Source organism: Cajanus cajan, chromosome 1 (assembly GCF_000230855.2).
Source record: "Cajanus cajan strain Asha chromosome 1, NIPB_CcT2T_4, whole genome shotgun sequence".
Classification (NCBI taxonomy): domain Eukaryota; kingdom Viridiplantae; phylum Streptophyta; class Magnoliopsida; order Fabales; family Fabaceae; genus Cajanus; species Cajanus cajan.
This window is the reverse complement of record NC_138517.1, coordinates 89,407,379-89,551,557: the sequence shown is the minus strand read 5'-3', so window position 1 is coordinate 89,551,557 and position 144,179 is coordinate 89,407,379. Positions and strand designations below refer to the sequence as shown.

Sequence of the window (144,179 nt, the reverse complement as noted above, 5' to 3'; positions counted from 1 at the left end):
ACAGTTCCACTGCTTCAATGAATAGAATTACACGAATGAAAACTGACAATTCCAATGCTTCAAAAACAACGTACCTAAAATAAGGTTTGCAGGCATGAATTTGATTTCGCTAGGGAAACCAACGACGACAAAAACACCATATGTCTTCAATAGTGACATATAAGGATCAAACGGGTGATCACCAGATGCTGTGTCAATTATGAAGTCCAACGACTTAGCCAATGCCTGTACGGAAATCACCATCAGATTTGACAAAAAGAAGCTCGAGTCTGTCAATATCAGTGTTCTGTTCAAGTTCAGGAGAAAATGTTATATAGTAGATGCTTCATGCTATGCTTACCTTCATTTCCTCTTGATTAGATGAAACAACAAATTTGTCCGCACCAAGTAGGCTCAGTGCCTCCTCTTTCTTGGATATGCTAGTGCTAAAAACTGTTACATTCAAACCAAATGCCTTTCCAAATTTCACTGCCATATGACCGAGGCCACCAAGACCAATCACTCCTAGGGATTTACCAGGTTGATTCATCTTGTGGCGCACCATCGGTGAATAAACAGTAATTCCAGCACACAGCAAAGGAGCTGCTGAAGCCAATGGATAGCTTTTTGGGATTATGAAGCAATACCTGCAGATGAAAGATTAAATATGATATGGACTGGAGTTATAACTTATACCCTTTCTCAGGACCTGTTCAGGTAAACTTCTTCAACATCACTTTTGGAAGAGAAAAATAATAAGTAAAATGAAATAAATTTCTCCATAAGCTGGAATTAACTTATGCCCAAAGTAATTTGTAGAAGTTCTCTCTTATTAACTCTTTCAAAATCTTATTTTTAACTTGTGCATAAGCTAGTTTGAGCTTATGGAGAAGATTATTTCAATTTTTTCTTCCTATTTATTTTTGAGTGCTTGTGAAGAAATTTATCCAAACTAAACCTAATAGGAGGAAAAAATAGGAAGAAATAATGAAATAAGATTCCCCATAAGTCAAAATAAATTTATGCATAAATTAATTTGTAAAAGCTATCATCTAACTTTTCTAAAACATCACAAATTTGTTTATGTATAAAGTAGTCGTAAATTATAGAAAAGCTTATTTAATTTTTTCTTCTTATTGTTTCCTCACAATAGTACTTTTAGAGAAATTTATTCAAACAGGCCCTCAATATGAAATCAAATGTACTTTTAGAGCTTATGATAAAACGAAGGAAGAAAAGGGCACATAAAAATCATGGTTTACAATATGTTTACCTCTCATGGACTACTATGTAACTTGAGTATCCTCCTTTTGTAATTGTACCATCAAAATCAACACCATTAAAAGTGTAAATTGATCCTTTGGTACAATGAACTTCTAGCCTGTCATTACAATATTCACAATCCCTACATGAGTTGACATAAGTCCCCACTCCAACATGGTCACCAACATTGAAACGGTGGACATTGGAGCCAACTTTTGTCACAATGCCAGCAATCTCATGACTGAACCAAAGATAGATTATTAGCTCAAGTATATAGGATTCTCAATTTCTCATCCATGCAGAAAAATAAGCCCACATACCCAGGCACAACGGGGTACTTTGAGTCACCGAGTTTATTCCGCGTCCAAGCTACATCAGCATAGCAAACACCGCAATGCGTAATTTTAATATAAACATCTTCGTTCCCAAGAGTCCTGAGCAATCATCATCATCATCATCGAATTGGTCATGAAAATTAGGGGGCAGGAAAAAGGTCGACTTTTATTCCAAGAAAAGACCAAAATGGATAACAAAAATATATAGGAGAAAACTTAGTTCCAGTACCTTATGCACTGTTAATATTATTATTGTCCGGGAATTGGAGATTTATTTTAATAATATACGGAATAAGTGATTCTATTAACTGTGAACCCATATTACCGTGGTAAAATTAGTAGACAACAACATCAACGATACATATGTTACAGTATCTAAGTTATCTCTAAAAATAAATATATGAATAAATCGATATCAATATGTAGAATCAAACTAGGAACTGCAATAACTAGTAAGTTTTGGAAGTTGGATCGCCGTGAAAAAGGAATATGGTCATTTACAGAAAACAGATACTCCATTAGCCCATTATATTAAGTGGAATATGAGAGGTGCATACACACCTGCGACTGAATTTGTAAGGTGAGAGAACTCCGGATGCATCTCTTGCTGCCCATCCTAGGCAGTCTTCAACAATACCTTGGGAACTCATAATTTTTCTACTCCTTCATGATGCAATTAGCTATATATCAGTTTACTGTTCACGAAACTAACATAAGAAAGTTTAGAAACTTTACAGATCATATTAGGCTCATGTAATTTCTAATAAACCAGAGAAGTAGGGATACAGAACGCCACTTTGCCGTTGACATGGAAAAAAAATGTTGGAAACATTTTGCTATTTGTACTCATACATTGGGATGCAAAACCAGATCTAAACCCTAGGCAGAGGGATCTGGTTTGTGCAATGTTTAATTTGAATGTAAGTGAAACATATTGTGGTTAAATTGAAGGGATAGAGAGTAAGAAAAGGGAAGCATGAGAAAAATATGTAACAGTTGAGTAGTGATGAGAGAGTCACCTGTGCGATGCTGTGTAAGGATCCACCAGATGAAGAAGAAAGAGAAAGCGAATGGAAGTGCAAGTGGAGAGTGGAAACAATCTTTTACTTTCATTTTGGATTTTATTTCATTTGTGGTTCCTTTTTTTCCTCTCATTTGCCACCTAAATTGTCAAAATTCCCTGCCTGTGATAACGGATAAGATCAAATTTAATCAAAAACTGAGAAAAATAAATTAATGCATGCACGGGAAAGTATTATACCAAAAATGAATTGAAAATCCAGTTGCCTAATTCCCTGAAATTAAAAAAAAAAATTAGTTAATAATAATAATTTATTTTATTTATATATTTTTAAAATTATTTATACTATTCACTTTTTTTAATTAATCATTTTATATCTTCTAATTAATTAGAGTACATATTTTAGACTATTTTTTTTATTATAATTGATATTTATTTTTTTCTTAATCAATTAAAGTGTATTTCATAAAATATTTATATTTAATATATTTCATTAAATTAAGAGAATATTTTTAATTAATAGTATTTTAATCTAAAAATAATTAATATATGAAACAATATAAGTTGAATTTTATAAATAGTAACAAAAGTAATACTAAATAAATTATGAGTTTAATGTTTAATGATCATATTCTTAGTGTAAATAAACAAAATCATATAAATATATCTTTTAAGATAATTAATATAAAATTTAATAGATTTATTATTATTTTTTGTTTACTAAAAAGATATAACTTTTTTCTATTGAACTGGTTCTTAATAAATTCATTATAAATAATTGTTGTGACTAATTAATAGTGTAATTTAATTTATATTATTTATTACAATTATGATTAATAAACATTAAATTATATTCTTTAAGAGAATTAATTCATTTAATTTATTTAATAATATTAAATTTATCAATAATTTATATAATTTTTCTAAAGTTAATCTTTAATATTTTAAAGATTAATTTTTTAGTTAGTGTTTAGAAAGAAATAATGTCAAAGAAAAAAGAGCTATATAATGTGTTTATTCATCATTTCTGATTTTATTAAAGGTTTGTTCAATAGTCCGGATATGATAAAATATGGTGTGAGAGTATGATAGGATAAAATTAAAATATGATAAAAGTAAAACAAATTTAAAATTTATCTAATATTTGATTCATCTGAATAACAAATCAAGTAAATATTATTATATTATATATTTTATATTTAATATAAATCAGTAAGATGAGATATAAAAAAATTTTAAATAACAAAAACTTTGTTTCACTAAAATTATATATAATTTTTTTAAAAATAAGTTTTAACTTAATTATTTAAAATTTTTAAATTTAAAATATAATTTTAACTATATTACATAAAAGTATTTTTTATTTATGTAGTTACTTTTCACAAAATTATATTTATTATTCAGATTTTTTTTTAAACCTATTCAATATAACTTTTATTCGAATATTTTAGTTAATAATATACTTTTAAATTTACATGTCCAGATTACTGTATGTATAAGATAAAATGTTTAATGTAAATTTTATAATATATATTATATAAATTTACATTCATATTATAATATAGTATTATTTATATGTTACTATATAAATTAATATTATATATATTGTAAATTATTATTTAATATTATATTTTTTATATATATTTTTAAAAAATTTATAATATATTCAAATTTTATTTTTAATTCGTACAAAATGAATAAATTTTAATTTTGATTCTTGTAAAAAACTTATTTTTTATTTTTTTAAAATTTATAAATAATATTTTTTATTTACATAAAATGAGTAAAAATTAATTTTGCTCTATGTAAAGTATCTTTCTTTAATTTTCATCTTCTAAAATTTAAAGTCACTATTTTGACTCTAATGGTCATTTTAAAGTATATAAATAATATTTAAAAAATAATATTATGCTACAATATAAATTATTTATCATAAATCTAAAATATAAATTATATATTATTATCAAAAAATATATAATTTATATGTATAAAAATAATAATTTATACAAATTTTAAATATAATTTATATATTTAAATATATTATTTAACCTATGTATTACATACTAAAATAGAAGTGTGAAAATTTTCTTGTCCAAATGCAGTTCTTTTTTATAGTTTTACTTTTCTATGATGATGGCTAATTTTAGAAACTAATATAATTATGTTGAAATGATTTTGAAATAATTAAAAAAAAACAAATATAATGCGGAAATTAAATAGTCATTATTTTTTATTTAATTATAGGATTTTTGAATTTTTTTAACAAGTGGTGCTGTTTCGTAAGAAAAATTTGAGTACGAAACGCACGGAGTGTTAACGTACGCGTGGACCAATAGTTCTTTTAAAAATTAATTTTAAATTAAAAAATTAAAAGAATAAAACTCTATTTAACAGTAAACAAGGGTTCATGCATCTTTACGAAGACTGTACTAATCAACATTTTTTCCCTCTTTAGGGTTTAAAATTCTGATATATATATATATATATATATATATATATATATATATATATATATATATATTCATTCGGATTTTATTTGTCTGTAAACAAGTTAGATTAGTTTAAGAGAAAGTCTTAAAATATTAATGTTAAAGTACACAAAAAATAAATCTGACATATATTATTATTGAGCAAAATTTTTACGTTGCGGAAAAAAATAGAAATGCAATTTGACTTTCATTAAATTTAAACCTAAATAAATGTAATGAAAAAATAGGACAGCAAATGTTTAATTAGAAACTATTTTGTTAGAATAGTGGATTAAACATAACTCAACCCTACAAAACCGGCTTGTAAGGTGGGGGTTGTTTTCCACTTATATACTATTCAATTGCCTAATCTCTAGTCGATGTAGGACTTGGGTTTTTCCCAATACACCCCCTCACGTCCAGTACTATTGGGCTTGGTACGTGGATAAATGGTGGGTGACCCTTTTTAATGATCTAGGATTGGCGGGACTTGGGTTTTTCCCAATACACCCCCTCATGCCTATGAGGCATGCATCAATGGTGGGTGGCCCATTTTTAAAGTGGATCTAAATGGCTCTGATACCATGTTAGAATAGTGGATTAAGTCTAACTCAACCCTACAAAACTGGCTTGTAAGGTGAGGGTTGCTTTCCACTTATATATTATTCAATTGTCTAATCTCTAGTCGATGTGGGACTTGGATTTTTTCCAATACACCCCCTCACGTCCAGCACTATTGGGCTTGGTACGTAGATAAATGGTGGGTGGCCCTTTTTAATGATCTAGGATTGGCGGGACTTGGATTTTTCCCAATACACCCCCTCACGCCTATGAGGCATGCATCAATGGTGGGTGGCCCATTTTTAAAGTGGATCTAAATGGCTCTATACCATGTTAGAATAGTGGATTAAGCCTAACTCAACCCTACAAAACCGGCTTGTAAGGTGGGGGTTGCTTTCCACTTATATACTATTCAATTGCCTAATCTTTAGTCGATGTGGGACTTGGGTTTTTCCCAATACATCGACTAGAGATTAGGCAATTGAATAGTATATAAGTGGAAAGCAACCCTCACCAGCAACCCTCACCTTACAAGCCGGTTTTGTAGGGTTGAGTTAGGCTTAATCTACTATTCTAAGATGGATTTAAACTGGCCACCCACCATTGAATAGTATATAAGTGGAAAGCAACCCCCACCTTACAAAGCCGGTTTTGTAGGGTTGAGTTAGGCTTAATCTACTATTCTAACATGGTATCAGAGCCATTTAGATCCACTTTAAAAATGGGTCACCCACCATTGATGCATGCCTCATAGGCGTGAGGGGGTGTATTGGGAAAAATCCAAGTCCCGCCAATCCTAGATCATTAAAAAGGGTCACCCACCATTTATCTACGTACCAAGTCCAATAGTGCTGGACGTGAGGGGGTGTATTGGAAAAAATCCAAGTCTCACATCGACTAGAGATTAGGCAATTGAATAATATATAAGTGGAAAGCAACCCTCACCTTACAAGCCGATTTTGTAGGGTTGAGTTAGGCTTAATCCACTATTCTAACATATTTTGTTCAACTTGTTAATGTAATCTTACTGAATTGAAAAAATTGTTATAAAATAACGATAGATTTTTTGGTTAATATTTTTTTAATGTTTTGCTCGAATTTAAATATTATTTTTTAGCTTTAAAATTAACTCGTTTTGTGATAAATTAAACTATGATAAGACATCTTTAAGAGCATTATTTACAATACGATTGAGTAATGAAATATTTATGTTTTCACAATTCGTGAAAATAATTTTATGTATAGTTATAGAAGAATAAGTAAAACTTTTTTTTTACTACTTCTGTAACTATTAGATCTAAAGGATAAATTATTTTTATGATTAGGTGAAATAATTGCGTTGTATCTTAATTTTTAAGGGTAGGACAACATATTTAAGATTTCAAATTCCTATAAATGTCAATGAAGATTCAACTTATAAGACTTATCATTTGGATGAAACTTCAATGACTCTTGGGCCTTATTTTGAAACTATTGATAGAACATTATGGATATTCAATTTTCTAATAAGAACAACTCAAATCTAGAGAAAAAAGTGTTGTATTTGGTGGTGATTTTAAATACTAAAGGAGACCAGAGAAGATATTGTTCTTGCATACCATTAATGTTTCATATATATAATCGTTATGTAAAGTGTTTGCTTTGAGAAAACACAAGGCTGTAATGTGGGTCTTCAAATCAAGAAGTTTGTCAATTAAAGAAATTTTTAGATGGGGTTCTAATTTTAGGAAATGGAACTATTAGGAAAATTAATGATGCAAAGATATCATTGATATACTTAAGGACATGCTTATTAAAAATTCATTTGATCCCCTATATTTAATATATTGCTAACAATACATTTCCATCTCTTAAAAATATGAAAGAGACATTTTTTTTAACATAGTGTACTATCTGTACTGCGAAGCCGAGCTCCCAGCTCGGTATCACAGCGCAAGACGACCTCGGCCACGCGCTATGTGACGTCAGCTCGTCGCCCAAATAGGTCATAACTGATCTCGGGCCCAGGGCCCAGTAAAACTTTAATTCATACTAAGGTACGTGCATTATTTATACGAGACTAATACTCCCACAAATACTAACTTTAGCATTGGAGTCTCTTTTGCAGGTACCACCCCCATCTTGGAGCATCAAGCGTACCAGCGAAGGAGGCTCACCAATCTTACCTGGCGGATCAGCTCTACAGCAGATTTCCGGTAAGAACATTTGGCGCCCACCGTGGGGTCGATCAAGACGGCTCTTATCGGCCACCCGTATGGTTTTCACCAAAAGCCATACCAGACGAGCAACAGACGACGCTGATCACGCGACAAGCATGGGTGACGCAGCATCATTGAGAAGACTGATAGAACAGGTCGAGCAGATGCGACAACAACACGACGCCGATCTGCGAAACATGCGTGCCAAGCACAAAACTGACCTAGCGGCGCTGCGTACCGCTAACAAAGCTGACCTAGCGACGCTGCGCGCCAAGAATGAACGTATTCGCGCCCAGCTTCCTCGGCGCCTTTCTGATCAACCCCCTCCATCGAATAACCAACGCGAGGAAGAGGGGCACTCAGTCTCTCAACCCCCAACCGCGCCTAGGGCACCCACTCCCCGACCTGTCACACATTGGTCTCACACACCGACGAACAGGTCGGCCCACGAGGTCAGCAATGCTCCTGCCCACGTCATGGGAAATCAAGCCACCTTCCGCCGTCATCCTTTTGTGGATGGCATCATGGAAACGCTTCTCCCTTTCGGATGGAAGCCTCTCCACATCGACCGTTACGACAGCACGACAGACCCAGACGAGCACGTCGATCTGTACATTACACAGGTAAACCTACACACTAATAAAGATGCTATTCTGTGTAGGGTTTTCCCGACCTCGCTCAAGGGGGCAGCGCTCAACTGGTACACTCAACTGCCGGTGGAGTCAATAGACAACTTCGACACTCTGGTAAGGCGATTCACGGCGCAGTATGCCACGAGTCGACCTCACCATGTCACATCAGCCGCCTTGGCTAGTCTCAGACAGGGCGACGATGAATCACTAAGGGCGCTCATGGAACGCTTTGCCAGTATCTCGGTCAAGATTCGAAAATTGAACCCCGAGGTTGCCCTACACGCCATGCTCATGGCGCTCAAGCCTGGACCTTCCGTAGACAGCCTGTGTCTACGATCTCCTCTTGATATGGACGAACTCCGTGCTCGAGCTGCAGGGTACATTCAGATGGAAGAGCACTCTACTTTTCGTGACCAAGTTCACAACAAACCATAAGGAAAGCAAGACCAAGGTCAAGCCACAAACATTTAAAGTTGGCGACCTTGTTTGGTGGGGTAAGAGATGCAAGAACAGACCCCTCCAAAGGAAAATTTGGAACCTGGAATTCCACCTACCTCAAATTTTATTTCTCTTAACTTGTAAATTCAGGTGATGTACTATTTTTCCTCCTCAACCCTTTTTCCCACTAAAGAAAAGGGTTTTTGGCCAAGGAAGGTTTTAATGAGGCACACCTCAGAAATAAATCAATAAAGCAACTCCATTCCCATACATTTTTGGTATTGGCACATTAACCATGACGACTTGCCAAGGTCGAGTTCGAACCTTGATATGCCAAGGTCGAGTTCGAACCTTGAGATCACATTTTCTTAACCAAGGTCGAGTTCGAACCTTGATATGTCAAGGTCGAGTCCGAACCTTGAGAACACATTTTCTTAACCAAGGTCGAGTTCGAACCTTGATATGCCAAGGTCGAGTCCGAACCTTGAGATCACATTTTCTTAACCAAGGTCGAGTTCGAACCTTGATATACCAAGGTCGAGTCCGAACCTTAAGACTACATTTCTTAACCAAGGTCGAGTTCGAACCTTGATATGCCAAGGTCGAGTCCGAACCTTGAGATCACATTTTCTTAACCAAGGTCGAGTTTGAACCTTGATATGCCAAGGTCGAGTCTGAACCTTGAGATCACATTTTCTTAACCAAGGTCGAGTTCGAACCTTGATATGTCAAGGTCGAGTCCGAACCTTGAGAACACATTTTCTTAACCAAGGTCGAGTCCGAACCTTGAGATCACATTTTCTTAACCAAGGTCGAGTTCGAACCTTGATATGCCAAGGTCGAGTCTGAACCTTGAGACTACATTTTCTTAACCAAGGTCGAGTTCCAACCTTGATATGCCAAGGTCGAGTCCGAACCTTGAGATCACATTTTCTTAACCAAGGTCGAGTTTGAACCTTGATATGCCAAGGTCGAGTCCGAACCTTGAGATCACATTTTCTTAACCAAGGTCGAGTTTGAACCTTGATATGCCAAGGTCGAGACCGAACCTTGAGAACACATTTTCTTAACCAAGGTCGAGTTCGAACCTTGATATGCCAAGGTCGAGTCCGAACCTTGAGATCACATTTTCTTAACCAAGGTCGAGTTCGAACCTTGATATGCCAAGGTCGAGTCCGAACCTTGAGAACACATTTTCTTAATCAAGGTTGAGTTTGGACCTTGATATGCCAAGGTCGAGTCTGAACCTTGAGATCATATTTTCTTAACCAAGGTCGAGTTCGAACCTTGATATATCAAGGTCGAGTCTGAACCTTGAGATCATATTTTCTTAACCAAGGTCGAGTTCGAACCTTGATATGCCAAGGTCGAGTCCAAACCTTGAGATCACATTTTCTTAACCAAGGTCGAGTTCGAACCTTGATATGCCAAGGTCGAGTCCGAACCTTGAGACTACATTTTCTTAACCAAGGTCGAGTTCGAACCTTGATATGCCAAGGTCGAGTCCGAACCTTGAGATCACATTTTCTTAACCAAGGTCGAGTTCGAACCTTGATATGCCAAGGTCGAGTCCGAACCTTGAGATCGCATTTTCTTAACCAAGGTCGAGTTCGAACCTTGATATGCCAAGGTCGAATCCGAACCTTGAGATCACATTTTCTTAACCAAGATCGAGTTCGAACCTTGCTATTCCAAGGTCGAGTCCGAACCTTGAGATCACATTTTCTTAACCAAGGTCGAGTTCGAACCTTGATATGCCAAGGTCGAGTCCGAACCTTGAGATCACATTTTCTTAACCAAGGTCGAGTTCGAACCTTGATATGCCAAGATCGAGTCCGAACCTTGAGAACACATTTTCTTAACCAAGGTCGAGTTCGAACCTTGATATGCCAAGGTCGAGTCCGAACCTTGAGATCACATTTTCTTAACCAAGGTCGAGTTCGAACCTTGATATGCCAAGGTCGAGTCCGAACCTTGAGAACACATTTTCTTAACCAAGGTCGAGTTCGAACCTTGATATGCCAAGGTCGAGTCCGAACCTTGAGAACACATTTTTTTAACCAAGGTCGAGTTCGAACCTTGATATGCCAAGGTCGAGTCTGAACCTTGAGATCATATTTTCTTAACCAAGGTCGAGTTCGAACCTTGATATGCCAAGGTTGAGTCTGAACCTTGAGATCATATTTTCTTAAGTCGAGTTCGAACCATGATATGCCAAGGTCGAGTCCGAACCTTGAGACTACATTTTCTTAACCGAGGTCAAGTCCGAACCTTGAGATCACATTTTCTTAACCAAGGTCGAGTTCGAACCTTGATATGCCAAGGTCGAGTCCGAACCTTGAGACTACATTTTCTTAACCAAGGTCGAGTTCGAACCTTGATATGCCAAGGTCGAGTCCGAACCTTGAGATCACATTTTCTTAACCAAGGTCGAGTTCGAACCTTGATATGCCAAGGTCGAGTCCGAACCTTGAGACTGCATTTTCTTAACCGAGGTCGAGTTCGAATCTTGATATACCGAGGTCGAGTCCGAACCTTGAGATCACATTTTCTTAACCGATGTCGAGGTCGAACCTTGAAGATCACAAGGTCAAATTTGAACCTTCAAACAACAAATTTGGGAGCTCCTCAAAATCCCCTTTGCTCTTACATCACTCGGTGCTTGGGGGGCAAGTGTACTGGCCAGCCGAGTTGCCGACTTGTCCCTCACCAATCTGCTGACTCGGTCAAAGGTTTACCAGTCTAACCAAGCAGTAAACTCATTGTTGCCGAGCTCTTCAGCTCGGCCATGACACATGGCATCATGATAGGCAGGCATACGTGAAAGGTCACCGTTCCCTCACGAGCTCGGTCTTAACTCCTTGACCTACGGTCTTCGGAGCTCGGGGGGCTAGTGTACTATCCGTACTACGAAGCCGAGCTCCCAGCTCGGTATCACAGCGCAAGACGACCTCGGACACGCGCTATGTGACGTCAGCTCGTTGCCCAAATAGGTCATAACTGATCTCGGGCCCAAGGCCCAGTAAAACCCTAATTCATATTAAGGTACATGCATTATTTATACGGGACTAATACTCCCACAAACACTAACTTTAGCATCAGAGTCTCTTTTGCAGGTACCACCCCCATCTTGGAGCATCAAGCGTACCAGCGAAGGAGGCTCACCGATCTTACCTGGCGAATCAGCTCTACAGCAGATTTCCGGTAAGAACACATAGTAATTTTAGCTCCTACAAAAAGACATTATTAATGAGCTAAATAAGTATATATTATACTAATTATTCTTGAAGAAAGAAATATATACTTAAGTTTTAATAGCTCGTGTTCAATATATAATAATGATAATAGACTCGATGACAATTCTTTCTTATTTATTGTTTATTTTTTTATACTATAATAAATAATTAAGGATATATTAGTATTTCAATATGAAAAATACACTAAACAAAAATCTAATTAAATCATTATTCAAGATTGAAGCATTCAAAAATATGTATTCTCTTTGTTGTCCTAGGATCCTTACTTTATTGTGCCTTTATGTATTTTAAGAATTACAAGATCTTGTCAAAATTTTATCCTACAATTGGATAATATATTTGAATACTTAATTATGATCATTAATAATTATATTTGGCACACAATACAGACCTAAATCAATAAAATATTAAGATATTTTTAAAAATATAATGATTAAGGTGGATACTCAACAATCTATTATATAAGTGGGAGGATTAATAATATACTGAACCACGTCTCAGAATAATACATCTCTATCTCAAGATGGGATAATCCACTTAAAAAAATAATTAATATTTTTTTTTATCAATGCTTTAATATATGTTGTGGAGATAAATACATCAAACAAAACCTTGTAAACCCTATTTCCCTCTTCTTCAGCAATTATACCATCAAAAGTTCAAAAATAAAATTACTAAGGGAAAATTGTTTAGTAAGCTAACTATATGGCTATCGTATAATATCAAATCTTTAATTAAAACAATGTACATTAACAGCTAATACTATACTAGAATGTAAAATGATTAGAACCATAAATATTTTCAACAACTTTTTACTACAAAAACTTCCTACTTATAATACATCGTTTGAAATTAATGAAAAAACTGGTTTTGTTGTTATAGGATAGTAGTTTGTGACAGACATCCATTTTGGCAGAACGGGCAATTCGGCTTCAAATTTTAGCATTTGGATCACTTGCATCACAGAAGGCCTGAATCTATAATTTGGATGAGCACACCAAAGGCCTGTAGCCACTAATCTTTCCATTTGTTCCTCATGAAATTCTCCACATAATTTTGGGTCTGCTACTTTACGTAACTCTCCCAATTCATACATCTCCCATACCCACTCAACAATTGTTACTTGACCATCCTTGGCATTTAGGTCAATGGCTTTTCTTCCACTTGCTACCTCCAATAAAACAACCCCAAAGCTGTATATGTCAGACTCCTTATAAGATTTTCCTGTGATCACATATTCTGGTGCAATGTACCCTCTTGTCCCAGCTATAAGTGTGGTTTGTGACCCTTTCTCATGATCCACCAACCTAGCCAAACCAAAGTCACCAAGCTTAGCATTGAAACTTGAGTCCAACATTATGTTGCTTGATTTGATGTCCCTATGGAGGACACATTGTTCCCACTCTTCTTGCAGGTAGAGCAATGCTGAAGCCAAGCCTAGAGCTATGTTATACCTTATAGGCCATGTCAAGAAGCCTTTCCCACCATATAAATGGGAATCTAAGCTTCCATTTGGCATGAATTCATATATGAGAAGGAGGTCATTTTTCCTATGGCACCAACCAAGGAGTTGCACCAAATTCTTGTGCCTCAATTGGCTAATGATCTTGACTTCAGTAGCATATTCTTTAACCCCTTGCTTAGACTCGCTTGATATCCTCTTGATTGCAACATAGGAGTTTGAATCTTTCAGAAAACCTTTATACACACCACCAAAACCACCTTGTCCAAGCTTCTCTGACTGTGCAAATTTACTTGTTGCACTTTCAAGTTCATTGTAGCCAAACCTCTTGGGTCCAATGCCCTTTTGGAATTCATCATCCATTTTCACATCAAATTCTACCAAAACATCTTCCTTTCTTTTAATCCTTTTCCACAACAGAAAACAAGCCAACCCTAAAAAAGCCACACACAAACCCACTCCAATTCCTAGCCCCTTACCCAGTTTATTATCATCATTAATATCATCACCACTATCACTAATTTGTAAGCTTGAACTAAATGACCATGACTTGAGAATATTCACCTCATACACACTTCCCGTGGCTGCCGAGAACCCAACCATAACCCACTCAGGTAAGTGATATCTCAAATCAACTTTGTATGAAATGTTTTTTTCTACTGGGGTATTGTCACTAGTGTAGCCGGTGAAAGAAACCATTAAATTAAGAGTGGTGGAGTTGTACTCAATGCTACAATTAAAAACTTTACTCTGTGACATATCATGAGTCAACCATGACGCCGTTATGTTAGACTTCATGGAGTTGAAATTGATACCTACATGAGGGCCATAGGGGTCCCATGAATTTTTGAAGGTGTCAAACTCCACTGCCACAAATGAGTGCTGAGTTGAGTTCAACACTTGGTCACCATCAACAAGGCCAAGACCACCTCCTTCTCTAATGTTATTCAAAAGGGGAAGCCCTGGATCTGCCAAGAAGAATGCCAAACCATCTCCATAGGGTGAGTCTTCAGAGAAGATAGTAAAAGAGAATTTGGTAATGAAATCTGCCAGTTTTCTAGAGCTAATATCCCAGAGAAGCATGTGATGAAGTGGTGTGACACGTCCAACACTGTATTCGTTGCTTTGGCCTATTCTGCTCAATGTGACTTGGATTTCTGAACGTGACACTACTGCATCTCCTTCCAGCTTCAGCCCTCCATCACTTCTGGTAAAGGAGGGGTAGCTAAACGATAGTGGATTCGTTGGAGGGAGGAATACAATGGTTACCATTGCATAGCACAACATAAGAGTTGGTGTGCTAATACCATTACTAACATGCATGTTAATCATTTTTTGTATCAATCAAGCTTAATAGGGATATAGTTAATGAATCCGAGGCCTGCCATGTATTATATATAACTTAAATTAAACCTAATTCAATTTTACAATTAACTTTTAAAATAAAAAATATTTTCTACTTATATACGGACAAAACATTTTGAATATAAAATTTATATGACTAAACATATATAATAGTATGATAGCGGTGATATGATAGGTTCAATAATAGTTATTATCATAAATTTTGATATCGTATTAAAATATGAATTCGAGGATCAATTAAAAAACTCAACGATGATTATTAACATAAACTTTGATACTAAATTAAAATATGGATTTAAGATTAATTTAATTTTAGGTGATTTTTTTAAGATAGAAATTGCACTACTTGTATTCTTTAATTTGGCTTTATACTGGTGGATGTAATCTCCAACAGGCAACATGACTTAAATTTTGTATGGTTTGTCTGAAGTCATGCGTGCAAGCTTATTTGCTGCCTAGTGCCTACATAGACGTATAGAATTATTGGGGAGCAAAAAGTGATAACCGATATTCAAATTAGAATATTAATTCTTTCATTACACAATGCGCATGCTAGGATGTGACGATGTCTTACACAAGGTACAACTTTAAAATTCTCGCGTCCCCTTGTCATCTCTTTTTCGTTTTCATTACGTTTCCTAGTTTTCTGGTATGATATACAAAGATTTTGAAATTAGTGATGTATCAGATGTGGAAATGCATATTGTAAATTTGTAAGTATTGCATACTTGCATTCGTATTGAAATTTTGGTCGTATTATCTTCAATTCTCTTCAAACCATGGTTACCCACAAAAAAATCGTCAAACCTCTTAATTTACATTTTTTTTAGATAATGAAAGAATTATTATCCTAATTTGAATATACAATTTTCACTTAAATTTGATAATGGTTATGCTTTTCTAATATTTTTCAAGAAATTAAAGACTAGTAATAATATAAAGATAATAACAAACCAATGTGATATACGCTATATATTAAAGGAAAAAAAATAAAAAAATAAAATATAAATAACTTATAAATATAATCGTATTTTACATCATACATATATAGAAAGAAATACTAATTCAGAAATTTTATGTTGTGAGGATAATATTCCTCATGAATTGATTTGTAATTGTACTACATATATTTTATTTTAAGAAAAAAGTAAGTAGAACCGTCTCGTTATATACAATACATTAATATTAATGTGCCTGCATGTATTTTAAGTAGATCCGTCCCTGTAAATATGAATTTTGTCTTCTTATCAGTGAGGCGTGAAAATATCAAAGTTGAAATCTTTTAGATTCAAGGTGACAGCTATGGCGTATGTTAGAAGTTCCTACGATACTCATCACATATTGTTCTAAACCAACAAAATAAGAAGAAAAAATATATATTCTTCTGAACCAATGGTCTGCATATTCGGCAGCATTGTGGTGAAATCTTCAACGTTGAATCAGTCAATGATTAAACAAATTCAAGGAAAAAGGAAGTTATTTTCTGACGTATTTAAAAACCAGAAGGACAAAAATGTTTAATTTTATGAGTACTTAAATCGAATATAGACTCCAAAAATGGAGCAAACTAAATTTTGAATAAAACTAACGAGAATTTTGTATTCATCGATCAGTCATCATATGCTTAGACTATAATGTACATATAATCTGTTACCAAAAAAAAATGTGCATATATAATATAATCTAAGAAATTTTGTAATGCAAACTACTAGCGAGTGACAACTATTATTCCATTAAGTATCGCATTATGCATGTTAGATATATATAAAATCTTGTTATGATTTTATGTGTAAGATTTACAAAATTATATAAATAAATTATAATTAATAATTTAAAATATTACATGAATGAAATTTTAAATTTAAATCTATAATTAAATAATTAGGATCAAAACAAAATTATCAAATTTGATTTTATGAAAAGCATTGTGACAATAATGCATAGAGAAACTAAAATGTCTTAAAATAAGAAAATTAATCTTCAAATATATTGTAAAGAATAATTAATAAATGTAGTTTATAAAAATTGTAGACCATATAGATGCATTTAATAATTCTTTTACAGTGCGATAAGGTCATTACTATTTAGATTAGTATGTGTTATAAAGTTTTAAGTTTTAATTTTGTTCTCATCATAATAATAAATAAATAAATAATTGTTAACAAAATGGTTAGTATAAATGGAGCACACGATTTATTGGTTTTCAGTCCACCTTTACTTATTAAGATTACAATATTTATCATTTTTAAGTTGTAAAGGCATATACAGTACCCCTGCTATACAAGTTTGGTATAATAATAAGAGTTAATCATCTATACATTATTAGTATAAAGTTTTTTATACTAACAATCAATCATATTTTTTAAATTATTTTATTTTACTTTTATTTAATTAAATGAGCAAATGACATAACATTATTAAGAGATATGATTAGTTGTTAGTGAAAAAATTTTACACTAGTAATGTATAGTGTATAGGTGATTAACTCTAATAATAAATATATAAGAATCGAAATCAATAGTTGAAAGTAAATATTATGATGATCGCATTAATTGCAATGGAAATACCATCCTACAATTTTATTTAAATTGCTTGATTTTATATAGTTTACTGATACTAATTTATTTACCAAAAGTGTAAATAAATAAAGTGGTTTGAATGAGGAAACTAAGTGCATGTTTAGATGATAGTTTAAAATCATGTTAAAAAAATACATATTCTAATGTAGAAAAGACAAAAAGCTTATGAGTATAATTTTTTTTAAAACCCTAATAAAGTTAAACTCAAATCTGGAAAAACAAATAACCATTTTCGAAAACCATTCATCAATGTTACAATTCAGACTAAACCATTAGGAATTGGGATATCCACTTCAGTTGTTGGCACAACAAAGTAAAAGCCCGGTAGGCCTACTTTTTGGTTTTTGAACAATCTATTCAAACAGAAATTGCCTCGTCAATCAAGGAAGCCCAAAAGGTTTTGGATTTAAGACGTGCTGTTAATTTTATTGTGTTTTGTGGGAAACTATATTACATTTCATTTTTCCAGCTCTTTGAAGTTATATAACCTAACGTCTTCGATCTCTCTTTTTTAGAAACTGAATTTACTTCTAATTCAATTCTTTCTCACTTTTAAATTCTTTTTTTTTTTAATCTTATTTTTAAGTTGACGTGAGACTTAAATTTTTACTCATACTACTTCTAATTTGAATGACTTAAGACCTATTTTAATTTATAATTAGTAATTTTTTAATTGTTATTGGTATAAAATATCCTTCAACTTTGGTGATAAGTTAATTTTTGTCAAAAAAAACTTCATTAATCACTTTTGGTTGAGTTTTCACCTTCAATCATGTTTTTTTATTTATAAAATTTGAATCTAAAACCTTAATTAAAATGACTGAGTTTAATCTCTTTGATCAATACTTGTTAGTTTATAATTAGTATTTTTTTAGTTTTTTCATATTTATTTAAATAAAAATAATACTGTCATTTTTATATTCAATTAATATCAAATAAACAAATATTTATGTTCTATAGTACAAATTAAAATTAAGGAAGTTTAACTAAGATAGTTGAATATAATGTGTGAATTCTCATAAACTTTCTTATTACTAAATTTCATTCTAATAAGTAAAAAATAATAAGTTATTAAAATAATATTTTAAATTATATATATATTTATTGCTTTAAAATTAAAGTACAAATAAGTTATTATATTTAGTTGAAACGATAATAAATATAAATCATAAATATAATGATGCTGGCGGGACCCATTTTAAATTCCTAAATGATTGCACTCTCGGAGTTGAAATTTGTTAAAAGAAAATTAAATATGACATGGCATGATACGACTTATAAAATAATGTGAATTAAACGACTCCCCTTTAGTTGCACTATTAGAAATACTCATATTAATACTTTATCTGTATCAAATAATTGTTATTCGATGGAAGAGTTTGTAGTCAATCCCTTTTAAATGGAAAATAAAAATAAAAAATAAAAAAATACAATTAACAAAACTCAATACAAGAACTTTATTTATTCAATCAAGACTTCAATAAATATTTTTATTATTATAATTAATCACAATTCACCATATATATATAACTAAAAGTAAACCTAATAAATTCAAAATTATAGGCAATATAAACATAAACATACATTTGTAGCTTATGCCAAAATCAAAAGCTAAGTAGCTGCTAGAAGTAAAGATTTGTCTTTTTCCGTGGAAGTAAATTTATTCCTCAACCTAATTAATACTAAAGCACACATTTCAATGTAATTTTTCTTTTAAAAAAATGCATTCACAAATCTTAGAATGTAAACCAAATGGGTTCTGAAACTTATCGTAGCTTAAAAAAAAAAAAAAAAAAGTGCTGCACATTTCTTTGAACATGTAGAAAATTCATAAGAGGTAAAAAGAGGAAGGAAGCTTGGATGGTGATTTGGTAATTAAAAACATTAAGCTTACTCCTTGATTATAGATTGTATTAATTTTTGTGGTAGTCAGTTTGTCCTTTTATGAAATCCTCAGTTATGTATCGATTTATTTTCTATATATATGCTAGCAGGAAGGAAAAAGAAACTCAGAAGGAAAAAATATTTTTATTAACAAATTATTCATGAGTAGTTTCTGTTATACAGTGTTGTTCATCCTTTTAATATCATACATCATCATGATCAATTAGGAATCATGATTTGTCTTCTTATATGAAACTTTTACAATTATGAGAGTAATTAATCTAAGATGTGTCTCAAGATATAACAACTTCTTTTTAATAATAATTAACATAACAGAATTAGCAAGAATTTTTAAGTGAGAATATTTCATAGAATTTATAAAGTGATAAAAAAAAATGTGTAAAAAGACTCTCAAAACCTTGAGAAAGTTATATTTATAATAAAATCTTTTATTAAATTATAAGATAAAATATGATTAATTCTTGAAAATCAAGTCAAAATATAAGATAAAATTTAATTTAAAAAATCGAATCAACAAGATTAAATCTAAGAAAAATATTTATTTAATAAAATAAATTAATTTAAAATATCTTACTAAACTATAATTAAATAAATATATTAATTTTTTAAATATTATTTAAAAAAATACAATAGTTTCAAAATAAATTATTAAAATAGAAAAAGGAAAGGAGATATTTTTTTTGGTAAAGATGAGAAAGATTATAAAAATGATCACAATGAGGATTAAGTCTGGGTCCTCATACATTTAACTACACTAATCCTTCCTCACCCAATCACTAGGCTAACCCTAGTGGTTCGGAAAAGAGATCTAATATAAGAGAAGGTAATTTTAGGGAGTTAAATTTTAACAAAATTTGACATATATGATCTAAGATATATAAACTTTCAATCTAACGGTTGGATTTTCAAAATTCACATTTAATATAAAGTTATTAAGCGGTGTAACACTTAGTAAAAGTTACGCCGGTATCGTTTGAACCCTTCTCATATATATATATATATATATATATATATAATATGCATTGTATATCTGAATTCTGAACAATACAAGCGTAGTACGAAATGACTACAAGTACATATAACAGCTGAATAGTTAAAATAAATAAATAATAGAAAGTTAGCCAACACACAAAAACAAACGAAATCCTCCTTAGGATCTGAATTAAAGGGGGGAAGCAAATTTGAAGACCTTTACAGCTTGTTCAGCACATATAAATAGTTTATATATGCATGTAACATAATTAATAAATCTCACTCTGCAGCTATATCCTCGTACTATAATAATAAGCCATAAAACTCAAGCAATTATTGATACTCCTATATATTAACCACGAACAGCTATTCCTTTAATTCTTTTTTAGCATTATCACATCGCATCGAAAATCGTGAAATATGACTGTGTACCCGAGACACTACTTTCTTGTTAGAAATGTATCCATACGATTACACATACATTATTTTAGGCTTATATTAAGATTCAAGTTTTTTTTTATCAATTAAGATTCAATTCTCTTGTCAAACAATTTTAAAATTAAAGGGCTGCATATTAGAAGAAAAATAACTTCTATGTGATTGTCATTTGTCAAAGTCTCAAAGGTTTTTAATTTGATTTATTTTATTAGTAGTTCTGGCTTTTTAGATCGGATCGGGGGTACCTTTAAAATTTACATCCATGATCCATGTCAAACTAACCTCAAGGACAAAGTTGATGCATATAAATTACACTCACATGCATCCTTCACCATCTTTTTTCCAACCATTTTTTTCCGTGATTCAAATATGAAAATTTGTTTGATAAAATGCAAATTCAATTTTAATTGAATTAACAATATATTGATATTTACATTAATATTTATTCATCCTAGAAATAAAGTTTATGTCTTTGATGGTACTGACAATCAAGAGTGTTCATAGATCGATTTTTTAAAAAATCTAAATCGAACTGAACTGAACCATTTTATAAAAGTAGGTCAGTTAACTGATCCATTTTTTTATAATGTGGACTTGGATTCATTCGATGCGGTGCAATTATCTACTTTTTACTCATATATAGATCATTTTTTAAAAAAATTAAATCAAACCGAACTGATCCACTTTATAAAAATGGATTGAATAACTAAACTAATTTTATAAAGTGTTTCGATTCGAATTTTTTTTTAAAATAGATCAGATTTTTTAATACAGATCGAGATTCGGATCAATTTAATTATTTTTGGACGCTCCTACTGACAACGTGTGTTTCTCCAAGTGCGAGTGCGGAAGGGATGGGAAATTGTTAATTAATCAAAAGTTCAAAACTACTAACATAGAGTGGCTATATTTAAAGGGCCATTAATTTTCGTTGTTAGAATTATGAGACGATATGTTAATCAATTCGGTGATGTCCTTGAGTCGTTTGACCAATTATACCCATCATTTGTTGATCATTGACACCTGGCCAGGCCCTTAGTTGGGGAGGTAAAACCCAACCCCATGTCTTTCTTTATTCTCATTCCTTAAATAGATTTAAGCATAGGTGCAGTGTGAACATAGATATAACAATTAAAGAGTCCATCGATTGTTTAAGGAAACAAGATATCTTCATTGGACACAAAATCTCTATCACGTGGGCTCTGCCCAATCACCAGCATAAGTTCCAACTCAATCCAAATATAAAAAGGGATCATTGTTTTGGGTTTAATCCCTTTAGTGGTACTAAGTACTATAAAGATGGTATCGATCGGTAAGTTTATTTTATACAAAGTAATTGTTTATTATTCCCATTTCAAGATATATAATGTAGTAAAGTGTACCTATTCTCTAAGGTGCAACCTTCCGTTTTGGACTTTGCACAAAACATAGTATATATTAAATTATTGTGTCCATTGTACGAATTGTTTCCCCATCAATGAGCTTGATGAAGGGCGTGCGTAGGGCATTATAAACATTACATGGAGATCAAGAATGGTTTGGTGCATTGGGATAATACAGCATGATAGAATTATGTTATGATATTTGTCTGAAGGAGAGATATTTTATGAAGGTTATTTTTATAAAATTATTATACAAGTATATTCTACAATGATGAGATATTGTCTACTTTAAGTCTTAGTCTTCACGATTTTATTTTTGGTTATCACCCAAAAGGCCTCTCAATCATTGAAGTATGTTTATGTTATATAAGTTGTTATTTTTTATCATATTTTATCAATGTGAGACTTATTTGTATCTCAACAATCCTCCTCTCAAACAAGGGACCTAACCTTTCATGCAACGGAATCTGTCTTTATATATCACATTATCATTATCATTTTTTTTGTAAAAGTTATTAGTTATCACCGAATCCAACCTGCAGCTCTGATATCACTGTTGGGGTTATTTTACTATAAGGTTTGCTCCATTCCCCGTTTGGACTTTAAAAATATCAGTTTTGTTGAGTTCTTTGAAGAGTTCTCAGTCATAAGTCATATGATTTGTACAACTACTATCAATAATCCAAATTTTTGAAGGTTTTTTGGTCATAAAGCATGACACTGAAAGTAGTTGTTCTTCTTCATCTTCTTGTTGATCTTTAACAATGTTAGCTTCTTCTTGTTACTCGTGAGATTTGCATATATATTATATCGATGTGGGACTTGTTTGTATCTCAATACAGCCATAGACTCTTAGGACATTATTTGTCATTTTACTACACCAAAAGTCACTTTAGTGGCTTTTCATATGTGTTTTACTCTCCTTAAAAATGATTATTAAACTTATTAATTGGTCACTAAAATTAAAAGTTTTTAGCGGTAGTTTTTGTAACCATTTTAATGATTGCAATAGGTAATTTTTTTAATTATACATTTTCACCCGCTAATAATCTTTACTTATTGATGGCAAAGGATACTTAAACAGGAAATAAAATCAAATGAAATTCGTTTCTTAAAGACAATGATGACCTTAGTATATAGATTGTTGTTAATCAATGTTATTTGCTTTGAATATTAGAGTAGGAATATAAGTCCTATACTTATGACTTATAGCGCAAGACAGGTATATAAAGATATTTAATATTTTGATATTTTTCTTCTTAGTTTTTCATTTTTTTATTAGCTTAATATTAATCATATCCGATCATAGCATGCTAAATGGACAAAACAAAATCTTGGTAAGGCAAAAGGTACAAATTGCTCAATATAGTCATATAATATTATGTTATCCCAAATGGAAACAATGGAAGAAGGGTACAATAAAAATGATGTGAAAATAATATCATTGATCATACTCTCAGACTATCAATACACGATTCATCAAGATCTCCAATTGAAAAACTTGCTGAAATATTCCTTTGATATTAATGGTCGGCAAATAATAATTTTTTTAACTAATATTATTAGCCGTAAAATTGTATAGATTAAAAAATAAATACCGACAATTACATCATTGCTGCTATAAAATTGCCTTAAAAGGTAGTTTTTTCCGCAGTGTTTAGTGGGTGATATTTTTGGAGAAGATATTGAAAAAGAACAATTACGATGTGAAATTCAAAATCAAAAAATGCTAGTTGAAAGTTAAAATAATACGGTTACACAACAGAAGTCGTGTCTCATGTGTTAGATTAGTTTTAAATTTTGAACCACGTACTATATTCATAAATATAAAAAAAAAATAAAATTTGCGACTATTAAAAAAGAATAATTGCAGAGTATTATCTTTTATTTTTATTATAGGACTCAAATAATTAATTTATCAAAACTTCAAAAATTAGTTGGTTTTTTTTTTATATTTATAAAAATATTTTTTTTTATTTTCAAAAATGTTCCTAAAAATTAATGTGACAGTAAATATATGCTTGTTTCCAAAAATTTTGCAATACAACAAAAAATGAGATTATTAATACTCTTTGGTCTATAATTTTTTTTTATGTTTAAGGTTTTTATTTTATAATAATTTTTTTTTTATGTTTTACACATTCCAAGTAATATTAATTAATTTTTTCACATAACTTCTATCTACTAATTGTTATTTATACTCCATAATTACTCTTATTGAAGATATTAAATTTATAGGGGTATTTTGAACTTAACATACCAGTATTAAATTATTTTAAGAGGTGTGAAAAATATTAATCGTAAAAAAATATGATTTGGAGGGAGTATTTTAAAAGATATAAATAAAATAAACGATTCTCACTTGTTTAACTAAAAAAAATGCATTTAATAAAGATATCTTTGCAAAGAAAAAAAATTGTTTGAGACATACTATAATAGATTGGGTCTTATAAAAAAAGGCTAAATTAATTTTAAATTTTATAATAATTATTATAATGATCCATCAAGTCACTATACCATACTTAATATAGTACAATTATTTATAACAAAAAATATAATGCAACTACCTAAGGTTAACATATAAATAGTTTTTGAAAAATAATGTTATATATATATATATATATATATAAAGATGGTTATAATTATACCAGTGTAATTTTTACTAGGTATTACACAGTTCAATAATTTTATATTAATTGTGAATTTTGTAAATTCAACCGTTAGATTGAAAGCTCATATTACTTTATATGTGTATCAAATTTTGTTAAAATTTTATTTATAACAAAAAATATAATGCAACTACCTAAGGTTAACATATAAATAGTTTTTGAAAAATAATGTTATATATATATATATATATATATATATATATATAAAGATGGTTATAATTATACCAGTGTAATTTTTACTAGGTATTACACAGTTCAATAATTTTATATTAATTGTGAATTTTGTAAATTCAACCGTTAGATTGAAAGCTCATATTACTTTATATGTGTATCAAATTTTGTTAAAATTGAACAACAACTTGAAAGTAATCAAAATGTTCATATTTTAATATTTTAAAATAAATATTTTTAATATTTATTTTTTATTTTTTTGTATATATGATGGTGATTATTGATTTTTATTTTTATTTTTAAATATTTTTATTAATTTAAGATTTTTGGAACCACCACTATATATATACATAAATATATTTAAATCGAGTTAAGCTGTATTATTCCAAAGCCTGATCCATGGTCACTGGTAACGTCTAGCATGTTTGTTGGAAGGCAAATTAGTGTGCTATTTTTTTGCTAAGCAAGGAGCTCCTAATTAAACCAGATCCAGTTTCTTCTTCTTCTTCTTTTTTTTTTTTTTTTTTTTTTTTTTGGATTCTTCCCCCTTTACAAACCACTCTATTGAGAAGTTGTTTTCTTTCAATATGACCCGAAAAATATGTCTCCAATATTCTCCACATAACCATATGCATGCTTAACCTTTTCAGCCGCAATATACAAGTGCACACAAAAAAAAATACCGTATTTACTCTCTTTTTTAAGGGAATACCGTATTTACTTAATTATGTCAATCAAGATGGTCACTTCTATTGATATAATTTCATAAATATAATAAAAATATAAAAATATAAAAATTAAATTATACTTTTAATTTATATAATAATTTAATTTGCAATTTTGATCTTCAATTTAATAATACTTAGATATTACATTTATCTTTTATTCATTTTATTTACTTTATTAGAGACACTTCAACTTGCGTGGATGTTCCACCTTATTAAAAATAAAAATAAATGACAAAGGTATCACATAATTAAGAGTGTTCACAATTAAAAAAAATGATAAAATAAAAATAAAATAAAACGCACACTAGTTAATTATTCATATTCATTTAAACAATATATACTTTTGCTTTAGATTGAAATTTTAAAATTCATATTTAATATATATTTGTGTGTGATATATTTTTTTTAATATAAATTTACATAATAAAAATATTTTAACAATAAAATAAAAGCCAATTAATCTAAACGAATTTATATTGAATTGAATTGAATTAAATTTATTTAATATACTAAGATAATAAAATAAAGTTGTAGAATTAAAGTATTGAACTAGTTAATTATTTTTGAAATGGCTTGAATTCAATCTAGAGTCACCCTTTACAATATATTTCTTCTTTTCTCTTGTCACTAGAAAAGAAAATACGTTGATGAAAGGTTACTATTTTTCTCTAAGAAGGAGATGAAAGGTTGTCACCTTTTATAGTGGCTGACCAAATAATGTATCCCGTAATTTGACTGTTCTAACCTTGGAAATAATTAATTAAAAAGTGAGAAGCAAAGCGAAATGATTTTGGAGTTTTTATATGAAAAAGGCAAGTGTATTGGGGGAATAACGAATTTCCAATTTTAGAAACCTTAATGAATATGAAAGAGGTGGAAACATAGTTTAGTACAAGTTGCGAGTGCATCACATGTCATGTACCATATTTAATTCTTTCCTCACTCCTTCCATTTCATGCACTTGCGGACTTACAATACTTCTCAATTCCTCTCGTTATATATTAAAAAATAAAAACTTAACAAGTCCCTTAAAATGTTAATTAATTTTTTAATGATATCAATACTGATATAATTATTTATTTATTTACTTATTTATCATAAAAATCAATAATATTATAATGAATATTAATTTGTGATTATATAACTGGTAAAACTATTTTATATTATCAATATTTAACAATTAAATTTATAAAATATTATAATTATATACATTAACTTTTTAGTTTTAACTATATAGTTGTCTCTTGTAAAATAATTTTATTCTTTAAGTGTGTAATAAAGAGCTTAATACATAAATATATGTGTATAAGAAAAAATCTATCGTATGAATCTTAATATTATAAGAGAATAGTTTTTCACTTTCAACCCAAAAACGTCTAATTCAACTAACAAATTAGGATTTAGGATTTAAGGTTTAATTGATTTTTCAACTTTTTAATAAATTGTCATTTATTTTTGTCTAATAGTAGTATAATGATCAAAGCGTGTGTTATTAATACACATAGAAATATCACACACACGCAACATATTAATATTGGTAGTTAATTTTTTTAATAGCTTTGTTAACATTAGTTATATCCATATACTCTATTTCTTTCTTAATATAAAAAAGTTTATTGTTACAATTAATCCGTTTCTATGTACTTTCTTAAAAGCAAAATATTTTTACGATTTATTTGAGTATATATTTTGTTGTTAACTTAAATTAAATAATTTTCGGTGGCAATATTCAATCAAATTTAGTATTTAATTAAAATATTAAATGAAAAATATAACAAAAAAAATATCATCATAATTACTGTTCTTTCGTTATCATATCACTATGAGCTTTGCTATGGAGTTGCTTTTCTTATAATTACGTTGACGCACCAATAATGGATAGGGGCCAACATCATATTATAATAAGAATTTTCATTTCCAACGATAATACGTGTCCATTTACCAATTTTCTTGATAACTAATTTTTGTTAAAAAATTTAATTTATTATTTTTAATAAATATTTCCTTTCAGTTATATATGTTATTTTATTTATAAGACTTGATTTAAAATTTTCATTATAACAAAATTTATTATTAGCGATAATATATTAAAATATATACTTTTAATTAAAATATATTTATGGATCACTGTTATTTATTCATGTGTGCACTCCCAGTTAAGGCAATTTGAGCTGAGTACATGCATGATGAACTCAAATTGGCAAAGTAGTCCCATCAACTTCACATTAAAACCAAACACAATTGATAGGTGGAACTCATATCATATCCCTTAAAATTTTGGAACACATTAAAGAATAATACGTAGGTTTATTAAATATTATGCACAATTATAAGAGCATATCAATAAATATTATTATGTAAAATTATCTCTTAAAATCAAGTAATACTGCACAATATTTATATATAAGGCATCGGGTATTACAAAAAATTTAATCTTATTCTTAATTTAGACTCTCTTCTAACTTAAGAGTTCTTGCTGTTACAAATTTAGAACAGTGTTACCTTCATTATTGGACTTGCAAATTTTAGTAAAAATAATTAAAATATATCATTTTAAATTTTAAATAATATATTAAAATAATAAATAAAATAATTACATGTTTATACTTATATATACGCGCCAAAAAATATATATATATATATATATATGTATAATATATAATTTATTTAATAATACATTTGTAATACAAATGTATTCACTTTAAAATAGATATGTAAGATTAACCTTTCCGATATAAAAAATTTGGGATAAAATTCGCAAGATTTGCTTTTTAAAATGAATAATTAAGGATAAAGCAAGTAATTTAAGTTGTTGATGATAAGACTCTTCATGACTAACTTTAGTCATATTATATCCTCGTAAAAAAAGAAGTAATATTAGAGATATCTAGTTAAAAAATTTGTAGGCATATTAATTAATTTTTGATTCGAGGAAAAGCTTTCTTATACCATATGCAATCACACTCACAGTCCTACCTTAAACCAGTAATGCCTCCCTCAACTTGCTTTTAAAATATGCAATATAAAATAACGATTTCCATTCCATTTTGGAAAAGCAGACGAAATACTTAAAATAAAATAAAAAATTAAAAGGCATATCGATAAAAAATTATAATTATATATCCACTTTTTAATATTCCATCCTTTTTTATCTTTATATTTTCGATTTCTATCATATCACTTATTATTATTATTATTATTATTATTATTATTATTGTATTATGACACTTTCTATTTTCTCTCCATCTTTTTTCTATTCACCTAATCAACCCCAAATAATTAGATTTTGTAAGAGTAAATTACATTAAAAGTGTGTTTGGTAAAAATGATTTTTTTTTCATGTATTATAAATCTCAAAATTAATCATTTCTAAAAATGATTAAAATGTGTTTGACTGGTCAAAAATATTTATATATATTATTTAGAAATCAAATATTTTTATTGTACTAAATATACAAATTAACGTAATAAAACTTTTCTTTTAATTTAAAAATATTATATTCTCATATCTCTCATAAAAAACTAATATTCTCAATCTTATATTTTTTGTTTAAATAAAAATATATCTTGTAGCAAACCTCCTAACACTTGCCAAGTTCTGTAATATTGCATGTAATTTTTTTTTAATATTTATTATAGCAACACCCTTATACAAAATAGTATACAATATTTTTCAAACAATTAAGAGAAATAAATATAATATCTAAGAGAGGTTAGTGGTGTATTTTTAAAAAAACAATTAAGATGATGTATTATTATATTGTAACCGTAAGATAAAACAGAGGGTTTATCTATAATTTATGAGAATCAGTATAGTTTACACCTTGTGTAATTTTTCTCTCAGATACTTGAATATTTATTTAGTTGTTGTACTCATCAATAATTATATATAAATTCTGCTATGTAAGCCAAAGACAAAATTATTATGACTCTACCAATATTAAAATAGATAATATTTCAAATATAATAATTTTAATGATGTTAACAAATTTAAGATTAAAATATTAGTTTAAAAAAAAGAATTTAAGTTACTTTTACCCAGTTGAAAGACTTATTTTAATGTATTAAAGAAAAGTCACATCACTTAAAAGTTGAAATCGATTATAATTTATAAATCCTATTCTCCCTCAACTTGTGAAAACAAAAGGGACTTGAAATCCGAAGGTTTATTATTTGGCTGAACGATTTACCGTGGCTGTTAATTGCGCGGATAGAATTGTGAATAATGAAAAGCAAAGAGAGTGAAGAGCCATTTTGACGCTTTTGGCCAAACCTAAAAACAGGAAAAGTAAGCGCCCTCGGTTTTGGAAACCCTACGTGTCCTTTCCTCATACGTCACACTTACAGGGTCCCCACGATTCCTGGACTCCTAGGATTCACCTTCTCCACTCTCACGCTTCTCATATTTCCCCTACTCGCTCTCTCCCTCCGACACGTGTCCCTTGCAATCAAGTTTAGCCCACTCCCTCTCCTCGCGGGTTCTCCTACAGTGCATATCATGCCATTTCCCGACACAGCGGGCGAGTACGCTTGGCTTGGTGCACTCGCTCGAGTGAGCCACTCATCTCACAACAAAACCGGTTTTGGAGCAAAAACCAGAAATGGATAGTGGTTGTGACCTTTGTCCAAATAAAACCACTCTGGCTTTCCATATAAAGCATAATATTGCATCACATAACATAACTCTCCTAGGATTAGGATTAGGAACATTCATCTACGGAAAATCTTCTCCTTCTCTCCCCTGCTTCTCTTTCTCCTCACTGCTCACTCCTATAATTTTCAAGTAAGTTACTTTCTTTGACTTTTATTAGGGCTTTTATTTCTCACAATTTTATTTTTGTCCCTCTTCCCTGATTGCTTTTCAACCATTAATTTCTTCACTTTTTTAAAATATTTATTCTAATTAACGCTATTAGTGTTCGATAACTCTAGTTCCCCACGATCTTAGTAGAGTTTGTTCACTGATCTAGCAGGTCAAAAGAGGTATTTGTGAAGAACCCTAATACTTTGACCAAAGATGGGGAGAGGGAAGATTGCGATTCGAAGGATCGACAACTCCACTAGCAGGCAAGTAACTTTCTCAAAGAGAAGAAATGGGTTGCTGAAGAAAGCTAGAGAATTATCGATTCTATGTGATGCTGAAGTTGGATTGATGGTCTTCTCCAGCACTGGCAAGCTTTATGACTATGCAAGCACAAGGTAATTCATTAAGACCACTTCTTTTACGCTTTAAATGATGGAAATCTATAATTTTTGGTGCAATATTATTGTGTTATTTTTTTTTTTTCTGCTAATAAGATGAAACATCTTCTTTGAGGTGAATAAAATAATTATATATATACTTAGATACACGTTGATTGTGTTTCTCGTGGTCGGCGTCGTGCTGTGCTGTACGAAAACATTTTATATATATATATAATAATATATCAACTTGTATTTAGGAATATATCTGTGACTTTAATTATGTTTGTCTAGCTATAACTTTCTGCCTCGTTAAAATGATATTGCTTAGGTTGTTGATATATAATATAAGAAATATGCATGCGCGTTTGCATGGTACGGAGTTAATCTTCTTGACTATTATCCTGATATGCACTTTAGGGAAACAAAACTAGAAAACAATAGCAGAATAACTTCTGAAAAATGATCCTCTCAATCTTTCTTGGCCTTCTTTTTGTCTCCATTGTTTTGAGTTCTTAATTGGCTCCAAGTACAGTGCAGTACAATTAGTATTCCTAAAAAACTTATGAAAAGAACACAAACATAACCCTCCACTTTCATTCTGTTAATTTATATAAGAACGCTTACTATATATGTAGGCATTTTAAACTGGTAAAGCCTCGTATAAGATAAATTTTTTTACAGATTAATTAAGGCCTTGAAGTATATATAAATGGATAAAATTTGGGAATCTATAATTTACATATACTTGATCACCATGGATATGGGAATTCATATAACTTTAGCTTTGAATTTCTCGAAGAGATGATTGTGTTTGTTATGAATGAAATCTATAAAATGCTCTCGTAGAATTACTTTTAACATAAATTACTGAAAGAAGTGTTCTGGATAAGTGAGCTGCATTATATTACAATTCAAGCACGCATGCGATGATTGTTCCGCATGCGATATATATATAAATAAAAGGTTCAAAGCAAAGACACAACATAAGGAATTAAGGAGGGATGAAACAAAGAGATTCAGGTATAATATAATAATTTTGTAGTACTCAATTATAATACGCGAATGACCTCTTGTGATAAAGTGCTTTAAACCCATTAGACTACGGCTTCATGTTATATCTCGTTTTATCAGTTTATGTTACCATCCAAACCAATGTGATTTTCTTAAGTTGGAGTATCATCACCACCGGTTTAATACTTTACATATGAAGTTTTTCTCTCACATTCACTCGTATATAGTTATGGAAAAATAGATTATACACCGATAGTATAAAGGATTTACATTGTCATTTAATTGCAAATTATTATGTATAATAAATTTGATAATTTTTACAATAATTATATTAAAAATTATATCAACAATAATTTGTTTTATATTCACATTACATAACAATTAAACTTGACAGTTGTATTATATATATGAAATACTTTTTATACATAAAGTTTAACTTTTATTATGTACTATTAATTAATTAAATATAACTTTTAATTTAACTATTATGGAATTAAAAATCTTATTAAACATATCGATCTATAATTAGATGATAATGAAAGTAAAAAATGGTTGCATCATCAATATATTTAAATTATACTTTTAGTGCTTATATATGTTATAAATCAATGATGCAAACCTAATATTATATCCAATTGACTAATAATCCTAATTGTTTCAGTACCTGATTTCAAAATGTGTTGGGGAAAGTCGCGCAACGGTCTTTGGTAGGGGTGGTGGGCACGGAATGGATCGAAGTCGATTCAAAATATATTTTGATTTAATTTGATTAATTTTAATTGAATTGGTTCAAAAAAAAATTATCTTCAATTTAAACAAATCTAATCTAATTATATTCAGTTTGGATTAGGTTTATTGAATTTATCCGTAAATTAAAAATTAAAAAATTAAAGAACAATAAAAAATTTATAAAATATATTTTCATGTCCTCAACTGATAAAATATTTACTATTATAAATTTATTTGTCAATATTATAATGCAATATACAAATCTATCATATATTATCCTCAATGTTATAAATTCAACAAAATATCTCAAATATTACAACTAATACCACAAAATCCTAATATAATCGGTACTTAACTTTTACAAATGAGAGACATTCATTATATCACAAACAAAAAACTGGGATTTCATTTTTGTTCTTTGATACTTAATGGACCTACCAATTTCATATAACAACAAAAAAGAGGTTGAATAGGCCACTTATCTCTTATTTGTCTTTTACTAGTACCCCTTATTTGATAACCCAACATAGATCTAATAAATTAATAACAACAACAATACTAATAACAACAACAATAATAATAAATTAATCAAATAGATCATTTTGATTCAGTTCCTAGAAAACAAAATCCAATATTTAAACTAAACTAATTGAATTTTCAAATTTGAATTCGAACCGATTTGATATGATAGTCTAAATCAATTCATTTTTTTTGTTTAGATATTGGATTCATCGGAACATCAGATTGGATCAAGCTTGTGATGAACCCTAGTCTTAGGACCCTCACTCTACAATTATAATCACTAAAGTGATCAAACCCAATTTACCTTAACTGGATCACTATAGCTTGAATTTAAAATATTTTTTTTGGTAACCATGGTATGATACAAAGTATCTACTAGCAGAAGAAATGATTAATTTTTATTTGAGATTGCGAACACATATAAGGTAAATATTCCCTCTCCAAACATAATCTATTTGATACCCAAGGTCAGGATTCAACCCTGGACAACATGGTTAAGAGACATAAGTTGTTATCCCTTATATCAACTAGTATTGGTGCTCATTTAATGGATAGGAGTACCCATGTACTCCACCTCCAAAAAACATTCGATTATCCGTTGTTCTTTAGGAATTTTTTGTACCTACAAACGAGGGTGCACTATGTGAGGTGGTAATGACTCCAACTAGTGGTAAAGGAGGTCATACAACAATAAGAAGAAACAATAGTTTGTGGTGGTAGTCATCTTTGTAGAGGCACCGGTACTCAAGTTAATGTATATAAGAGATGAATAGGTATAAAAATATACTTGGGGCTTGTTTGAAAAAAAATTCTATATAAGTACCCTTAGGAGAGAAAAATAGGAAAGAAAAATAAATTGTTTCTTCATAAACTAATTTGTAGAATCTCCCTCATATAGCTTCTCCAAAAAATTGTAAATATGTTATAAGCTAATTTTAACTTATGAAAAAATTTATTTCATTTTTGCTTCATATTTTTTTACCATAAGTGCTTTAAAAAAAATTATATAGACAAGCACTTGAAGACACCAAACACCTTACATACAGTGGTAGAAATGCGGGAAAAGTTTTTAAGTGGTTACTACGAGTAACATGATAATAAGAATCAAGCAAAGTAGGTACATATCAATAAAATGAGGTCATGTCAATTATGAATGATAAACAATATAAGACTATTTAGGGTGAGGTCGTGTCAAAATATGAATGATAGGCAATATAAGGCTAGTTGGGGTGTTCACAAAACACCTTATATACAGTGGTAGAAATGCGAGAAAAGTTTTTAAGTGGTTACTATGAGCGACATGATAATAAGAATCAATCAAAGTAGGTATATATCAATAAAATGAGGTTGTGACAATTATGAATCCTAAACAATATAAGACTAGTTAGGGTGAGGTTGTGTCAAAATATGAATGATAGACAATATAAGGCTAGCTGGGGTGTTCACAAAATCATGGGTATACATTTCCATGAACTCAAACAAATGCAACCTAGTTCAAATACTATGATTCATTTTTTTTTTTTTGGATTGTTTAGATAGAACCTAACTCAACCAATTTTATATTTTGGGTTAGATGTTGAACTTTAGTATTGAACTTGTTGAAAAATGCAATCAAAGTCCCACATCATGTAAAAAGGAGGAAAACCACGGGTTTATAAAGTATACACATGTTTCATTAGTTTGAGGTGTTTTGAGAGATAACTAAAAGTAAAATCATATGGACTTGGGCTAAAAGTGGATAATATTATACCAATTGGACATGTGTGTGGGACACATACCTTGGTGCACCTAAACAAGTGGCATCATTTGTGGGGATGTATGAATCTATCTGCACAAGAAGTGATGATAGGGGATGGAGAATCGGCTCAGCTTGAATAAGTATGATAGATTTGGTGGGATCACTATTGAATACTTGTGGTTTATCTGTTGAAGGGGAGGTTAATCGTGATCCTAGTACAATCAAAGTCTCACATCATGTGAAAAGGAAGAGAACCATGAGGTCTTTTGAGAGATAAAACAAAACCATGAGGACTTAGATTCAAAGTGGATAATATCATATCAATATGAACATCTGTGTGGGACACCCACCTTGGTGCACCTTAACAAGTGACGTTGTTTGTGAATCTTGGTGCACAAGAAAAAGCAGTGATAAGAGATGGAGAATTGGCTAAACTTGAACAAGTATAATAGGTTTGGTGGCTTCTAACAATGGGTCCATATATGGAAGTCGAGGTCTTCCTAGTAACATGGAAGTTAGGAGCGTGTCATATTGCCATCAATTAACGGTGGAAAAGTGAGGGGTCACTATTGAATACTTATGCTCTATCTATTGAATGGGAGGTGATGAAGATTTTCGCAAACCTATCACTTGGCAAGTGAACCAAGTTTCGAAGTAGTATTTAAAGATCGTCCTCAGGGATTTGCGTGTTTAGTAATTCTCGCTCAAATGATTTAAAAGAGAATGAGTTTAAAAATTTAATTGAGTGAAAACAGATTCAAACAACACAATAAAGCAAACGTAGTAAAGACAATGAGTAAGAAACAAGGATTGGCTCAGATGCACTTGCTAACTCATAGATCTTCTTAACATAAATGCAATTCTAATTTCATTATTTCCACGTTCATTAAATAATCCAACAAGATTCCTCAAGGTTGAATCCTAAAGTCATTAAGCTCAAAACATGATTCCTCAATGTTTTGAGTCTAACACTTCGCATTAAGAATAATAACTTGAACAATGTGACTAACCAAATCAAGTCTATTCCTAGAACAAGAGGTGATTAGGTGCAAGATTCAGTTCGGGTTTTCGAAAGCGTTTTCCAACTGGATTCAAAAGCCAAAAATCATACAACGGTTGATCAAGCCGATATAAGCGTTAAGGGAAGAATCATTACACAAATAATGAGATCAAAATGCATATATTTAAGAAGAAGAGGAGTTAGTAGTTACATCTAACCAATCCTTAAGAAGTTTAGCCACCCATGGCCATTACAGAATCAAAGAGTGAAAAGAAGAAATTACAAAGCAAAGGATGAAGAAATGGAGTTGATCTTCGTTCCCAAAGGATCCAGTTTCCAAGTCTCTGTTCTTCCTTCGTTCTTCCTTCTTCACAAGCTTTTCCCCTGTTTTTCTCTGTTAAATTCGTGCTCTGTATGTTCTGTCCCCAGGTTCTCCTCCTTTTTCCCTTTTATATCAGCTCTAAAACTGGGCAAAAAGTGAAATTTTTAACTCCACCGCTGCAGCTGTAGAACCACAGCTATGGCTGTGGAGAATCCTTCAAGGTGAAGTAACTTCTGGCACTGCAGCTGTAGCTCTGCAGCCATGGCTGTGGAGACTCCTTCATTATTAAGCAACTTCCTGAGCTGTAGCTGTGGAACCACAGCCATGGCTGTGAGTCTCTGTGGCTTCCCTTGATTTCCCAAGCCTCAACGCTCAAGCCTTGAACCCTGCAGCTGTAGCTTCAAGTCTCTGGAACCAAAAATGATCACTCCAGATTTCCACAGCTATAGCTGCAGAACCACAGCTATAGCTGCAAGTCTCTGGACCTCTAAATCCTTCCCAGACTTCCACAGCTCGAGCTCCAGATCCACAACTATGGCTGTGGATCTCTGCCTAGCCAAAAGATCCTGCACAAAATGAGAAAATTCATTAAGATTGCTACTACTCCTCTACTCTTATAGTATGACTTAATTCTATAAATTAAAGGGGTGAAATACATATATATTATCTACAATTATATATAAAGATTGCCAAAAGTTGAGTGCAAAACATACAAAAAAGGACACTCAACAGGAGGTTAGTTGTGATCCTAGTGCAATCAAAGTCTCACATCATGTGAAAAAGAGGAGAACCAGGCCTTTTGAGAAATGACTAAAAGTAAAACCATGAGGACTTGGACTCAAAATAGACAATATTATACCAATGTGGACATGTGTATGGAACACCCACCTTGGTGCTCCTCAAAAAGTGACGTCATCTGTGGGGATGTGTGAATCTTGATGTACAAGAAGAACCGATGACAGGGGATGGAGAATCGACTCAGCTTGAACAAGTCTGATAGATTTGGTGGCTTTTGATGATGGTAACATGAAGGTTAGGAGTGTGTCAAATTGACGTGAATTAACAGTAGAAAAGTGAGGGATCATTATTGAATACTTTTGGTTTATCAATTGAAGGGGAAGTTAATCGTGATCCTAATGCAACCAAAGTCCCACATCATGTGAAAAGAAGAAGAATCATGAGGCCTTTTGAGAGATAACTAAAAGCAAAACCATAAGGGCTTAGGCTTAAAGTGGACAATATCATACCAATGTGAATGTGTGTCGAACACCCACCTTAGTGCACCTTAACAAGTGATGTCGTTTATGGGGATGTGTGAATCTTGGTGCACAAGAAGAAACAATGATAGCGGATGGAGAATTGACTTAGCTTGAACAAGTATGATAGATTTGGTGACTTCTAATGATGGGTCCATATATGGAGGTGGATGTCTTTCTGGTAACATGGAGGTTAGGAGCGTGTCATATTGTTGCAAATTAACGGTAGAAATATGAGGGATTAATATTGAATGCTTGTGGTCTATCTACTAAGGGGGGGGGTTAATCGTGATCCTAGTACAATCAAAGTCTCATATCATGTGAAAAGGATAAAAACTTGAGTTTATAAAGTACACACGTGCTCCCTTTGTTTGAAACCTTTTGAAAGATAACTAAAAGTAAAATCATGATAACTTAAATCTAAAGTGGATAATATCATATCAATGTGGATATATGTGTGAGATACTCCCTTAAATGCACCTTAACAGAATTCATGACTCTAACTCAACTCATTAATGTACATATTTTAAATTTATATTATTATTTATATATTTTATGAAAAAAATGGCTAAAAAACGCACACAAATGAATAAAATCATTTAGACAATGTGAAATACCAATTTCATAGTGTTTAATGATTTAATTAAAAAAATGTTTTATAATTAGATTCACCTGAAATCAAATTCTAGTAATTCTTTGAGTGTATAAAGTTAATTTGTGAAGTGTAAACAAATATCAAAATATATATACAGAAAAAAAAAAGACTTGAAAAAATAGTCATGTATAACATAACTATTGGAAGAAATCAAAAAACTCAAAATACTTGTACAACACAACTGTTCGAAAGTTGTATCAAAATGGTAAGGAAAAAAAATATGGTTTTTAAAAATTTTAAAATATATTTTAATTTTCTGCTAAATCCAAGCTAACGTGTTATCAATAAGGCTGGTTCGATTCGAATTTGATAGAAAAATTACAAAACACTATTTAGACTCAATCCAAACTATTTTGATCAATTTAGATGAGGAATTTGAAAAAATCCAACCCAAACTCATCTAATACCAGATGCATGACACGGTTGATTCACATAAAAGTTCAAAACTACAAACTATCACATTCAAAAATATAAAAATAAAATAAGTGAATTATTATAAACTCCTTTATACTAAATTTGATTCTCACAATTAAACAAAAAAACATTGAGAGGTTTGTTAAACGATATTTACTAATTTATTTAAGAAGAACTATATTAACATCTGTGCGTAATGATATTTGTGCTTACAATTTTAATATGATTATCATCACAAGAAATGTGAGATTTGGATAAATTATATATATAGAGAGATCCGTTTATTTCAAGAATAAGTTTATTTAGATTTAATTTGTTCAATAATTTATGTTCTGCATTAAATCTTAATGATTCAACTGTTAAATTTAAAATTCGTAATGCATAGATTAAATTTACAAATTTAAAAATTAAAATTAAAATCATTTGATACTTCTTTTTATTAATTTAAATCAAACATATAAAATATAATCACTAGATATTATTATATATATAACAATTTTGAATTTAAATAACAATTTAACGAAAGTTACATTTTTTCCAATTATATATATAACAATTTTGAATCCAATGGATGTTTGGCAATGCCATATAAACAACTTTTTGTACTTAAAGAAATTTAAGTATGTTAGGACAAAAGTTATAGGTTTATAGATGTTATTATTCTAACTATAATTGAAATTTATCTTTCATAATTTATATAATTTTTTAATGAATTATCAAAGTAAAACTCTAATTTTAATTGGATAACAAAAATTAGTATGTATAAATCTTATGTAATTTTTGTTTGGTATATTAAAACTTTTTATTCTGCTATAAACAAGAGAAACTAATTATTATTATTAATTATTAGTGGAGTCGATAAATTTTGTATTTTTATTTATTTATCATAAAAAAATAAGAATTTTTGAGACGTATTGACTATATAATAAGAAAAGAGATGGTAGAGAAAAAAATTGTGTAAATAGTAAAAAAATTTCATTTATAACAAAAATGTAACTTACGATTACTTAAAAAGCTTAAAAGACTAAAACATGAAAGAAAAAATTTTAGATATAAATAATTTGATTTAGTTTTTATGAAAGTTGTAAAAGACAAAATGTTCCACTAAAAATAGATACCAAAAATAGATTAAGAGAATCTATATTCTTTATTTGTTATTATAGATTTATACTATAAAAAATAACTTTCTTGGCTAACAGTTTCTTAGATTGATATTAAAAAATTTTATGACTATTTTGTAGCGGTTCACTTTTTTTTTTTAAAAAAAAATAGTTTAAAGCATCAATTTTTTTATACTATAATATTGATAGAAGTGTCTTCCAGCTTTGCGAAGACTAAAACATCAAATACTATATAAAACTATAATTAATATACTAAACATAATATATAATATCTTTTGGTAAGGAAAGAAATTTATCAGAGATTAGATATTAGAATACATGTAATTACTTATGTCATGATTATATTTTGAAGAAAAAAAAAACTTATTTGCACTCTTGTTTCTTTAGTTTGAATTATGTGCAAGTCTCTAAGTATTTTTAATAAGCTAAGTCCTTATAATATTAAAATTAAGCAAATTTGATATATTTATGAATTTCTTCTACCAAAACTCCTTAAATTCTTATTTTTCTAACAAAAATATTCACAAATTGAATCAATTAAATTGTTTTAAATATTATTATACTCCAACTCGTCAATTAAAACAACAAATTTCATCTGAAAGAAAAAACAATTCTCAAAGTTTAATTTCTGTTTACAAACCCTAATTTCACATACTTCAAAATCCTTCATATTTTTAACAAATTTACTATAATTTGAATAGAATTTGAGAATAATTTACTTGATGAAAACATCAAATTTACTTGATTTTAAGAATATAAAGAATTAATTAGTTTATATATATATATATATATATATATATATATATATATATATATATATATATATATATATATATATACCCTAACTCATTGATACATATAATTGGTACATTCTAGAAGTAGTACATTCAATTTTACTTAATTGAACAATTTAAATCGATCTGGAAGTAAGAAATAGCATAGATGGATGCAAGCTTAAGTTTAATAATCATTATTATCGTTGTAGTCTTTATAACTAACTTAAAAAAAAAAACAGTTGAAAAAAATAGAACAAAACAAAAGCTAGGTAAAATTACAAAGCTCTCGAATCTTTGATTGATACTCATTTAACTTTAGAAACTTCTATTAGTCTCCATACATTAAATTATATTAAACAAGCTTTTGACAACACTCTCTTACCGATTCTAAATATAAATAATTAAAAAAATCTCATTTTAATTGATCTTAAATATAAATAAATTTCAACTAATCTCATTTTATTTAATATTGTCATCTCTAAAATATACCTTCATTTAATTAAAATTATATTTTCAATGTTTCTTTGTATTTTTTATATCAAGAAAGGATAATTTGAGAAAATAAGTTGTTTTTCAAATGAAATTAATAAAATTAAACGATGTATAAAACTTTTATTAATTAGCGTGAATGTTTTTTTTCTTCTTATACTCAAAACCAGATGGAGTATTAATTTGTTTCAAGCATTAATCTACATGTTTTACTCATCAAAAATTGCTAATATGCTCTTGTACTGACTTCCTACATTACGACAGCATGAAATCTGTTACTGATCGCTACAACAAGGTAAAAGAGGAACATCATCACCTTATGAATCCTGCTTCAGAAGAGAAGGTATCTGTTTGTACACCATCCAACAATTTAATTATAAGCTTATAGGCATTATGTTATTACTCATTCATAATTTCAATTTAACTATAAACTAGTAAGCTTATATAGGATTCTTCAATTTCTCTCGAAAGATGCCTATACTACAACCTGAGTTTAGTGAACAAAGCCGCGAGTCAAACCATTAATGTTTGATATGGAAAACTGCATCGCCCAGTCCAATGATGCGGTACTCAGTGGTAATGCACATACCTGTAAAACTCAAAATGCTCAATTTATCAACAAAAACTAAAATCAAATCAATGCTCATTACGAGTCTCCTAATCTAAGATATAAAAGTTCTACAATCTGCAATTACCGTCCCATAGACATCTACTTCTACCCCCGAGAAATTAAATCTAATACATTAACTTAACTGACCAATCCAAAAAATTAAAACTTGATGCAGACGTACATGCTCTTTATCAGAGTTTACTGCAACTATAAATTAAAAGAAAATTCTGTTAATATGATAAAAGCTGATATCATAAACGAGTGAAAGTTTAATATAAATATTAATTTAATTTAAAACTTGTGAAAGTTTCATATGATGGAGGATAACTCGGTGTTTCATTTCGGAAACCGAAGCATTACTCATCATAAACATTTAGACTGCATTTTTGGGGGAGATTTAGGAAACCTCAATCAATTCTGACAAAAAATACTTGTTCATTGCAAAATAAAAAGGCTTACCAGGAAACAGACTAGATTATGATATCAACACAATCATGCATTATGCATTAGCATATTTGTAACCGAAAATCCTTCCTACAAATTTGTGCTTTAACAGTATTGTACCAAAGTGTCCTGTCAAAATCGTAGCCTTCTGCCTGTAGTATCCAAAGTTTTACCCATAGTGCGGTTTGTGACACCATTCTCCAAGTCATCTTTTGACCGACAAGAAATGCTCTCTCAACTAATGAGATTTTTCTGTTAGACATCCAACCCGATCGTCACCAGTTCATATACAAGTGTGTATCTCATTACCATAAAAATTTACACATGTTCATTTCCAATAAAGCTCATCGTCTCTATGAATTATTACATCAATGGAGATATAGGTTAGGTCTGAGAATCCATATAACTAATTAGGATAATGGAACTTGAATATTTTGTAAATAGGCCCCAATAATTTGGTATATTTGCAATCATATGGATCATGTCAGTTTCACAGTATTATTAAACTCTTGGTGTACAGACTTAAAACCATAGTAGATCACAAGCCACAAAGTATCTTGTGTCTACTGCACAAAAAGTAGAAATAGAGAAACGTAATGCATAAGTTTCAATAGGAGTAAATGAAATAGAGGGGTTATTGGTATTCTTTGAGGCAACAAAAATAGGTATCACTAAGCTTAAGTGAAAACTTTCGAAAATAAACTTCATGCAACAAAGATGAGAAGTTGCGTTTGATTAGTGAACATACCACACAAGATAGGATTGCAAATGAACGTATCATAGAAAGTTAAGGTAGCCATGAGGAAAAAGGCATCACCCAAAATTCATAGGGCCGTTAATGACATCTAGAATGTCTTCTCTCACCCCATCCTTATTTGATGATAGCTCGATTTTAAATCTAGTCTAGCTTAAAAGATATAGTAAAGCCAACCTCTATGATGGGCATGGGAATTTTGTTGGCTATGGTGGTTTTGTTTAAATCCCTACAATTGACACGAAATCATCCCATATTCTTCTTGACCAAAATGATAGGACTAGTGTAACTGTTGAGTTGCTTTTGCCCACCAATCTGAAAAGAATAGTCATGTATCTCCATTTCCAGTAGTTGCAGCATCACCTCTCGACAAACTCCTTGACTGTGCCCATCCTTGACATGTACATGATAGGGAAGGGTACTTGTGACATGAAACTCCAATTATTCCACTACTCTGATGGCTAAAAAATGTGACGAGCCACAAATCACAATCCACCAGCTCTACTACCTTCCAACTTCACAAGCATTCCCCACACTTTCAACGACCTTCTTATAGTTAGTCCTGATGCTATGCTATGCAGTGAAAGTTGAACCCCCTGGACCTCCTCTGCTTGATAAGATGAATCTTGACAGTCCTCACCTTCTACCTCTAACATAATCTGTTATTGTTAGTTCTTACACACATGATTAGATCCATACTTCTCTTCACATTTGAAATATTACCCTTTCTAATATTTTCATGCATCTCTCCCCCTAACAACCTCCTGAATTTTCCAATCTCCCGTAAGTTATCCTCCATTCCTGGAAGGCCTATTAACGATCGTACCTGTTCTCATACTTCCACACTTTAGTCTCCGTCAATTCACCATTTGTGTTAGTCTTTATAAAGACTGTTATTAGGACAACATAACTTCTATAAGAATTTTCAGAATGGCCCCACCAGACCCCTTCCCACTACTTGAATCGTCTCCTCTACCATTAACGCCCTTTATCAATTCTATGAGAAAACATGGCTCATAAAGTGTCACCTCAACTACCATTTCCTCCTTTTAAAGTTCAAGAAAATGCACATCAAATGTTCTTGCTCAATTCCCCTAAAAGCCCCTGAATATCTTTCAAAATTTTTAACAAAATGTACTACTGACTCTGTTTCAGACCAAGAAGGACTTCAAATGATTTTTGACCATTAGGGGTTGGAATCTCTTTACTACTGCTACTTAGAATTTCTCCCAAGGATATTTTTCCCACCATTGCAGCCAAGCCAAAGCTTGATCCTCTAGTGCCACCATTAATTCTTCCATTGTCTCCGCTTCTGTTGCTCCTTTGATGTGAAAATACTGTTCCAACTCCCAACCTTTTGGTCCACCCACAAGTGTCTTCTCTCAAAAGAATAAGGAATGGAAATCTCAAGCTTCTTGCGTTGCTCTCTAATAATTGTGGTGGCTCCTCATCTGAGATTCGACTTTCTGCCTTATTCAATGCCCAGTCTCTACTATTCAGAACTTTGGATTGCCCCATCCAGCACATCTATTGTTCGATCATTTACTCTACTTCCTTGAATCGGACCTCTTACCTAGCAGCTGATCTGTCGCTCCTTCCTTTCTTGCCTCATGCATTCTTCCTCTCCTCTTTCTTTGCACCACACCTCCAAACTTCTTTCCACCAATTCCGATCTTGCAATGCCCACAGGATCTTAATGGAGCTTTGGTACCAATTGATAGAACTGGCTCAGAATTGTTAACAAAAATATTGATGAACCCTAGTTCACAAACCTGCTCCAATGTGAGCTCCGAAACAAGAACTAGAAACTATACAAAGAATAGGGCTCTCCCCCCCTGTTTTCGGAATTACAACTTCTGTCCTTTCCTTCTCTGAATTTCCCTATTTATTTTCTCAGCCTAACTCTGACCATAGGCAGTGAAACTCTTCTCTAACTACAACAACTCCTTACACAACTCAAAATTAATTCTCATTTGTTTTCCTTTTATGTTTCCTCAGGTTAACCCTCTTAATCAATTGCTTATCACAATTGGATCAAATGGAGGGTAGCTCAACTGTTAGAAGCATAGGGTGAATGAGAAAAATTGTAGGCAAAACTAATAAGGAGGATTTAGAAGTCAATAATCTGTTGATAGACATGATTTAACCTTATGGAATCAGTTAATAAATATAATTGTCAACATAATTAATAGAATCTCTGGTTTATTTCTTTCCTTTAGTTTCTCTAGAATATTTTTTATTTATTTACTTCATTTATTTCATTAATTGACAGCTGTAAATTAGTCGTGTGTTAGACAATGTTTTCTTAGAGCATCTCTAATGGGAGTTGTTTGTACCACATCACTGCCAAATCAACTCTGGTACACTTTGTAAGTTGCTTAAATTTTAGCAGAGTTACTTCTACAAGCAACTCTGCTAAAATTTAAACAACCACAAAGTGGGTCAAAACTGATTTGACAGTGATGTGGCATAGAAATTGCTTATAAGCAACTCCTATTGCAGATGCTCTTAGATAGTTATAGATACAGTTTCCTTGTATAACTATGGAGATTAATATTTAATGGGATCTCTCCTTTATAGGAGGCATTCAATTAAATTCTTTTATGGTACCAAAGCTTCAACTCTAAAACCTAAAAGTGTGTCTCCATTGTTTTCAAGGAGTCTTCTTATCTTCTTCGTGCTTTCTACCCCAATTTTTTTTTTTTTTTGGGTTCTTGATACGTGTTCCCAGATTCTTGAATTCTTGTTTTGTGGAAATTCGTTCCTCTTGGTTAATCATGTATGGAGAAAATTCTATAGCTCAATTCAACAGGAAGAATTATTTTAGTTGGGAGCTCCGGTTCAAAATATCTGTTCAAGGGAAGGAATTGTGAGGGCATCTTGATGGATCCAGTCTAGCTCCTGAAGCCAACACAAAACTTCAAACACGGTGTTAAAAAGTCTCATATTGTTTGTCTCGATTCTTCGGATGCAGTTTATATATCTATTAGAAAACTTTATTTAATAGCAATTGATTTTAAGATGAAATCCATTGGTGATCTCACCTACTGAAATAAAGACTTGGTTATTATTGTTGTTGTTGTATACTGGCAATACAGGCTTGAAACTAGTTTCCCTAATAGTGACAAAGACATACATAGTGTACGGATCCAGGAGATAGATGTCATTGTGAAATAACAAAAAATATTAATTGAAATGAAATGAAAGAATGCTTACTACTTAATAAAGCAATAAGAAAGAAAAGAATTTTTTTAAAAAAATTATATATATATATATATATATATATATATATATATATATATATATATATATTAGAAGAAAATGGGAAAGATGTGTATTGGTGTCCCAGAGCGAAACATGCTAGATAGGGCATCTCAAAAATTTGAGGAAACAATATTTAAATTTTCTATAATGCCATGAAAGTAAATACTAGTTGACCTATTTCAAGATTTCATGCATGTTTGGTAAGAGGTTAATTCATCAAAAGATCTCTCAAAAAGTCAACAAAAATAAACAATTATTTCTTCGTAATAAGCTGAACTAAACACACACTTAAGCATGTTGATTTATATAATGATAAACATATTAATCTCTTTTAAAGACCTTATTATAAAGAGCTTAAATAGGCTTTTATGTCGAGCCTTCGAAAGACACGAATAAGGTAAATTAGTCAGGCTAGTTTAAGGCAAATCCTAGTAAGACTTTGGATTAGAAAAAACCAAAACAAGGGAGAAGGCCACTAATAACTGTGTTTAGCTTCAAAAAACTATCCTCCTAAATCATTTTGACATCTCAAGGGAGTTAGGATAGGTGGTGCAGAATTGGAAAAAAGATTGTAGATGCTCAAGCCCTGGTAATTACATCTTCTTGTGCCAAAAAATAACAAATAATGGACCTAGGAAAACCCATCTTCTTGTCTAGTTTGATTACTTCTCTTCATTAGCTTGCATCATGTAGAATAAAAATCATAGCAAAATATAGTAATATACCAAGAATACTAGGGTAATCAAGCAGAAGTTTCAAGATTCCCATCCTGCTATTAGCAATGATTACTTGAAATTATCACAATTCAATTCAATTACAAAAATACTATATCCATGTTATAATTCACATTCTCTCATACATCATGAGTTTTCATAATTCTTTGCAAGCATATGATAGCTAGGATTTCAAGCATCTCATAACCTCATTTCAAGTGTTTAGTGGCACGAATTTTATCTTACATCAAACAAAGAGCATTTCATGGAACAAAACCAACTTCAAATTTATTTCTTCATGACTAAGCTTAAAAGACAGCTATTTTGCTAAATATATGTTCAAAATAAATCTTGAGGCCACATACAAAAGCATGATCTGGGAAAGGAACCCTAAAGGAGGCATATAATTGATCCATTCCTACTGCACAATGCCAGTGTGTGGGTGAAATAAACAAAAGGGACAAACAGCAAAAAAAACAGATGAAAACAGGATATTAACGAATGATTAGAATATAAGATGAGAAGTGACAAACTTCTTCCAATTACAAAAAAAATGATGTATCCATCCCAAGTTTTACTAGTGCACTTATTTAGTAGATCAGCAATTCACTAGTATGTGAGGCATTCTAATATCAAATACAAGGGACTCAACTCGAGATACATTCTGCAGTATTGTTAGAGATACAAAACCACTCCTAGACTTCAACCTACTAGCTTAAGCTATGGGAAGAGTTGTTAAATCTATTGTAATAGGATTTTGAATTTTCTTATATCATAAAACCATTCAGTGGGAGATAGCAACAAGGATCTTTAATGCAGGGAGCAAACATGATGGATTATTAGGTGCAGTAGTTATAATAAAAACTTGTCTTTATCCATCTAAGAGAACCCTCCCCTATTATTTTAAAACATAAGAAAATCCAAATCCTATTAAAAAATGTAAAAAATCATATGGTCATCAGTTTGATTTTTGTTGCCCCCATTCGTCGTATTAAATTTCAGCAAAATGGAACATGAGCAAATGCCTTGCCCATGCTTCAAGCCAAAACAACTCTTGCATAAAGGCAAGTTGGAGATAATAAAACCATTAATGAGCCTTCTTCAGCTAGTAATTTAAGCTTTTAGGAGAGTGATTCTTAATAAGTATGGCAATTGAAAGATTCAAAATTCACATAGCATACGTAGAATGCAATGATTTCAGATTTCAAACATAGTAAATTCCCTAGGTGCCACGATTCCAAACATCGCATCAATATCAGACACCCACGCTCCACCACCCCCCCCCCCCCCCCCCCACAAAAAAAAAACAGAAGAGAGAGAGAGAGTAGCATATTCCCCTCTTCACTATTTACCAGTTTTCTGCTAGACTCTTTGGCCCCAATAAAGGAAAGGGAAGAACTGGGCATCAATCAACCACTTAAAGAGGAACAAAACATAACTTCATTGGGGAGATTATCAAAAAACAAGGTTAAGACACTGGACACAAAAAACTGCCCGCAGCAAAAACAATAATGCAAATAAAATATTGACAATAATTTTAGTCTTAAGAGCACCCTCTGTGGGTTCTCAACTCTAACTACTCTAAAATTCTTCCATTTAAAATGATTTCCTTAAATAATAACTTTCTAATATATTTGATATCTGCATTTCTACTTGCTAGTTTTGGCAGACAGAAGCAGCAAGCTTGAGGCAACAGCTTCAGTACTTACAAGAATGCCACAGGTAAAACATAAATAAATTAACACTATTAGTTGCATAAATGTACCAGACCCGAGCCAGAGATATAGAATCTAGCTTGTTATATCATCAGATTTGATTCCAGTAAAGAGATGTGTACTGTAAACTGACCAAGTAACGGGATATCAACCATTGATTCAAAGCAGGTTAAGATTACAAGGTACTTTATTTCAAATCAATAGTTGATATGTCTTTACTTTCTCTCTTTACACATTTCCTCACTTTCCAAGATCCAAATCATACATCATTACCTTTGGGGAGAAAAAGATTAATGAGGCCAAAAAATAGGAAAAAGATAAGGCAAATTTTATCCATCCACCTCTCCCAGCCTCCATTAAAACATCCAAAAAGGGAAAATGATATCCTTCTTTGCTTCTTTTTCTTTCCAAGTATTTCCAGAGAATGAAATTAAAATATATTAAAAAGTAGTTATATATTTGTTATTTATTATTTAGTCAATGTCAAGACCCCATGGTTGTATGAAATGGAGAATATGTTACAAGACCCAAAAGTTTGATTCTATGGCAAATTACTGGTTATAATTCTAGAAAATATTTACCGATAATTCTAGAAAGTTGTAAATTGCGCAGCTAGCTTCTTATACATAAATATAGCAATGCTAAAAAAATTATGCTTTTTGTGTTAAGAAATAAACCCACTTAAAATGGGAAAGCATTTCATATTTTTCTTTCGTCAAAAGCAGGCAATTAATGGGTGAAGAACTTTCGGGTTTGGGTATTAAAGAACTACAAAATCTGGAAAACCAACTGGAGATGAGTTTAAAAGGTGTTCGCATGAAAAAGGTATGATGGGTCAGTTCTAATTAAATCCCTTCCCTTTAAGATTCCATCCTTTTGATGCCAATTCATAACTTACATTAACATCTATTTCCCCTGCAGGATCAAATTTTAACTAACGAGATTAAAGAACTCCGCCAAAAGGTTACAGGAGTCTGGTTTTGTTCTTGCCAAGATTAACTAAGGTTTTCCCACAAAATTCTGACCAATTTTCATGAATGCCATTGTAGGGAAATCTCATTCATCAAGAAAATGTAGAACTCTATCGAAAGATGGACCAGATCCAAAAAGAAAATGCAGAGTTACAGAAGAAGGTAAATGATCCAGAAAACACATTCTATGTTGAATCTATTATTCATCTTTTCATAAATACATATGCATGCCTAACAAAGGCTTGTACAATGATCAAGTCTGCACATACACGGGCACTTTATAGGGATAATACCATATCAAACAGATTTCACTCATTTTTTAGGTCTAAATCTATTCATCTAGAGGCTAAAGGCTTAAAGTGTCCTTTAGCTAAACCTAAACAAAATTTGGATCTCAGGTTTATGAAGCAAGGAGTACAAATGAGGAAAATGTGGCATCGAATCCTTCTTACATGGTCAGAAATGGATATGATTTACATGCACCTATCAGTCTCCAGCTAAGTCAGCCACAGCCTCAATACAGTGAGCCATCAGCCAAAGCAATGAAACTTGGGTATTCCCTCAAACTGATAATATATCAAGTCTATAATTGTACTTTTAACTTCATATGAAACTAAACATTAAATCTCTGTACCAGATTGCAGCTGCATTAGCAAAAACTGTTCAGTATCGGGGAGGGTTATCATTTTGTGACAAGCAGCCAAAAACTTCTACAAATGATCAAGCTTCTATGAGTTGGATCTTGTAGTTCACCAACCACATTTGTTCCATTCAACAGTACAAAGCACTTATGGTATGAGATTATCCATTTAGAAGCATACAATTACTGTTAAGGATCAAACATAATGACTGCCTTTGTAAATTTTATGGAATAAAAATAACAACTATTGAGCCTGGTGTTGTTTTATATAAATTCTAAATACATATGTTGTGATCAGTTAAATCAAATTCAGAACACAACCACTTGTGCCTATAACTTTAATAAGTAATCCACAACATATTCAAAATTATGTAGATCATACTGTCACAGAAATTATAGTTTTCCTCTCAAGTAAATGAGTGATAAGCATGACTTATGACCCTTCAAAATGAATTATGAAGTATTATTATCAATAAAGAGGGAATTGATATCCCTGAATCATACAAACCAATATATTCTGTGACGTTATGGGCATGCTCCACACATATCTTACACAAGCAACAGAAACAGAAACTTATCTGCCAGATAATAGGAAAACCTCCAACTTCAGAAGCACACCCAAATTTACACATAGTTAAAGCATCTGAATATTTTGGCCAAGTTGACAGTCAGTTATAAACATGCATAATGCAGCTGACTCAACAAACAGACAAGGAAAAGCTGCAACCTGAAACACATATATTGTCTTCTGAAATTCATGTTATACAATGAATATAAACATATTCATTCAACCCTGGATTACTATTAGTGAAGGCAAATTCAAGAGGGTGCAAACAAGTTAAGGCCCAATAAAAGATTTCACAAAAGGATGCTTTTAACATGAGTAAAACCCATATTTTATGAACCAATCTGTGTCACCAAACAAGATTGTCACACTCAAGGAAACATATTAAACACAACTACAATTAGATAATAGGATTTGATTAAGGATAAGGAGCACCAAGAGCATTAAAATTCATTCATGAGAGAACAAAGTACATTGAGTCACTAAATTTAGATAAGGTTCAGCAGAACCTCATATCTATCTCTTATGTTAAGACAGACAACCAATTAGCAGATGTGTATACAAAAGATTTGATTGGGCTGCATAATGATTTTATTTGTAACAAGATAAGCATGATTAACATCCATGCTCTAGCTTGAGGGGAAGTATTAGGAGTTTTTGTTGAGAATAAAGGGCTTTAGCATTTATACCGGCTTGGCCCATACACTTGTATAAACTTAACCTAGTGGCTAGTAATTTAAATATCAGGGTCGCCACACATTGTACATTATCCAATTATAGTTAACTCATGCATCTCTCTTTCTCTACTAGTGTCTTTACAATAATAGTGTCTTGTCACGTCATATAACAATCCTTTACTAAGTTAATGAGTAAGTATGCATAAATATTTTGTTAAATAAAATTATTACTTGAACAATTAGATTAAGTATGTGTGAATAGTATTTTTCATCCCTCGTAGAATTTTAATGGACAAGACCCAATCTTAACAAAATCTTTGAATCATTATATGTTTTGGCACTATACTAATACCAAAACAAAAATAAATATGAGAAAAGTACCCGACTAGAGGTGTAAAACCTTTAGTTTTATGTAGTAATAAAGAATATTGCTATATTAAAAAGTATATTGGTATAGAAAATAGCTTAATACTCGATTGATACCGATGCAGAAACTAAATACCATAAGATGTGATGATTTTAAAATTTTGATCTTACATCAAAACTATCTATCCTTTCTTCTAACTCAACTCGATACATATTTAACATGCAAAAGAATAAAAAAAAAAAATACAGCTACAATTTAAACTACACAGTTTATTAATGAATAAAAATAACAATGATTACTGAACTTAATTATATAACGAGAAAATAGAATAAGCAAATTGCAAAACAGTTTTATATTGTCATTTAATAACAAACTACCATGTATGGTAAGCTTGTTCACTTTTATAATAACTACCTTAAAAGTCATACTACCAACGGTAATTTTTGACTGGTTGACAGCGTAAATGATTTTACTGATTATGTATGATCATTAAATTCCTGAATAAAAGAATGTTATGAAATACTTATTTTCCATGTATTTGTTTTTTCATCTTTGAACATGTTTCTCAAAGACACACCAACAAAACTCTTCGCAGTCTACCTTTCTAAATGTCTCATTCATGCATGTTTAACATTTTACTTCCGTTTTTCTTCAACAACAGTTTCCAGTGCCACAGCCTTGGGTGTAAGACAAATCCTAACTTCAAGTATTGCTGTGATAGCACCCGACCTCTCGAGTGTTTTTCAGAAAGCTCGAACCCCTAATATTGTAAAAGTCGCTTGAATAAGTTACCAAATTGAGCAAAGGGTTTTCAGCACTTTACCGTAAAAGTTCCATCAGTAGTGTAAAACAAAGGATGAGAAATTAGTCCAATTAGTAATAATAAAACCCCATCAACTCACTAGATTGTTTATGAACTAAGACGTGTTAAAATGTAGCCAGTCCAAAAACAATCTATCAGAACAATTAATTCACCATGAAAGAAGAAATAACGTATGACTTATTCAGTTCTTGAAATAAAAACAGCTATAATAAGGATTAGCTCTATTCACCAAAAAAAAAACTTAACTCGTTAAAATGTTAAAATAAAGGTCTCTCGACCAAAGTTATTATTAGAATCTTACAACAATTCGTATCATTAGACAAAACTCAAGTCACTTTGAATCTTCCAATACATGAATGAATTTGAGCAATTTGGATAGCAATCACAAGAATCGAAAATTCGTTATTCTTTTTTTAACCTTTCATTCACCAATTCTCGTGAAAATTTTGAAAAGCCATATAAGCTTAAATGGATAAACGGAAAAAAAAAAATTGAAAGAGCACTTCTGAACTTATCCAATTTGATTATCCACTACTTTATTTGTCACTCACCCATTCAATTCATGCACTACATTTGGAAATTCATTGTTTTGTTTCCATTCTTCTAAAGCAAAGGTTTCACAAACTCAAATATCACTAGCGAATAGCGATTTTGTTTTATAAGACTAATGGTTTAAGTTGTTTTATCTATTCCTAGTTTAAATTTACTACATTAAACATTATATATTATCTAATATGATATAATTGATGTAACTTTTCATGTCTCTCAATCTTACAATTTGAAACAATATTATTCACCATTCAAAAGTTAGGTTGACAATTCACATTTTGAATCTTGATTTGATAAGCTTGCTTTATACATTTGATATATTGGTATATAATAAAAAAGCTATTTTAAAATTAACCTTAAGTGTAACCTATTTATACTCTCTTATTTTACAACTATTACAAATTTAAACTACTCTTATACAGTTATATAAAAGCATGTGCAGAAAACAAAGTAACATAACACTATATTTGATTATTTATTAAAAAGAAATTCAAAAACAGCATTTTTAGCAAAATCAACAAAACAGGTAGTTAACATATTTTCTCCTGAGCACAGTACAAGCGTTCTAGCATAAGCATTGCTACTCAGATTTAGATGTAAATCTAATTTACAGTACCGTGTGTGTGTGTGTGATGGCTTTTCAAGTTAGTAGTCAAATCCTAGGACTCAACCCTAGACAGGTGATGAAAACAAGTATAGTATGGGGAGAAGGAATTTTCGGTGAGGCACTGAAATGCATATAGATCAAAAAGAACACCACTGGTAAAAACACTCCATTGGGCTGACACTGACACTAAGAAATGCTAAGCGAGCAATTGAAAGTCTTTCTGTAAACGATGAATAGTTAAATACTAGCCGCTTATGTTTAAATTAGATTATTTTTCTAATGATCTAATCATATAAAAAACTTTTGTATTTTTATTGGATTGCTTTTACGGACTATTTCAATAATCAATTATAGCTATAATAATTGATTATTGTTAAAATCAATTATATATAATAAATTTTATGTTAGAATATTCTCTGTTAAAAGTGGTTTTACGATATTTCATTTGAATTACCTAAAATAACCGATTTGTTATTGTAAAAATTATGAAGAAAAAATACATGAAATTATTTGTAGTAATTAATTCTATATAAAGATGTCAAATTCAACCAATTCATGATGAATTACCAAATATTGGGATTGAGCCAAGTCAACCAAATTTAATTGAGGTAAAAAAAATTTAACCTAACTCATCCCTCTGCAGACTACGGGTCAAACAAGCTGGTCTATGGGCAAAAATGTATTTCAAAAAATTCACTTTGTTAAAACATTAGCGATATATTACTAATTTTTAATTATACATATTTAATAATTATATAAAATAAGCACTTTCCTAGCACATTAAACTGTTATAATGATTAATGATAACACTGTCATAATTTCCATTTAATAGATTAAGTAATTATTTAATTTTATTTTATTTAATAGGTAAAAGTCACAACTAGGTGAAGTCCATCATCAATTTTATTTTCTTAAAAGAGAAACATCCATGGAAGGTAGAGTGTGTGTAATATTTTTATTTTTTCTAATTTTGGGTAGTGGGTTAGGATTTGGGAAACATGATTTTGGGCCCAAATTTTAATAAACCCATGTTTTACAGTGGGCTAATAAGGCCAACCCATCAAATTCAGCTCATTTTTACTCCTCTAAGTTGATAATCTACTAAATTTTAAGTTGATCGATTGTTGAGGATAAAATGAAAACAAGAATTAACTAAAAGTTAATCTACTAATTTCTCATCACAATCTCCAAAAACCTTGCTTATTCAACTCACTTTGAACAATGAGACTGTCGCTCTTCATACTGGCTCAATTAACTCTTTTTTTATATTCGCTATCTTCTTTTGTGAACCAAGGTATCCCTTAGTCAAAAATTAAGGACGAATCCTCTAGGGAACTTGAATTCACTTAAAGGATTGATCTCAACAAATGTTTTTCCAAACACACTAACCAGAGATCAAATTCATGACCACATGCTTAACGGGCAAGACTATCTACCAACCATGTCACCCCTTGTTGGCTATTCTCTATCTTACCTTGTTACATAGTAATTTTCACTCTCAACTTATGAGAGGGTGATTAGTTTTTTAAAATTTTACAAATTTTTCAATAATTTAACGAGTATGTTATTATTTTTAAATTCAAATTTAAAAGGTTACTCCCCCTAGTCTTTTATACAATAAAAGAATAACTAATTCTTCAAGACTGTTAAAGTAATTAATAATGTCATAAATTTAAATTTTATATAAAAAAAACACTCATGAAACTAGATGGATTAAGGAGTAGTTATATTAGGGATTATTTTTTCCACCAATGAGCATAGGTAATATTGTTAAGAGGCTAACAAATATGTCCACTTGCATGAAAAATGAGTGTACGTTTAATCAATAGATTTCACAATAGGTTATGATGCTAACATTTCTTTAATTATCTTTAAAATTTAAAAATTTATTTGTTACAATTATACTATTGTCTTCATATTTAAATTAAATTAAATGATATTTTATTTTAATTTGATTCATTAAAGAATATAATAAAGTAATTTTTATTTATAAAATTATATAATCATATATAAAAATTGATTATTCGTCACATTTACATGGATTAAAATTTTAATTATAAACTATTTTGACCAACACTATCATGAGAACAAGATTATAAACAGTTTTTTTATTTATAAAATATAGTCGAACGAATCCAATGAGTCACCACAGATTTAATCCAATCCTCAATACCTATAAATTACTATGAAGCCCGGATACTTAATACGAAATGGGTATGATGCGATCCGGATTCAGAGACACCACAACTTTTTGAAATTTAGGATACGATTCGTCCAGATAATTTACTAAAAAATTATAGAAAATCTTATGTAGATGTAGAATATTGGTAAAGAAATAGACATTTATTATTTCTCATTAATTCATAACTATGATGAGCACAATTCACCAAAAGGATATTTGTGATCATGAAAAAAAAACATATAGAATGCAGTGTCTCTCATACCATAACCAATTTTAGTTCACTATATCAATAAAAGCATATCAGATAGAACTTAAAACAAATGAGCTCTATATAGCCTAGGACTCAAAAGCTTCATTACTAAAATATTGTCTAATGCTATTTGTATCGTTTTCCTCTCCCCCTTACCATCATTTAGAAGCATTTAGAGAAAAAAGAACCAATGGCTCTTGCAGGATTCCCAAGAAATTCTTGGATTTCTTCCAAAAGCAACTGCTTCTCACGTTCCATCAATAGTTGACACATTGAAGAATATCCAGAAAAGATTTTAGGGAATCGTTATAATTCTATCTTTGTTAGTTTCATTTGAAGAAAGGAAAAATCCTGACAAAGGATTGATATTTCTTTTAGTTGTTAAATTTCTCTTTGATTGATCAATGTGTGATATTTTGGATCCTTATTCCTAATGGAATCAAAATGATCCTTGGATTGATTTAAAGATCCTTTCAATTTGTTAGAATATGTTACTTGAATGAAACTAGATCTCATGGAATCATATAGAATATTGGATGATACATTCCATACCTTGATAAAAATAAATAAATCAATCCTTACTTACCAACCACACATTGTCTAACCAAATATGATTCTCCATTGACATTTCCTCAAAAAAATCCCAGAAACAATTGTGTCAATTCAAGAAGTCTAGCATCATTAGCAATTGGATGATGAATATCTCCACTAATGTGCCACAACCTTGCCTCTCCTTTTTATACCCTTCATCATAGAAAAAAGTCTAAGGTTCAAATACACACAGACCAAATATTCTACCCATTTTGGATCTATTTTGGTTTTCTTCAAAGAATGAATAGAGGATTATGTACTCTAATTTCTCTCAAGCATGAGAAAGAATATGGTTGCACAAGAAACTTTTGGCAAGCTTTTCAGTAGAAAGAGTTAAAAAAAAAAAAAAATAATAATAATAATAATAAATTTGGATACTTTTTGGATACAGTATCTGAGGAGTACCGGTATTTGACAATGATACGACATCGATACTTTTCTGTTTTTGAAGTATCCGGACTTCATAGATAAATTATAATAGTTTTCTTGTTTATAAGAGCTTTTATAAGAGCTTCACTCTCAGACATTCAATTTCATTTAGATTGTCCCCCCGTGCAAGCGTTCTTCATTCTTCTTTCAAATCTTCCTTGATTCTTTCATCTCTGATTTAAACTAATTCATCTCTTTTGTTCCCGATTTCATAGGAATTTTCTCTAGTTTTTTAGAGATAAATAATTATCTATTTTAAATAAAATAGTATATTGATTTAAATTCTTTTACCTCTTAGGTGACTTAAATTCTTTTATTTTTATACCTAATTAAGTGTCAATATATTTCATTTTAAAATATTAACCACATTGATCATGTCTTGAAACATATTAAAACATATAATTATTATTAATTTTTAATCATTTCAATTTATTATGTTGACAATTATTATATTTAGATATATTTAATGTTCTTCTCTGAACATTTATTAAATTTTATCAAATTCGTTATATATACATATATTTTAATTAAATGATATGAATATTTTTTTCATTTTCTATGATAAATAATTATAATCATAAAATTTACATATTTAACTTCACATGTTAAATGCAATCTAAAATACTAATGTTGAAATAAGGCTTTAACATAATAGTGATGAGAATTTATGGATGTGTTTATTTTCAAGATTATGAAATTAAATCCTCTCATGTTATCCAGTAACATGATCTGATAGTGTTCAAGAGAGAAAGATGCGAAATTTATCAAACAAGGACCGAACATGATTTATTGTAGAAACCACTGATTATATTTGATAAATGTCTTCCTCTCTTTAACATGACCGTTTCATACTATAAAGCAAATGAACGGATCCAAATTCCAAAATTATAATCAAATGATAAAATAAAAACAATAAATAATTTTGAAGATTATGATTAAGTTACCAAAATATTTTTCGGTTACCTTTTGTTTTCTTATTTTATTTCCAATAATTGAAAATTTTAATATAGAAATAATTATTACACATAATTTCACACTTTTTTATAACTTTATAATAATTCTTTTCTTATTTCAGACAATCAAGACAAAAATTCTTCATAACCATTTTTTAAATAACTTTATAAACATAAAACTTAACATAATTAATTAATACAAAAATAATTGATTATCTGTATAATTGAATGTTGAAAAAATCTCTAAAACTATATCTACTTTCACATTAGAGTGAATTGAGTTCTTCGAGAAATTTTAGGAACAACTTCCTTATAAAAGGAATAAGGCCTTATTTTTGTAAATATTTTCATAAATACTTATAGAAGGAAGATCTAAGAAGATAAAATGCATTGAACTTCTCTCATAAACTAAAAACAATTTACATATTTTTAACTTTTGGAGAAGTTTCCGTAAAAGGTATGTACATAAAGCTCATTTTAGCATATTGCTTGTAGACCAATTTCAAATATGGCCAAATAACCCCTTATTTTTAAAAAGTTCTCTCACTTCTCTAAATATGTTAAACTAGACACACACTTGATTAGAATGAACAATGTGTACGCCCTCACACGTATAATTCAAAAGGTTTTCTCACAATAAAAGAGATATCTCCAAAATTGTGAACGGATTCATTATAATATTTATATGATACACGATACGGAACCATTACCAACATAGATCAAGTGTTAATTATTTATTGATCCAAACATCGCCATTAACTTAGCTAAACGGATCAACTAAGGCTTGATACAGCAAAATAAATTGAAAATCAATTAATGCTAAAAAGGTAAAGCAACTTGCATGAAAAACAATATTGCACCAGATGCAACTTGCAATCAGCATAAATTGGGGAAAGAAAAAAACGAATCAGCAAATGCTCATTTCCACAGATTCCATTTCGATTTCTCGCAAGTCATAATAAGAAGAGTGAAAGCCAAAAACATGTACAATACCTCCAAACTCAAAATAGGGGGCAAAAACATATATTCAGATAATGAATCACGCGCGTATACGTGAAAAGTAGGCCAATCAATGTGTATATATACGAAGATAAATTTGAATCGTACCTAATGAAAAGAAAAGGCCGTATCCGCATCCGTTTCTATTCTTTGGCTTCCTCGCCTCCATGTTAGGTCACAAACTAACCATCACACTGTTCACAATATGCAAAACTACAAGTTCAGTTCAAAACGCCGGCGAAAAAATAGGGAAATAGAGAACCAAGTTCTTACCGGCAAGAAGCGGAGGAGGACGGCGATCCGACGGAGAAGAGAAGGAGAAAAGGACGCAACGTTTGTTCATTTTGAATGATTCATAGATTAGAGAGGAATCACTAATCAGCGTTTTCTCGAGAGTTTTGGTTAGCGGAAGGGCATGGGGTACTATAAAAACGGCAACGTGGTAGAGAGAGAAGAAAATATCTTAGTTAAGAGGCAATAATTTATTAATTAATAGCTGGGGAGATGAAGTTCTCTGCGGAAGAGGTATCATGCACCTGCACAGCTGTTACTCATTCAGTGGAAGTGAGCTATTATTCTCTACCAAAAATAACGTAAAACTATATTAAAAAATTAATTTATATAAAATATATGTTTTGGATACATTGTGAATATATGTGATATAATTTATAATTATAATTGAATTATTTTATCTTACTTTTTAACAGTATCGCATCATACTACTTTCTTTTACTATTGTTTTTAAGGAAACGTTAATCATTCTTAAATTATATTATAATAATATAATTATATGCATTAAATATAATAAAACAATATGTTACAATCTAACAATACATACTACTATGCTGTAAAAAAAATATTACTACTGTTGTTGTTTAATAAAAAATAAAAAATAACTATTAGTAAAATATTTATTATTTATATAAAAAGTTTATTCATTTGCATGATAGCTTTTACCATTGTTTTTGTCTATTTTTAATTTTTTTAAAAGTATTTACATAACTTCTTTATTAATTTCAAAATTCTTTTAGCTTATTTTGCCACCTATTTGCATATTTATTTTATTTGTTTTTTTCCCTCATTTGCATAACTTTTTTCTGTTCATTTAAAAGCTTTTTCCATTTGTTTAATATTCTTCACTATTTTTTGTCTGTGTAAATATTTTTCACTCACTTTTTATTCGTTTTTGTACTTTCCCATTTGTTATTCTCTCGTTTGAATTTTTTATTTCTCATTTAAACTATAATGTTTTTTGGTTTTTTTCTCACCTGTTTATATGTATTAATATGATTTTTTTCATTTTTTTTTTATGTTTTCCCTTGTCAACTCGAGAAATTTATAGTGACGAATCCATAAATTTTAAATAGTGGGATAATAATTATTTATATATTTATAACATTAAAAATTTTATATATAAATTTTAAAAATATAAATATATTTCATAATTATTTTTTACAAATTTTTATATCTATGATTATGATTAAGGATGAAAACAAGTTAGATCATACTATGTTATATTATAATTTAGTAGTTTGAACCCAACTTTTTTTAAAATACATGTCATAAATATGACTTATTTATCTATCATAAAAAAATTTAAATGTTTGATTATAATTATAATCCTAAAAATATATTTTTAATAATTTAATGCTAATAAGAACATAAAAATAAATATGTTAAATTGTATAAACATCAAGTTTAAATTATTTATAATAGAAACATGTTTTTAATATCTTATATAATATTTTAGATGATAATTTATTTCAAAACATATTTTATAATAAAAATTCTAAATAGAATATAAATCTTCCAATCTTTCCCGTTTTGATTTTTTTAAACAATGTATACAATCTTTACTATTTTAATTTTTTTAATCAATGTATACATAAATAGAAAGCACAAAAGGTAAACATATATGCTGCAAATTTTATTTTATTAAAAATTAATTTTTTAAAAAAATTAATTCATTATTAAGGAGTTATTTTTATCACACATGAGAACTAATTTCTTTCAAAAGTTCGATAAATATCAAATAAATGAATAACTCTTTAAAATTTATATTTTATACATATCATAATTTAAATATATATATATATATATATATATTAGAATATAAATTTTTTAAAATACTTTTTAATAAAAAAATATGTGTAAAATAGTAGTGGGGACATGTGCCCCCACTCTCCTCTATATGGATTCGTCCATGTAGTATATATATATATATATATATATAACAATTTAACAATTATTAGAAAAATTCTAGAAGTTTTAACCACTAAAAATTGACAGTGTTACAACGGTAAATGGTTGAAGTTAATAAAGGCAAAAAAATAATTAATGACAAAGATTAAAGTACATTAAAATTGTTCTTTTAAAAACTAAAAACTTATAAATTTTACATATAGACTAAAATAAATTATTAAACTTATATCAAGTTGAGATAATGAAGTGTGGATAAAAATAAAAATTAAAGATAGAAAAGAGATCAAATGCATGTTTATTTTGTAATATTATGAGTTATAAAGTGTGATTGTTGTTTTAATTAATTATATGATTTGTAGATTGTTGATTGGTGATGAGGAACTTTTTGAGGATTTTTTATGAGTTTATAAAGTTTTGAAGTTTTTTTAGACAAAGGTATAATTTGATTTTGGAGGGGTAAGTATTTAAGGTTTATGTTTATAATGGAGAATCATAAGTTTTGTTCTTTAGAAGTTTAGAGAGAGAAGTGTTATAATCTGTAAGTCTCATTCTTCTCTAACCCTTCTCTGGTGAGGTGATTTTCTACCCATAATTTCACCAAAGTTTTATTTGTGATAAAGTTAGTAAGAAACTAGAATCGAGTTGTTGATTCGTGCGAAGTGTTTCGGGGTCGCTTTGAGTTTCTTTCTTTATCTTCTTCTTCCTCATTTTCTATTTGATCATGAGGTAAGGAAAGCTAGACTGAATTTTGATGATGGTTAATGTTGCATGTTATTGAATCTACTTTTCAAATTCATGGTTGAGTTGTATTTTGGGATGAAATTCTCGTGTGGAAAGACTTAAATGTGTAATACATGTTAAGAGATGGGTTTTGGGTGAATCTGATGTATAGATGATTGCATGTTGAAAAATGTGTTGGAGATGAATTGCTAGTGTTGTGTAGGTTTGGCTTATGGCTTTGCATATGGATTTTTTTGATTTTCGTGTGCTTGGAGGCAAATTCATGATTTGTAATAATGGAGATTACTCACCATGTCGATTTAAGACATCATATGTCACTTCAATATGAGGTTCTTTATCTCACTCACGTTGAACATATGATTGGTGATGTTAGGCATGAGAAGATATAATCATCTTAGGTTGAACTGACGTCGAATGTGAACTAAATGGCACTAGATGTAAGGAGAAAAAATCGTCTTAGAATGGAATGATATCAACCATGAACTAAATGGCACTAAGCATGAGAAGAGATAATCATCTCGGGACCTATACTTAATCCACGTTGAGTGTAAGTTGTGTGACACCAAACATGAATATGACAAAGAATCAAATATTATATTGTTAATTGTAGAAATCATGACACATCATTACATGTTTACCATTACTTCGATAGAAACGTATTAACTTTTTACCAATTTCACATAATCTAATATAAATTTATATTGTCGACTAAACTATAACATATTATCGTTCCAATGCAGAAATTTATCAGATATAGACTCTCCGAAGTTTGTCAAATACAATCAACAAAAAAGAAACTAAGGTTAAGTGAAAAAGATGTAAGCAACATATTTATGAAGTTTTTGCTTTAGGGAAGAAAAAAATAACTATAGTGACGAAGTAGATAGGAAGAATATAATATAGTAAATTGTTTGGTATGTAGAACAGCTGTCAGAAGTAGGAAATTTTGGAGAGAAATCCAATGTATGTGGACGGGCAGCGAACAAGTTGGCAAGTTGAGAATTATTCGTCGCAGCTTTGGCTTTGGCAACCTCCGAGGCTTACATTCATTAATATTTCTTTATGCGCTTAACATGACAAATGTTCCTTTTCATGGTCCACACTCCTCTTATCATCTCACTACTTAACAATCAACATGTTGATAAGAACCATCAATTATATATACGTGCTAATCTTTTGATCCACCACCTGATTGTATTAAGTATATTTTATAAATTTATTATTAATTACTGTATGGGGAATGTTTTATATAAATGATTTAGTTTTTTTAATTTATTTTTATAATGATTTGATTATACTTTTTTATTTTTTGAAATGAGACATAATCTTGTAAGTATTTATGCAGTAATACATTCAAACAGTTTAAAATTATTTATTAACATGTATATCTTAAAACACTTACAGTAAAAGAAAATTATAAGCTAAAATCAGTTTATAAATAAGTTAAAAAAATATTTTTTAAAATTAATATAAAAAATTATACGGACTAGATCATACATAATATAATTTTAGTTTTATTTATTTTTGTATTTTATTTCTTTAAAATATTTTTTTAGATTAATTTATCCTAATAAAGTCTTAATTAAGTTCCGTACTTTTTGTGTTTGTCAGAGTAGTACCAAACTAATTGTCGCCTCTTTCGAAACCTCAAGATTTTTTGTCCTTAACATATTTATTTCTGAAATTAAAGGAATTTAAAATAAATTCTTAACATTTTTAGATGTTTTGTTTAAATTCCTAAGGTTAACCATTCATTATATTTTGATCCTAAATCTATGTTAATATGTTCGCATTATTCATATGTATGATATTGTAATTAGACTAATGAGATTAAAATATTACGCTTTCGGATTACTTTTTTAACGATTTCTTTTCATACTGAGCCTAAATCTCAAATATTGTGGTACATCACGATGTCCAGGAACGGACCTAAACAATTTGAAGGGGGCAAAAATTTAAAAGATATTAAAAAAAATCAAAAATGACTAATTTTTACCGAAATTATTATTTAAAATCAAAAAATTAAACCTACACTTTTGGTAAACGTAATCAATGTTTTTATACTTTTATTTTGACGAATTTAGTTCTCAAACTTTAAAAATAATGTGAATTTAATCTTTTCTAATCTTAAAATAATATGACATATAATGATTATTTTGGTTAATATACTTATTATGATTTAACAATAACTAAATGGAAATACAAGTATCAAGTATATATCTGCTTATAATATCATGCAACAAAAGAAATAAATCTTATACGAGCAATCATATGTATAATAAGTAAAATAACTATTTGTGAGCATATATATTGTGTACCGGGAGGTCTCCATCGGTCACGTTGACCAACACGTGTCATTTCATCAGACACCCACGCTACCAAAACCATACGAAAGTCTCAGCGGAAGCATCGGCTCGGCCCACAGCCGAAGCCATATCTATGACGGATCGGTTGAAGGCCGCACCGTCACAGCACGTACCGACGGGCAAATGCTGCTCCGTCAGGTCACTCGACCAACTGCTGGTCGGCCCAGTTAACGATCGTATAGACAACTCCCATTCCTTTACCCGACGGATCGGCAAAATGTCGTACCGATATGTGAAGGACGGCCATTAACTTCAGTTAGCCAAGGTAAGCACGTGATTAAGGCATAAGTAGCTGATTAACATCGTATTACCTAATTTGGTAAACACCTGAGAAGGCCCACAATGCTCAGGCCCACGTCAGAGGCTATAAATAGGTCACACATAATGAGGTAGAACACTGTTCATTTATTATCCTAGAAAATCGTGTCTGTACTAACTTGAGCGTCGGAGTGCCTTTTGCAGGTACCTCCCCCCTCTGAAGAGACTGTTTGAAGTATCCGTTCGGCCCTTTTCCCCATTGCAGAGTACGAGTGTGCCCCTAGACAGGTACATTTTGGCGCCCACCGTGGGGCCGAATCGATAGCTTGAAGAAGACGTACTGAGAATTATCTTGAAGACATCATGGTAAAGACAAGGAATACTGATTTTGAAGGACATCAGTCCGAAGATGAGCACCAGTCCAGGGCCGAGACAGTTGAGGAGACAAACTTGACCGACATGGTACGCCAGATGAAGGAAGAGGTGATAGCCATGAAACAGCAGCGAGAAAAGGATGCCGCCGAGATGGTCGCATTAAGAGAAGAGAATGCTGCACTAAAAAATCAGCACCAGGATCCCACTTGGAAGCCATCAGAAACAACCCACACTCAGGAATCCTTCCATTCGTACGGCCATCACACTTCCACTCCTCATACTTCTGTTGCTACCCCGGTTGTCCACGCGTCGGCGAGCCAACCAGTACAGCTCATGCCAGCTGGGGCACACCGACATCCCTTTACACCCAACATCATGCAGTCCGCCCTCCTCGACCATTGAAAGTCCTTGTCCCTCGACAAGTACGACGGCACCACAGATCCGGATGAGCATGTGGATGTATTCTTAACCCAAGTTACTCTGAGCACTACCGATGATGCCGCCTTGTGCCGTATCTTCCCAACGTCGTTGAAAGGAAGAGCATTAAGTTGGTTCACCCGGCTTCCCGCCAATTCAATCAACTCGTTCGGTACACTAGCTTCACAATTCACAATACAGTTTGCTACCAGTTGGCCTCACCAGCTAACCTCGCTGGCACTAGTAGGCATCCGTCAAGAGAAAAAGGAGTCCCTCCGGATATTCATGAGTCGATTCAACAAAGCGGCCCTTGAAATCCGAGACTTGAACCCCGCTGTAGCCCTACACCACCTTACCACTGCCTTGAAGCTAGGACCTTTTGCCAATAGCATTTGTAAGAAACCCCCTACAGACATGGACGATTTACGTCGACGAGCTGACAAATATATGCAGATGGAGGAATTAGCAGAATTCCGAAACCAAGCCCGAGCAGAGGTCTCGACAAAATCTGACAAACCAACCGATGTTAGTTTTCGGGGTCGACCGAAGGATTTCGGGCCCCGCGAGAAACCACCCCGGGGTCCGAGGTACTCCCAATATACGCCCCTCAATACAAGCAGATCAGCAATCCTGGAACGGGCACTTGCTTCAGAGGTGCTAGCAGTCCCGAAACGAGCCTCGACCCCTCCCAGGGCCGATACAAGTAAGTTCTGCAGATATCATCGCAATAGGGGACACTCAACAGAGGAATGTGCGACATTGAAGGACAAAATTGAAGACCTAATCAAACAGGGACAGTTACAAAGTTTCATAGATCGCCTAAACTCGTCCCGACACACCGATCGGCCTCGGCGGCAAGATCAACCCGAGCAAAGAACAAGAACAGACTCATACAGAGAACGAAGTCGGTCAAGAAGCAGAAGAGAAGAGGAACCCCCAACACAGACTCGGCGAGTCATCAATACCATAGCCGGCAGATTCGCTGGTGGCGGGTCATCCTCCTCGGCTCAAAGGAGGCATCTTCGAGCCGTTCGGCATGTACATGCAGTAGAAACAGTTCGTCGTCGTCTCCCCACTATCACATTCACCGAGAATGATTTCAGAGGCATTGACCCGGATCAGGACGACCCAATGGTAATCAGTGTCGAAATCCACAACTGTGTTATGCGAAAAACGTTGGTTGATCAGGGAAGCTCCGCCGACATTCTGTATTGGAACACGTTTAAGCAGTTGGGCATTCCGGAATCCGAGCTGGTCCCTTATGACGAACCTTTGGTTGGGTTTTCAGGTGAACGGGTTAAAACAAAAGGTTATATTAAGCTGTCAACTCGGTTCGGGTTTGAAGGAACCGAATACCGAGACATTTCGGTTAAATACGTGGTGGTTCACACCAGTACATCTTATAACATTCTACTTGGTCGGCCATCCTTGAATCGGCTTGGGGCAATAGTTTCTACACCCCATTTAGCCATGAAATTCCCGGCTGAATCAAGGCATGTCATCACGATCCACGCCGATCAAAAAACTGCACGAGAATGCTACTTTGCCAGCCTTCGATTACCAAAAGTTAATGAAGCGCGTGAGGAGCCGAAGGGTCTTCACTCGGTGTCACAGCAATCGGTTATTGACCTTGATCCCCGGATTGACAAAGACGAAAGAGTATAACCCATAGAGGATAAGCAGCCTCTCCAAGTAGGAGTCTCGGTCTCCCAGCTCACTTATCTCGGAACGGCCCTCTCTGAGCAAGAAAAATTGGCTATTGAACAAGTGATCCTTGACAACAGCGATTTATTTGCGTGGCACCCCTCCGACATGCCCGGCATCGACCCGGATTTCCTTTGCCATAAGCTCTCAGTCAGTCGGGAGGCAAGGCCGATTGCTCAACGGCGTCGGAAGACCGGAGAAGAAAAGAAAGTGGCAATTGAGGCCGAAGTAGCCAAATTACTGGAAGCACAATTTATACGAGAAGTGCATTATACAACATGGTTGGCTAATATAGTCATGGTCCAAAAATCAAGCGGGAAATGGCATATGTGTACCGATTATACCAACCTGAACAAGGCGTGTCCGAAAGACGCCTACCCCTTGCCCAATATCGATCGGCTCGTCGATGGGGCGTCCGGCCACCGATTCCTATCTTTCTTAGACGCCTATTCGGGGTATAACCAAATCCGCATGCACCCTCAAGATGAAGAAAAGACAGCGTTCATCACCGAGACGGCCAACTATTGCTACCGAGTTATGCCATTCGGCCTGAAGAACGCCGGGGCCACATACCAGCGTCTGATGAACAAAATTTTCCAGGATCAAATCGGTCGGTGCTTGGAAGTTTATGTTGATGATATGGTAGTAAAGTTCGGTGAAGTTTCCGCCCACGTGCGCCACCTGGCTGAAATATTCCGAGCGCTCAGGCAGCACCGGATGAGGCTGAACCCCGAAAAATGCGTGTTTGGCGTCTCAGGTGGAAAGTTTTTGGGGTTCATGTTGTCCAGTCGAGGCATCGAGGCGAACCCGGATAAATGTCAGGCCATATTGGAGATGAAGAGTCCCGATACTCTTAAAGAAGTACAGAAGTTAGCGGGTCGGCTTACGTCGCTTTCCCGGTTTCCTCCCTCGACTGGCCGAGATATCTCAGCCAATCCTCGCCCTGCTAAAGAAAGCAAAACAGTTTAGCTGGACCCCTGAGTGTGAAGAATCGTTCCAACAATTCAAGCAACGCCTCGGCTCTTCCCCCGTACTCTCCAAACCGAATGCTAGCGCCGATATAATAGTCTACCTTGTCGTATCAAGTCATTCGGTAAGCGCTGTTTTAGTACAGGAAAATCAGGGGGATCAGCGACCGATGTACTTCACCAGTCGGACGCTACAAGATGCCAAGAAGCGCTACCAGTTGTTAGAGAAAGTAGCTTTAGCGCTCGTCTATACGGCTCGAAGGCTCAGGCAATATTTCCAAAGTCATAAGGTGGTCGTCCGAACCGATTGCCCAATTGCGAAAGTCCTTCGTAAGCCAGAAATTGCTGGTAGAATGATGGTCTGGTCGGTTGAACTCTCCGAATTCGACATATCCTTTGAACCGAGGGGACCTATCAAGTTGCAACATTTAGCTGACTTCGTCAATGAGCTCACTCCAGCAGGTAATTTCCACGACGAGCCATGGACCATGCATGTTGGCGGATCTTCCAATGCTCAAGGAAGCGGGGCGGGAATAATTCTAGCTAGCCCCTCAGGCATCACAGTAGAACAATCGCTTCGCTTCGGTTTCCGAGCGTCTAATAACCAGGCCGAGTACGAAGCATTACTAGCCGGAATGAGGTTAGCAGCTAAAATGGGTGTCAAGAAGGTTGTATGCTGGACTGACTCAAAGATTGTGGCCGAGCAGGTCAACGATAACTTCCAGGTCAAAGATGCTAATTTGTTACAGTATTATCACCTCTTCCAGAAACTAAAAGATGACTTCGCCAAAGTTCAAATCTGGCACGTCTTGAGAAGTAACAACAAACGAGCCGATCAGTTGGCTCGGCTCGCTAGCAGTAGAAAGTCGGGACAACTAAGAACAACGATTCACTTGGAAATTCCTTCTCCAAGTGTGGCGGTAGAGTGCATGACCACCGGTCCTGAAGCACCGAACTGGATGACTCCCATTCGGAACTTCATCCTCCAAAGGGGAGTTGCCCACCGATCCAATAGAAGCGAGAAAATTGCGTACCCAGGCAGCTAGGTATTCCATAGTAGCTGGCGAACTCTACAAGCGGGGATTCTCCACCCCGTTGCTCAAATGTATTGACAATCAGCAGGCTGATTACGTATGCGAGAAATCCATGAAGGAATCTGCGGTTCCCATTCCGGAGGACGAACCTTGGCAGCAATGGTGTTACGGGCCGGCTATTATTGGCAGACACTAAAAGGAGATTATGGTGAATTTGTCAAAAGGTGCATACAGTGTCAGCGACACGACAATGTCATTCATGCATCGGCTACCGAGTTACACAGCATCAACTCCCCATGGCCGTTTGCGTTATGGGGTATTGATGTGCTCGGACCGTTTCCTGTCGCAAAGGGACAAGTAAAATTTCTTTTGGTTGCGGTGGACTACTTCACCAAATGGATAGAAGCCGAGCCGCTCGCCTGCATCTCGGCAACTAATGTTCAGAAATTTGTATGGAAGAATTTGGTCATCCGCTTCGGCATTCCATATGCCATCGTTTCGGACAATGGCCTCCAGTTTACAGACAAGAAGTTCAACACTTTCCTGGAAAACCTTGGAATTCGACATCGGTTTACGTCGGTGGAGCATCCTCAGTCGAATGGCCAGGCCGAGGCGGCAAACAAGGTTATTCTCACCCAACTCAAAAAACGTCTCGGTACGGCTAAAGGAGCATGGACCGAAGAACTACCGGAAGTCCTCTGGGCTTATCGATGTACGCCACAGTCGACTACCAGGGAAACACCCTTCTGTTTGACGTACGGCGTAGATGCCATGATTCCGGTGGAGATAGGCGAGCCCTCGTTCAGACGACAGCATTTTCAGGAAGAAGTTAATGACGACTCACACCGAGCGGAGCTTGATGTCCTTGAGGAAGTGCGAGAAGAAGCACGAATAGTGGCAGAAGCGTGCAAACAACGAATGAGCCGACGATTTAACTCTAACCTAAAGTCGAGGACTTTTCGGGAAGGCGACCTAGTCTGGAGGGCAACTGGTTCGGCCAGGCAGAACGCTTCCGAGGGCAAACTCTCAGCTAATTGGGACGGACCGTTTCGCATAAGGCATGCACTCAACAATGGGGCATATAAGTTTGAAGAGCTATCCGACAAGGTCATACCAAGGACCTGGAATTCTACTCACCTGAAGACATACTACAGTTAAATTTGGTTTTGTAATGCCTGGACAATGTAATTATACCACGGTGCACTCTTTTCCTTGACCGATCTTTTTTCCCCTTATAAAAATGTGAAAAGGGGTTTTTGGTCGGCAAGGTTTTTAACGAGGCATCAATCCATCAATGAGTATACATTTCACATTTTGTGTTGACAAATATCTACAAAATTTTTACAAGTCTTCCCTCCCGAGATCTCTCTCGGCCAAGGATGCGGCTTACGTTAATTTTTACAAGTCTTCCCTCCCGAGATCTCTCTCGGCCAAGGATGCGGCTTACGTTAATTTTTACAAGTCTTCCCTCCCGAGATCTCTCTCGGCCAAGGATGTGGCTTACGTTAATTACAAGTCTTCCCTCCCGAGATCCCTCTCGGCCAAGGATGTGGCTTACGTTAATTTTTACAAGTCTTCCCTTCCGAGATCTCTCTCGGCCAAGGAAGTGGCTTACGTTAATTACAAGTCTTCCCTCCCGAGATCCCTCTCGACCAAGGATGCGGCTTACGTTAATTTTTACAAGTCTTCCCTCCCGAGATCCCTCTCGGCCAAGGATGTGGCTTACGTTAATTACAAGTCTTCCCTCCCGAGATCTCTCTCGGCCAAGGATGCGGCTTACGATAATTTTTACAAGTCTTCCCTTCCGAGATCTCTCTCGGCCAAGGATGTGGCTTATGTTAATTACAAGTCTTCCCTCCCGAGATCCCTCTCGACCAAGGATGCGGCTTACGTTAATTTTTACAAGTCTTCCCTCCCGAGATCCCTCTCGGCCAAGGATGTGGCTTACGTTAATTACAAGTCTTCCCTCCCGAGATCTCTCTCGGCCAAGGATGCGGCTTACGATAATTTTTACAAGTCTTCCCTCCCGAGATCTCTCTCGGCCAAGGATGTGGCTTACGCTAATTACAAGTCTTCCTTCCCGAGATCCCTCTCGGCCAACGATGCGGCTTACGTTAATTTTTACTTTCTTCCCTCCCGAGATCCCTCTCGGCCAAGGAGGCGGTTTACGTTAATTTACTAAAATAAAAAAGTTTTAAATCAGCACATGACAGCCAAAAAATTCATTCATTGATAAGGCACTAAGGGCCTACAAAGTACATTCATTGATATTAGCACTCTCGGCTCGGTATTACAAAATGTCAAACTAAAAGCTTAAGACACCACCTCAGGCTCCCCCTGGACTGGACCGTCTTCAGGAGCGTTTTCGTCGCACGCCGTCTCCTCGTCATTCGGCCTGGGAGGCCGAGACGGGGCCTCCTCGTCAACCTGTTGATCCCGAGGGATGGCGGACAGATCCACCAACTTACCCTGGAAAAAGTCCTTTGTCATGTCCAGTTGAAAGTCCGGGGGAAAGTCGCCAAAGAAGCTCGCTTGCCGAGCAGCCTGAGCAAACCCAGCTTGATGCTGAGACAGAACCTTGCTGCGAGCTTTTTCCCTGAAGGACCCGAAAGCCCGTTTTTCGGTTTCCAGCTCCTTACTCAGGATGGCAAACTTCTCCTTCTCACCATTCAAGGCCACCTCCAGATGTTGGACCTTCAGAGCCAGGTCGTCGGCTGTGCGCCCCCGGCAATCCAGCTCGGCCTGAAATTTATTGTTGGCCGTCTGGGCGACAGTGAGCGCCGCCAGCGTCTCTTGAACAAATTTCTCTTGATCGGCCAGTTGCCGACGAAGCCCATCGGCTTCCCCGTTTGGCTCCATCACAATGCTTTGAGCTAGAGCCACGGCTCGAACTTGAAACTCACAAAAGAAGCTCCATTTCTGAGCCGAAGTCATGCGCCCCAACAGCCCTTGACCAGCTTCAGAAGTTAGGTCTTGACTCAAGAAATCTTGAGCATTAACATTACTGGCCAAGAAATTCTGTGCAGTCAGTTGATCCGCGACAGATGGGTCAGCCACGCGAGACTGTTTGGCTCGACAACTTTCTCCTCAGCCTGAGAGTCGGGCCTTCTTTTTTCAGGAGGAGGCCAAGTTGGACCCTTGTTTACCCTCTTGGTTTTGGCCGAGGGTCCGGTCGCACCACTCTGGGGAGTGGGTTGCTTTCCGTGCAGGTTGGTTGTCTTATTAGCAGCGGCCGCTGCCGCTTGATTCATGATCAAAGAGCGAACATCCAGATCTTCATCTCCGTAGTTTGCCATGATACCTGCACATCATTAGTCAAAATCAATGACAACACAGGAATTTACTTGAGAAAGAAATTTACTATACCAATCAAATCTTCTAATGCGTTGGCCGAGTCGCATAATCGAACCAATGGTCGGCACGACAATGGCCGAGGCAGTTTCAACAAAAAATTTAAGCTGGAGCGCTCCTCCGGGGACATGCGAGATGTCGATACAGTATCATACTTGCGGGGTTTCTAAGTCCAATAGAAAGGGAATAATGGTCTTTCCTCGTTATCCCAAAAGTATTTCTTCCCCGTCGACAGCCGAATCATCACTTTGATGAATCCTACTTTGAAATTTTTGTAGGAAGTAGTATACGGCTGTAACAAGCAGTCAGCGTGCCGAACCAGAGAGTGCCATTTAACCTTTCTGGTGGGCCGAGACGAATAAAAGTATAGAAAGAGATGAGGCGTAGGCTTAATGCCGAGGGCTAGGCAAAGCTGCCTAAACCCTTGCATCGCAGCCCATGTATTGGGATGGAGTTGGGACGGAGCCACGTTCAATAACCGTAGTATACCCGAAAAGTACTCGTCAAACGGTAATGTTACCTTCAAATCGCGGAACATGTAGTCATACACATAAAAAAAGTGATACTTGCAGTTCCCCTGATCTAAGAACACAAAATCTGGGTTTGGCCCGCCGTCACCTCGACACGGCTGAAAGAATATTGGAGAGGGCTCCTCTTCGGGCGGAAAGGTTAAAAATTTTGTAGCCGAGACAAAACGAACAATTGAATCTTTGTTGCCATACCGAGAATAAACGCTACCCACCTCCCCGTGCACCCACGAATAACCAGGAGTCTCTATGGGTGGGAATTGTCTGGAGTTGGTGGTTGGTTGGCTATCGGAGACTATAGCAGACGATGAATCGCTCGCGTTTGATGCAGATCCTGTTTGACTCGACCCATTCGACGTTGATGCCGAAGCGGCATCTCGGTCCGGAGCCCGTGCCGACCCGATACTGTTAGAACCTCCCGTATCCCCAGAGGAGTCGATCTGTACTACATCCTCATTGGCCATGAAAACATACCTAGAAAACTTGAAGCTCGTTTGGTCTTGGTGAAAGCACTAGAATGAAGCAAATACACAATAACGTCGGCTCGGAGCAAGCAAGAAACAAGTATTCTCTGGGTCCCCACCACACATCTATTTATAAGCGTCTCCTACAAGTACTCCAATCGTCACACCCCTATAACCACCGTTGGATCATTTGAATCCAACGGTTCATAATCCAAGACTCCTCGCATGCGTCATTAATGCGCATCAGTTACCAAGCGTGCATGCGTCATAAATGCCCAACGGCTACAACTCTTCACATCCCATCACCAGCTGTGACCTCTGGCCTTTTCTCGAAGTGTGCAACCTCTTCAATTTTAAAAAAGAAAAAAAAAAGCCCGGACACACCCTATCGGCCACAACTCCTCATATTACATTCCCAACTATACCACTTTTATCCTTTATGACGTTTCACGTATAAAGGCTGGGGGGCTTGTGTACCAGGAGGTCTCCATGTCGGCCCAGTTAACGATCATATAAACAACTCCCATTCCTTTACCCGACGGATCGGCAAAATGCCGTACCGATAGGTGAAGGACGGCCATTAACTTCAGTTAGCCAAGGTAAGCACATGATTAAGGCATAAGTAGCTGATTAACATCGTATTACCTAATTTGGTAAACACTTGAGAAGGCCCACAATGCTCAGGCCCACGTTAGAGGCTATAAATAGGTCACACATAATGAGGTAGAACACTATTCATTTATTATCCTAGAAAATCGTGCCTGTACTAACTTGAGCGTCGGAGTGCCTTTTGCAGGTACCTCCCCCATCTGAAGAGACCGTTTGAAGTATCCGTTCGGCCCTTTTCCCCACTGCAGAGTACGAGTGTGCCCCTAGACAGGTACATATTGTAACACTCATGTTTAAGATGTTTGTTGAAAGTAGTGTGGTTTAGTAAAAAGTTATTATTAGATAAGTTAGTTTAGTTTTAAAAAGGATTTATATGGATTTTTTAGAAAAAGGATTCATAACTTCATTTTTTAGAAATTTTTTAAGAGAGGCTAGATAGAGTTTTTTTTTTTTTTTTGTATTCTTCCTTCTCTTTCTTCACTAAGACCCTTCTCTCCTTACTTCTTGCCGTTTATCCAATTTATCCAACTTAGTTGGTGTAGGTGATTCAAAGTCTCAAAGCCAAGAGTCCCTATGTTGAAGTCATAAGAAGTTTGTCATCTTCTCTGCTCCTTTTGTCGATTCTAGGTTATCAACGAGGTAAAGGAAACTTGTTTTATTTTTGTTGTTGCATGTTGAAGTTGTGAAGTTGAGATTTTTGGGAAAAGTGAACTAAAAACTCAAAGTTGTTTATCTCTCGTTGTTGAGGGCATGCATGTTACATTAGAAGTGGTTTGCATGTTGAATACGTTGCTTAGAATCGTTTTGATGGTTTATATTTGGGTTTAGAGTTTGTAGATGAGCTTGTGATTGATTAGAAAGGATTGGAAACTCCAAAATCATGAAAAATAAAGATGGTAAGTGTCATGAAATGATTGAGCGAAATTGAAAATGAGAATTAGGAGTGTCTCTTGAAGGAAATGACTATGTAGAATTGAAAATAAAAATTAAAGGTGTCTTTGGAAGGAATCCACTAAGCAATTTTGAAACAATTAAACAGTTTAGTACTTTTCAAATTAGACTTTGTTGTCTTCATAAAAGTTGTAGCCCTGGATGTTAGCTTCCCAATAACTTTTGAATCATCTAAAAAGGAGATCTAAAACTTCAATTATGATTTTTTTAATAAGCAAAGATCAACTTGGCAACATTTAGGCAAACTATTGCGATTTTTGTGATTTTCAGTATAATAGATGATGGAGTTAAAACTTGAAGTCTTCATAAGAGTTGTAGATTATATATTTTTTTCATCTTTCACTTTTTCCTTTTCTTGACGCGTGTTATAAAAAAAAATACCACTTAAAAGTTAAAATTTCAAGCGTTTTCTTGTGTTATATAAAAGAAAAAAAAATTAAACTAAAATAGAGCAAGTCAATTAAAGAGAACGAATAGAAAAATAGAACAAGTCAATGACACTGTCTCGAGTTTCAAAAAATAGGAGAATGGAATGAGAACAATACTATAGTATTATATATCAGCAATGAACAATAGTACAATATTATTAGAAGATAAAAAATGGAGAAGACAGAAACATAAAAAAAAAAAAAAATTCACTTGAAAATTCTTGAAGCACTTGAAAAGTTACTTCAAACAATCCTCCAAAATTTGATGGGTTTGGATGAGATTGTTTTTATGAATTCATTATTTATAGATAACATTAGAATGTTTTTCAAAATCCCTCTAACATAACAATTCTTTAAAATCCTTATATTTTTGAATACTAATAGATTGTTTTTAAGTTGTAAAAAATCTCAAATGAATATCAATAGATTTTAAAGGACTCTTTAAAAAATCTTGAAATCCAGATTGAACACCATTATGTTATTTTTAAGTGACATAAAATCCTGATTGAATACCAACGGACTTTTTTACTCAAAAAAATCTTTTAAAATCCTATGAAATTCTAAACCAATATATCCCCAAAGTAGGGAAAAAATTGAATTTAAAAATTAAATTACAAAATTTATGAAATCTTAAAATAGAAGTGTAAAAATGTACTATTAAGCTTAATACCAATCACTAGTTTGCTGGCAACCATCAACGATAATGTCTTTTGCTGTTGGGCAAGTTGCTAGTGGACAATGTTCACCCTCAGTTCCCCACCAAGTTAGACTCTTCTTTTCCAAACTCAGCCAGAAGAGCAAGACAGTCATAAAAGCAACCCCATTATCAAGTGCTGCTGATAGAACATAGTTGTACCTCTGCCACCATTTCTTTTTGTAACGGAAGATAAAGAAGTTGAAAATTGTTCCAACGAAAATCCATGCATTGTAGTTCAATGGTGTTGCTGGTGGCATCATTGCAGTTGCTCCCAGGAGAACTGGGAGGTTGATCAATCGAATCCATGACTGTCTGGGAAATGCTTTGTGCAATAACCAAACTATTATGGGTCCTAATGCACCTCCAAGGAAAAACCAATTCATAGTACTGTAGTTTCCCTGGGAACCAAAGATACGCCTTGGTCCTACCAAACCCCAAATAACTGATGCATCAAAGAATACACGGTCACCCGGGCATGTCCAAGGACTGTTTGCGGGTAGGAGATCATCATGACATATGTTCTTGATAGAGTTCAGCAACCACCATGTTACCCCAATGTTGATGGTTCCAGCTAGTATTGTACCTATTAACTATACATACATGATCAAATTGAGTGCATAAGAAATTATAGAAGAAATGTAAGACTTTAAATTTTATACAACAGTTAAAGATTTTTATATCATATATCAACTAACTAGAAATCATCAATTTTTACAAGTTATCATACATGACAATTAATAGTTGAATATATATATATATATATATATATATATATATATATATATATATATATATATATATATATATATATATATATATATATTTCTTAATGCATAAATCAAGTTTATAAAATTTTAAAAAAATTTAAAAATTATTTGATACTTTATTTCATTGATTCAAATTAACGAATAATCATAAAAATTATAATATATTTTGATTGAATTTATCAGGACTTAATTTTCAAATACTTTTTCTTATTTTAAACATAATTGTAATTCTAAGATATAAGACTATAAAAGGTATTTTTTTTATTAAGTTCGATAATTTTATCAATTTAAATGAGTTAATTTGTTTAACCCACTAACTTGTGATGGACTAGGTTGAGTTTATTTTTTATAGACTTATCCAAAAGTGAGTTGGGCTAGATTGATCCACCTTTTATCTAACTTGTTATGAGTCAGACCCAATATAACTTATTTGACAACTCTAATTGAGTAGGGATGACAAACATACCCGTACCCATCCCGACTTTGACGAGAAATACCCGGTTTGACCGGGTACGGGTACGGGTAAAACCCGGTATATTAAATCGGGTACGGGTATGTACTTACTCGTCCCGTACCCGAACCCGTACCCGTCTCCGTCTCCGTTCTCATTTTTAATTTAATATTCACTTTCAATTTAATTATATTAAAAAAAATTAATATTTTTTTATGTGTGATTATTTGTTATAATATAAGATAAAGAAATAACTTAATTATAATTATAATATAATAAATAAAAAAAATTAAAAATATCATTTTTTTAAAAAAAATAAAAAATAAAAAAAAATGACGGGTACGGGTATACCCGATACCCGACGGGGACGGGGATGAGAATGAAAATCTATACCCAACAAATATGAGGACGGGGACGGGGATGAGTTTAACTTGCGGGAACAGAGACGGGTATCATGAAACCTGTACCCAACCCACCCTGTTGTCATCCCTATAATTGAGACAAAGGATTAGTTTTATAAGACTATATATTTTATTATGAACTCATTTTATTGGCATTTTATTCTTGTTTAAGTCTTAGCATTTAGAACTTTTGTAAAGGCTTCCATGTCTAATTATGCCAGATTTTATACCTTTTTTATTTAGTTTTTCATTCATTCCAAATAGCATATGTGAAACTTTTTACCCAAATTTCAATTTATGTGTTTTACCTATTATGGTTAAATATTTTAATATAGCATGAGACTTGCGATGTAGAACATAAGAGTGTCACATTTAGTAGTGTGATTTTAGATGCTATGGAGGACAAATAATTAAGTTGTATGTTTCTAAGAATTTTATTTTGCTGGCTACACATAAAGGGGATTCTTTGAGCAAGTGTTGATGTTGCCATGAGCAGCATGTTTGCCTTTTGTTTTCCTTTATTTGATCAAAATAAGGAGATAATTAAAAGGTGGCATATGAACTCGACAAACTTTGAAAATAAAGCGTCAATTGTTTTGATCACTACATCACATGTATTTAAGATATTCAGTTAATAAAAAAATTTAATAACACTTGATTACCATCATAAGTCATATAGACCACTTAATAATTTCTGACAAGGAAGAGGGGCAAAGTATACCTGAACTAAGAACATTGATTTTGGAGGGATTTTCATGTAGTGACCAAGTTTGAAATCACTAAGGAAAGAGATAGCCTGGGCCATGCTAAGGTAACCATAGGTTTTGAAGCATACATTTGCTATTGGTCTTCCAGGGTAAATAAGACCAAAGACGTACTCGGTAACGACATTCAATCCTGGTGCCTGAACACAAAGCATAAGAAAGCAATAGTCAAAAGTAGACATTTTGTGGTCCCGTGAACAGAGTACTCATGAGGAATCTCGAGCTAAAATTACAAACGTAAGTCTCCAATCCATCTTATCTTAATCTGTTCTTAGATATGGAAGTAATCATCATCTAGTTTTGTCACAAGACACCTGAAAAGATGAAGTTTCTAACTAGTCCACGGCAATTCAGATAGGAAAAAGAACCATCATATTAAAGTATATATTCGTATAATTTTGTGGATAAATGTTAGATATAAAATCAATCATATCTGGTTATCTAACAACTTAGTATTTGAAAATTTTCCACAAAAAAGAGTTGCTCTATGAATGTGTTATCACATAACAAACGGGGAGCAAAAGTTGCAGAACTTAACCTGGTTTGTGGTGGCAGTGATGATGCTAATAGGGAGGGTAAATCCAAAAGCTAGGGCTACAGCAAAGAAAAGTCCCCACCAGGGCATCTGAACCTGGTCATTTAGAAAGATGCATAGTGCGAAAGAAACCGCAAGTGTCACAACTAGCAATGAATGAAACCACCATGAAGGTATTTCTTTGTATCTTTTCATCAATTTTGTGTGGATATCTTCTTTGGCTTTGGAAGAAGCAAGATAGTGCGCCATAATCTCCCTGCATATTTAGTTACCCATCAAATAATAACAATTGTTTCACTGATGTAGCTGATAAACTACTAAGTGAATCGACGGAAGTTCCTTTTGTTGTCGTCAAATGTTTTAATTATTTGCAGCTTTAGCTGTGTCACTCATTGTGTTGCACCTTTAGATATTGCACAAAAACTTAAAGTAAATAGTTGAAAAATTATCATTATGTTAATTAGAAAAATGATTCAAATTTTCATTTTCAAATCTTTTACATTGTTTAAATTTAAAAGATAATATTTTTTAAGATATTATTTATAACTGAATTATATTTTAAGCTAAATCGCATTTTTATCTCCCTATAATATCAAATTACACTTTTTATCTCTTTATTTTTAATTCTATAATTTTAATTACCTAATTTTATAAATATGCATTTTTTTCCTTTATTGAATGTTCATCTATTGATCATTAAAATCATAATATTAGTCAAGTTAAATTTTACTTTTATTTCTCAATTTTATCTTATAAAAATAGTAAAATCAAATAAAAATAGGATAAAAATGAGAACTAAAAGTACAATTTAACTTAAATATTATCAAATATTAATTATCATGTTATCTATCTAATGTTAGATGACGATAAATATTACAATTTTAATAATTAAATGAAGAACATGTAATATATTTTTTAGATAATGAAAATGTTTTGCAAATAGATATAAGGGGACAAATCACGTAAAATAAATTATGTGATCTTTTCTTATTTCTTTTATGATATTTTTGTGTTTTCTCTTATCATTGTGTGTAAAGAAACAAAGAGAATTTTTTTATTTTCTTTTCAATAGTGGTATCAAAACTCATGATTTCGTGCAACCTAATGATCTATCACTTGAGTAAGCTTGCATACAATGCTTCCAATTCTCATGGATTGGAAACAAAAAATACCAGAATATAAGTATGATTGAAGATGGGTATGATGAGCATCCATGACAATAAGAAGATGAAGCTTAAAAATTTTTATTGAGAGGAGAGTTGTTAGAAAAAAAAATAATTCAATTTTTCAATTTCAAATCTCTAAGATATTGTTTATATTAAAAAATATATATTTTTTATTTAAAATATTATTTAAAATCGAAATATATTGCATTTATTTTAGAGATTTATTTCCTTTTTAAGATTAGGATGAGACGTTAATAAATAAAGACTCTTGAGTTGATAAGAAACATTGATCAGTCGAAGAAGTCACCATCCTAAATGAGAAAATGAATCATATGATGTAAGATTTATACTAAGTTTACTTTGCTATAAAATTTGTGTCGAGTGCTTCCAAGTTTCTTCTGTCATAAAACATATGTTAAGGGTTTTTAAGTTTTGTCAATCATAAAATTTGTGAGGAGAATTTTTAAATAGAAATAATAATGGATAGGGTCTTATGATACTCGTCCTCGTATCTAAATTTAAAAATAATATTCGTATTTAGACTCCTATCCACACAGGTGACAATTTGATCCCTATTATTGTGTCTCTTGGATACCTAGATGTCCATACTTACACTCAACCTACACTTTATTTATATATAGGATTAATAATAATACATTAATGAAAAATTAATTAAACCGATTACTTCATTTATATTAAAACACCCGTAAACAATTAAAATACTTGAATTTAACAAACAAAATTTTAGTTAATAATTGAAGAAACAAATAAAAAATTAAAATTAATATTAATATTAAGTAAATTTATCTAATGATGTCGTGTAGTCACGTAAGCCAAAAAAATATTATGTAATATTTTCTTATTTTTTATTGTATTTTTGAGTGTCCTCTTCTCTTATCGTTATATATAAAGAGAAGAATAGAAAGTTTTTCTTTTTTCAACTCTTTTAACATAACATTTCAATCAAGTTATTTTGTAAAGCAAAACATTTTTAATGTTATAGCTTGTGTAAGTTAAGTGTTTAGAATTCTGAAAATTATTGTTTAAATGTTAGATATTTATGTATTTGCCCAACAGTACCGTACCTTTAACATCTTATAAAAACTAAAATTTCTTGGCAACCAAAACAATATAGAACTTAGAACATACTATTATTCCAGAATTTGAAACTCAAATCACATCCCTGATTTCAAGAGTCTTAACTATCATCTTATTAAATTAATATATGTAAAGACATTAAACATGTTAGGTACAGCTGCGTAGAGCTGCCACCACCTTTCGGTGGTTTTCTAATTTTATATTAGAAGCGGGTCCCACATAATAATAAAATAATATTAAAAGTTTAGGAGAAATTACGAAAATACCATTGGGACTTTCCTATAAATAGGGAAGCTGAAAATCATAATTTTCATCCCAAATCTTCTCCTCTTCTCTCTTCCTCTCTTATACACCTTGAGATCTGTTCTCGGTAGTAGTAGTCTCCTAATTAAAAGGAGTAAGTTATAGAGAGAGAAGTGTTGTAATTTCCTCCCTTTCAGTAAATAATATTTTTACTGTGGTTATTTTCTCCCTTGTCTCTTTTTTTACTCATCTCTTATTTTAGCTGTGAGTAACTATTAAGCCTACTCTGGACCTAACAGTGGTATCAGAGCCACTAGGTTGTTTATTATTCCGCTGTGGTGTACATTGGTATAGTGTCGGAGAAAATTTCTTAGTATGCTCTGTGGCTGCAGTATTGTCTGATCAGTCACATCAGAAAAGAATTATTCTTGTTACTGGATTTTATCATTGTTCCAGTAGGCGGTACTATTCTAGTGGAAGTTACTTAAGTCGGTTTAATAGAAGAAATTATGGCAGCAAAGTTTGAGATAGAGAAGTTCAACGGGAACAATTTTTCCCTGTGGAAATTGAAGATAAGAGCAATTTTGAGAAAAGACAACTGTCTTAAAGCAATTGAAGGCAGGCCATCAGATATTACTGATGAAAAGTGGAGAGAAATGGATGACAATGCTGTTGCCAATTTGCACTTAGCAATGGCTGATTCAGTTTTGTCGAGCATAGCAGAGAAGACAACTGCAAAGGAGATTTGGGACACGCTCGTAAAATTATACGAGGTCAAGTCACTTCACACCAGAATATTCTTAAAGAGGAAACTCTACACTCTTCGAATGAGTGAGTCCACAGCAGTGACGGACCACATCAACAATCTGAATACGCTATTTGCTCAGCTTTCAACAGCTGATTTCAACATAGTGGAAAATGAACGTGCGGAGCTTCTACTTCAGAGTTTACCAGATTCATATGATCAACTCATCATCAACATAACAAACAATAATGTTGTTGGTCGTCTATCCTTTGAGGATGTTGCCGGAGCTATTCTTGAAGAAGAGTCCAGGCGAAAGAATAAGGAAGACAGACTGGAAAGTTCAAAGCAAGCAGAAGCTTTGACGATGATGAGAGGAAGATCAATGGAACGTGGCTCCAGTGGGAGTCAAAATCATGGTAGATCAAAATCTCGAGGAAGGAATAACCTCAAATGCTATAATTGTGGCATGAGAGGGCACATGAAGAAAGATTGTTGGCACAAGAAGAGTGGAAGAGGGAAGAATTCTGAAGCGTCAACCTCTCAAGGTTGTGTTGCTAGTACCCAAGAAGATGGAGAAATCTTGTACAGTGAAGCAATAAGTTCCAGAGGCGAAAAACAACTCCATGAATGTTGGATATTGGATTCAGGTGCAACCTGGCACATGACTCCAAATAGAGATTGGTTTTGCACTTATGAATCAATCTCAGGAGGATCCGTATTTATGGGAAATGATCATGCTTTGGAAATTGCTGGAGTTGGTACTATCAAATTAAAAATGTATGATGGTACTATTCGTACAATTCAAGGGATACGACATGTGAAGGGCTTGAAAAAGAATCTATTGTCCATTGGGCAACTAGATGATCTCAAGTGCAAGATCCACGTTGAAGGTGGAATCTTGAAGGTAGTTAAAGGCAATATGGTGGTGATGAAAGCTGAGAAGATCACATCAAATCTATACTTGCTTTTGGGAGAAACGTTGCAAGAAGCAGATGCATCAGTTGCAGCAATAAGTCAAGAAGAGGCAACGATGATGTGGCATCGTAGACTAGGACATATGTCAGAGCGAGGCCTGAAAATTCTTGCGGAACGTAATCTCTTGTCAGGGCTTAAAATGGTAACCTTACCATTTTGTGAGCACTGTGTGACAAGCAAGCAACATAGATTACAATTTGCCAAAGTAACTACAAGGAGCAAACACATACTTGACTTGATCCATTCTGATGTTTGGGAATCACCAGAAATTTCCATGGGAGGAGCAAAATATTTTGTATCATTTATTGATGATTATTCCCGGAGATTGTGGGTGTACCCAATCAAGAAGAAGTCAGATGTGTTCCCAGTATTCAAGGAATTTAAAGCACAAGTAGAACTTGATACTGGAAAAAGGATTAAGTGCTTAAGGATAGACAATGGAGGAGAATATATAGATGGTGATTTTCTGGCATTCTGCAAGCAAGAGGGTATCAAGAGGCAATTTACAGTTGCTCATACACCTCAGCAGAATGGGGTAGCAGAGCGGATGAATCGAACTCTTCTAGAAAGGACAAGAGCTATGTTGAGAACTGCAGGATTAGCCAAGTCTTTCTGGGCAGAAGCAGTCAAAACTGCTTGTTATTTGATCAATCGCTCACCATCAACAGCAATTGGTTTGAAGACACCAATGGAGATGTGGAATGGAAAACCATCAAATTATTCTTCATTACATGTGTTTGGATGTCCGGTGTACGTGATGTACAACTCCCAAGAAAGAACAAAGCTGGACCCAAAATCCAGGAAATGTATATTCTTGGGTTATGCTGACAATGTTAAGGGGTATCGCTTGTGGGATCCCACTGCCCGCAAGGTTGTTGTCAGCAGGGATGTAGTCTTTGCAGAAACTGAACTGCAAAAGGAGCAGGAGAATGACAGCACTATCAAAGACACCAGTATAGTGGAGATAGGAGGAAAGTCTAAAAAGGATGACACCTCTAAAGCAGAACAAGAGCATGAGGAACAAGAACCAGATGAAGCCAATGATGAAGAAGTTCAACAAATAAGACGTGAGAGAAGGAGACCATCTTGGCATTCAGACTATGTTATGGCAAGTCATGATGCGTACTGTCTCTTAACTGAAGAAGGAGAACCATCAACCTTTCAAGAGGCGTTGAGGAGTTCTGATGTTTCTCAGTGGATGGCAGCAATGCATGAAGAAATAGAGGCCTTACATAGAAATAAAACATGGGAACTTGTTGATCTTCCAAAAGGTCGAAAAGCCATTGGTTGCAAATGGGTCTATAAGATCAAACGTGATGGCAATGATCAAGTGGAGAGATATCGTGCAAGATTGGTGGTTAAGGGATATGCTGAGAAAGAGGGCATTGATTTTAACGAGATATTCTCGCCAGTTGTTCGATTAACCACAATCAGAATTGTTCTGGCTATGTGTGCTGCATTTAATTTACATCTTGAGCAACTTGATGTAAAGACTGCTTTTCTTCATGGGGAACTCCAAGAAGAAATATATATGCTCCAACCAGAAGGCTTTAAAGAACAAGGAAAAGAAAACTTGGTTTGTAGGTTGACCAAATCTCTGTACGGTTTAAAGCAGGCGCCAAGGTGTTGGTATAAGAGATTTGATTCCTTCATTATTAGCCTTGGTTACAACAGACTGAGTTCAGACCATTGTACGTACTACAATAGGTTTGATGACAATGATTTCATCATCTTGCTGTTGTATGTGGATGACATGTTGGTGGTAGGCCCCAACAAAGATCAGATCCAAGAATTGAAGGTACAATTGGCTAGGGAGTTTGATATGAAGGACTTGGGACCGGCAAACAAGATTTTAGGGATGCAAATTCACCGAGATAAAAAGGATAGGAAGATTTGGCTTTCTCAGAGGAATTATTTACTGAAAGTCTTGCGGCGCTTCAACATGCAAGACTGTAAGCCAATTTCGACCCCACTTCCTGTCAATTACAAATTATCCTCAAGTATGAGTCCTAGCAACGAAGCAGAGAGGATGGAAATGTCTCGAGTGCCGTATGCATCAGCGGTGGGAAGCCTTATGTATGCCATGATTTGTACGAGACCAGACATTGCACAAGCAGTGGGAGCGGTCAGTAGGTTTATGGCAGATCCTGGTAGAGAGCACTGGAGTATTGTAAAGAGGATCCTTAGATATATCAAAGGAACCTCAGATGTTGCATTATGTTTTGAAGGATCGGAGTTTGTTGTCAGAGGCTATGTTGATTCAGATTTTGCAGGAGATCTGGATAAACGAAAATCTACTACTGGTTATGTGTTTACACTTGCTGGAGGAGCAGTGAGCTGGTTGTCTAAGTTACAGACTGTTGTAGCTCTATCTACTACAGAAGCTGAATACATGGCAGCTACGCAAGCATGCAAGGAAGCAATTTGGATTCAAAGGTTACTGGAAGAACTCGGGCACAAGCAGGAGAAAATTACTGTGTATTGTGACAGTCAGAGTGCCTTGCACATTGCAAGGAATCCAGCCTTTCATTCCAGGACAAAGCACATAGGAATTCAATATCACTTTGTTCGTGAAGTAGTAGAAGAAGGAAAAGTGGATATGCAGAAGATCCATACAAAAGACAACATAGCAGACGTAATGACAAAGCCTGTCAACACTGACAAGTTTACATGGTGTCGATCCTTATTTGGCCTATTGGAAACATAAGCAACATGAAGTATCAATAAAGAAGAAATGGTGTGAAGATATGATTAACTTAATCATAATCTTCAAGTGGGAGAAATGTTAGGTACAGCTGCGTACAGCTGCCACCACCTTTCGGTGGTTTTCTAATTTTATATTAGAAGCGGGTCCCACATAATAATAAAATAATATTAAAAGTTTAGGAGAAATTACGAAAATGCCATTGGGACTTTCCTATAAATAGGGAAGCTGAAAATCATAATTTTCATCCCAAATCTTCTCCTCTTCTCTCTTCCTCTCTTATACACCTTGAGATTTGTTCTCGGTAGTAGTAGTCTCCTAATTAAAAGGAGTAAGTTATAGAGAGAGAAGTGTTGTAATTTCTTCCCTTTCAGTAAATAATATTTTTACTGTGGTTATTTTCTCCCTTGTCTCTTTTTTTACTCATCTCTTATTTTAGCTGTGAGTAACTATTAAGCCTACTCTGGACCTAACAAAACATAACTGCTAAACATTACCTTCCATGGAAGCAGACAACATGCGTGAGGGTGGATGCTACAGCGGCAAATCCAAAGCTAGTAGTGAGTGCGAAAAACGCACTTAGATGAATTCTACCTTGCTTTTCATACTCTGCAACATTAAGCTCAAACTTGTTGTCTACAATAGCAGAAATGTTGTACTTTTGACCTTGAGCTGTGAACAAGTGTGAGGAGAAAATGGGGAACCTAGTGGCATTGTACACGTTGAGGCCCCAGTATGCTATAGGAGTCACAATATAGACTATTAATGCATATCCCACAAAAACATTGACAATGGCAAAGAAGGGTGAGATAAGAGGGCTGAACAAGAATGATGCCACAGCAGACCAATCAAGTGTGAGTGCCCCAAGTCCCAAGCCCCTCATGCCTGACCCTATCTGCTGAGCTGTAACTGACTTGGGGAATATCCAACACACCCATGAAATGTTTGTGAGCGTTGTGAACAAGTATCCAGGGATCACGTACCATAATAAACTGCACAATTGTGCAAAAAAGAAAAACTTTGTCCGTGAAACTCGGTTCTCATCTTTCTCATGCAGGGCTCTGCATAACAACAATTTTTATGTAACTACAATGTGCATCGTTCCAAAGATGCGTGAGTAACACTCACACTCCCCCTGTTTTCCATTGGTTTAGACGAGAAATTTAAATGGTAATTTATTTATTTGAAAAATTTTAAATTTTTTAGGATAATTATTTTATTTGGAAGAATAATTTATTAAAAAATTTGAAATTCAAGCATTTGTAAAAAATTTTAAAATAGTAGAATTTTAAATTTTTTTAAAAAAATTCTTCATATTTTTTTTTTTATATTTCACTTATGTATTTTATTTTATCTATCATTTTTTCATATTTTTAATTATTAAATATTTAAAAATATTTTTAAAATTATTAAATATTTAAAAATTAGTTAATATTTATTTTTATAAAATTTAATTTAAAAATTTTAATATATAAATATATTTTTAAAATCAATTTTATCATAGTAAAATCAAATTATCATATCTAACCTAACAATTTAAAATTTAAAAATTTAAATTAATTTATCTAAATAAAATATTTTAATAATAATAAAAATTAAAATTAAAATAATTCAAATACCAAAAATTTAAAAATTTTTACCCAAACACATCATAAATTTCTCGCAAAACAGCTGATAGAGATACAAATGTCAAACACATTCCCCCCTCCCCATGTATTTTATGTCTTTATCCAAATCGTTAAACTGCACTTAACCTTAGAATTTAAGCGAAGACAAATTCAATTTATAAATAGTTCATTAACTATAAAAAATTAAGAATTATTTATAATGGTTAATAAATTTTAAAATTTCCATTGATTGATAAAAAAAATATATTTAAAAAATTTTATAATACACAATTAAAAGTATGTATTGTGGGACAGATCTATATGAAATATAATAGGAGTTCTTGTCTCTACTACCATTTTATGCATATATACTTTCTTTATTAAAAAAAATAGTATATTTTAAAAAATAAAATGTTACATTCTAATAAAACAAACACATATGTTTAAATTATAGTATGTATAAAATTTAAGTTTGAAGAAAATACATTTATTTAATGTCTATCAAACTTTCAAAGGAAATTAGTTTTCACATGCGATGAAGAATATTCCTTAATAACAAATAATTTTTTTAATTTTAATTATAATACATACATATATATATATATATATATATATATATATATATATTGTTATTCACATACATAATGTAATATATTAAAAAATTAATTTTTGATAAAATAAAATTTGCAGCATGCATGTTTACCCTTTGTTCATTTTATTTATTGTATATGCTTATTAAAAAAAATTAAAATAATAAAGATTATAAGATTTATGTTCTATTTATAATTTTTATTATAAAATATGTTTTAAAATAAATTATCATCTAAAAATTTATATTAGATATTAAAAACATGTTTATATCATAAATAAATTAAACTTAATTTTTATAAAATTTAATATATTTATTTTTATATTTTTATTAATGTTAAATTATTATAAAGTAAGTCTTTAGAGTTATAGTTCTAACTAAATATTTAAAAAATATCTATAATAAATAAATAAGTCATACTTAGAATATTTATTTTTATTATAATATAATCGTCTCACCTAACTTATTTTTACCCCTAATCGTAATAATAGATATAAAAGCTTGTAAAAAATAATTATAATATATGTTTATACTTTTAAAAATTATATGTAAAATTTTTAATATTACAAATATATAAATAAATATTATTTATATTATCTAAAGTTTTTGGATGTGTTATTAATATAGAGTGATTAAATATGATTGGTAGTTAATATTGTCACTAAGTATATAATTCAAGATTTGATTCTTTGTTTGAGTATGAAAAATATTTGTCAAAAAAAATCAACTTCTTAAATATATCATTTATACGTTGATACATGATTAAAAGAGATTTTCATTTTTATTGACATACCGGAAAACTGAGACCAGGACGAGATTGCTGGGCCACCACATATGGGCTGGTTTCACCACGAATTTCATCAGTAAGCCGGCCCATCCGTATCCTAGCACCTGTGGACCCACCATAAATTAGAGGTCCATTGAGTGCACGTTCAGTTTTTTGGTGAAGTCAAACATTGTTAGAGTTAAAATTATGATGTATGATTATAAAAATAAGGCTTAAATATATTTTTAGTCTATTAAATTTAGAATAAATTTATTTTTTTTTTCTTTAAATTTAAAATTGATGTTTTTAGTCTTTATAATTTCAAAAAAAAAATTATTTTAATTTTTATATTTAAATTTTGTTAAGAAATTTATCTAATATTATTGCATAAAATATATTTATTGGTGTCTTTGTTCGTGAAAATATTACATTAAGTTTAATTGATATTGCATAATCGTCTGAATTTTTTACTTTCAGATATTAGTGATTTGAAGGACTAAAATAAGATTTTTGAAAATTAAGGGACTAAAAACAACGATTTTAAATTTGAGGGACTAAAAAAATTTATGTTAAATTTGAGGGACTAAAAACATATTTAAACCTAAAAATAAAATCAATTTCAATTAAGAAAAAGTTATGGTGAGATTTAAGCACTGTGAAATTGTTTTTTCTTCATCTAAAATTGAAAAAAAAAATCATCTAAAAAGTGTGTTAAAAATAAAATATTAGAAAAAGTGTTCTTAAAAAAAAGTGATTAAAAATAATTGTGACGATACTCTAAAAGATCGAAATACATTCTCTTATATAAACATATAATTTTTTTTTTAAAAGTAGTAATTTATGTATAAAATAAATAATTCAAATTATATTTATAAAATTAAAAGTAAGACAAAATTATAGAGATTAAAATTATAAGATTCTAATAATGCTATAAAACATTAAAAAAATTAATAAATAAAAGAAGTAAAAAAATTATTATAATATAAAAATTCAAAATTTTAAAAAGACAAAAATATACTTAAAAAATTAATAAAATTAAATTATTTAAATATATAATATTATTATTACAAAGAAAACTATAACATATAAAATAAAAATAAAATGACTAAATAATTAAAAAAAAATGAATAAAATATCTTAAATATTATATAAATAAATCCTAAAGCCTAAATATTAAAAAAGAAAATAATTAATAAATAATAAAAATAAAAAATTATTAAAATTACAATATAGAAATTCAAAAACTTAAAGTGAAAAGACAAAAATATATTTAAAAAATTATTAAAATTAAACTATTTAAATATATAATAATATTATTAAAAAAAATTAAAACATATAAAATAAAAAAAATGATTAAATAATTTAAAAATAAAAAAAATATCATAAATATTATTTAAAAAATTATTAAAAATATAAAATATAAAATAAATTATCTATACTAATATATAAAGAGGATACCCTTTTTGGTAACTACATTGGTTTCCATTTTTCTTGACTTTATACCCTTTTATTTTACAAAATTATAGAAAAAAAATTTAATCAAATTTAAGAAGTTGAAACTAATGAATCTATACTTCTATGCTAATATATAAATGAGATATCATTTTCAATAATTACTTTTAATTTTTATTTTTACATTAATTATTTTATTTTTTATTTATTTTTTAATAACCATTTTTTTATAAGTAAATTTTTTTTTATTTATTTTTCTTTTTTAATATAATACAGTGCCTTTTTTTTGCTATTAATTATAATTATAACTATGTACCCTCACAAATAATAAGGGTAATAGAATTTCTATTAACAATAATATTAATGATAATGATTAGTGGTAAGTGGTGAGTGTAGTAACCTGCGTTGTAATGATGAGAAGCCAGGAAGCAAGAAAGGAGATGCTGCGTCCGTAAAAGGCTTTGATAATGTTAACGATACCCACGGCGTAGGGCGACCCGGATCCGAAGGCGCTTCCGGCATTGGCGAATATGGTAATAAGCACGTGCTCCTTCATGTTAAACGGGCCCGGGTTGAAGGAGAAGGATTTGGACCCGAGCCCAGGGACAGGGAGAGTGAACTTAATTTTGGGCAGAACCAAGGCCATGAAGTGACCAATAGGGAGGGTAGTGACGAGAGCGGTGACCTGAGTTATGATGAGATGTTCGGTGCGGTATGCGAAGAACTGGTTGAGGAAGGAGAGGAGGGAGCATGAGAGAAGTCCGAGGAACCACATGCGGAAGGTCCATATAGGTTGGGTCGGGTCGTCGGTGTTGCTCACCGTCAGCCGAACCTCCTCAATGGGTGACACGTCATCTTCCTCCTCTTCGCTTCTTCTTGGGTTCTCTGTGTCAGACCTCATGTCCTCCTGTTACAACTTACACACCAATATTTCTTTCGATACTAATTAAAAAGACTTGACTTCCCTTCCCTTCTTGTTGCTCTTTCCACTGTCTTCGTCAACGTCACTACACTCCCAGACTAACTGGGTCAATGCCCGGGGATAATTTATTATATATATAAATTAAGACATAATATGAAAAACAAAAAGTATTTGTTAGTAATAAGAATTGAGTGGAAAAGAGACCAAGTATAAGAAATATAAAGATTAAAGTCTAATTTTGAATGTATAAAATAATTTTATAATTATCCGTTAATTTGAATTAATGAAATAAAGTATTAAATAATTTTTAAATTTTTTAAAATTTGTAAATTTGATCTATAAATTAAGAATTTTAAATTGAACGGTTGAATAATTGAAATTTGATGTAAAACATGAGTTATTGGACAGAATAAGTATGTAAATTTATTCTTGGAGTAAAGGGATCCCTCCTCTTATTTCCGTATCTAAATATTTTAGATTACTAATTAATAAAATGGAGAAGATTTAAATAATAGTCATATAATTTTTTTAATTATTATATTATTTAATAATTTTATATTAAATATGAATTTTTTATTTAATCGTTTAATTATAATTTTATATTATTTTATATATTTATATCAGATTTTTGTTAAAATTAAATAATAATTTAAAATAATTAAAATATTCATATTTTAATATATATTTATATATATATATATATATATTTATTTATTTATTTTATAAAAATAAAATATTAAATTATTTTAAGTTAATATAAAATTTTGTATATATAATAATTGTGACAATACATTTTTAAAAATTTACATTTAATAATTTATAAAAGTTCCGTTTGAATTCTCTTCTAATAAAATATAGTAGAATATTTGATGTTGGACACAAGTTCACCACACAAATTTTTCAAAAAATGTAACGATGAAGTCATACTCATTTAACTATGGCCACGTTGACGTGTCACATAGCAGAGTATTAAGCAAAAAAAGGAAGAAGAAAAAACCTTTTCCACTAACCCTCCTAAAATACTTTAGACAAAAATCACTTAAGTATCACTTTTGAGAAAACTCTTTTTATTTTAATTTTTAATTTTTTTCCTCCTCTCTCGAGCTTGAATCAAAAGTCACTACTAGAATTTATCTCAATACATACGATTTTTCCTACAAATTTTTATAAAAAATTCGCAAGAAACGTTGTTTATACAAATTTTTCTGCGAAATTTTATTTGCAGGTAATACCTTCGTGGATAATATATTTTTGCAAATTTTAAAATTCGTAGGAAATTTTTCTGCAAAAAAAAAATTGCAGAAAAGTTTCTTGCAAAAAAAAATCGCAGGAAAATTCGTAAGAAAGTTTCCTGCAAATTTTTTCGCGAGAAATTCTGCCTAATATTTTTCACGAAAAAAATTAAAGAAATTACTATAAATTCTATCAATAATTCTTCAACTTTCAAATGCTCACAATGAAGTCATCCAAAACATTTATTTTCATGCCTCCAGCATGTGATACATAATCTTTTAAATTTTAAGATATTATAAACCTAACACTCAACCATAAAATCAACTTGTAAAGTAAGTGTTGCCCCAACTTATATATTCTTTAATTGTTTTATTTTCAATCAATATGAGACTTAAAGTTTTTTAAAAATATTAAACTTATAAATTTAAATTTTTATTTTATTTTTCTTGTGAATTAAAATTTGCAGGAAAATCTGCAGGAAAAGTTACCTGCAAAATTTTTCTACCATTTAGTAAATATTACTTGTGAATTTATTTTTGCAAGAAAATTTGCAAGAAACAAAATAAAATTCTTACAATATTTTCTGCAAAATTTTACCATGGAAAAAAATTTCTATGATCATTAAAATTGTAGCAAAATTTGTAAGAAATATCAGTAAATTATTTTTCACAAATAAATTCGCAAAAAAAATTTGCGAATATTTTTTACAGAAAAATTTGCAAAAAATTTCTACCAATATTTTTTTACAGGAAAATTTGTAAAAAAAATTTACAAATATTTTTTTGCAAGAAAATGACAATTTTCTAATAGTGAGTTATTTGGAACTTTTTCACTTTTACTCTAGTGTAACAAAAATTAGGATGAAGACCATAGAATTCGAAATTAGTAGCAATAGAGTGCAATGAAATTATCTAAGGTAAGGAGAGAAGAAATTTCATAATTATAAATTAATAGGCAAAATTGTGGTCTACTTGTTTGTAAGAACATCCTACTTTTATTAAGTGGCTTGACTTAAGTTAGAACTGATGAAACGCTAGAGTGAATCATAATACTTTTGATGACGTAATTCCTGTGTTTGATGGTTGTATGCAAAATATCATTTTGGGCTGGAAATTAATCATAATACGATGAGGATGGGTTTAATTTATATCATTCTTGTATATGAAAGTGATGAGCATGAAACATGAGACTTTGGTAAAGTTTAAGATTAAAAGAATATGGTTTAAAATAGCTCACCCTGAAGGCATATTTTTTAAGGGAAAATGTCAAGTTAAAAATGAAATAAATAGAGGGAAAGATATTTAAAATTAATAGATAAGTTCTAAAAAAGTAACAATTTCAATTAGGTTTAGGAAAAAATTAAATTCTTAGGTTTAATTAATGTGTTGGAAATTTTAAAATTTTGGAAGGGGGGTAAATTATAATAAGTATAAATAAGTACTTAGACAAGTAATTAAAATTAAGAATAAAAATTGGTGCATGGACTGATATGGAAATAAATAAAAATTTGACAAAATGCTAAAAATTGTTAAATGATCCCTCGAAGGAAAATTAACAAACTAGAGAAATAGTTCCTGTATACTTATCTAATAGGTACCTTACATAGTTATAAAATTGCATATCTATCATTTAAGTGGTTCTCATATATAGTGATAAAATTGCATATATATCATTTAAGTGGTTCTCATATATAGTGATAAAATTGCATATATATCATTATTACGTGGTTCTGAATGACCACTATAATAACATTGGAATCTATCAAAATATATTTGTGTTAGAAATAAGTTCATGGAATTTTGTAAATAAAACCAGACAGGCTAGGGTGTGAGAGAAATTGTTTAAGTGTATCAAATAAGAAGAACTACCATTTTAACCCATAAATATTATATATATATATATATATATATATATATAATTATTTAATTATATATGCTAAAATCACTTTATTATATTTTTGCAATACATTAAATTAATATAGAAATAATACTTAATTTAAATTATAAGGTATTCTCAACAAGAGCCTATGATCTGACTTATATCATACTTAGATCAAATTATATTATTTTTAGAGAATAAGTCAAAGTCAAAAATTATATTAAAGTCTATTTAATTGCACTTGTTAGTCTTTGATCCATTTAAAAAACTTATTAAGCCGGTCTATTTGAATATAAACAAATAAATATTTATCATTATTTTATCAAAAATTGTTATTATATTAAAATGTATTTATTTATCTCATTAAATATTAAGCATATTAACTTACATAGAAATTGAAGCTACCAACGAACTAATATATTAATTGGTACGAAGTTGTTAGTAATCCCAAACAAAAGAGATTAGCATCTTGATCAAATGATTGATTGGATTGCACTATGAAAGGGTTTAAGAAGGAGACATTGGAGAGAAGTAGGCATGGTGGCCAACCAAGGCAGTGAAATCGAGACAATCAGTCGGAAGAGGGTTTAGTTAGGAGTTGGGTTCCATCCTTTAAGTTGAAGGAAGGAAGCAAAGTGAAATTAGGTTAGTCTTATTCCTTAACTAGTTGAGTGAATAGACATGATAAAACTTTAACTTTTGTATGTAATTATATATTAAATACTTTAAGAGAGTCTTATTTTTTTATAATGAATTTATTCAACTCAAACATGATTGTCTCTAATAAAGATACATGTAATTTGTTTTCTTAAAAATAAATTATAAAAAGTTTATAATTTTACGAAAGACAAATTTATGTCTAATATAGAGAAATTTTATTACAAATTAATTTTTAAATAAGTTATCATCGTAATTTTTATATTAAACTATAAAATTATGTGTATATCATCATATAAATGAGTTATACTCAATTTTTATAAAATTTAACATTTATCTTTTCTTTTATTTTAATGTTAAATTATTATAAAATAGGATTTTAACGTACATGTAAGTCATACCTTTATGTAAAATAGGTTAAACCTTAAAAAAAAAAGTTGAAGGTTAAACTCTAAGTCTTGCAAGGCCTAATACGATTTTTCCTATTTTTCATCACTGCCTAAAATTAAGAAATAAGTAACAGGAAGAAGAATGATCAGAGGAAGTAAGTTCCTAGAACCAAAACGTCAATATCTATGAAGTAGAAATTAACGGATGACCAATTCAAATTGTGGAAAATTGCAAGTCAACATATCTAGGATTCCATCTTATATGCGAATTTCCTTTATCCCATGAAGTACAAAGGTTCGATATTTTATTTTAATTTTCCTTGAAGAGAAAGGCTTGAGATAAGAATATCGTGTCATTAAGTGTTTTTTTTTTTTCTTCTTAATCATGGTTAGGCATGGCAATCTAATCCGTTCTCGTAGGTACTCGCCCGAACCTGCCCTGATTTAGACAGGAAAAACCTGTATTTATTAGGTTCGGATTCAGGTTTTTCCCAGTTGATAAAATCGGGGGCGGAGACGGGGATGTTAATACCCGTCCTACCCTCGCCCCCGTACCCACCCCGCTTAATAATATAATTAAAAAATTATTTATATATATATAAATCAAAATTAAAAATATTTATACGTAAAAATTTGTATTATTTTACTTTTTTTTAATTTTTTTAAAATTTTCATTTTTATTTATATATAAAAAAAGGTAGGAACGGGGCGGAGAAACCTAAACTCCATCGAGGCCGGAGATGGGTACCCAAATTTTACTCTCAGCAAGTATTAGGGGCAGGGAACATGAAATTCACCCTGCCCGACCCCCGTTGCCATGCCTAACCATGATATTAGTAGTCGGTTATCTCAGTAAAGTTTTTTTTTTTTAATCACATTTTTATCATATATAACATTCGAATTTGAAAGCTTATTTTTTAAAAAATAGAATTTAATATCACTCAAATTAACTACTTATCAGTAAAGTGTGATTTATTATATTTTTTTAATTTGTCCAGATAATTAGTGTAGGAATCCGTGGAAAGGTGCGACCATATGTTGAAAAATATCTTCTTACTTTAAAATTTAAGAAGAAAAAAACAAGTATTACTTTTATAACCAAACTATTTTACTGCATTGATCCTGTAAATGAAAGAAAGCACATCAATTCGACTAACTATTTACTTGAAAATATAGACCTTTTATGTTTTACATTTTGCATGTGCCAATACGTATTCATGCATGTATTGTAATGAAACCATTAAAATAAGGATAAAATCACTAGTTTGCAGGGCAACCAGGAACGATTACGCCCTTCGCTGTAGGGCAAACTGCGAGTGGACAATGTTCACCATCATTTCCCCACCAATTTAGACTCTTGTTTTCCAAACCCAATGAGAAGTATAGCAAAACAGTCATAAAAGCAACCCCACTATCAAGTGCTGCTGACAAAACATAGTTGTACCTCTGCCACCATTTCTTTCTGTAACGGAAGATAAAGAAGTTGAAAATTGTTCCAACGAAAATCCATGCATTGTAGTTCAATGGTGTTGCTGGTGGCATCATTGCAGTTGCTCCTAGGAGAACTGGGAGGTTGATCAATGGAATCCATGACTGTTGGGGGAATGCTTTGTGGAATAGCCAAACAATTATTGGTCCTAACGCACCTCCAAGGAAAAACCAATTCATAGTACTGTAGTTTCCTTGGGAACCAAAGATACGCCTTGGTCCTACCAAACCCCAAATGACTGATGCATCAAAGAATACACGGTCACCAGGGCACGTCCAGGGACTGTCTGGGGGGAGAACATCATCGTGACATATGTTTGTGATAGAGTTCAGCAACCACCATGCTACCCCAATGTTTATGGTTCCAGCAAGCATTGTACCTATGAACTGTACACACATGTCAACAAATTGAATGTATCAGAAACACCAGATAGATATAATGAGTTTTTTTAATACAAATTTAGAAGAGTTTTTTTTTTTTTGGGTAGAGAAACTCTCGAAATCACTTATAACTTGTATCCAAACAAGTTCAATATATTTTATAAGTAAATAAGGTGAGTAGTTACTTGTTTGTTTGTGCCACACAACGAATAGGCATTGAAATATGTTTCCATACTATTAATCCATTTTATAGCTTTGCAAAGTAAAAATAAAAGTCCAACCCTTGACCTTGTCTGATATAATTGATTTTGTATCATATGAATTGTGACTCAATGTTTCTCTTGATAAAAATACATAATATCAGTTGTATGTGTACCGTTTGGATGTAAAGGAAAACCATCACAATTAAGATGTATGACAAACAATAATTTTCTGAGAATTCTATGAATAAGTGCTCATAATTGCCTTGTGCACCATGTATTATTTTTTTCCCCTTTATTTGATCATAGTAAGGAAATAATTAAAAGCTGGCATATGAACCATACTAAATTTGAGGGAAGAGGACGTGAGCTTATGTTTCAAGTGTATACCTGGACTAAGAACATTGATCTTGGAGGGATTTTCATGTAGTGCCCAAGTTTGAAATCACTGAGAAAAGAGACAGCCTGCGCCATGCTAATGTAACCGTAGGTTTTAAAGCATACATTTGCTATTGGTCTTCCAGGGTAAATGAGACCAAAGACGTACTCGGTGATGATATTCAATCCTGGTGTCTGAACACAGAGCATAGTCAAAATGAGATTAGTTGGTCCCATGAATCAAATATTTATTATTTAATAACCACAAAATGACTCTGAGCTAAACTTACATACAAGATACATATGCAATATCGATCTCCATCATTGTTCTTAGTTTCAGAAGAAAATATTGAGAAGGCATTTTAAGTAGAGAATTATTAGAGTAGATATCATATCACTAACTAGTTATGTCATAAGACACATGAAAAGATGAAGTTTTCAAATATCTATGCCAATACACGAAAAAATTCATCCGATTAAATTGTATATATATTCATATTTTGTTGATAATTGTTAGATGTTAAACAAATGATACCAGTTTATCTAACAACTTAAGTTTTTAGCATAGTTATCATTTGAAATAATATAGAACCCGATAGCCGATAGGCCAAGAACCCAATCTATAATCTATAACAACTGTAGTTTTTAAAAATTTTGCACAACATAGAGTTGGTCTATGCATGTGGTATCACATAATGGGGAGCAAAAGTTGCAGAATTGAACCTGGTTTGTGGTGGCAGTGATGATGCTAATAGGGAGGGTAAATCCAAAAGCAAGGACTCCAGCAAAGAGAAGTCCCCACCAGGGCATCTGAACCTGGTCATTTAGAAAGATGCATAGTGCAAGAGAAATTGCAAGTGTCACAACCAGCAATGAATGAAACCACCAGGAAGGTATATCTTTGTATCTTTTCATCAATTTTGTGTGGATATCTTCTGTGCCTTTGGAAGAAGCACGATAGCGCTCCATAATCTCCCTGCATATTTAGTTATATGACGTCCCACAACATCAAATAAATTACTTTGCTTTGTTGACAACCAGCGCAATATAAAATTTATAACATACTACTGTATGTGTATGTTCCAGAATTTCAAACTCAATAACATCACATTTGTTAAATTAATATAGTAAGAAAATAAACATAACTGCTCAAGTTAGAGTAGCAATACCTTCCATAGAAGCAGAAAACATGCGTGAGGGTGGATGCAATGGTGGCAAATCCAAAGCCATAAGTGAGTGCAAAGAACACACTCAGATGAATTCTACCTTGCTTTTCATACTCTGCAACATTCAGCTCAAACTTGTTGTCTACAATAGCAGATATGTTGTACTTTTGACCTTGGGCTGTGAACAAGTGTGAGGAGAAAATGGGGAACCTAGTGGCATTGTACACGTCGAGGCCCCAGTATGCTACAGGAGTCACAACGTAGACTATTATTGCATAGCCCACAAAAACATTGACAATGGCAAAGAAGGGTGAGATAAGAGGGCTGAACAAGAATGATGCCACAACAGACCAATCAAGTGTGAGTGCCCCAAGTCCCAAGCCCCTCATGCCTGACCCTATTTGCTGAGCTGTCACTGACTTGGAGAATATCCAACACACCCATGAAATGTTTGTGAGCGTTGTGAACAAGTATCCAGGGATCACGTACCACGAAAAACTGCACACTAGTGCAATAAAGAAAAACTTTGCCCGTGAAAGTCGGTGGTCATCTTTTTCATGCAAAGCTCTGCATTCCAACAACTTATTTATGTAAGCATACTGTTCATAAATACATCAATAGAGTCTGCATACAATTTTATTGCGTGCATGTGAAACTTTTTATTCCTACACCACGCCGGACATGCATGAATAACAACTACTCTAGTACAATTCCACCTTTTTCCCTTGTTACATCCTTAATTTACCGCTGGAAATCTTAATATTACTATCTCGTAACAGTACAAATACAGCTCATAAAGCTACAAGCCGATGAGTCAAATATCCTACTTCTATCGAAGGGTATAATTCGGTTGATTAAACAAAATGAGTGAATTGTTATAAACCTTTTCGATATCAAGTATGATTCCCACGAATAACAAAAATGTTTTACTTCGTATAAGATTTATTTTATGGTTAAGTCCAACCAATCTCAACATAACTTGTATTAAAGCTAGAGTTCATAAAACTTTACATGTTATTTAGAAATTCGCCGGAACAGAGTTGTTAACATGTCAAAATCCAATTCAAGTAAAACAATGATGACAAAAAAGTCTTATCAATAAAAATGGGTCAATTATATCTGACAATTTTTTCAGAGAAAATTTCAAATTGATTACGAAATTAGGATCATGGGTCACAAGCAGCTGCTTCTTAGTGTCCATAAGTCATTCTCTCAATGTCTCCTTCGTAGTTGTAACTTCTAAGTCGTTTCCACATAGCTAAGCTTATTCATGACGTCAATTCATGGCTCACATATTTATGCAATACAAAAGTAAGCTTAAATGCTTGATATTAACGTTGTTGCTTGTAGACTTGTAGTTCTTAAAGTCAACTGTGCTGTAGTCAGACTAGAGTCTTAAATCCAACTGGGCCAGCTCAGTGTCTTTATTTGAACAAATACAGATCATTCTTTACGCCTTTCCCTCCTCACTTTATGCCTTCCCATGAGGGAAAATAATGAATATTTGACTTTTCTATATGCAAATTATCTTGATCTCTATTGACGAATGATACCTCTTTCCCACCCTCTTCTACTTTATCCAAAATCCAAATCGCTGATTTGGAACTCTGCACATGGCCTAGATCGGAGACAAATTCAATAAACTATCCTAATGTTCGGGGGTAACCTAATTTTAAAGAGGTTTTAATAACCTCTCCTTTTTATTTTAAATCTATCTACGATCTACAAACATTTACTGTGCAGAAGGATTTGAAGAATATGTGGATATTACAAAAATATTCTACCAGCAAGTATACTATGCATCATTATTAGAACATTTAAGAAAATACACTGAAATATGAAGAAAAAAAAATGTAAAATCAAAAGTATTAAAAAAAGTACTACTGATAAAAAAATATAAATGCAAAAATACAGATATTTAGAAATTTTGATTTAAAAAATAATTACGATAATAATGATTTGCAAATAATTTATTATAGCTTATTCTATCAGTTGATTAAAAAATCCATTAATTAAAATAACTTAGAAAAGTTAAAATCTCTTTTGATTGAAAAAATAACTATTGATTAGACAGGGAAGTTATCAAAATTATATGAAAAGACGATTAAGCGTAAAAATTATCAAAATTTTAACAATAAAAACTCAACGGGGGAAGGATTATAATTTTTTTTTTTACACCAAGGAAGGATTAAAACTTTAATTGGAATGGGAAACATCAGAGTGGATTTGAAGAAAAAGAATTATATCAAAAAGAGGATATTTAAGAAGAATTTTGAGGAATTAGAAATAAATCTCACATTAATTTTTTTATATCTTTTTCATTGAGAATATTTTTGTAAAATTTGAAAAATGTATAAAACTATATAATATAAAAAATATTAATTCAAATTATATTATAAAATGAGGATAAAAATAATAATTATAAATATTAAATTTATTTTATTTTTCACATGATTTTATTCTTTAAATAATTATAAATTATATTTTATTTCACTCTATTTCTTACATATTTTTTCAAATCAATTCTCAAATATTCTTTCGTATAAGGAGTTTTTCATTGTTTTTTTGACATACCGGAAAAGGGAAACTTGGACGAGGGTGCTGGGCCACCACATATGGGCTGGCTCTACCACGTATTTCCTCAGTAAACCGGCCCATCCATATCCTAGCACCTGCAGATACGGCGTCAATTAGTGGCTTATTCATGAATCATAGTTGACAATTACTATCACAAATTGCAGCCAGGAATCCAATATTTTCCTTGATAGCATTAGTTCATATTTTTTGGTACATGATAGTATTGGTTCATTTATCTTCTGTTCATTACAAACTTGAAAAAAAATATATTAACTATAAAAAACCTCCATAAATATATAGTCAATAAGTATTAGTATTTTAGTATGTGAAATGTACATATTACATATAATTAAAATTTATAATAAATTATATATAAAATAAATATTATGTTTGAATATATAAATTATATTTTAAATTTATGATAAATAATTTATATTAAAAATTATGTATTTATTTATTAATATATAATTTTTTAAATTATTAATATTTAATTTATAAATAATGATTATAAATAAAAATTGAATTAGATAAAAAAAATTTAAAAAATTCTATAAATTCTTTTCTTGAAAAATAATCTCCAAAAAAAATACTCTCGTTCAATATATTTAATATATAGGAATTAATTACCGTAACTTATTTGACACCTCTGTAATTAGGATAAGTTATATTTAATTCCAAATTAGAAAATTATACATCTTATTTTACACATGGTAATTATAAAAATAAAAGAATTTTATTATTGAAAGGAATTCTGGAAGCTTTATATAATTCTCAATTTTCAACAAATAAATTAATCATGATTTGAAAGTACGATTATTATTCATTTGTTCTTATTTGAACGGGAATTAAAAAATAAGAATAGTGAACTAAGGTTCAAACTTCCAATAATGAAGGCTACAATGAACTTGATAAAGAAAAAAAAAAAAAAAAAAAAAAAGGCCCTAGAGAGAGAAAATATTTATATAAGTATAAATGTAAAATAAAATTACAAAATGAGAGGGCGGAGGCAACATGCTATCATTGCTATGGAGTATGGACTTGTTTTTACGAAAAATAATATTAGAATAACAACAATCATAGCATAATCACGAAAAGGACGCACAGAAACGGGAGGCGGAGATAAATGTAAGTGGCACTACTTTTTTATCACTACTTTTTTTTATAGATAAATTGTAAATTTTTATAGTTATCAGTTGAAATAGTTAGAAACATAAAATCTAGTTTTTATAATTATTTTTATTTTTATAAAAAAAAAATCACATGTGAAAAAGAAAAATTAGCAATATATTTTGTAATAAAGTTTAAAAATAATTAAAGGAAAAGTGATAAATAATGATGAAAGTGATTAGTGGTAAGTGGGGAGCAGTAAGTAGTGTATACTAACTTGAGTTGTAATGATGAGAAGCCAGGAAGCAACGAAGGAGATGCTGCGTCCGTAAAAGGCTTTGATAATGTTAACGATACCCACGGCGTAGGGCGACCCGGATCCGAAGGCGCTTCCGGCATTGGCGAATATGGTAATAAGCACGTGCTCCTTCATGTTAAACGGGCCCGGGTTGAAGGAGAAGGATTTGGACCCGAGCCCAGGGACAGGGAGAGTGAACTTGGTTTTGGGCAGAAGCAAGGCCATGAAGTGGCCAATAGGGAGGGTAGCGACCTGGACGGTGATTTGGGTTATGATGAGAGGCTCGGTCCGGTACGCGAAGAACTGGTTGAGGAAGGAGAGGAGGGAGCATGAGAGAAGGCCCAAGAACCACATGCGGAAGGTCCATACCGGTTGGGTCGGGTCGTCGGTGTTGGTCACCGTCAGGCGAACCTCCTCGATGGGTGACACGTCATCTTCGTCTTGGGTGGCTGCGGCTGTGACCGGCTTCTCTGGGTCAGAGGCCATGGTACGTGTGGCGTTGGAGAGAGGTGGGTTTTGATTTTGGATTGGTTTAGTTACGTTGGATTTTGGAATATTCGAAATAAATATGACCTTCCACCCCTTGGTTGGTCTTGGTCCCTCCCATCCAATCTCTTTTTCCAATGTCTACTGTAGGCGTGTCATAATGCATTCAGATACTTAGTTCAGATTCACAACCTTGAGACTTAAAAAGCCTGCAAGATAACAATGTGTCAAGTCATATTTTTAAGTGCAAGATTCCGCCTTCAAAATATTCTTCTTAATACAAATTTGAATGCATGTGATTATATTACTTTCTCATCCACACTTATAATGTTAAGTTGGAGAGTTTTAAATATTTTTTAGAATATTTTATTTATAAATAATAAGTAAATTATATAAGCAAATTCATACCATATCATAATTTATGATAAATAATTTTTTTTTACTTATATAATATTCAACAACTTAATTTTAATAGATGTGAAATTTAATAAAATATAAATTATTAAATAAAATAAATTTAAAATTATTAAAATTTGATCTAGAATATAAGTTATTAAACAGAATAAATTTATTTATAGAATAAAAGAATCTCATTTATATATATATATATATATATATATATATATATATATATATATATATATATATATATATATATATATATCCGTAGACCTATGAAGGAGAGAACATGTGAATATACATTAGAAAGTCTTAGTTGAGATTCTTGACTTCATTCGTCACTGTTTCATATGCAATACGGTATCTAAAAGTTATTATAAAAATCATCCACAAGAAGTTAGGTGCTATAGAGAAAATAAATAAATAAATTTATATATAATTAAACTTAATAAGTGATGTAATATCAGAAAAGGATAGGCATTAAAGAAAGTGTTTAGTATATAAGAATGTTTATGTAAATTAATTCTTATTATAATATTGTGTTTTCTATTCGGTTAGATGTGCATTCCATGCAAAATTTGATAAACTTTTTTTTTTAAGTTTATAGAAACCAAACCATGATATAATACAAACTTTGATGTGCGTCAGAATTAATTGTAAGAAATATATTCTTTAACACTGAATTATAAATTTGATTAATTATAAGAAACGAGGTTTTCATTTGGGCTATGTTAGATAAAAATTAGCCTTAAAATAATTTCCTTTATATTTAAAATAATCTATCTAATATGTATTTTTTATCCTTGTATGGGGATTTAAGATTTTTTTTCAATCTCTTTCTATGAATTTTAGAATTATTATCTTGATTTCTTAAGTTACTCCAAAGTATTGATTATTGTAGTATTAAAATAAAAATAATAATAATAATAATAATATAAATGAACTGGTTAAAAAGTAATATAGAAATTTGTAAATTAATAAATAAAGGTCATTTGGTCTAAACATATATAAACTAAAAAAATTAATTTATATATAAGCAGTTAAAATAGGTTATGTAATTTTGATTCTTCATAATTTTGGTCAACAAGTTATTAACACAACTTTCATTAATTATGCGCTGCGTAAACATTTGAATGACATTAATTATTTAATTTTGACAAATTAATATGAAACATGTTAATAAAATATCAATTACATCTATAATACTTCTTCCATTTTATAATTTTTATATTTAAGATTTTTACACACTTTTTAATATTTAATGTTAATATGTTAAATTTAAAAATATTTTTATTTAATATTTTGGATTGTGTAGAATAAGAAAAATTATAATTATAAAATAGAAATATTAATTATCAAATAAGAATATATGTGAAAAAAGTAATTATTTAAATGTGTAAAATATAAAAGAAAGTCTAAAACATAAAATAGAAATAAAATTATGATCTGGATGGAGTAAATAATTTGACTTGTAAAAGTAATAACTAAATAATAACAAATTATATAATTATGTGATACAAATTATCTAATTTATTAAAATGTAAGTAATTGAAATTATAATGTTATTATATATGTTAAAAATTAGATTATAAGTAAAAAAAATTGTTAATACATGTGATTTGACATTGGTATTTTTTAATTAAAGATCAAAATTTAATTTTTATTTTAAATATGATGTCGCAGATGAATCGATCCGATAAAAAGAGTGGTATTTTATAATTATATATATATATATATAGATTGTAAGTTGGTGATGGAATTAAAATGGTCGTAAATCAAAATGAAACAATTATAAAGAACAAAATTATTGACACACTAAACTAGAAAAATAAAAAGAGAAATATAATTAACCTTGTTTATTATTAACATTACGCACGTCTTGGAATGTCATATGTTAAAATAGTGGTCCCAATTTTCTTTTTACTATTATTAAAATATTACAAGATAATAACAAGAATCGAATATAATTGTTCATGGATTTATTAACCATTAAATCAATCTTAGTGATTGAAATAGTAGATCAAGGATCTCTAACGAGTGAATTGCACGCACTAAATAGTGGTCCCATTGGTTTTGTGTTACTTGTTTCACAATTCTTTTAGTAAAATATACCCTTTTTTTGGTAAGATAGCGGCAACTTGCTTATCTACGTGATATGGTGGGCACATGTAAACGCGTGACCTGCCGGTTGCCGTCTTTCTTCCGATCAACTGCTGTAAAAATATTCTCAAATTCATTTTTTTATTGATTAAAATATTATTATAAATATAAATTATAAAAATGTATTGAAAAATATTATAAATTATAATTTCGATCGATAGAAAATCTAATAATCACATGATTTATTTGCACAGCTACGCCTTTTGAGAATGCATGCGTTCAATGAAGACAAACACGACCGTACATACAATTATTTTATTGTTTTGTTTCTACAAGTTTGTCAATGTAAAATTTCCAATGTAGATATAACTCAAAAAAATTATTATAGTTATTTAACATAAAAATAATGTATTATTCGTTACTTGTTTAATTTACACACTTGTAGAAGCAAAACAATGTATTAAAAAAACAGTGATCGGCTGGTTTGTTTAAAATTTTAAAAAGTCATTTTTAAGTTTATAGGAATTATTTAAAAACGACATAAAATTATTTATTAAAAAATATAGACAGACACATTAAAAAGAAGTAGAAAAATATTTATTTTATAAGAAATACTTTATTTAAATAAAAGGTGTATGTTTAATATTGGCTAAAAACCTATTTTGGTCTCTTATAATAATTGTTTATTTCAATTTAGTCCCATTTTTATTTTTAGTCTCAATTTGGTCCCCTAATAAATTAATTGGTTGCAATGTTGGACTTCCGTCCAAATTATTTAAACGAAGTTAACTGTTGGTCACGTGGATGCCACGTAAATGCATAGGTGGATGTCAAGTTTCATTAATGCATCTAGAACCAGAACGGTCCGTTTTGAAACGCCAACAACATATCAGCGTTCAACAAAATGCCGCAATGTAATTCAAAAATTGAAAATAAAAATTCATAACATATCATAAATTCAAAGACAGAAATATGGTTCAGAGACTGAAAGCAAAAATTCATAACATAACATAACATATACTAAAAAAGTTTAAAGAAATTACTTAGAAGAGAAATCATCTGGATAATGCTGAAGGTGTCAATAATACATCTTATCCACCATATAACACTGAATGGCTGATAGGATATCAACATTATCTACCTGTGCATGTGGTTGTATGGTGAAATGTAGGTCTTGTGTATCCTCTTCCTCTACTTCAGGTTGTACCTCCTTAAGAACAGGTCGTTGTTGTTGGGGTACATCGGTCAATGACTTCAAGGGGAAATACCATGTTTCATTCTTGACTGTATAGTGTCAATTTGGTAGTAAGTGATTCACTCCAGTTTGACCAACAATGAAATAAAACTTGCTACCATTAGTGATACACTGCATTGTCCTTAATGATATACTGTATAGCCCAAATGTTTAGCAATTAAAGTTATCAATCTCCATTGACAATATTACCAAATCAAGTGTTTGAAATACTTTGTACCTTAGGTCTTTTTCTTTGCACGATTCACAACTGTGAACTATAATCATTGACCGTTTGTGTTTGGCATTCTGGAACCAGAACGGGCCGTTCTGGTTTCAGAACGGACCGTTCTGGTTCTAGATGCATTAATGAAATTTGGCATCCACGTGGCCAACAGTTAACTCCGTTTAAATAATTTGGACGAAAGTCCGACATTGCAACCAATTAATTTATTAGGGACCAAATTGAGACCAAAAATAAAAGTGGGACTAAATTGAAACAAACAACTATTATAAGGGACCAAAATAGGTTTTTAGCAAAAAATATTCCATGTTAGTGCTACTAGATTAAAGAACATTAAACCATTAAAATTGGCTTAACAGCAACGGTTAGAATAATATGCACATGTTCTAAATTTGAGTTAACATCAAGGTAACTTTTACAATTTTAAGCATATATTTACAAAAGTAACACTAGTCAATTGAAAACACTCAAACAACTTAACAATTAAATCGACTTCAAACCCAACTAAATAATTTGAAGTACAACTTCCTAAAACTAATACAACTTACAATATGTATAGTAATCTCAACATAACAACTTTAATCACAACGTAAATAACTTTAAACATCTCCATTCATCGTCATCCATGTCAACAATTCATCATATTTCAACATTTAATAATTTAGGACATCATATATTACCATATGTTATAAGAGAGTTAACATTATTTTCAACATGTAATCATCAACTAACATATAACAACAATTTCCACATAACACAAAATAATTGGATTTCCATCAATCTAATCAAACTCATCTATATGAAAATTTCAAGTTATATATATATATATATGTGTATAAAAAAGATTTTCCATTTTTATGTACATATTTTGTTTAACATTTTCATCTAAGTATTTATTATTTATTAGTTATAAAATAAAATAAATTCACAAAGGGTTAAAACAAAATAACTGTAAATATATGTAAAATCGTACTTAACAAATTTTTTTTATAAAAATAATATCTGTTTTAATTTTTTTTCTCTTTTTTATTTTATTTTTTAAAATATAGAGAGAATGTCTCTTCTCCTTAGTACTTATAGATACAATTATTTCTTCTCTAAATATTAGATTACTCATATAATTCATTAATGTAACATCAATTTATTAGCTAATAGCTGTCACTAATAAAAAGGATCTACCCCATCACAATTCAAAACGATCAAATTTGTTCTATGGAGAATAGCTGTCAAGTACTTGAATTGTCGAAATTTAGCACTAACTATATACGACATTATTAGTCATGTTGATTTTTTCTATTTGTTAAATGATTATTGTATATTCATATATTTTTTTTAATAACTAAATAGATTTAATCTCAATTATGAAAAATTTCTTCTCTATTAAGTTTCTCCTAAATTTTTTTTCCTTTTCTTTTTTTCTTTTTTCATTACATTACTTGTCACTTTTATTTCTTTTCTCTCTCTACTTTAATTTTTTGTTTAAATCAATATAGTACTATTTCTGGTCAGGTATTCACATTTTAAAGTGGAAATGTAGTGCACATACTAATTTTCATGGCCATTTTCTTCAATTGTTCTAATTCTTATCAGATGTTGATGTGTATCTCAATCTCATGTGATCATGTCTATGTTGACCGGGGAAGCTAAGTCTTCTCCCGTTGTCGTTCACTCTTTTCCACTGTCTTAAATGTCTATCCATTGAGAAAATAAGGATCTTTCACATTTTAAACACGATTGCCATTCTACGATATCGACATATAATTTATTTTATAGTTCAAAATCAAATTCAAATTTTAAACAACTTAATTCACAAATATAAGTCATTGTAACTTATACATCAATGTTGGCTAAGTCACCGGGAGTATGGGAATTGATTGGTTCGAAGTGTCACTTTTCTTCCACGCAATTACTTATGAAAGACTTTAAACAAAAGATTAATCATTTAAAAATAATTTAAATATGTTTTTAACTCTATAAAATTAATGATTTTGATTTTGGTCCTTCTAAATTTTTTTTTTTATCCTTCTAAAATTAATAAACATTATTTTTTGTTCTTGAAAAATAAGTAAATTTTGATTTTAATTTCTATAAATGATATTTTTTTTATTTTTATCTCTCTAAAATTTAAATTGACAATTTTTAATCCCTAATGATCATTTTAAGGTAGATAAATAAAATTTATTTTAAAAACTTATAAATTATCACTTAAGATAGTTACTTAATATTCTAAAAAAAATAAAAAGTAATTAAAAATGCTTACATAAAAATAAAAACTAAAAATAATAGTTTTAATTTTATATAGATAAAAAAATTACAAGTACTAAAATCAAAACTTGCAAATTTTATAAGAATGAAAAACGTATTTAAGTCTTTAAAAATATTATTTTGAGTAACATTTTAAAAATTACATATAATTTTGCATGATTATAAATAAAATGAAAAATCAAAATTATTTATCATAATCCTAAAATAATTACATTTTATATATTCTTATAAAATTGAAAACTACTTGTTTACAAATGCGCTCAATATGTTTTTATATTGGCTCTAGCTAGAAATCATGTACGGGAGAAATGTTTGGTTGGTTTCTGACGTTGGGGTCATTAATCAATACACAGCTTGAGAAAAAAGTCATTGAGCGTGAATACATCAATTCATTCGATGGAAGAACTCCACTGGTATTTTTGGAAATTACGCATCCATATAAATTATATATAACATATAATAAAGAAAAATAAGAAGAAAGAGAGATTGTGCAGGATAAAACAAAATTATAATTTTGATTCTTCTAGTTTAATGCATGAATAATTTTGGTCATACAATTTAAATTTCTTGATTTTTATTTAGATATTTGAAAAATAAGCAATTTATTTAATCTTTCTGACTTTAAGTTGTTGTGTTGGCAAATCTCATCATCTCGAAGAGCGTGTTTGTGAGCAGTGTTTGAAGTTATTTTGAGTCATTTTTTTCCTATTCTCCCTTGGATTTTTGAGACTTTTAGGTAAGGGAAGTTAGTATCTGTTGTTGTATGATGTTGCTTGTTGCTTAAATTTCTTCAAATTGTGGATGTGTTGGTTAAATTTTGATTGAAAGATTGAAATGGGAGCTTTGTGGTTAATGAAGTATGTTGAAGAGAAAATTAATGATTTGATCACATTGTGTGTTGCATGTTGACTTTTTGTTTTGATTCAAGCTGTTCATGATTCGTATATGTACATTAATGCAATGCATGTTGGATTTTATAAGTTTGATGTAAAGATTGAGCAAATTTGAGGGTCTATGGAGTGTATAACTCATCATTGCATTGAGTGTGTCTTTAGGGCATTGACCGTAACTCGAATCAGAGGCTTCTATCTTGCTCACATTGAGCGTGGTTTAAATGACGTTAAGCATGAATGACGTCAAGCATGATTGTCTAGAGTGGTACTGAACATGAGGGGATAGACTCATTTCTACCTGAAATTTGTCAAGTGTGGAATGTGATCACGTCAAGCATGATTGTCTAGAGGTTCTTCATCTCATCCACGTTGAGTGTGGGTTGAATGACGTCGAGTATGAACAAGACAAAAAACCCCTTATCTAAATGATGTTGGGTGAATGGTGTCGTGCGTGGACTTCCTTGTGAATACTTGTTATTTAAATGTTAAATTGGTGAATATATATGGTATAATGGAATTTGTTACATGTTATATGATGATTAAGTTGTGTTATATGTTGTATGTTGATAAATGATGTTGAATCTTTATACATTGATCCAAGATAATGTATAGATGATTAAAAAGTTGAAAGTTGAATTGCGTTGTATGTTGTTCATTGAGTAGTTGTGTTAAGAATGATTAAGGTGTGATGTTGAAAATTGTGTTGATTGACTTAAGATTAGAAGGGAGGTTATTTTTAAATTTGCACATCCCATTGTGAAGATATAATGTTGTGGTGCTTTGAGAGTCCAGTTTGTTGAAATTTCGTCTTGGAAAGTTGACCCTTGAAGTAAATAGTTGAGTATCATCTAGGGTTTTAATTGATGTTGTATGTGAGCAAGGTCGAGGCATAACAACTACAAGCGACCATTGTTGATCCGTATGTGGGCAAGGTCGAGATATACATATATAAAACAACCAAGTTAAAGTAAGGTACAAGGTTAGAGGACAAAATCCCTAATCCAATACTAGAAAGGCTTGGTATTTAGAGGGTAGTCGACGAACTAATCTCTCGTAGGTGACTTAGTTATACTAGTTAATTTCGTGGTAGACTTACACCCAAGTTGTTCTACCCTAATAGAAATATTAAACCTCTTAGTTTAAGTGATGAGTTCTGAGAAACCATGTTGTGTCGTAGATTATTATCCAAATTTGGATGTTAATCTAGTTGGATTGAAAATATCAAGCAATTGATTTGGTAAGATCAAACGACTTAAACTGCTTATTTGTGTTGTAGGATATTTTCTGGATGAAATGTATGACAACACATATAGTTGATTTGTTGTGCATATATAGTTGATATTGTTGAGTTGTGTGATGCATATGTTTAGTTGTGGTGTTGTCTATATGTTGTTGAATTGATAAGTTGTGTTGTGAATATGATGTGTTAATTACGTGGTGTTGTCCATATATTACATTGCTAAGTTATAGGTTAATATTACATCAAAACATGTTGAGTTGATTATGTTGATAGTATAGTATAATTTATTTCTATACTATTTATGTTGATTTTTTTAAATCCTAACTTACTATTACATGTTTTCATGTGATTGGATTACTATCATCATACTTGATATGGGAACTAAGTAAAAATAAGTTATTTAAATGGAGTTTTTTGAGGCCATGCGAGTATGGGCAATGCTAAGTCTTTTTGGAGCTACCCCTTAGTAGTTGTAATAGTTGCATATAATATTATATTTGGGTTATTGTATGTCTATATATACTTGTACAAAATTTTATTTCTCTGGTTATTGTTGAAATTCTTACATATATATTATGATGTATATTTTTATGTATGATTTATATAATAATTATAGGAAATTAATTGTGTTTATTTTTTACTGTTTGTTGTTTGCTGTGAATCGTTAAGTGTAAAGACTTTATAAATTATTATAGAGGTTTTTTTTTTTCTTTTCAGAAAAGAGTGTATTTTTTTCTATGATTTAGAAACTAAAAAAAAAAAAAGCAGAAAGAAAAACAGTGTTGTAGTCACATGAAGAACATTTTCAGGTGCTAGACTTAAAAATAAATTAAATAATTATTATCACATCAGATATTTTTATGGCACAGGTTGCCCAGCTTAAAATAATTTGACAAACTAAATTTGCTATATCATAAAAAGTCTATCAAAGATTTGATGGCGAATGATTGGTGGGACTAAAATAGCTGTTTTTTTTTTAAGAAAAAAATGTGGCACACAAGATGGGTTTTTGTACCTGGCCCATAGGGTTTAGGCCCAACCAGTGGTTGAGGCCTGCATTAACCATCCAATTCGGCATTTGCTCAACGGGCCACTGCCTATCTACCCAGTCACCACCAACTCTCGTGTCTTTAATTTATAATTTTAGCGCATTTAATTTTTAACATATTTTAATGAAAAGTATTTAAACAATATTAATTTAATTTTTTTTATCACATTAAATAGATTATTATTTCAATTTGATAAAAAAGTTTATATTAAAATATATAAGATAGTCATTAAATAAAAATCTTATGTAATATATGCGATGATTTTTTTTAAAAAAATATTATATTGAGTTTGAATTACTTTGTTGAATAAAAAGTAATTTTAAAAACAGCTAAAAATATTAAATTTTGAATATTAAAAATTATTTAAACTGTATATTTATACGATATTAAACTATTATTATAAAAAAAATATCTAAATTATAAAAAAGGGGTAACCTTTGTATTTATAACATTATTTAAAGAGTCTAATTTAATCTAGTTAATCTAGTAGAACATGTGAATAATTATAAAGTGTAAACTTTTTGATAATAATTTTTATCATATAACATGAAACTTATACTATAATAAATATATTTTTAAAAAATTTATGAAAATCGAAAATGGTTTGACGATTTAAAATAGTAATAAAATATTTAAAATATCCACAAATAGTTTCCTAAATAATATTGCTAAAATGATATTTTAATAAACACAATAAAAAATAAGATATAATTAAAAAATAATAAAGGTTAAATAAATTTAAACTTAAAATTCTATAGAATAAATATTTTTTTACCTCCGGTTGTTGTAACGATCCATCATAATCTTTACACTTAATGATTCATCAACATGCAGTCGTAATAAAATAAATGACTAATGACTTAGGACTACATGCATACTGATACATAAATGAGTATTATACACCATGCATATAAAATAAAAATGACTAAATGATTATATACAATATAAGTATAATAATTTAGTAAAAGTAAATTGTATAACCTAAGTTGTCGATCAGACAACTATCTGTACAAAGCACTATACGACAGTAGCACCAAAACATAAGTAACACTCCACCATTTACCTAACAACCTCCACCTCAATAATATTTCATACCTATTCATGATCTACTCCCATGTCACGTATAATTATCATAGTTCAATCACATGAAAACATGTAAGGATAAGTTAGAGTTTAAAGAAATCAATATACATATAACAAAAGGAAGAATAACATAATATATCACCATTTCTTCACATTTACCACATACATCTCACAATACTTACAACATGATCAACATATAATCTCTCAACAAAATCAATATTAATTCCTCTTAACAAAACATTCAACACACAAACAACTCAGTATGTAAAAATGTAAATGATACCTGAAGCAACAGACATCAACTTGTCACAACTCCACAAATCAACCAAATTTCATCACAAATCAACATTGGACATGAACAACACATCATATGTACAATATAACAACTACATGTGTTATCACGTATTTTAATTAGGAGATCTTTTACAATAAAAGATAATAATTTAAGTAGCTTAACCTTATCAAACCAATTAACATAGATAATCTATTTGGGCTTGCTATATCAACAACAAATTTAATTATCAATTCATAACACAAACATGATTTATCGGATGTTGTCACTTAAATTAGGAAAGTCTGTTCTACGATCAACAATAATATAATTGGATAAAAATGCACCATGATTTTAACATGCATTGTCAAGTTACATATGGAGTTAGTCCACTAATTATCCGCAAGAAACCACATAACCTTTTCAGTAATCAATTAAAAGTAAAAGTCTTCAACTTCATATTTTACTCTACATCAACCGAGGACTTAGATAAAATTCAATACAATTCTCTATTTGAAGAATCAATTTTCTAATAAGAGTTTTTTAAATAAAATAATAATAAATATAATCAAATTATTTTAAAATACCAAATGTTCACATAGTTAAAAAAAAATCAAAAACAATTTAAAAATCCTTTAAACTTTTAAGGATATTGTAGAATTTATCTGTGGGCTTAAAAAAACATTTTTTTAACAAATTTAATCCTACAAATTAAGGGGGGTGTATTGGTTTAGGATTTCGTAGGATTTTAAAAGACTTTTTTTGAGCAAAAAATTCCATTGGTATTCAATCAGGATTTTATGTCACTTAAAAACAATCCAGTGGTATTCAATCTGGATTTTCAGGATTTTTTAAAGAGTCCATTAAAATCCACTGGTATTCATTTGAGATTTTTGACAACTTAAAAACAATCAATTGGTATTCAAAAATTTAAGGATTTTAAAGGATTGTTGTGTGAGAGGGATTTTGAAAGACTTTCTAGTGTTATCTATAAATACCAGATTCATAAAACAATCCCATCCAAACCCATCGGATTTTGAAGGATTGTTTGAAATGATTTTTCAAGTGTTTTAAGAATTTTCAAGTGAGTTTTTCATCTTTTTTTTCTATGCTCCTGTCTTCTCCATTTTTTCTCTACTAATAATACTACACTATTGTTCATTGCTCATATATAATACTATTCTCATACCATTCTCCTATTTTGTGAAACTCTAATATGTAAATGATAGTGTCATTGACTTGTTTTATTTTTCTGTTCGTTCTCTTTAATTGACTTACTTTATTTTATTCTATGTAGTTGAATTTGTTCCTTTATATAACACAAAAAAATACTTGAAATTTTAACTTTTAAGTGGTAATTTTTTTTATGACACACGTTAAGAAAAGAAAAAGGTGAAAGATGAAATTGATATCATAATCTCAACAATATATATATATATATATATATATATATATATATATATATATATATATATATAAAAGATGAATTTGTTAGGGTTTTTGTGAGTAGAATGAGATAAAAATGGATCTTAGTAGGGGGAAGAACCCTCTTAGCATAAAAATTGCGAATTCTCTCTTTCCCTTGAATTTGTTACTCTTATCCCTCCTCCTTTTATGACTTAACAATTATTTTATTTTTTTTACTATGAATTTTTCTTTTTTATTTTTATATTATGAAATTAAGATTTTTTATATTTTAAAAAAAGAAAATTAACATAAGACATTGCAATATCTAATTTTTTAGGGTTTAGGATTTATGCCTTCATTAACTTATTTTTTAAAAAAAAAAATATTGTTAAAATATTTGTTAGAATAATTTATATTTATAAATATCGTTAAAAATTATCATATATATATATATATATATATATATATATATTCTCTATATCTAAATACTTCTGTTTATATAAAAAAAATTATATATCTAAATATTTTTTCAGTATCGAATATACTAATTTTTTTATATAAAAAATTATCTTATGTTTCTATATTTTCGTTTTTACATTTTTTTTATAATAACTGAGGTATTTGATCCATTTGGATAGCAAAAATATATTCGATCTTGTATGATGGTGTGCTTCTAAAAATAATAATATAATTTTATTGATTTTGTCTATTATCCGTAATTATTTATATAACTATTTTTTAACATATATTGTTTTAGTAATTCAAATGGGAGATTCACAAGGAAATAATAAAGAAAAATGAAAAAAGAAAGAAAACTATGAAGCTTGGATTAAGGATGATTCCGATGAATTGTTACAATTGATAGTGGATGCTATAAAAAGAGGATAGAATATTATAGAGAATTATTATTATTATTTATCTAGACATTATTTTTTTTATTTATTATTTTTATCTTTGACTCTTTTTAAATTTGAATGTATAATTTTTTTTAAATCTTATCAAATGTCAAAACTCCACAAAATCCCACAGAATCCATTAAAATCCTAATTTAAAAGTCTTGCAGAATCCATTAAAATCCTGATTTTAAGTCTTGTAGAATCTTTCAAAATCTTAAAAGTCATGAAAATCCTGCAAAGTCTTTTAAAATCCGCAGGATTTTTTTAACTAAAAAAGTCCTTTAAAATCCTAATCCAATACACCCCCCTAAGTTAAGTGGTTTGTGTAAAGGTTGTAAATATCCGTACACGATTTTTATCAATTTAAAAAGAAATTCAAATCTGGGATTTCGTAACTACGAGAGGACACATAAGAATTGGATTTATAGTTGAAGGAAGTTTCCAAGAAGCTCAACCACTCTACAATTAATAATTGGTAGTTAATTAGTTTGTCGCAGCCAAATCCCTCGTCCATTTGAAGTTTTCTTACTCCGTCGCTTTCCCTTTAGCCGATTTCAACGTTTGAGTTTCTTGGGCATTCATCAAGGTAATGCACTTCTTCTTTAGTTTTTATTTATTTATTTATTTATTTATTTATAATTTTCTTTCCAATTAGTTGTGTCACTTTGCTGAGTTCAGTAGAATCTGAAATACTGCAACTTTGGTTCGGGATTTGATTCGTAGTACGCGTGGTGGGTTTTATTAGGAGATTTTTGTGAACCTTCCTATTGGGTCGTTTGAATACAATTCTGGGTGTTCCCCACTTTCGGTCAATTTGGATCAATTCCTTATTGGGTTGCGCTGGAGTTGTTGACTTTGGTTTTGAGATTGCTAATAATATCGCATTCATTGCATGCAGATTGTTTTAAAGGATGTGATGTTAGATTTGAAGTATCAAGTTTATGAGATGGGAAATTTGAGTCTCTAAGTTTGGGTCTCTGGATCAAGTTGTTGAATACCTGTCATTTTGTGTATTAGTTGGAAGACTATTTAGGGGTTGCTGCTGAAAGTTATGGAACTAGCTCAGCACATAGTTATGGAGAATGGGGTGGGTGAGGAGATGGATGGTGAAACTTCGGCACGGGCTCCACTGAAGGAGCACCGAGTCTACCCTACCCATCCTGCAGGCTTGGTGAGGAAGAGAGCTTATATATTTGATGGCATGGGAAGTTTTTACCATAAGGATTGGGATCTAGCAGACCTTTTTGTAAAAGAAGGGAAGGAATCGGGTGTAGGAGAAGGTCGAAGCAACGAGTTTTCTTGGTACCATGTGGAACTACCGAAAGGAAATCAAAAGTTGTCACAATCTGCACAGGACCTGATTGCTGTTTTCTGCCCGCCTTTGAAGCTCCAAGACATTCTTTCACTTGTTAGCAATGGACCCTTTTGTGCACATGTAGATGGGGCACTTGTCTTCCGGGTTAATTCGCCTGGTCCTCCCTCTAGTGACTTTACATTTAGGATTGCTGCTAGAGTTACAGAACATTCAGTAATTACGGTGTCCTTGGGACGTGTTCCCAGGTTAGGCTTCTCACGCATGGGTGAGTCTCTGCTTTCGGAGATTCCTAGTGTTGAAAGCTCCTCTTCTCATAGAGGTCAGCAGCAGGAAAGAAGTGGGATAGTGATCAAGGAGCATGTTCTTGAATTCTTATTGACTATGAATCACTCTGAGGAAGCTGACAACCCTGTGCCCAGATCTCTCTCAAATCTTGTGGTTCACATAATTGACACACATGTAGATCAGCTTCAAGACCTTGTGACTAAGCTTGAGATGGAATTGGAATCTGTGGAGCTTGACTTGGATAAAGGTAATATCCATGACACACTCCTTGATCCTACCCCTTCCTGTTCGTTCTCAACTTTTAGTACTCTTCATGATTCAAATTACAAATTCAGGTTGTTCTTGATCACTGAAAGTATGCCTTAGTTTTTAAGTTTCTATCAATTGACTTGAAAAGAATAGAGATGTGCATTTAAGCATACTTTGTGGCTATTCTAATGTAGAAGGGTTGAAGTTGTCTTATAGATGACATTTGAAGTTTGTGCTGTCTGATGACTAATTTTTTTTATTAGCTTTTTTATCTCTGATTTCACCCAACAAAATTTGTTGATGACATTAGTTGAATATCTGAATGTAAGCCTAAATCTTTGTGTTAGTTTCTAGATCTTGCAATAGGCAACACAAATTTAAGTTGTTATATTTGTGTATGCACAAGAATAGAGGAAAGGGACCCAACTAAAAGAGTTACCCCAAAGCCTCTTTCTGATTGTTTTATTATCATCTGTTAACTGAATTAAATTATTTCTTTATCCAGTATCTTAATTATGTATTGTCCTGGGAAAGTTGTTATATGGTGCACTACTAATCTTTTCATTGTTGGCCTGTTTATTATTGCATTGATTTCAATGGGATTATTAATCTGATGGAACTAATTACTAGCTAATTTATCAGAAAAAGGAAAATTGCTAATAACACTTTTTTATTGTGGGTGAAATCCATGTAGTACCCACTATATATAGATTAGGAGGGGAGGGGCCTACATAGTTTTTATCCAATAGCAGTGTATTGAAAAAAAGTGTGTGAGATAGTATGTTGCTAATGTTCCTCTTTGGGAAAGACCTAAATTTAGTGCCTGCCCTATAGAATCTCATAAGAAATAAGACAACATACCAGCTCGAGTAAATCAAATTTAAGTTTCTCTTCTTGACATGTTCCTATGTGCAACACATTGCCATTTGGAGGTTATTGTTTTTTGTCATATTAAAAACATTTTTGAAATAAGAGAGGAGCTTTCTCTAATTTCACTAAATCTCATGTGAAGTCCATAGGATTTGCTTTATTTTTTTTCTTATCTTAGTATTTAGGCATAAATTTAGTTAATGGTAATGTGATTATGGATTTCGTCAAAACCTATATATATCCATACATTTCAAGGTACGCTTAATATATTTTATTGAATCCATTTTCCAAAATACGGCCTTGCCACCCTTGCACTTGCATCCTCCTGTCTCCTTCTTTTAATCAGTGTTTGAGGTCATCATATGCTAATGCTTGAAGGATTGGAGGTAAAACATTCTACCTTTAAGGGTCTGTTTGAATAAGCTTCTCCTAAAGCACTTTTAGGAGAAAAAAATAGAAAAAAAATTGAAATATACTTATCCATAAGCTAAAACTAGCTTATACAAGAGTTAAAAATAAGGTTTTGGAGAACTTAATTGGAGAGATCTTCTACAAATTAGCTTATGTACAAGTTAATTTTAACTTATGGAGAAACTTATTTTATTTTTTCTACTTAGAAGTGCTTTTGGATAAGTTTATTTGAACACGATCTAAATGTTTTTGCTACTATTATGCTTATATGCTATGAGGAAGGCCACGTGAAGGTCCTAGAGCTTAATATTTAGCAGAAAGTGACTGTTTTCGATGGACATTCAGTTATTAATTGTTTACACCACTGACCCCTGGCCAAAAATTGAAACTAGGGGAATAATTCCTGGTATAGCTGGTTTATAAAATATTAAGAATATTTTGCGTGAAATTTTTGTATGTAAACTGAAATTTCCGTTTCCAACATGTTTTGTGCAAGTTTCTTCTAGACTAGTTCCTTGATGTGCGAAATTTAAAATAGTTTTATAGAATTAAATAAGGGACAATTGCTCTGCTTAATTGTAGGTGGTTATGCTCTGAAGAAACAAATGCTTGATGACAGAAGATTCCCCAAACTGCATATTAATTTGCAGCGTCTCTTGCAGGTGACACTTTACTCATTTGTGTATTCATTCTAATCAAAAGGCATCAACCTGTGGTTTAAATAAATCATACTTAAGCTCATTCTATTCGTGGATCATGGATAATTTAACATCATAGTTTTCTGATCAAACATAAGGGTTGTCAGTTTCATCATCATGGTATATTCAATGGCATCAAGATTCAATAACGGTGTCTTTTGAATTCATAAATGCAGATAAATCTGGGAGAGAGGATATAAAATGATATTTATGTGTTTTATTCCGTGTGAAAATAGGGTGTCTCCATTTTCCTTTTGTTACAATTCTGACTGCTTACTAAAAATTACTTTCAAAAATAAAAAAATAAAAAGGCTTTATGGAAACATAATTGCTGGAAAATGATTCTTCTTCATTGCTTTAGATGGGAAAAAAAATAGAACAAGGAAAGAAAATAATGTTATCATGAATTTGTAAATTACAGTAATGATGAATGTTTCCATAACTGCAGTGACATTTCTGTTTCCATCTGATTTGTTCTCATATCAAATCAAATTGTATGGACTAAACCTCCTTTTGGTTTTGCATTACCTTAATTGTATTCAGGTGATTGCCCATGGAGAGCAAGTGTATCTCCGAGTAAAAGAAAAATGCTCTTCAAAAAGATGGTTTGCCAATGAAGACCTTAACTCCCTTGAAGAACTAATTGGAAGGTTAAGGAGGATGAAGGAGAATGTGGGGTTTATAGTAAATCGTGTCACAGCAATTCAGGCTGGTCTCGACAGCTGGCAGTCAGAGCAAATAAACAGGAAGCTGTACTATCTTTCCTTCCTCTCGATAATATTCCTCCCTTTGTCCATCATAACAGGAGGTTAGAGCATCTCCAACCCAGCACCTCTTTTTTACTTTCTACACGTCTTAAGTGAGTCTCACAGTTCACATAACTTATTTTTACATTTTACAACTTAGAGTATGAGACAGTTTAGATAAAGTCTAGAAGTATTTTTGAGTTTCTCTACCGAATAACTTTTTATTTTCTGTAGAGAAGCTCTGAAAAACACTTCTATCTTGTATTCAAATATGTTTTATATATGTTTGAATGTAGGTTTAGAATAACTTTTAATCGGAAAATATTTTTTTATTTTCAAGCCATCAAAAGTCCTTTTAGATTGTATCCAATTAGACTTTAGCTACTATTCTCTCCAACCCCACAACTAACTTTCCTCTACAATTATTACACCACTCATTTTTACTTATTGTTTCATAAATGCACACACTCATGGCCCGCAACCAAATTTTAGTACCAATGCTTAACAAGTACCCGGTGCTTCAGTGGAACTTCACGAGTACTCCATCCAATGGACAACGTTGGAGGCGCTCTTAGCAATCTGATTTGTTGTGAATTGTTATTATCCACATCCACAGGCTATTCAATACTGTGTGATTTTGATTTTTGAACTCTGATTGCAGTCTTTGGCATGAATGTTGGAGGAGTTCCATGGACAGGTCAAAATGACCCTCTGCTAAAAGATGGTTTTCGCAATGTCATGCTACTCTGCGTTGCTATGTTATTTCTTGTACTCCTCTGCTTCATTTTCCCAGCTCTTTATACCCGTATAGCTGCTGCTTGGCGAAATAAGAGAGCTCTGGGAAGAAGCTGGTCACTGAACAGGAAGTCATTGCTCAAGAGACCATTAAGAATAGGAGATCAGGAGAGAGGGGGCTATCTTCGGATTTAATGGTTAGAGGTATCACTTCATTTCATGGTACTGCCTATTTCATTCTATGAATGAACATTTTAGTCAACTATGAACTATCTCTTCCTTCTGTTTTTAAGAATGAGTCTCTTTAGATAAGTTCCTCCAAAAACATTTATAGGAGATAAAATCGGAAGAAAAATTGAAATAAGTTTTTTCATATATTAAAACTAACTTATGCATTAATTAAAAATAAAATTTTAGAAAAGTTAATAAAAGAAAGTTTTTACAAATTAGTTTAAACTTAAGTTAATTTTAGTTTATAGAGAAGTTGATTTCATTTTTTATTCTTATTTTTCTTCCTTAAAAGTTCTTATGAAAAAGTTTATCCATTAAGATCCTGTGTCTCATTTGCATCAGCTGCTTTTCAATGACACCAACCGAAGAAATGTAATAAACTGACAATTAGTAGTCAGCACAACACTCATATGAAGCCAAAATGGAATCCTCATGAAGCACAGATTCTCTGGAAGAGTATAGTAAAATGGAGATTATGATCAAGGCAAGCTTATCGTTTATTCTTTCATTGTTTTTTTCCCCGGGGAGAGAGGATATTTGGTTCCATTACTTTCTTTTTTGGCACGTATGGGTACATTGCAAACTTGTACAGTGTACTTTTCTTTTTTGGTTAGTGACAGATTTTTTAATTTTTTTATATTTTTAATTGTCAGTAATAGATTGGAAATGCAAGGAGAACCGAGTCAATTTCCTTATTGGTGACTGTAATTACTATTCCTTTTATTCTTGTACTCTAAGCTTATCGGTACTTTCTTGACAATAAATTTCTTTTTTTTTTCTCATGAGAAACAATCTAACTATTGTTCCTGTATCGATTTTCTTTTTCTCGATGGGTTTTTTATTTGTCTGTTGAATTTAACTAACAAAAGTTTAAGTGAAAATAAAATAATAACATCAATTTGAAGAAAAAAAATATTTCACGTATTCCTATTTATAAAATTCAATTCAAAATTGTAACAATATGTCATTGTCTTTATATTTAACAATTCATCAACACGTAACGATAATAAAATAAACAACTACCGGCTTAGGGTTGCATGCATATTGATACATAAATGAGTGCTATATATCATATATATAAAGTAAAACAATTATACCATTATATATAATATAGGTATAGTAATCCAGTAAAAATAAGTTATACAACCTAAGTTGTTAGTCAAACATTTATCTACTGGTAACACCAAAACATAAGTGAAACTCCACAATCTACCTGATAGCTTCCACTTCAACAACAGATCATAAGAGTCTTAACAGAGACCTATAGAGGTCTCCGCGCCTAGTGCACTTATCCTACGCTCAGCGCAATCCCAGACAGAGACTCCCAATGAGTCTCCACGCCCGACACCATATCAGTAATCAAAAACACAAGGCCCATATCTGATAGCGCGCCTGGCGTGGTTCCCTTCACGCCTGGCGTGATCCATCCAGAGACTTTCCACTTCAAATCGTGCCCGGTGAGATTTGACAATGGTGGCCCATGATGAATGCACGCTTGACGCCAAGAATTGCGCCCGGCGCATGTTCAACCAGAAACCTCCAAAAACCTCGAAAATTCCTTCAAAACCTAAAAATCAGCAACTTCAACCACATGCAATCCATGAAATGAAATGCATAGACTTCATACAACTCAGAAACAACCTCAGATTCAACATGCAACTTCTCAAGGCATCAAAATCATAAAAACTCCATTTTTCCCTAAAACCTAAAAAATGAGAAACTCTTCGGTCCAACCATGAATCCTCCAAATTCAAGCATCATTTGAGTTCCTAAACTCACTTAGAATCAAACAACATACAATCTAGCTTCCCTTACTTTAGAGAAGTAGAATCCGAGTTTCGGGGAGAGGAAGAAGAAGAAGGAGAAGGTCCGCGCTTTCGACTAGCTACCCACACATCCACGCAGAACCTTTAATACCACAAGGAAACTCAGAAAGTTGAAATGAGAGAATAGGGAATGAGGAGAAAAGAGAGTGTTGAGGGGAAGGAGGAAGAAGAAGTGCGGGTCTTACAACTTTAAATATTAGTTTGACTTTAAAATAAAAAATATTTTAATACAAAAATGTAATAATCTTTAAAGATATCAAAATGAGTTTGATTTGATGGACTAACTTGATTAGTCTAATAAATAAGACAGATTGAGTTATAAAAATTAGATTTAGAGTTATTTTGGTTTGACTCATAGACTAGGTTGACTCGTAGATTAAATTTCTTTTTTAATATTTTTATTTTATAATTATTAAGATAATAAATAATATATTTAATATTATATACATTTTTTAAATAGAGAATATTATATACATTGTTAATGTCCATTTTTAAAGTAAAATTTTTATGGAGATTGTATTTTATTTTAAATTTTTAGCATTTATGTATTATTATAATAAACATACTTTATTCAATTTATATTATATGTATTACATTTGTTATTTTATTGTATAAATAATAATCTATATTTTTTATTTTAGTTAAAGTTATTAAAAAATGTGTTATTAACTTATTATAAAAAATAGTTTATTTTAATATTTAATTTTATAAGTTGTTTGGCCCAGTAATGTCTTGTAGTTAAATATTAATAATAATACAATAATGACTTGAATATATTTAAAGTTTCTGATAATTTTGTCATGTCTTTTTTTTTTTTTATCCTTAATAATTTTGTTGTGTTTTCTTTTAAATCATTATCATTAACTATAGTTAATTTAAGGCTAAAATTGGCAACAAAAGATTGAATATTAATTAAGATAACAAAAAATAATTTAAATTAAGATAAGAATTTTTTTACTGGCATAATTAAATTAAATAATATATTTATTATTTATATAAATAGGTAACTATATATACTTTGTTTTTATAGTTTATTTTAATTTTTAACATATTATGAATAGTGATTGTTATTAATTTTATTTTTATCAATATTTAAATCTTTTTTATATTTAATTTTATTCCTAGTTTTCAATTTTGATAGTTTTTTTAATATTATTTTTTTTAAAAAATATTATAATTTACTTAGATAGTTATGAAATATTGTTAATATCTCACTTTTAATGATATTTTAAAATATCAATTTATTTTTTGTCAACCCTTTTTCAATTTATTAATTTTTTTGGTTGTATTATATATATATATATATATATATATTTTAAGCAGTAATTTTGTCTCCAAAAATAAAAGAAAAATATTAAAAACAAATTATAAATGTTTATGTAAATATATATTTTAAAAAAATATAATATTAAAAGTAAATTAGTGGATTGAAAAGTAATAATAATATTAAAAATAATAATAACTGGTGTACATAATATATGAAAAATTAAAAAGAAATTGCAAAATAAAATTATTTTGTAATTACATTATTTAGATAAAATAATAAACATGTTACTTAATTAAATTATGCAAATAAAAATAATTTTATTATCTTAATTTAAAATATAATAAATTTTCTTAATTATCTCAATCAATATTCTGTATTTTGTTAATATACATAAAATTAATTAGAGTTAATTTTAAAGACTAAAAATTAACACTACGAAATTATTAAAGATTTAAAATTACAAAAATAAAAATAAAATAAAATGATATTTTTAAGATTTGAAACATATTTCGGTTAATAATAAAAATAATAATGTTTCAGTTAAGATTTGAAACATATTATTATTATTTTGCAAAAATAAAAATAAAAATATGACGAACCTCGTTTTAAGAATAAATAAAAGGGTGGAATCCAAGATGGCAAAATGCAAAATATTAACCTCGTCTTCATTGAGTTGGCAGTGGAGTGAGTGAGTTGTGGGAGGTTTAAGAACTGAAACCCTAAACCCACAACGACGCCGTCTTCCACCGCAACGCCACATGGGTAGCAGCAGCAAGAAAAGGAACTCCGTTGTTCCCGAGGAACAAACCCTCGCCGCCGACGATTCTCCCAAACCGCTCAACAAGAAACTGAAGAGCACCACTAGCGATGAACAATCTTCAATCAAGCCCATGGAGAGGAAGAAGAAGCGGAAAGCCTTGGACAAGGAGAGGCGCCGCGTCACACCGCAATCCGAGCCCAAACCTGCGCCTCTTCCCGCTGATTCTCCAAGCACCAGCGGCGGTGGCACTCTCCCGGAGTTTCACATTGGCGTCTTCAAGGACCTGGCGGCGGCGTCCGTCACGGCGAGGGAAGCCGCCGCGAAGCAAATGGTGACTGAGCTGAAGGAGGTTCAGAACGCTTACGATGCGCTTGAGGAGAAGGATAATGGAGACGGCGCATTGAAGCTGGAAGCCGAGAAGGATGATGGATTGGATAACTGTGCTCCTTCTGTGGGATACGCTGTTCGTAGGCTTATTCGTGGTGTTTCTTCATCCAGAGAGGTTTGTTACTTTGTGTGATGGAGTTATATTGTAGCATTGAAACTAGCATTGTGTTTTATTTTAATTTTAAATATATGAATGCTTGCTTTAAGTTATGTCCAACTGGTCTTGAGATTTGTTTGCTAGTTTTTCTTCACTTTAATTGACTTGTTTTTTCGTTTTGGTTTTAGTTTACTGCTAAATTACCTTTGTTTTGTCTTGTTCCTCATGGCTTTTAAGAATACATATATCGAATTTGTTGATATATTTGCACGATATTTATTCTGTTGCATTGGTTTTCTGTTGAAATTAAAATGCTCTTTTTCTATGAAGTGCAAGTGGCATGGATCTGGAGGCTTACTGTCACATATTTTATTTGAAAAGTCATCTCTGATATTTATTTTTCTTCCCTTCACTGTGTTAGAAAAATGTTTCTGATCATGTTTCATTGCTTTCTCTGTCTTGCTTGTATAGGTTTTCGCTGGAATAAATAAATTCTGCTTATTGATTCTGTAAATTTACTTACTGCATTATTGTTGAGTTAACATCTTTTTTTTTTTTTTTGCAGTGTGCTCGCCAAGGTTTTGCTTTAGGTTTAACTGCTGTAGTTGGCACTATTCATAACATAAAGATTGAATCGTTCCTTAAACTTGTAGTCAATTTGCTAGAAGTAACTTCATCAATGAAGGGTCAGGTAGGAAATGACAGTAACATAGTTATTTTGTTTTTGTTCATTTGTCAGCGTGATAAGTAATATATTTATGTATTCCTTGTGAAATTGTAGGAAGCAAAAGATTGTTTATTGGGTCGCTTATTTGCGTATGGAGCTCTGGCTCGATCAGGAAGACTTGCACAGGAGTGGAGTATGGATAAAAGTACTCCATACATAAGAGAATTTATCAGTGTACTTATCTCTCTTGCAAATAAGAAGCGGTACTTGCAGGAGCCTGCTGTCTCAATAATTTTAGACATGGTTGAAAAGGTTTGTATATTATAAAAATTAAGAGAATTTTACTCCTAAAGTTTGATTGATTTGAATTGTCATGGGTTTCAATTAGTCATAAAAAGGATTTTTATTTTTTTATCCCTCATTTATATGTACAAAATTTGTGGGTAGCCATTGCTTTATTCTGTTCAGTTGTGATAAACTGATAATGTGAATGAAACGTTTTGACTTATGGGATGTTTTGGTGAATCTTTAGGACTGGATTGCTAGCTCAAATTAGATTAGATTCTTGGATTTTTGTATGATACTCTGCTGGGTTTCAAGCTATTGCTATTCTCATATTTGTTGCTATTTGATGATATGCAAACATTTCCACCCTCCTATCCCTGTATGCATGTGTGTGTGCTTAGGTCTCTAGGAACATGCAAACAAGAAACAACTACTTGCAACGTTAGCAGTGTCTATGCTATCAATAGATCACTTTCTCATAAGTCCATCTGCCAATCTTTGTAATTCTTGTGGCCCATTTGTTAATTGTTATACAGTATTTTGTTTGTTTTATTGTGTGCACAACACTCACTAGTTATTCTTGAGGCTCACTTCTCTCTGCTTCAAGCTATATGTTTAACCTCTTAATCCTTATTATTATTATTATTATTATTTTGAGGCTATTGCATGTTTTTTTAAAATTTTTTTTTATGTTATTTGTAGTTGCCTGTCGAAGCATTGGTTAATCATGTTCTTGAAGCACCTGGGCTCCCGCAGTGGTTTGAAGCTGCTATAGATGTAGGAAATCCTGATGCTTTGCTCCTTGCTTTAAAAGTTCGAGAGAAGATTTCTATTGACAGTGCCGTATTTGGCAAACTGCTGCCAAATCCATTCAGTGTTAGCCAATTTTTCTCTGCTGATCACCTCTCCTCCCTGAGTAATTGCTTGAAGGTAAATTATTCTCATTTGTCTGTGTGGCCATACTGTTTTTGATGAAGTAATAAAAAAAATTGTTCTTATATATTTTCTGAATGTGACAGGAATCAACTTTCTGTCAGCCCCGTGTTCATAGTGTCTGGCCAGTTTTGGTAAATGTTCTTTTACCCAACACTATTTTGCAATTAGAAGATGCAGCATCGGCTTCCAATTCATTAAAGAAACACAAAAAGAGTCGAAAATCTAGCTCTTCTGATGAAGAGATTGCAAAGAATCTTCGGTCTTTTTGTGAAATAGTTATTGAAGGATCTCTTCTCATCTCATCTCATGATCGTAAGCACTTGGCTTTTGATGTTCTGTTTCTTCTTCTCCAAAAGCTGCCTGCATCTTTAGTTCCGGTTCTTCTGTCAAACAAAGTTGTTCAGTGTCTGGTGGATGTACTATCGACAAAGAACACATGGCTGTATAAAGTTGCACAGCATTTTCTTAAACAGTTGTCAGATTGGGTCGGGGATGATGACGTTAGAAGAGTTGCTGTTATAGTGTCCATACAGAAGCATAGCAATGGGAAATTTGATCGTATAACACGAACAAAACATGTTAAAGATTTTATGTCACAGTTCAAAACTGAACCTGGTTGCATGCTTTTTATTCAGAACTTAATGAATCTGTTTGTGGACGAAGGTAATGCCCTGGAGGAACCTTCAGATCAGAGTCAAACTACAGATGAAAATTCTGAAATAGGATCTATTGAGGATAAGGATTCTCCTAGGACCAATGGGAATTCTGACTTTTTAAAGAGTTGGGTTATAGAATCCCTACCCAGTATTTTGAAATTCTTGAAGTTAGATCATGAAGAGAAGTTCCGAGTTCAGAAAGAAATCATGAAGTTTCTGGCTGTTCAGGGTCTGTTCACTGCATCTCTTGGCTCTGAGGTAACTTCGTTTGAGTTACAGGAGAGATTGAGGTGGCCCAAATCTCCCACGTCCAATACTCTTTGCAAAATGTGTATAGACCAGCTGCAATTGTTATTGGCCAGTGCTCAGAAAGGGGAGGGTCTGCATCCCTTGACTAATAGCAGTGAGCCAAATGATCTTGGTTCATACTTCTTGAAATTCTTTGGCACCTTATGCAACATTCCTTCAGTTTCCCTCTTTCGATCTTTAGATGGTGAGGATGAAAAGGCAGTAAAAAATTTGCAGGCAATGGAGGCAAGATTATTGAAAGAGGTAATTATGTTCTGTGACCTACTATTGATGCATAGACAAAAACTAAATAGGGTCCTTTTCTTTCACTATGATGGAAGCTAATTAATTTCATGTATTAATGAATAAAATGTCTTATGTCATTTATGTGTATGATTTTAGAAAATCTTTATTTTGAATACTATGTTTGGTGGTTGTTGGTTGTGTCTTTGCATCGTGGAAGTCTCTCTAGTTGCCATCACTCCTCTATATGAATTTAGGGCTTACTATCACCATTTATATGCATGGCTTTGCCACTTTCGGATTTTTCTTGTTTTGTTTGTATTTAAAAAATAGGCACTTTTAATTTCTTAATGTCTCTGGGCATACTAGCAGTGTAATCTAAAAGTATTTGTGTATACTTATGGGCATGTGACAATTTAAGAATATGAAAGATGGAGTACATTATTATGCTCCTTGCAATTTACATGAATATGAAGGATTGTTGGAAATGATAAAAAAAATAGAAATATCAAAATTTCTTAAAAATCTCTGACCTTCATATGCATTATGGCTGATAGTCCGATTATCATGTCATTCTCCAGATGAAAGTATTGAATTATCATTGTGTTTTTCAATTTATACTTTTTTGGAGAATGTTGAAGGATAGAACATTACTTATCAATTTTTGTGATAAAACTTTATTTTATTTACATCTTTGATTTTCTTTTACTATCTCTATACTTGTTTCTGCATTTGTACTATTAAATAAATTGTGACTGAATTGTGTGTTTTTTTGTTATAAATTCATTTATTTTATTCAGTATATATGCTTGTTTTTCATCTTTTTGTGGTAATATTATGCAGGAAAGGAGCCACGACTGTAGCACTGGTGCTAATAGATTGCATGCACTGAGATACTTGCTTATCCAGCTGCTTCTACAAGTGCTTATTCGTGCAGGTGAATACTCAGAAGCTGCATCTGAACTCATCATTTGTTGTAAGAAGGCCTTTTCTGCCTCTGATCTTCCCGAGTCCCCTGGTGGTGATATGGAGATTGATGATGCTCCTGAATTGATGGATGTTCTTGTGGATACATTACTCTCCCTGCTTCCACAGTCATCAGCTCCTATGCGGTCTTCCATTGAACAGGTTATGATGAAAAATGTGTTTATCTTTTGCAGCTTCATATTTGTACATCAAGTAGATTTGTGGTCTTCCATTGTATTACATGCATACCCAAATGTTGCATTTTAATATGTTCCGGAGGGAAATACATAAACCTTCTCAAAGAATGCTAGAACTACATGGAAATACTGAATGTTATGTTTGGGTGGCATTAATTTTGATTTTGTTTTAATAGGATAGGTTAGATGTTCAAATATTCAATTGTAAATAGAAAGTAACTTATCTAACCTTTCCCCCCCATTTAGATACTCAATAAAATTCCTTCTAATTATAATCTTAGCATTATTGACTTTGCTTGTTGAAATGGGTCAAATTCTTTCTTTTTGGCCTCATCCAAATTTTGAAGATATCATGAATTTTCCAACTAATACATATTTGCATTTTTTTTGTTAAAGGAAACTAAAGTCCTTTATTATTCTAAGTAATTCCTGATCTGGGCTTTTATGAGTCTACATCACATTCTAGTTCTCTACCTGTTTCATGGAGACATGGGCATTTTTAAAGCACCTATTCGTATAAAGGATGGGGGGAATGGTAATTTTATTCTACAAATAGCCAAAACCAGAAGAGGCCCCTCTAACTCATCTGTTGATTTTCAGATACCGTCTTGGTTTGTGGGTGATCATGTAGCTCCCTCAAGATTTCTGTTTTTTTTTTCTCTTTATGTAGCAACCACCAAATCCAAACCCATCCTTTGCAAGTCTCCTTAATCTTTGTTCACCTTCTTATTCTAGTTATGAATCCACTGTTGATCGAGGTTGAGTGCACTGTTCCTGTGATTATGTTTCCACTTTTAATGGCTATACCTGCTTGGTTTTGATGCAATCTGTGATTTTTGGTTTTGATGAATTATGATGATATAGAATTGTTCGAGACTGATTAATAATTATTTGAGCTATATATGACAATTGTGCGGTGTTCATAAGAGATGTTGAAAGACAATGTCCTTTAAGAAAATTTGGTTGTCTCTGGCAGGATTTGCTATTTAAACTTGATCAAGATATCATGACTTATGTTCTATCTTTCTATTTTAGTAACACAGCTAGCTCTCTGCAGGTATTTAAATATTTCTGTGGTGATATCACTGATGATGGATTGATGCGGATGTTGCGTGTCATTAAGAAGAATTTAAAACCTGCAAGACATCCAGATGCAGCAAGTGCAGAAGATGATGATGATGATGATGATGATGACTTTCTCAATATTGAAGATGAAGAAATTGATCAAGCTGAGATAGGTGAAACGGGTGAGAGTGATGGGCAGACAGATGACTCTGAGTCAGTAGTTGAGGTGGATGAGACTGATCGTGTTCATTCTGAAGCTTCCGATGATTCTGATAGTGGGATGGATGATGATGCAATGTTCAGGATTGATACATATCTTGCCCAGATATTTAAAGAGAAAAAAAATCAATCTGGAGGTGAAACTGCCCATTCCCAGCTTGTGCTGTTCAAACTTCGAATCCTTTCATTGTTGGAGATTTTCCTTCATGAAAATCCAGGCAAGTATATATTTGATAAGTCATTTATCATTTCTTGCGTTAGCTTTGTGCTTTCAATACTGCTATTTTCCTAATGTATATCATATATTCAATGAGATTTTAAAAAACAAAAATGCTAATTTTATATTTTACAAATACATTTTTGTATAAAAAAAATTTAATTTTCAAAGTAGAGTCCTAGATGACATTAATTATTTTGCACCATTTAAGAGCTAAAAGAATGATGAGTATTGATCATCTGACAGGCCTGGGGAAGTTGAAATTGAGGTTCATTTTCTGATTATTGTGATACATATAATTTATCAGTTCAATGTGTTTAGGTTGTGACTTTCTAATGAACTTTGAACATCTTTTATTTTTTTGTACATAAAAGCTCATGGTGTTTTGTTATTATACAGGTAAGCCTCAGGTTCTTATGGTTTACTCAAATTTGGCTCAGGCTTTTGTTAACCCTCATACAGCAGAAGTTAGTGAGCAGCTTGGACAGCGTATATGGGGAATTTTACAAAAGCAGATATTTAAAGCAAAGGATTATCCTAGGGGTGATGGAGTCCAGTTGTCCACTCTTGAATCTCTGTTGGAAAGAAATTTGAAACTAGCTTCAAAACCATTTAAAAGACAGAAGTCTGCATCTAACACATCAAAAAAATCAGCTGCATGGAACCGACAGAAAATGGTTTCTTCCCTTGCCCAAACTTCCACCTTCTGGATTTTGAAAATTGTGGATTCAAGAAATTTTGCAGAGTCTGAGTTGGAGAGGATTGTTCAAATTTTCCGTGAAGTGTTGGTGGGATATTTTGACAATAAGAAGTCTCAAATTAAATCCGGATTTTTGAAAGAAATATTTCGAAGACGACCATGGATTGGACATGCTGTGCTTGACTTTATTTTGGAGAGATGTGGAAGCGCTAAATCAGACTTTCGACGAGTGGAAGCACTTGATTTGGTAATGGAAATATTGAAGTCACTGGCAACAGGGAATAGTGATGAACAGAGTGCATCCAAAAAAATTCTTAAAAACAGTTTGGATAAACTTTCTCATCTAATGAAAGAATTAGTGACTAATATGCCAAGTAAACCAGCAAGGCGGACGGAGGTACAGAAGTTTTGTGTCAAGGCCTTGGAGTTCTTGCCTAAGTTCAACCTCACCAAACAATTTGTTAAAATTTTGGCACCGGATACTCGAGTTGCCCTTGAGACGCATCTTGGTGAGCACTTCATTACCTTGAAGAAGTCAGAAAAATAAACACAGAAATTTGCCCATTTGATGACTCTGGAAATGCGGGATGAAAATACAGGGCCGTTCAAAAAGAGGCAATCCCTGATACTATCCATTGTTCTACCCGCAGCCCGCAGCTTTTGTATGATGGGAACGATACTCCGAACACCCTTTTAAGTGTTTGCAGTAAGAATTTTTGATAAATTTTAAAATTGTTATTCTTGTTTATCTTTTGGATACGATTTGATTTTGTAAACTTAACTGTGTTTCACATTAGGACGTTTTGAGTTGGTAACAGATATGAACTTATATGGTGCTTAAGTTTTATCTTTAATATCTTTTGTTTGTTAATTAATATCTTCAAAAGCAAAACATGTGTGTTTATTTTAAGGTTCCGTGGTACGATTATGAAATTTTTTCTCGACCAGTTGACATCTCGGTATAAGCTTTTGCTTTATCCAATATTTGACTTCGTCAGTTCGTCTTTCATTCAGTAACAATTTTTATATGAATTGGTATTCCAATGCCTCAATAATAAAACAAGTCATTCGCCACAATAATAATCACAATATTAACAATTTATTAACAAGTCAATTATTAATTAATTAATCTTCAATCATTTAACATAATAAATACTAAGTCATTATAAATTGGTTTTAGTAGTGATCTTCCACTGCTAAAAAACGTTAACCATTTCCACATATCATTATAACTAAATTTCAGTGCTCAATTTCACATAGAATCATTTTCAATAAGTTTTAGTTATCAATTTCACACGTGATACTCTGGTACTTTACTTATTTTAATTTTCTTCTTGAGTTCAAAGAATGTGCAGATTATGAAAAATGTTAAAAGATTATCTTTTTTTTTTTAATGTAGTTAACAACTATCTCGGAATCTCTACTTCATAAATAAGCAAGAAAGGCCTTTAAAAAGATGTTCCATCTATTTACTGTTGTAATGTGTACAAGGTAAACCCAAAAAAACACTAATTCTCTCAGTTCTATTCCTAATCTTTTAACGATTCTATCCTAGGATTTTCAACACTACTTCCTGGCCTACGAATTGTTTTGATCATTACTTCGGTTTTCGAAATCATCATTTGTACAACTATGTCACACCACAAATCCTGGAGCAGGTGCTCAGTGCCACAATCCAAACCGCTACTACTCCCAAACCGAACCAACAAATAACGGTAACAATCCCTGAAACCAAATGCAATAACATATTTAGCCTATCATTTCATCCGAGTCACAATTGACACCGACGAATAAAAAAATATATATATAAATTAGATGCGCATACCTCATCCATGTACTTGCCGCACCCTCAGAGGAAGCCAATGAAGCAAACATTTTCTTCATCCGCTTACCCAAATGATCAGTTTGACCATTGGTTTCAAAAATCCCGTGGCTGCTACAAATGCCCATTGTCTGCTTCAGAATCACTCCCCGAGGAACTGCCTGAATCCGAATCTGTAAAATAGCAATCAAATTTAAGTTTTCCTCCGTCCTAAAAGCATTTCCTACTACAAACCAAAGGCTATATACGTGGAGCAGATTAATACCACTTGACGATGAGGAATCACTGCTTGAACTACTAGAGCTACTAGAACTACTACTTGCATGGCCTCCAGCAACATCTTTATCTTTCTCAATCTCAACAGGGGGGAACATACTCATTGGCATCTCGTCCCCAATGTCAACGTCCTCATCCCCTGCTTCTACTTTCTTTGGCTTCTTAACCTCAACTGGCGCCCCATCAGCTTTCTCGCTAGAAGCCAACTCCTGTTAATTCGATCACATCAAGAGCAGCAAAATTAGCACAAGCCAACAACCATATTCTCGAGGATAAGTAAAGAACACAGAGCGATCAAACAAATATGGTAGAAAATTTACCCCATTGCCTTTGGAAGACGCCACATTGTTGTTGCTGTTGTTGCCCATCAATGCCTGCCGCTTAATTTTGCTAACCATCTTCTTGTAATTGGTGACTAACCGATCGAGTTCCCAAAGGGTCTCTGTGTCAACAGCCTCAATATCTAGCTCGATCTCATCCCCATCCTGCTTCAAATGCCCGTTCCTCCTCCTTATGATCTGCACCACCTGCTCCATTTTTTCCGGCGGCAAACTCTGCAACCCAATCCCCAACTTGTGCTTCTCCTCGAGACTCATGTCCCTCTTGTTGGGATCCTTAGCCTTCGGCTTAGGCTGCTTCAAGGGCTTCACCGGAGGTGCCCGCATTGGCGAAGGCGTGCGCACTGGAGACTGCAGCAACGGAGGGTTGGAAGAACTCGCCGGAGGCTGCGGAGGCTCTTGTTGCTGCAATTTGGCCGGAGGGATCGGATTCTCCTTCTTCTTCACCCTCTCCGGTGCCTCAACGTGGCTCCACGAACTAGCCTGCAATTCCTCTTCAAAATCGTGATCTTGTCTGATACAACCCTCGAATTTCTCCTGCAACGGCCGGTAAAGCTCCTCAAACCTAGCCAGAAGCGTCTCCGCCATGGCGTACACATCGTGACCCTTAGGGTTATATTTGAGCGCGTTATTAAAAGTTAACCTCACGTCAGAGGCGAAATCCGAGGGAGTGGCGTACGCGTTCTTTGCGAGATTCGTCTTCACAGTACCCAGATCCATGGGGTGCTTAATTATGTCGTAGTAATCATGCAGACCCATTCCGACAACATCGACGGGAGCATTGAAGATCCAGCCATGTTTGTGTTTCATCAGCTTCTGCAAAACCTGCGAGCAAGCCTTCATCATGTTCCCAACCTCAGAATGCGACCGTTTCAAATCCTTCGAGGAATTCGAGGGCAAGGGCCGCTTGTTGCCGGAAACCTTCTTGCTCGAGGATTTCTTGGGGTGGCCGTTGAAGCTTTGCCCCGGTTGAAACTCGCCGGACTCGATTCGATTCCTTAGCTTCCGAACCTGTTCGAGTTCCATGACGAGGCGATTCTTGAGGTCGTTGAGGCCTTTCTTCGTGTACGATGTGATGTTGAAGGACACATACTGAGAGTGAGTTACGGCGTCGCTGGGCCGCCGGTTGATGGAGGAGGCGTCATCGGAAGCCGATTGGGTCCTCTTGGGTAATTTAGGGTTAGAATTAGGGTTAGGGTTAGAGAAAGGTACTTTTCCCATGAATCCAGCTCCACCGCCTCTATGCTGTGGCGAATTGCGTTCGTTCCGGTTAGCTAAGACGGCGGAAGCCATAGAAGCGCGAAATCAACGCCGTCCGGTGAGACTCCGCACTCTCTCCGGCATGGACTTTCCAATGCGGGTTGAACAAAGCATAGGTCAGCGGAGTAGTAGGATTCACGCGCGTACCGCACCCTCACGCGCCGATTGAGACCCTCACGCGCCGCCGGCTGAAGCACCGATTGGGAGGGGAGAAATCTGAAAAGTGATGAGCGTAGCGTTTAGGGTTTGGGAAACTTGGGTTACCCTAATCTGTGCGAGGAATGAAAGGGGGCTATGGCCTCTTCTTAAAGGCGATCAGATCTGCCCGCGGGTGCCTCGGGAAGCTTTATCAGCCCTTGATTCCTTCTCGATTCTCCATCCGACGGATGCCGTCGATTTCTCGGCTGTCCCCAAGCCTGACCGCGAGATCTGGCATGGAGGGTGCTGATCTCGCCATGCCTCCACGTGTCGCCTTCGCTGCCGCTCGATTCTTTTGATTTGGATTTGAGTTTGGAGTGAATTTGGGGTGAATGTGAATGTGTTGTGCATTTAGGGTTTGACAGAGGGTTCGGGCCCACTTTGATGACGTGGAGGGACGCCAAACTGGCGTTTCCGGCGTGTGGGTGAGAAGCTATGCGCACGCGTCGTGTCCATGTGAAGGGTAGTATCGTAAATCACTAATGCAGTTTGGATTTGGATTAAGACCGGTTCTTGTTCTTTTTTTTTTTTTTTTTTTTGTTGGGCCCGGTTCTTGTTCTAATTATAATATCACCCACATTAGCGCCTTTTATTTTTTCTTCCAGTGATGATTATATTTATTGTGAGGCAAATAAAAATTAATTAACTAAAAGGGTTGCGTTGCGCCCTAGTAGTTTAATTATCAATTAACTTAATTAATTACAGGGATGGTCTAGCAACTTAGTTAAAAGGGATTGGAAAATGGATTTTGTTGGATAGGAGATATTGAAATTCATGTGGAACTTTTTTTTCTTGGTTTAAAGGTGTGTACGAGACTTTTAATAATTAATGCACAAATTAAAAATACTGGTTTAAGAGTAAATAATAATTTTATATAGTTAAAATCATACCAAAAATGATATTTTAATGCATAAACAATATTATAATTAAAATTAATAATAAATAAATATACTTAAATATGCAAAATATATTTTAGATTCGTAATGGTAATTTTAGATTATGATATAATGGTAATTTAAGCAATTGACAATTTCTTTAAAAAAATATTGAATTTTAATTTATATTTAGAGGTGGAAGAGGATAAACTAAAAGAAATGAGTCGTTAATGATAAAAAGTATATTGATAAAGAAGAAAGAATAGTAGTTTAACATGATTTAAAAATGGTGTAAAAAAACAAGGTTTAGAAAATAAATGTTAAGTTTGAATATTTTTTGGACAAAAAAATGTTGGATTTGATTATTATACACTTTAAGTGTATTTTTTTAATCATTACCGATTATAAATCATGTTATGCATGAATTTTAAGATGATTATTAAAATAGTCAAGAAATATTTTTGTCATAAATTTAGGCTAATTGTAGTGTATAGAATGTGCATACAAAACAAAGAAAAAGTAAAAATATTGAGAACATCTAAATAAGAATGTGAGGTCTTACTTTTTAAATTATATATTTTAGTTTACAATGTGAGATTAAATTTGTTAACTAAATTTATGAGAGAGAAAAAATTGTGAATCCATAATAAATAAGTTTCTTCAATTCATGCATTATAGAAAAAATGAATTTTTCACTTAAAATCCAAAACATGCAATCCAATATACCACATATATTCATCATCAACAATTCAACTTTAACAACAAAATCAACATGTAACCAAGATTGATCACCCCAAAAGTGACCCAAAAAAATTTCACCATGCAATAATTTAATCTTCAAACCACCAACACAATCCACAACTTAGATACAAATTAAACACATTCAACAACCAACTCAATTTAATGTTTAAGTTCTAACTTTCTTTATCTCGAGTCTGAAGAGAACCAATAAAGAAGAACTGAAAGTCAAACTTTGAGCAACTTCGAGACACTGCATCAACACCGATCCTTAGCTTCAACAATTTTGAATTACAACTTAGTTTATCAACAACAACTCCCATTAGAGAAGGAATTAGAGGTCCACTGTAGAATCAAAAGGAAGAAATGTTACCTTGAATCCTAGAGTATCTTTCTCAAACTTTTTCTCTAAGTTCTTTGAGAAAACGAGTTTATGAGGCTTAAGTCTCAAAAGAAACTTATATGTTTCTCCTCTCTGGATCAAATCAGGCCTCTACTGAGAGAAACCTTTTAAAACACCTAAAAACTCCTCAAAACACTACAATACATAATTATTTATAAAACACAATAATTAGCAAAAACTTATAATGCTACAATATTGAAATTTCAAAAGACTATATTAATATATATAAAAAATATGAATTTTAAAAGACTGTACAAAAGTATAATGACATATAATATAGGTTGAAATAAGTATTTAGTCTCTAAAAAAACAAACAAGTTTTGACTTTGGTTCCTGCAAAATTTTTTTCTTTATTTTTCATTCTTAAAAAATTTAGAACTATTTTTTATAGTCTCTATTATTATGTAATTATTTTTAATTACTTATTTATTTATTAAAAGGTTAAGTGATCATCTCAAATATTATCTATAGTTTTTAGTGATACCATTTTAATATGTGTTACCTTTAAAAAAATTATAAGTTCTTAAAATGAATTATCTACCTTAAAATCATCGCTATGAACCAAAATTGGTAATTTTAGATTTTAGAGAGTTGAAATTAAAAAATATATATTTTATAAGGATAAAAACAAATTTTACTCGCTTTACAATGATCAAATTTATTTTACAAAGATAAAAAATAATGTTTATAATTTTATAAGGATGAAAAATAAAGAAATAATTTATAGGAACTAAAATCAAAACTCTCTTATTTTACAAGAATTAAAAATAATTTAAATTTGTAATATATTAAAAGACTTTTATAACATAATTTTGTAGTTTAAACTTTAATGAATTCATCATCAAATAATTTATAAGATTTAAAAAGGTTTTATGAAATTATAATATTTGAAAGGATGACAAAATTTTAGCCAACACTCAAAGTCTGAATGAAATTAAAAAGAAAAAAAAATTATGATAAGCATTGGATCTGGCTAATGAAAAGTGAAGCTAGTAATTTTTTTAATAATTAATCTTTTAATTTAATTTGCTAAATGAAGATGAAATCTCATTTTTATTGCAGAATGAACAACACTGCATAGAGAATATATTGAATTTAAATAGATATTAATTATGTAATAACATAATGACAAAATATTACTAAATTTAAGTTATTTCTGTAGCAATAATTGGCATGTCTTCATTTATAAAAATAGTAGTAAGTGAATTATGGGTGGCAAATGCATTAATGATGTTTGAACAAGACGACTAAAAAAAATATATTTGAAATCATAGGTAATAAAGAGAATTTTAAATTTAGAGAGAAAAAAAAAAACTTATCCCAAATTTTAGGAACTGAAGACATTTAAACTTAAAAAAAAAAGGACAATTATATATAAGTGTGTGTAGGGTTTAGGGTTGTGTGTGTGAAGAATCTACTAAATTAGGGTTATCATGTAAAGTACCTAGACATGTATGCAATAGATTTATGTTAGTATGTATAGAGTGTAGAAAATATAAAATAATCCCTGCTAATTTTGACTTTAAAACACATAGTTTCTTATGGAATTACAACAAAACTTTATGTGTGCGTGTATGTGTATATATATATATATATATATATATATATATATATATATATATATATATATATATATATATATATAGAGAGAGAGAGAGAGAGAGAGAGAGAGAGAGAAATATCAAATATAAAATGTACTAATACAAAACAATCCTAGTATCAATCAAGTGTCTTTCAAACAACTATCGTGTAATAACAATACAACAAAAACAAGGTCATCTCAAGCATAACCATCAACCAAACATATCCTCTAACATAATCTTGTCTTGTTTCCATATCAGGTATAATCATTGCAGTCCAATAACATGAAAAAATAAGAGTAAGCTTGTGAAAGAAAACGTCATACATTAAGGAAGGAAGTAACAAAATTATCAACATAAACTATTTAAAGTAATAAATTAACTTTTCAACTTAAAAGCATAACTCAACTTTAACATCATCTTACAACTTAACAATTTGAGCAACTAAGGGTAATCAACTAGACAACTCAAGATCAACAAGGTAACTGAATAAAAAACTTTAAACAACTAATGCATTATCACACATATCAACTTACGAAGATCTCTTATAACAGAGATGAGTAATGTAAATGGCTTGATCCTATCGAATTACAATGTCTAACCTGTCTTTTCTCGGTCAAGTATAGACAACTTCAGGCATGATAACTTGTTTAACAACTTATTTTGATTTTTCAGGCACCACTTACACTAAAAAACTTCAGTACCCGTCATTAGGAATAATATAGCTTGTGTATGGGTCTATCATGACATTGACATGTATTAACCAAGGCACCTATGAGTACAACTTGCTAACTATTCTTATGATACCACGCACTTTTATAGTAATCAATTAAGAATTTTATCCAATTTCATATCTTATTCAATTGATCACTTTATACACGTATGATTCGACCTTGTCCACATACATTTTTTATACATAAAACTTAAAAAATATAACTTAAAAATAACTCCCTATTCATGAGTCAACTTACTCACTAAAAGATTCTCAATTTTAGGCTTTTAGACAATATATATTCACACAATGTGATATTTTAATTTCTTAAACAACTTTACTCTCCTCTAGTTTTTATATATCACAACTTAAACATGTATCTCATCACCACATGTTCATACAACTTCAACAGTAAGTTACTTTCAACTTAAGCAACATAAGGTTATAAATAACTTTCAACTTTAACGACTTAAATCAACATCATATATATCAACATATAATATGTTACAAATTAGATTCAATTATCATTTTTAAGTATTTTATATCATCAGAAGCAACTTGCATTCACAACTCAAGCACCATGAAATAAATTAACACGATCTATACAACACTTGAAATATTATCCAATTCAACTTAAACAACTTAACATGTTTCATTTCAACCTCTTACAACGTGATTCATCAATCACAAATAACATAATATAACACCACTCCACAATTATTCAACTTGCAACAGCAATATGATAGGTAAAAGTATAAATATCTTGAATGTCCCGAAAATCACCCAGGCAACTTAATTTGGCCCAACCTATTTGACTTCAAAATGGCCTCTACCTTATTTTCACTAAGCCATAAAAATTTGGCCTAACCAATTTAACTTGAAACAACTTTCAAGAGAATCTGTCCAAATTTGGTCCAGCCAAATTAATTTCATAATAGCTAAATTATGCTGACCCTACATGCAAAAACACTATTTTTGGAAACTCTTACCTCATCAACTTATCTACAAGTTCAAAAGTTTAAAACCAAACCATAGAAATGATTCTAAATAATTTACATGACACAAATTCAACCTTAGAATTGACATGCAACATAATGACATCTATAAATCATCAATTTTGGGTTTCGGTTCATCAATCCCAAAACCCCAATCTCACCATCTTCAACAACTACCTCAAACAACAAATTAAGCAACATACAAAATGCAACAACTTCAAATAATCAAACAACAAGCTTGCTTTACCTTGATTGCTCCAAAAAACAAGTAAGAAGAGAAGAAAACTTGAGAATCCCAAACTCTCATACAATGACTTCTCTCTAAGATTTCCAAATCCTTAGCTTGAATCCTAGTTTCTACTGCACCAATTAATGATCAAGGGAAGAAAAGAGGTCTTTCGATAGAATCAAATTGAAGATCAGACTCTATTGATTATAGAACACATCTCTCTAACTTCTCTCAAAGTTTATAGGATTATAAACTTATGAAGCTCATTTATCAAAATCCGCCTTAAATACCTTAACCTTCCTCAACCAACTCACAAACACTTAAGTTATATCCTATATATATAACTTAAGCTTAGAGTCATCTCAACTCTAACTTCCACCTCACAAAGGCTAAAAAGAACTAAACAATATTAAATATAATTCTTAATTACATGTATCACAAATATACATAATTAAGAAAGAACATGGTATTACACATAAAGTTATTAAGATTTGAGAAACTTTTGAAATATTACTTTTGTCGTTATATATAAAACCATTTCAATTAATTTTTATCTCTTAAAAAAGTTATTTAATTTAGTTATTATCATTAAATTTGACAATAAATTGAATTGTTTTTTTTCTTTCAAAATTACTCTTTATACTTTTTAAATTAATCATTTATCTATCCACTTTATTTTTCACAACTAATTAATTAATATTTTAAAAAAGTATTAATTAACTAAAAAAATTATATTTACCCATATTCTCTCGCCTTAACAAGGGAGAGAGTATATCTCATTAATTTATATTATTTAATATTAGTCTCCTGAACAATTAAGGTTACTATAAGAAAAAAAAATTCAAAAAACAATTAAAAAAACAGTCTTATAAAAGGAAAAAAGTAATAAAGTGATAAAGTTTTATATACATGGATGAAAGTAATACTATTTCTATTCTTATATATAATAAACAAGAATCTTATTTTGTTTCTAAATTGAGAAATACATATATACTTTTAAATGTATTAAGTGATGATTTTCTTTAATACTTTCTATTTATTATGTGTTAGTTAAGAGTCTTCTACTCATTTTTCATGAAAATGAATGTATTTATTGGACAATTAATATTATAAGTCATACTCATTAGTTTAGTTAAAAAAAATATTTATTGACTTTTGAGTTGTGTTATTAAATATAACTATCACCTACATTATTTAATTATATTTTTTTAATAAAAATATAAATTAAGACATTATTAATTAAATATAAATAATTTAACTATTTTTATTAGTTTGGATGAATTATGTATTGGTTTCTTATGTACATGTACCCCATTTATATTGACAAATTTTTATAATTTTATATAAAATATATGTTACATTTTTTAAAATATCTTTACTCATATTTATTGTAAATAGTATTTTTATTTATTTAAAAAAATATCTTTGAATTAAGTGGATAAATAAAATTGATTTGAATGAAATTTATTTATATTTTAAAGACAACAATGAAAGAAAATGAATTTTAAAGAAACAGAAATGTTTTTTTTTTCTTCGAAAGAGTAATGCTCTGTTGTCATACAAATATTCTTGTAATTTTTTTTCTTCTATTTTATTAATAAAATATTAAATAAAAATAGTGTTAGTAATACACTTTTTTAGTAGTTAAAATTGATTTTAAGAAAAAATCACCCTCTTTTTCCCATTTTTTTAATTAATTCT

At 31.6% G+C, this 144,179-nt stretch overlaps 10 protein-coding genes and 1 long non-coding RNA gene across 30 annotated transcripts in view; 5 read left to right on the top strand and 6 right to left on the bottom strand.

Moving 5' to 3' along the window:
- LOC109790456 (putative cinnamyl alcohol dehydrogenase 1) overlaps positions 1–2,750 on the bottom strand; it is a 3,109-nt gene extending 359 nt beyond the window's left edge. The window contains exons 1-6 of one of the 4 annotated variants that reach the window (XM_020349607.3): positions 2,597–2,750; positions 2,139–2,240; positions 1,563–1,676; positions 1,253–1,483; positions 341–626; positions 75–225 (exon numbers count right to left, since the gene is read on the bottom strand). In XM_020349607.3, coding sequence (XP_020205196.1) covers positions 75–225; positions 341–626; positions 1,253–1,483; positions 1,563–1,676; positions 2,139–2,227 — 871 coding nt within the window. In that variant the 5' untranslated portion in view covers positions 2,228–2,240; positions 2,597–2,750. Of the gene's footprint in view, positions 1–74; positions 226–340; positions 627–1,252; positions 1,484–1,562; positions 1,677–2,138; positions 2,285–2,312; positions 2,574–2,596 lie in introns of those variants that run through there. The other 3 variants (XM_020349608.3, XM_020349609.3, XM_020349611.3) reach the window with 3 other exon arrangements.
- A 9,739-nt stretch (positions 2,751–12,489) lies between these two features.
- Positions 12,490–15,418, bottom strand: LOC109790453 (L-type lectin-domain containing receptor kinase IX.1). The gene has a single exon (XM_020349605.3). It carries the CDS (start codon positions 14,944–14,946, stop codon positions 12,985–12,987), a length of 1,962 nt encoding a protein of 653 aa, XP_020205194.1. The 5' UTR covers positions 14,947–15,418; the 3' UTR covers positions 12,490–12,984.
- A 15,034-nt stretch (positions 15,419–30,452) lies between these two features.
- LOC109790450 (MADS-box transcription factor ANR1) lies at positions 30,453–52,076 on the top strand. Of its 6 annotated transcripts, XM_020349602.3 has the most exons (9): positions 30,453–30,606; positions 30,797–31,022; positions 41,305–41,383; positions 48,486–48,547; positions 49,266–49,365; positions 49,462–49,503; positions 49,590–49,673; positions 49,910–50,064; positions 50,149–52,076. In XM_020349602.3, exons 2-9 carry the CDS (start codon positions 30,841–30,843, stop codon positions 50,162–50,164), a joined length of 720 nt encoding a protein of 239 aa, XP_020205191.1. In that variant the 5' UTR covers positions 30,453–30,606; positions 30,797–30,840; the 3' UTR covers positions 50,165–52,076. The 6 variants fall into 6 exon arrangements, with proteins under 6 accessions (XP_020205191.1, XP_082923477.1, XP_082923490.1 ...); XM_083067351.1 differs by having other exon boundaries at positions 49,910–52,076; XM_083067356.1 differs by having other exon boundaries at positions 30,477–30,606; positions 30,794–31,022; positions 49,910–52,076.
- Positions 41,337–59,645, bottom strand: LOC109790451 (uncharacterized). Of its 11 annotated transcripts, none has more exons than XR_014430845.1 (5): positions 59,417–59,645; positions 59,252–59,337; positions 52,361–52,520; positions 42,110–50,878; positions 41,337–41,857 (listed from the first exon to the last, which is right to left on the bottom strand). It is a non-coding gene; the product is annotated as an uncharacterized LOC109790451 (long non-coding RNA). The 11 variants fall into 11 exon arrangements; XR_014430837.1 differs by adding an exon at positions 56,758–56,915 and having other exon boundaries at positions 41,337–50,878; positions 59,417–59,615; XR_014430839.1 differs by lacking the exon at positions 52,361–52,520 and adding an exon at positions 56,758–56,915 and having other exon boundaries at positions 41,337–50,878; positions 59,417–59,611.
- Positions 59,646–65,073: 5,428 nt separating this feature from the next.
- Positions 65,074–67,167, top strand: LOC109790452 (uncharacterized). The gene is made up of 2 exons (XM_020349604.1): positions 65,074–65,409; positions 65,491–67,167. Exons 1-2 carry the CDS (start codon positions 65,074–65,076, stop codon positions 67,165–67,167), a joined length of 2,013 nt encoding a protein of 670 aa, XP_020205193.1.
- A 1,177-nt stretch (positions 67,168–68,344) lies between these two features.
- On the top strand, positions 68,345–69,220 carry LOC145956138 (uncharacterized). Its single transcript, XM_083071703.1, has one exon. The coding sequence runs from the start codon at positions 68,345–68,347 to the stop codon at positions 69,218–69,220; it is 876 nt and encodes a 291-aa protein (XP_082927829.1).
- A 6,340-nt stretch (positions 69,221–75,560) lies between these two features.
- Positions 75,561–91,500, bottom strand: LOC109790449 (oligopeptide transporter 4). Its single transcript, XM_020349599.3, has 6 exons — positions 90,899–91,500; positions 89,074–89,171; positions 86,582–87,145; positions 79,157–79,409; positions 78,576–78,758; positions 75,561–76,825 (listed from the first exon to the last, which is right to left on the bottom strand). The coding sequence occupies exons 1-6, from the start codon at positions 91,397–91,399 to the stop codon at positions 76,202–76,204; spliced, it is 2,223 nt and encodes a 740-aa protein (XP_020205188.1). The 5' UTR covers positions 91,400–91,500; the 3' UTR covers positions 75,561–76,201.
- A 5,206-nt stretch (positions 91,501–96,706) lies between these two features.
- On the bottom strand, positions 96,707–103,863 carry LOC109814104 (oligopeptide transporter 4). The gene is made up of 6 exons (XM_020378452.3): positions 103,152–103,863; positions 101,765–101,862; positions 99,194–99,757; positions 98,748–99,000; positions 98,037–98,219; positions 96,707–97,452 (listed from the first exon to the last, which is right to left on the bottom strand). The coding sequence occupies exons 1-6, from the start codon at positions 103,656–103,658 to the stop codon at positions 96,838–96,840; spliced, it is 2,220 nt and encodes a 739-aa protein (XP_020234041.1). The 5' UTR covers positions 103,659–103,863; the 3' UTR covers positions 96,707–96,837.
- Positions 103,864–117,129: 13,266 nt separating this feature from the next.
- Positions 117,130–123,068, top strand: LOC109814081 (Magnesium transporter CorA-like family protein). Of its 2 annotated transcripts, none has more exons than XM_020378423.3 (6): positions 117,130–117,322; positions 117,635–118,583; positions 120,449–120,528; positions 121,108–121,372; positions 121,972–122,267; positions 122,619–123,068. In XM_020378423.3, the coding sequence occupies exons 2-5, from the start codon at positions 117,788–117,790 to the stop codon at positions 122,238–122,240; spliced, it is 1,410 nt and encodes a 469-aa protein (XP_020234012.1). In that variant the 5' UTR covers positions 117,130–117,322; positions 117,635–117,787; the 3' UTR covers positions 122,241–122,267; positions 122,619–123,068. The 2 variants fall into 2 exon arrangements, with proteins under 2 accessions (XP_020234012.1, XP_020234011.1); XM_020378422.3 differs by having other exon boundaries at positions 117,131–117,322; positions 121,972–122,249.
- Positions 123,069–126,011: 2,943 nt separating this feature from the next.
- On the top strand, positions 126,012–133,923 carry LOC109814066 (DNA polymerase V family). The gene is made up of 8 exons (XM_020378401.3): positions 126,012–126,631; positions 127,179–127,304; positions 127,395–127,592; positions 128,268–128,495; positions 128,585–129,709; positions 130,532–130,816; positions 131,909–132,353; positions 132,752–133,923. Exons 1-8 carry the CDS (start codon positions 126,128–126,130, stop codon positions 133,597–133,599), a joined length of 3,759 nt encoding a protein of 1,252 aa, XP_020233990.1. The 5' UTR covers positions 126,012–126,127; the 3' UTR covers positions 133,600–133,923.
- Positions 133,924–134,499: 576 nt separating this feature from the next.
- Positions 134,500–137,037, bottom strand: LOC109814100 (transcription factor GTE7). Its single transcript, XM_020378448.3, has 4 exons — positions 135,471–137,037; positions 135,140–135,359; positions 134,878–135,047; positions 134,500–134,777 (listed from the first exon to the last, which is right to left on the bottom strand). The coding sequence occupies exons 1-3, from the start codon at positions 136,779–136,781 to the stop codon at positions 134,989–134,991; spliced, it is 1,590 nt and encodes a 529-aa protein (XP_020234037.1). The 5' UTR covers positions 136,782–137,037; the 3' UTR covers positions 134,500–134,777; positions 134,878–134,988.
- Positions 137,038–144,179: the final 7,142 nt, after the last annotated feature.

Excerpts from the sequence above, each read along its gene's own strand:
- LOC109790453 (XM_020349605.3), bottom strand. The coding sequence starts at position 14,946 with ATGATTAACATGCATGTTAGTAATGGTATTAGCACACCAACTCTTATG.
- LOC109790450 (XM_083067351.1), top strand. The coding sequence starts at position 30,841 with ATGGGGAGAGGGAAGATTGCGATTCGAAGGATCGACAACTCCACTAGC. Across the intron at positions 41,384-48,485 it reads ATCCTGCTTCAGAAGAGAAG|TTTTGGCAGACAGAAGCAGC; the intron begins GTATCTGTTTGT and ends TCTACTTGCTAG. Across the intron at positions 48,548-49,265 it reads TACTTACAAGAATGCCACAG|GCAATTAATGGGTGAAGAAC; the intron begins GTAAAACATAAA and ends CGTCAAAAGCAG.
- LOC109790452 (XM_020349604.1), top strand. The coding sequence starts at position 65,074 with ATGGTAAAGACAAGGAATACTGATTTTGAAGGACATCAGTCCGAAGAT. Across the intron at positions 65,410-65,490 it reads ACGCGTCGGCGAGCCAACCA|TCCTTGTCCCTCGACAAGTA; the intron begins GTACAGCTCATG and ends GACCATTGAAAG.
- LOC145956138 (XM_083071703.1), top strand. The coding sequence starts at position 68,345 with ATGTACTTCACCAGTCGGACGCTACAAGATGCCAAGAAGCGCTACCAG.
- LOC109790449 (XM_020349599.3), bottom strand. The coding sequence starts at position 91,399 with ATGAGGTCTGACACAGAGAACCCAAGAAGAAGCGAAGAGGAGGAAGAT. Across the intron at positions 87,146-89,073 it reads GTCCTGGTCTCAGTTTTCCG|AGCCCTGCATGAGAAAGATG; the intron begins GTATGTCAATAA and ends GTTGTTATGCAG. Across the intron at positions 79,410-86,581 it reads GTTGTCTGCTTCCATGGAAG|GGAGATTATGGCGCACTATC; the intron begins GTAATGTTTAGC and ends CTAAATATGCAG.
- LOC109814104 (XM_020378452.3), bottom strand. The coding sequence starts at position 103,658 with ATGGCCTCTGACCCAGAGAAGCCGGTCACAGCCGCAGCCACCCAAGAC. Across the intron at positions 101,863-103,151 it reads TTCTCATCATTACAACTCAA|GTGCTAGGATATGGATGGGC; the intron begins GTTAGTATACAC and ends CCGTATCTGCAG. Across the intron at positions 98,220-98,747 it reads TCACTGCCACCACAAACCAG|ACACCAGGATTGAATATCAT; the intron begins GTTCAATTCTGC and ends CTCTGTGTTCAG.
- LOC109814081 (XM_020378423.3), top strand. The coding sequence starts at position 117,788 with ATGGAACTAGCTCAGCACATAGTTATGGAGAATGGGGTGGGTGAGGAG. Across the intron at positions 120,529-121,107 it reads ATTTGCAGCGTCTCTTGCAG|GTGATTGCCCATGGAGAGCA; the intron begins GTGACACTTTAC and ends AATTGTATTCAG. Across the intron at positions 121,373-121,971 it reads TTTGTCCATCATAACAGGAG|TCTTTGGCATGAATGTTGGA; the intron begins GTTAGAGCATCT and ends CTCTGATTGCAG.
- LOC109814066 (XM_020378401.3), top strand. The coding sequence starts at position 126,128 with ATGGGTAGCAGCAGCAAGAAAAGGAACTCCGTTGTTCCCGAGGAACAA. Across the intron at positions 127,593-128,267 it reads TTTTAGACATGGTTGAAAAG|TTGCCTGTCGAAGCATTGGT; the intron begins GTTTGTATATTA and ends TGTTATTTGTAG. Across the intron at positions 128,496-128,584 it reads CCCTGAGTAATTGCTTGAAG|GAATCAACTTTCTGTCAGCC; the intron begins GTAAATTATTCT and ends TGAATGTGACAG.
- LOC109814100 (XM_020378448.3), bottom strand. The coding sequence starts at position 136,781 with ATGGCTTCCGCCGTCTTAGCTAACCGGAACGAACGCAATTCGCCACAG. Across the intron at positions 135,360-135,470 it reads CGTCTTCCAAAGGCAATGGG|GAGTTGGCTTCTAGCGAGAA; the intron begins GTAAATTTTCTA and ends TCGAATTAACAG. Across the intron at positions 135,048-135,139 it reads TGATTCCTCATCGTCAAGTG|ATTCGGATTCAGGCAGTTCC; the intron begins GTATTAATCTGC and ends GCTATTTTACAG.